Raw genomic sequence first — 144,179 nt, 5'->3', positions numbered from 1 at the left:
GTTCCCTCAAGGGAAGTGCGGTCTCATGTTTGCATATTGGATTTACATCTCCATAAAAAACATCACTCGGCGCATTTTAATGGAACAGTACAAGAAAATAAAACAACCATTTGCATTACAATGGTTCTCGCGTTTGGTCGAGTGAGAGCTATTAGCACTGTAAATTCCTAAGATGACTTTTCTTGCCACACAAACTGAAAATAAAACATAAAACAGTGCAGTAGACATAAGCGAGCCGAATCAAAGCGTCTACCACAGCCGTGTGCACCAGCGCGAAGGAGATACACAAAAGGAAAAAGAAGTTCGGTCGGGGGGACAAACGTAAAGCGTTTACCAAGAAAAGAAAGGAGTTTTGAAAGGCAAGCCCATGAACGAGTGATAGGCGTGCTGTGGGCGTGTTAAAACCCCAGATACCTACCAATATGTCGGAAAAGCAGCCATCAGGGTTAACATTAACACTGCATACTGAATAGCTTCTAGGCGCTTTATTAACTGGGTGCTGTGGAGATGTGCTAGCTTAGCACTGCAGCCTCTATGGACTGTAGGCCCTTGTATAAGAACTGTGATGTTGAGAAGTACCAATTTATTTGCACTGCATACTGACCAGTCTCTTGACGCCTATGTGAAATGCGTGCTAGGTGACGCACAAAATTAATTAGCACTGCAAACTGAATGGCCTCCATGGCCTTGGATGAACTCTGTGGTGGTGAGAGGTGTAGAATTACTAGCTACGGCATCTAAATGATATATACGGGGCAGTATTAACTGGGAGTCGGAGAAAAGTATTGAATTGTTAGCACAGAAAACGAAACTGCGATAGTTGTATTAATTGTGGGCTGGTGAGAAGTTGTGAATTATTCACGCTGCATATAAAATGACTTCTAGGCCCTTACATGAATTGGGTGGTGGTGACAGGCACCAAATTATTAGTGCTCCAAACCGAATGACTTCCAAACCCTTCTATGATTTGCGGGCCGATGAGAGGTGCTGAATTTTTTGCACTAAAATTTGGAGTCTGTAAAAATTGGTTCCAAAAAGTAACTCACAGGTATAGAACAAAACCGTGAATTATGTTCATAGTAATAATGTTAATTACAATTATTATGTAAAATCAGAATTCGGTAATTGCTTTCCTCAGCCTTGTGACTCTCTCACTGTATGTTCTTATGGAACGTTTCTACGAATGTTTTTTTTTTTCTATACTACTGGTACATGTAAGAAATTTAGCTATTCAAGAAAAGAGTGCTACCTACTTACCTGGAGTCTACAGTAGTACTATTGACAAATTGTGATTGGTTGTTTTTTAGGTCTGGCATGACAATACAGTAATTTGCTGACATATTGTTATCAATACTTTAAAAATTACATAGAGTGAGCTTTACTCGCCAGTGTAGTATTTTGCTCACCCCATTCTGTCTTCAAGGAAGCGCTCTAGTTGGAATGCATGACAGACTATTTTAAATCGAAAGTACACACAATCATCCCTGTGTTTGTCATATCAAATCTTTATCCCCTATATGCATTATATACAAAAAGTAATACATTTTTAGGTCACGCCTGAGACTGCATCGCTGTCGCTTGTGAGACCTTTTGTTAGCTTACAGTAGGGTTAACCCCAGCCCATTGTTTACCATTGGTGGGCTTCTTTGTCAGTTTAGTTTGCTTGCTTCTCTTTGGCCAGCGTGTGCTGGCTTCACGTCCTATTTGTCTGTTTGAACCTCTCCCTCCCACTGTCAGTGTTCTTGCTTGTCCCCTCCCCTACCACCCTCCTACCTCTGTGTTTTGCTTGCCCACTCCTGCTCTCATTTTTGTTGCTTGCCCCTCTGTTTTTTTCCTTTCTGTCTCTGGTCCTCCTCCTGCTGTCAGTGTTTGTGCTCTCCTCCCTCTGTCCTTGTTATTGGTTGCCCCCACCAGCCATACCAAAAAAGCGCTATGATATGGTCAGCGTTGGCTGCATCATAGCAGATTTTTAAAAACTTGCAGCCATGTACCAGTCCCTCCATTCCCTTGTTGCTTTATCCCATGCCCCCTCCATGGTTGTTGCTTGCCCACACCCAGCCGCTATAACTAAAAACTGTGCTATAAAGCAGATAATGCTGCTCACGTCATAGTGCTTATTTTTAGCACACCCTCTGTATTGTACACCTTCCCTCTCTGATGCCTCCCAATAATAGAAAAGATTAGCAATAAGGTAACTTGTTTTCACTAGCATACTGTAATTATGGTTGTCAGCCCATCGACCTAGGTTTATCTCACTTTGAAGGCACCAACCATGCCCAGCGCTTCAGGTTAGAGGAAACAATTTGGGAGGAAGATGACTGCTTCAAAAGGACAGTGGTTCATTTTTGCCTCGTTACTCAGGCATCCAGGTAATGCTAGGACCCTCTGGCTGCCTCCGCTACCAAAATGGTTATGTCTTAGGTAAATGAAAGCTGGCAAAGGCTGTCAAGTTAAGAACGGAGCTGCCCTTGGCCTTCAAGTCGGTCAAAAATGTGCTATATTCACAGAGATTCCTTTGAAAGTGCCTCATTGTTCTCTGAAGGTTGTTTTGTTCTAGGTGCACCAAGAATGTTGTTTCTCCCCCTAAATTCCCTTAGCATGTGAAAATGTATTTAATTTTACACAGTGCTTAATTTGTAAATAAAGAGGTGCCGGTGCTCAAAGCCCTTCTCTTAAACATGAGACTGCTGTAATTAAATCTGTCAGCACTGAATGCTGAGGCAGCGTAACCCTGAAGCCATCTCGGGCCTCTTCAATCCATTTACGGCCACCCCTGCCCCTTCAGCACATCCTGCAACTTTCTACTTTCTCCCTTTATGACGCTTTTTAGTTTTACCTTCTTCCGTCTTTCTTATATGTGTCTTTTGCTTGCAGCAAATGTTTGAGGCATAAGAATAAGCACCAACCCTCACAAATAAGTGCCAGTGCTCAGCACCGGAAACAACAAGCACAAATTAAGCACTGATTTTACAGGGCTTAGCAGTAACCGTTTCCTCTGCATTTATCCATAGGAGGTAGAACACACATTGGCAGAGCCAGTAAGCCTTATCTACGAGGAAGCAATTGGCTTTGTCAATGTTTTTGACTAATGTTGTACAACAGTGTAGCTGCAGTGCAGCATGGCTAAAAAAATACGCTATGACACAGCTATGGCATAGCGCTTTATTTTTATTTTTTTACCTTCTGCAATGCTACACAGAAGCTGCTCTGCTGTACAACCTGACTAAAACACATTGGGGAAGTCAATACCTCACTTGTAGGCGAGAACTTTTGGCTTTGCCAAAGCTTGTTTTATTCTGACTCACATTATGTAGGAAATACAATGGGTGTATATCTCAAATTAAAAATGGCATCTCTCCACTAAGCACTTTATGCAAAAAGGACGCTGTTTAATACGGAATTAAATGTGCTGAACCAAGACAGCACATTCTGTAACTAATATAAAAGCAAGCTGGTCATTGGTTGAATATTGGAAATATAACAAACCAGAGACAATAAACCATGGGTGCGCCCCAAAAATTTCCCTAGAGCCAAAAAGATTGGTCTATGGTAAGACCGAGGGCTGCATTGATGTCAGAAGGTTGGTGTTTCTGACAGGAGGGTGGAGGCTGAGGCAAGAGGTAAGTTGGGTGTATAGGAGGCAAAGCATGTACATCTAATGGCTGAATTACACAATGTGAAACCAGAAAACCTGGGATGAATCCCGGCTTCCACACCTGGCCAAATTGTGTCATCTTGGGCAATTGTTTTATTTCATTTTTCCTCCTTTTTCTTCATTATCACATATAAAGGGATAGGGATTGCTAAAAACAAGGCTTCATGATTTGTGCTCTACAAAACCTTCTCTTGATTTAATTAACTATAATGTTGTTCATGTATAATAGCAAATCAGGCCACCTAAAGAGTGCAAATAATAATTTACTTGCCTCTTAACTAACTATTGGCATTGTTGTCAGTGTGGGGTTGAAGAATAAATGTTTCTTAATTAATGTTTGAAGACGATCACTTTAAAAAATACTTCAATGCACCAATGTTAAAGTGTAACGCTTTTGCATGTTAATGAAATGCACTTTACACATTTTCAAAAGACTCATATTTGTATAACTTTGCTCCAACATGTTTTTAAACACCAGGGTGTTCTTAAAGTTAAGCAGTGTAGGGCGCCCTTGTTACTTCCTTCCTCAAATGTCAATTAACCTTTAAAAAACATGCTAGCTCATTTGTGTAACATCTTTTAGGTCGAGCGCAAGTGTACGGCATCTTGTATACTTTTAGTATACTTACTGTGGGCTTAAAGCCATTTCATTTGCTCCTTTCAGTGTAATTTAAAAATACTTACATCCTTGCAGTGGTCAGTCATGCCTCTTTGACCCTCCTTTTAGGGGCGAGCGCAAAGTGCTCTGTCCCGTGTTGTAATCTCTCTTTGGGCTTCAAACCACACCCATGTCACGCCAGTCTCTTTCATTGGTTTGTGAGCTTGCCTTTTAAAATCTGCTTGCTTTCATTGGTGAAAGGCATGCATAAGTCATGCCTTTTCCAATGTTTAGCCCCACTCGAGTGCAGCGACCAAGTACTGAAAACATACCAGGCTCCACGTTTTCCATCCGGTTTCTGGACTACTTTTTCTCTTTTTTCGCAGCGCGATCTCGCTGGGCAGAAGTTGAGCTCTTTGCATGACATCGACCCTGTTACATAGATAATTGCACTTTTGCCGGTTACGTAGATAATTGCACTTTTGCCGGTTACATGGATAATTGCACTTTTGCCCATAGGTTTTACTACGAGTGAACTTTTAGTTCCCTTTGTGAGTCTGCTTTGCACTGATGGTGGCCATCAGCTCGCTTATATGAAACTTTTACTTTTCAGTTTATATGGCCAGAAAAGTCCAGTTAGTTATGTGAAACTGTTTTATTTTCGTTTTCAATTTATGTGGCAAGAAAAGTCTGGTTAGGAGTTTGCAATGCTAATTGCTCTAGCTCAAGCAAACGTAAGACCCGTTGCATTGCAAATGCTTGTTTCTCTTTGGGAGCAGGGACCAACTACTGTACAATTACTCTTTGTCATGTTTATCTCTTCTTTAGGGGACTTTTTGTTTCTTCATTTCTTGCTGGTAATCATTTGCAGAGCAATCTTGCTGTCAGCTTAGCTTTGCTTCCCTGTAAATAAGGCTGTAAATCAGGATGTTATCTTGGTCACATTTGCTCTTCGTATGCTCTCTATGCCAAGTATGCCTGCATGCGGTCCCTTGTGGTGGGAGCGAGGAGGCCTGCTTGTTTATTTAATTACTTGTTAAATATTTGTATTCACATTTAATTAAAAGAAAAAAGGTCTGAGTAAATATGTCTGCTCTTTTTTTTCCTACTAATCCTTGGTGCATGAAGTTAAGGCCCTGATTTAAGAAAAGTGGTGCTGCACTGAGTGCAGCACCACTTTTCTTGCGTCCTTAGCATCCCCCTAATGCCATCATGTGTGCGCAGTATCTAAGATTTGGCGTACTTTGGCTGTAGTTAGGGGAACTAGCATAAACATTTTTGACACTAGTTTGGAGCTTTGCAGGATTAGCGTCAAAGATTTTGACACTAATCCTGCAGAGCCCATTGAGACCCATTGAAAACAACGGTATGCCTCCTTTTAACACCTGCTCTGAGCAGGAGTTAAAGGTGCAGAAATAAATGACACAAAGAAATCTTTTAGATTTCCTTGCAACATTTTTTAGACCCCTCTAATGGTGGAACACCCCCTTTGCATGCATTATGCCTGGCACAGGCATAATGTAGAGCAAAGGGTTACAAGGTGGTGCAATGCATGTATTGCACCACTTTGTAAATTTGGCACAGCGATTTTGGCCTCGTTGGGCGACATTAGTGTAAAAACTTACACTAATGTGGCACAAGGAAGCGCTAGGGGCTCTTAAATCAGCCCTTACTTTTTAAGTGATGTTCTTTACATATGCTGTTTTTGACTCTCGGACTCCAGGGAGCCTTTAAACTCAAAGGCTGTTAGAACCTCGGATTCACAAAACACCACCTGTGAACGGCCCACGGGCACCCGTCAGTCTTTGGAGGATCCCACCCACATGCCAAGGACTGATTCAAATCAAAGGGTGGATGGGGAGGCGGGGATTATTGAGATATTATCTGTTGTTGAAAGTTTTGCGTAGGGAGGGGATTCCGTCCCACAATGGTGTACAGCGTGTTGTGTTCACTTTTTTGTTGGAGGGGGGAGGCCGAAGAGTAAAGCACAAGGTCGTATATTGAGGATATCTCCCTCCCCACTTGAGTCTTTCTATTTTCCTGGTTAGGAGATTCCTGGCATTCCTGGTGGTGTGGAGAGGCGTATAGAGACCGAAAGTGAACAACTTATTGTGACAGTACACCTTTCCCTCTGTTTATAGTGGTGCAAATGCCTAAACCACCCTGTCCATCCCAGCACTGTTGTTCTCCCACAACTTCTGTTCCCTGTGCACGGTGTGCAGCCTTGCTATATCCCTCCCAAACTGTGCAGATCGCAGGCAGCTGGCTGTTAACCTTTTCTCTCCTGTTCACAATCTGAGCTCGCTAAAACACAGCACCCCTGTTCGCTCCCTGGACAGCATAACTCTCACCCTGTCACATCTGCACAATAAATTAAGCATTCCTCTGCACCCCCACCCTGCCTCTTGACCCAGGAGTCTTTTTTCCAACACACATTACACCCACCCGTCTGCTGCACACTGTACCCTTCTGTTACACTGCTCCTCCTCGATCTCCATACACTGTACAACCTACTTACCTTTTAAAATGTCACCCGTATGTTTTTCTGCATGCTGCTCCCAAACAATTCCTCGATCCTTCTTCCTTGCACGTCGTAGCCCACCCTTCACCCTGTATAATAAATACACATGTCCTCTTTATCCACTGCACCCAGCTGTTTCCTCTCTCGTGCACTGCCTCCAACTTTCTCCCTGTCCCCGCCCTTCCCATCTGTAGGAGGCTGGCCTGGCTTATAGTGGGTACCTGATGGTACTTACACCTTGTGCCAGGTCTAGTTATCCCTTATTCATAGATTAGTAGTGTTCTAGCGGCTTAGACTGATAGAGGTAGTAATTTGGCAGAGCAGCTTAGGCTGAACTAGGAGACATGCAAAGCTCCTACTATACCACTTATATCATATAGCACTGTATCATAAGAATCACAATACTCAGAGTTACTAAAAATAAAGGTACTTTATTTTAGTGACAATGTGCCAAAAATATCTCAGAGGATATACTCCCTTAGGAGGTAAGTAAAATACACAAAATATACACACAAACCAAAATCAGGTAAGTAAACAGTTAGAAAAGTAGTGCAAACACTATAGAATACAATAGGATGCAATAGGCCTAGGGGCAACACAAACCATGTACTAAAAAAGTGGAAGGCGAACCACTTAGGGACACCAGGCCTAGTGTAGTGTGTAGAGGGTTTGCTGGGAGTGTAAGAAAACACTAAGGGTGTCCAAGATACCCCACCCCAAGACCCTGAAAAGTAGGAGTAAAGTTAACCTATCTCACCAGAAACACACTAAAGTCGTGATAGGAGATTCTGCAAGGACAACAACTGACTGCAAAGCACTGAAGATGGATTCCTGGACCTGAGGACCTGAAAAGGAAGGGGACCAAGTCCAAGAGTCACGAAGGTGTCCAGGGTGGCAGGAGCCCACTAAACCACGGATGAAGGTGCAAAATGGCTGCCTCCGGGTGGAAGAAGCTGAAGATTCTGCAGCAACAGAAGAAGCCAGGAACTTTTCCTTTGCACAGAAGATGTCCCACGGCGTGCTGGAGGATACAGAGTTGTTTCCACGCAGAAAGACTGCAAACAAGCCTTGCTAGTGACAAAGGTCACAGTTGAAGAAAATGGGTGCTGCCCGGGCCCAGGAAGGACCAGGAGGTGGCCCATTAAAGGAGGAGACCGAGGGGGCACTCAGCCGCACAGAGAGCCCACGCAGAAGCAGGCAGCACCCGAAGAAGTACTTGAACAGGTGTTCAAGAGAACTAAGAACGGCGGTCATCTCAACACTAAAAAGGAGGGACCCACGAAGCCGGTGGTCAACTCAGCGAGTTGAGCAATGCAGGATGGAGTGCTGGGGACCTGGGCTTTGCTGTGCACAGAGGATTCCTTGCAAAAGTGCAGAGAAGCCCTAGCAGCTAGCGGTTCACGCAGTACACAGGATTACTGCCTGGCGTGGGGAGGCAAGGACTTACTTCCACCAAATTTGGACAGATGGACCACTGGACTGTCAGGGTCACTTGGATCCAGCTCCTGTGTTCCAGGGACCCCGCTCGTCAAGATGAGAGGGGACCCAGAGGACCGGTGAAGTAGAAGTTTGGTGCCTGCATTAGCAGGGGGAAGATTCCGTCGACCCACAGGAGATTTCTTCTTGGCTTCCAGTGCAGGGTGAAGGCAGACAGCCCTTAGAGCATGCACCATCAGGAAACAGTCGAGAAAGCCGTCAGGATTAGGCACTACAATGTTGCTGGTAGTCTTCTTGCTACTTTGTTGTGGTTTTGCAGGCATCCTGGAGCAGTCAGCGGTCGATCCTTGGCAGAAGTTGAAGATGGAGATGCAGAGGAACTCTGGTGAGCTCTTGCATTCGTTATCTGACGAGAAACCCACAGGAGAGACCCTAAATAGCCCTCAGAGGAGGATTTGCCACCTAGCCAGGTAAGCAACTATCAAGAGGGGTCTCTAACGTCACCTGCTGGCACTGGCCACTCAGAGGCCTCCATTGTGCCTTCACACCTCTGCATTCAAGATGGCAGAGGTCTTAGACACACTGGAGGAGCTGATGATGGACAGGGGAGTAGTCACTCCCCTTTCCTTTGTCCAGTTTTGTGCCAGAGCAGGAGCTGGACGATCCATGAACCAGTGTAGACTGGCTTATGCAAGGAGGGCACCACCTGTGCCCTTCAAAGCATTACTAGAGGCTGGGTGAGGCTACTCCTTCCCAGCCCTTAACAGCTATTTCCAAAGGGAGAGGATGTAACACCCTCTCTCAGAGGAAATTCTTTGTTCTGCCTTCCTGGGACAGGGCTGCCCAGACCCCAGGAGGGCAGAAGCCTGTCTGTGGGTTGGCAGCAGCAGTGGCTGCAGGGAAAACCCCAGAGAGCTAGTTTGGAAGTACCCGGGGTCCATGCTGGAGCCCCGGGGATGCATGGGATTGGCACCCCAATACCAGAGTTGGCATGGGGGGACAATTCCGTGATCTTAGACATGTTACATGGCCATATTCAGAGTTACCATTGTGAAGCTACATATAGGTATTGACCTATATGTAGTGCACACGTGTAATGGTGTCCCCGCACTCACAAAGTCCAGGGAAATTACCATGAACTATGTGGGGGCACCTTGGCTAGTGCCAGGGTGCCCTCACACTTAGTAACTCTGCACCTAACCTTCACTAAGTGAGGGTTAGACATATAGGTGACTTATAAGTTACTTAAGTGCAGTGTAAAATGGCTGTGAAATAACGTGGGCATTATTTCCCTCAGGCTGCAGTGGCAGTCCTGTGTAAGGATTGTCTGAGCACCCTATGGTGGCAAAAGAAATGCTGCAGCCCATAGGGATCCCTGGAAACCCAATACCCTGGGTACCTAGGTACCATATACTAGGGAATTATAAGGGTGTTCCAGTGTGCCAATCATAATTGGTAAAAATGGTCACTAGCCTGCAGTGACAATTTTAAAAGCAGAGAGAGCATAAGCACTGAGGTTCTGGTTAGCAGAGCCTCAGTGACACAGTTAGGCACCACACGGGGAACACATTCAGGCCACAAACTATGAGCACTGGGGTCCTGGTTAGCAGGATCCCAGTGAGCCAGGCAAAAACAAACTGACACACAAGTAAAAATGAGGTTAACATGCCAGGCAAAATGCTACTTTCCTACACCATCTCGCTAGACATATCTAGATAGTGCTCGGCTCCCTGCCTCCTATCTGTGCCACCGCCTGCACCTTACTAAGCCCCTCCGTTTTTAGGGGTGAGCGCAAAGTGCTCCGTCCCCTATTGTAATCTTTCTTTGGGCTTCAAACCACACCCATGTCACGTCAGTTTCTTTCACTGGTTGGTGAGCTTGCCTTTTAAAATCTGCTTGCTTTCATTAGTGAAAGGCATGCATAAGTCATGCCTTTTCTGGTGTTTAGCCCTCCTTGAGCACAGCGACCAAGTACTGAAAACATACTAGGCACTACGTTTTCTGTCCGGTTTCTGGACTACTTTTTCTCTTTTTTCGCAGCACAATCTCGCTGGGCAGAAGTCGAACTCTTTGCATGACATCAACCTTGTTACATAGTTAATGACCTGCTTTTAAGGTCAGAGCTCACTCCACATGCCGCGCAGCTCCACCAGACTGTGCCCGTGCCCTCTACTCCACCCTCGCTGCTGCCGCGAGTTCGAGGCCCTCCACCACCCCGCAGGCACCCGCCTGCGCCTCATCCCTAGTGTCTAGCGAGTTTCTATAAGTATTGTGTGTTGTTTTGTATCTTTCTTTTTTGTGCCATTTTCTGTGATTGTTTAGCTTTTTTTCCTTTGTTTCCCTTGTTTTGTGTCATTTTCTGTGCTTGTTTAGCCTTTTTTCCTTTGTTTCTCTTGTTTTGTACCATTTTCTGTGCTTGTTTAGCCTTTTTTCCTTTTTTGTGCCTTTGCGCCCCTTATGCCCGTTTTCGGCTCTTCTCAGCCGTTCTTTTCTCGCTGCTGCGTCCCTGCAGCCCCGCCCACCCACATTCACCCACCGCTCCCGCCTCCCAGCCGCTCCTCCCTCTCACCTCCCCTTCTTAATGGCAGCCGCTGCTCGGAGCTCAGAGTGACCCCTGACCTGCTTTTAAGGTCAGAGCTCGCTCCACACGCCGCCCAGCTCTACCAGACTCTGCCCGTGTTCTCTACCCTGCCCTCGCTGCTGCCGCGAGTTCGAGGCCCTCCACCACCCGCAGGCACTCGCCTGCGCCTCATCCCTGGTGTCTAGTGGGTTTCCGTAAGTATTGTGTGTTGTTTTGTATCCGTCTTTGTTTTGTGCCATTTTCTGTGCTTGTTTAGCTCTTTTTCCTTTGTTTCCCTTGTTTTGTGCCATTTTCTGTGCTTGTTTAGCCTTTTTTCCTTTGTTTCCCTTGTTTTGTGACATTTTCTGTGCTTGTTTAGCCTTTTTCCTTTGTTTCCCTTGTTTTGTGCCATTTCCTGTGCGTGTTTAGCCTATTTTCCTTTTTTGTGCCTTTGCGCCCCTTCTGCCCATTTTCGCCTCTTCTAAGCCGTTCTTTTCACACCGTTGCGTCCCTACGGCCCCACCCCCTCGCATCCCCATTCACCCACCACTCCCGCCTCCCAGCTGCTCCCGCCTCCCCTTCTTAATGGCGGCGTGCGTGGTGCTCAGAGTGACCCTTGACCTGCTTTTAAGGTCAGAGCTCACTCCATACGCCGTGCAACTCCACCAGACTGTGCCCGTGCCCTCTGCCCCTCCCTCGCTGCTGCCGCGAGTTCGAGGCCCTCCAGCACCCGCCTGCGCCTCATCCCTGGTGTCTGGTGGGTTTCCGTAAGTATTGTGTGTTGTTTTGTATCTATCTTTGTTTTGTGCCATTTTCTGTGCTTGTTTAGCTTTTTTCCCTTTGTTTCCCTTGTTTTGTGCCATTTTCTGTGCTTGTTTAGCTTTTTTTCTTTGTTTCTCTGGTTTTGTGCCATTTTCTGTGCTTGTTTAGCTTTTTTTCTTTGTTTCTCTGGTTTTGTGCCATTTTCTGTGCTTGTTTAGCCTTTTTTCTTTGTTTCCCTTGTTTTGTGCCACTTTCTGTGCTTATTTAGCCTTTTTTACTTTTTTGTGCCCTTGCGCCTCTTCCGCCAATTTTCTGCTCTTCTAAGCCGTTCTTTTCCTGACGCTGCATCCCTGCAGCCCCGCCCCTTTAAGTCCCCATTCTCCCTCCACTCCCGCCTCCCAGCTGTTCCTCCCTCCCATCTCACCTTCTTAATGGCGGACGCTGGGGCACCGGAGGTGCGCCAGAGGGAAGCCCATCTGCGCCTGAACCACGCCCAGCGGCAGACCCCCGGCCTGTGCGCTCCCCACACCTCCAGACGCTACTACAGTGCCAATGAACTCCAAACCCTCAACCCAGGCCGCTCCATCTTGCGTTCAATCAACCCCGAGGCACACCCACGGACCCTTCTCCTGTCGGATCTGCAGTTTCACCTGCCCACAAGCTGCCAAGCACCACGCCAGAACCACACACAACCTCCTCAGCTGCATCCTCCTCAACACCCGCTCCGTCCGTCCACAAGCAGGCGCAGAACTCTGGGACCTACTCACCTCATCTTCCCCAGATGTCGCCTTCCTCACCGAAACCTAGATGACTCCCTTCTTGGAACCTAACATCGCCATAGCCGTCCCCGAAGGCTATAAGATCACCCGCAGAGACAGCACCAACAGACCGGGAGGAGGAATCGCCATAGTCCACAAGAACACCATCAGAATCTCAACTAACACCAATGACACCCTCAATGCCGCCGAACACTTACTCTTCCAGATGCACATCAACACAAACACCACCCTCAGAGGAGCCCTTGTCTACAGGCCCCCAAGCCCCGACCTCAGTTCGGAGACTCCATCGCCAACATAATCAGCACCCAGGCCCTTGCCTCTACAGACTACATTCTCCTCGGCGACTTGAATTTTTACCTCAAGAACGACAGCAACTCCACTGCTTTGATCGACAACCTTGCCAACCTCGGTCTCAAACAACTGGTCACGACGCCCACCCACTCCACCAGCCACACTCTCGACCCCGTCTTCTCCGCCAGCAGCCACATCACCTTCAGCCATACCACTGAACTCCACTGGACCGACCACTGATGCGTCCACTACACCTTCCGGAAACCCGCCACCCACCACCACCCACAACAGATCCCCCGCCACAGATGGAACAAGATCTCGGAAGACCAGCTGATCTCCACCCTCGCCCAGGCCCTACCACCCAGCACCACCGACCCCAACACAGCGGCCCTCAACCTCAGACATTGGATAGACGACTGCGCCAACACCCTCGCTCCGCTCAGGAAAGCCTCCAACAACCACACCAGCACCAAGGCCATCTGGTTCACCGCCGACCTTTAGGCCTCCAAGCGGGAGTGCCAAACAGAGAGCAACCACACCGCCCTCAAGGCAGCCATCTGCAAGCACCACCAGCTCATCCGGACCACCAAAAGAACCTTCTACAAAGATCGCATCGACAACAACGCACACAACAGCAAAGAGCTCTTCAGCATGGTCAAAGAACTCACCAACCCCAGGTCATTCTCCATCTAACTCCCTCCTTCGCAAGGCCTCTGAGACTCCCTCGCCACCTTTTTCCATTGCAAGATCATGGAAATCGAAGACAGCTTCAACTCCTCACCTCTCAGTACCACCGCGGCCACCACTAACCCCAGCGCACCCAGCCACACCAACCTCTTGCTCTCTTGGACCCACATCAACAACGAGGACACCATCAAAATCATGAGCACCATCCATTCCGGATCACCTTCCAACCCCTGCCCCCACCATGTCTTCAACAAAGCGAGCCCCATCATCGCCCCCCAACTCCATATGATCATCAATAGCTCCTTCGAGACCACCACCTTCCCGGAGAGTTGGAAGCACGCCAAAGTCAACGCCCTGGTAAAGAAACCCAAAGCGGACCCTTGAGATGTCAAGAATTACCGGCCCATCTCCCTCCTTCCCTTCCCGGCGCAGGTCATTGAGAAGATCGTCAACGGCCAACTGACCCACTTCCTGGAGGACAACAACACACTGGACATCTCCCAGTCCAGATTCCGTAGGAACCACAGCACCGAGACAGCCCTCATCGCTGCAACCGACGACATCAGGACCATGATCGACAAAGGCGAAATCGGGCCCTCATCCTCCTGGACCTCTCAGCTGCCTTTGACACCATCTGTCACCACACCCTCTGCACTCGCCTCTACTACGCTGGGATCTGCCACAAGGCCCTGGACTGGATCACATCCTTCCTCTTCGGCAGAACTCAGAGAGTCTGCCTCCCTCCCTTCTTGTCGGAAGCTACCAAGACCATCTGCGGCTCTCCCCAAGGATCTTCTCTCAGCCCAACCCTTTTTAACATCTACATGTCACCGCTCGCCAACATTGTCCAATCCCACAACCTCAACATCGTCTCCTACGCCGACGACACCCAGATGATCTTCTCACTCACCAAAGACCCGCCAACCTCCACGACGGACTGCATGCCATCGACAACTGGATGGAGAAGAGCCGCCTCAAACTTAACTCAGACAAGACAGAGATCCTCATCCTCAGCTCCAACCGCTTCGCACGGGACGACTCCTGGTGGGCAGCCACTCTAGGAACCGCACCAACACCCACCACCCTTGCGCGCAATCTAGGTTTCATCCTAGACTCATCACTCACCATGACCCAGCAAGTCAACACCATCTCATCTTCCTGCTTCAACACCCTCTGCATGCTTCGCAAGACCTTCAGATGAATCCCCACTGAAACCAGAATGGTCACCCACACCCTCGTCAGCAACAGACTGGACTATGGCAACGTGCTCTACGTGGGAACCACGGGCAAGCTCCAGAAGAAACTACAACGTATACAGAACGCCTCCACACGCCTCATCCTCAACATCCCACGCCGCAACCACATCTCAGCCCACCTCAGAGACCTACACTGGCTTCCCGTCACCAAGAGGATCACCTTCAAACTCCTCATCCACGCCCACAAAGATCTCCACAACGCGGGCCCTGCCTACCTCAACGAGTGACTCACCTTCCACACTCCCACCTGCCAAATCCGCTCTGCCAACCTCGCCCTCTCCACCGTCCTCGCATCCATCGAACTACAGCCGGCGGCAGATCCTTTTCCCACCTCGCCGCCAAGACCTGGAACACCCTCCCCGCCCACCTATGAGAGACCCCGGACCTCCTGACCTTCAGGAAACGCCTCAAGACCTGGTTATTCGAACAGTAGCAATCCTTCCCCCCCCATCAGCACCTTGAGACCCTAGCGCGTGAGTAGCATGCTTTACAAATGATTGATTAATTTCACTTTTGCCGGTTACATGGATAATTGCACTTTTGCCGATAGGTTTCACTACGAGTGAACTTGTATTTCCCTTTGTGTGTCTGCTTTGCACTGATGGCGGCTGTCAGCTCACTTATGTGAAACTTTTACTTTTCAGTTTATATGGCAAGAAAAGTCCAGTTAGTTCTGTGAAACTGTTTGATTTTCATTTTCAATTTATATGGCAAGAAAAGTCCGGTTAGGAGATTACAATGCTAATTGCTCTAGATCAAGCAAACGTGAGACCCGTTGCATTGCTAATGATTGTTCCACATGCTGCTCCCCAACATTTCCTCGATCCTTCTTTCTTGCACACCGTAAGCCACCCTTCACCCTGTATAATCAATACACATATCCTCTTTATCAACTGCACCTGCTGTTTTCTCTCCTGTGCTCTGCCTCCAACTTTCTCCATGTCCTCCTTGAACACTGCTCCCCTTCCTTACCTTCAAACTACCTGTTTTTTTTTTATGATTGTAATGCCCACGCAGCCGTATTTCATTACTTGTAGGTGCTAATTTTGCCTAGCTGTAAGTGATTTGTGCCAGACTGGTTACTTTTGATTGCCAAAGGAAAGAGGTTACAGGGTTACAGGGAGATGACAGGGTTACAGTGGTCAGGACTTTGTCTATCTGGTGCTGTGGCTGGGTAGTTGTTGTTTACTTGACAGTACAGTATCCAGTAGGGGTTTATGAAGCATATCATGCATCAATCAGGTGAGACATGTTCACATCTGTGTAATATATGCAAAATTCATGTTGGAGGGGTGGAGAAAGAGTGGGTGCAGCTTGATTCTGGGACATCTTAAGGATTTTGGGGGCCTACAGCCAAACGTATTTTGGGGGCCCCTGTTGAGATTGGGAACAACTTTGACTTTATGACCCAGTTTCAGCTCTTTCATGCCCGCTTTTTTCATGTCACTGACTGTGCACAGACACACTCATCAAAGTTCTAAATGTATTTACATCTAATATTCAGGGATAGTGACGTGTTTTCATTATTCTAACACAGTAGTAGTTCACTAACATTACTGCAAATAACCTCTGTGACACCCTCCCATTTCTCATGTGTGAGGTCCTGTTTTGATCTAAAAGAAACTTTGTTCATAGATGTTGCATGAACCAAACACAGCATTTCTCTGGAAAAAGACTGTACTAGACTCTCACATATAACCCACATTAAAAATACGTTATAAGAAAACAGTATTTAAAACAATCTGTTTAAGAGTTATTTCAGGTCATCAGGGCAAGACTCTGCAGAATAGAACTGGCTTTACCAGGGAGGCTCATTGAAAGGATGAGTCACTGGCCAGAGCCCACTTTGCCCATGCCTTAAAACGTCTCTGGCTTGATTCATGGACCAGGTGGGTCACTGATCTCCAACTGAAATGCACAGTGATTGGTAGTGGACAGATCGTTCAACAGGCTGGGACCACCGCTAATAATCTGTGGTCACCCCCCCCTTGTTTTTGGGTGTGCAGGCAACGCACTTTTGCTGAGTCTTAGTTGCATGCTCTGATGGATTGTATCTGCCAGGCAAAGCCGTCACAGAATATGCAAACTTCTGAGGGTGGCAAATCTGATTGTGGATACTGTGGAATGGTATTGTATGTCTCTCAGTGGCTCTCTGGTCTGCCCTAGTATCTTATAAACAATGTATTATGATTTCTAGCCCCCAGTCAATTCACATCACCCTCTAATACCGTCTTCCCTCGGCTGTTCTCCATACCCCAACCCCTCTCCCTGCTGACTAGAAACCTCAGGCTCTCTAGCCACAATGCACTACTGCTGTGCAAAGGGAGATATTAGCATCTTGGGGACAACTGCTCCATCCACAGACCTACCTCGCCCCCTCCATTCTGTACCTTTTTTAAGTTCCCTTTGGGCATTTTCTCCTGCAGCTCCTGCCGCTTTCCCCATCACTTCGAGGTTACAGTAAGCAAATATAAAGTGCCATTCAAATGTTTACGCCATTTTCTTTTCATGTGATTTTGCCCTGGATGGGCTAACTATATGGTTACATGACCATGTTTCTTACAAACGCTATTTTCATTGTGGCATCCTCTAGGGGCTGATGTAAGCATTACAGTCTAATGCCAAAAGTTTATTTCTGATAAAGATTTTGTTGATAATTGTATGTTTTATTAATCTCTCCTTATTGTGGTTATGACCATGATCCAGGCCAGCTTAACAGCCTTATTACACTATGAATGTTTGAACACTCTTGATATGTTTGGGTGACCCTTCTAGTTTATTTCTCTCGTTACTCCTCCATAGCTCTCTTGTGTCTCTTTTTTGGTAATTGAGTTAGCCAGCCAGCAACTCTGATGGATGGGGTGGTGAAAGTGGTATTCTTTTGGAATTAGCATAGCAGATTTAAATTAGGATGCTAAATTGCAGCATTCTCATTTTTGGCTGCATTCAAGAGGAAAAGAGTAAATGAAAAAGTGCTTTAGTTATACGCAGGGCCACTGGAATTATGTGGCAGGAAAAGACCAAATTATGAGGCAGGGTTGGTAAATTTATTTGGCAAGAAAAGTCCAGTTATGAATTTACAACACCAGTTGCTCTAACTCACGCAAATGCGAGACCCATTGCATTGCAAATGCTTGTTTAACTTTAGTTCTGAGTGCAGTAAACAGCAGCACAGTGCTGCTGTGACGACGGGGCCAGATAGGCTGTGTGTGGTCCCTACACAGTACTTTCAGTATCACTGAAGTAAAGTAAGGTAATTCTTCCATACACTGTTTTTAGTGGGATTCAAAATAAGGAAGTAGTGTTAAAGTGTCACAAAACAATGTAACTATGTGTGCATGACCAAAAAGAGGTCGAATATTTCGCAGTTCAAAAACGGGAATTACTGATGTCATTGTTGGCTGTAAACGGCTTTGAAAGCTGGTGCGCTTTAGCTGAGCCAGTCTCCATTATTACATCACTAGCAAACTTAAATATTGGACAGTAGACCAGTATTTTTTGCTGACACCTTTACAGAGAGCATTGTATCATCCACTACACTCACAGTATTGCCAATATATATTACTCCTGCCAGTACTAGGTTCCATGTACACAGCCGACCATGAGTCAAAGTCCTTACAGCAAGCGTAACAGTCCTTAAGTCGCTTTGTCCTCCTACTTCCACTTCTACATAGGATGTATGCCATTTGGCATGACATGGCATACACCCACCAGGGCACTGCCAGAGTGCTCTTATGTCATTCTCTAACAATACCCCATCGAACAGTTCATGCAGACCAGTGAACTACCCTACATAGAGTTGTCATCGATGATGTCATTTCAGATGTTGCAGTAAAGTTATCAATCATTTTATAGAACATATCTTGAGGAATGTAATATGGGAGGTAATTAGCAGCGCATGGCGAGGACGCAGTTAATTTAGGGCACAAGTTATAGTTACTTTAGATAACTAAGGTGAATTTCTGTGTTTTTTTAGTTTGAGGTGGTATGTTTTAACTGACATTTATACCTACCCATGATGTTACTTTAACCTTTTGTTTTTTTAGTAATTTACTTTATAGCTTTTTATTTGAATACCTAACTATAACAGTCACTTTGTTTTTTTTTATGTATGTTACTATCTTTATATTAAAGACAAGTCCATTGGTTTTGTCGATAAACAGTTCAATAAAGCATTTACAGTCTATATAACATTGAACATGTGTCAGTCATTTTTTTACACTTCTCAGACCACATAATGCAGCCACAAAACCAATCACAGCTTTGGGAATGGTTAAAAAATAATTGGCTTTTCTTAGCATCATGTTTTATTGACCCCATAGGAAACACAGAGGTATTTTTAAAATAATTTCTTGGGGGGCTGCTGTACTCCCTGCAGCCACCATATTACTTTTAAATATGCTGGTGATGCGCCATGAATAGATAATATTTTTAAATTAGCTCAGAAGGGCATTATGTGGCTGTCCTCGCAAAGAAATGAATAATAAATGAGCTGTGAATAATAAATGAACATTTATTAATTTTTATCGTCTTTCTCTATGTTTGTTTTAATTATATTTATGGGGTGTCCTGCAGAGGAGCCCCAGGTTCCCACGGCCCCATGCCTTATCCCCTGGTAGGTGACGCCGCTTTTTGTATTTTGGGTGGGTGTTCCAGTGCCTACAAAGGGCAACCATGTCTCTTTAATATGTTCCAGGCCACTGGGTGGGGGGAGATACCAGGGCACTCGTGGTCACAGTTGGCTCCCCTGGCAGAAGCAGGCCACTTATTTTTAGTGGGTCTCCCTGGCCAGGACTTATTGAGGGTGCTGGAGGAAGCTGGCAATATGTATGCTCCCACTCTGCGGGAGCATATTTTGTCTCTGGTCCAGCAGCAGGAGCAAACATTCTTCCCTATCTGTGCTTTTGGGCAGGGAATAAATCCAAAGGTTTGCTTGTATCTAGCGGAAGATTATTGCTCCTGCCAGAGGCAGGAGCCATACTTACTCTCTGTGGGGTATGGGGGTCCCTGGGCCGTAGTACGACTCCAGGAGGGGGCATGGGCCACCCTTCCTAAACAAATTACATACAGCCCTGGGTGTTCCTGGGACATTTCTAAGGCTTGGGGAGGGAGGCACTTCTGCTCCTTCTTTAAATAACTATAAAACATCAACTCCCCTGGCACCTGGCCCTAGCCCACCCACGGGGAATTATTAATGAAAAGGGTGGTAATCTGCCCATTTTTTTCTGACTGACCCATGGATACGCAGATCCCCCTTGGATCTGCAGTGCCATAAAAAATAGATACTGGTTTTGGCCCCGGGGCTCTAGAACCCCCCCCCCCCAACAGGCCTCTGGGGGGTAGGGTATCCCTATCCTGCCTCATATGTTTTTTTAACTTATCTTCAAGACAGGGGACCTGTCCCCGAGTCCTAAAATGGCTACCATCATCTTTTGTTGATGTGGTGGCAGTCAATCACACATTTTGAACCTTAGTTTCTCAAACTACTATACAGATTTGGATTTACACCAAATCACAAAAAAAGCACACTTTCTGAACCAAGATCTAGCTCTCTGTAGCATTTGTTGTAATTCTGTTGAACCATATTGGCTGTAGCTGTGTCTAATTTTCCTACATAAAAATTAATGGGGAAAGAATATTTGCCCACCCCCTTTTTCTGGGGCCTTACTTGATAGCTCACCCCAGAACTTTCCAGGAAGGAGTTGAGGTAGATGAAACATTTCTTTTGGAAAGTTTCAAGAAGAATCGTCAAATGGTCCCAAAGTTATTGGCCAAAAAAATGCTTCTCCTGTGGAAACATGGTCCTAACTATACCTACCCAGTGGCCAGTGGTGACCGCCAATTGGTAATGGGTGTGTGTGTTTGCGGTCGCCAGTAGGTATAGTTAGGACCAAGTTTCCATAGACAAAGCATTTTTTGTTTTGCTAATAACTTTAGTGCCATTTGACGAATCTTCATTACATTTTCTAAACTAATTTGCCGCTCTCTTCAGCTGCTGCCTTGAAAATTTCAAGGTGATTCATCAAGCGGAGGCAGTGAAAAAAGGGGGCCCAAAAATGACTTTTCCCCATGCAGCTTCCTATAAGCATTTTGAACACATCTACAGCCCAAACTGCTGAACAGAATTACATCAAATTTGGTTGAAAGTTAGTCCTTGGTCCAGAAAGATGTCTTCTTGTAATTTGGTGTAAATCCATTAAGTAGGTTTGGAATTATTAAAGAAAAAATATATATATAGATATCTTGGGATGCAGGGGGTCTATGAATCCAACAGATGTCATGGTGAGATCTGATTTGCTGCCAGTACTTCAACCAGGAATTGCTGGCAGCCATCTTTGGACTCAGACTCAACTGAATCCCAAGAAAAAACATTAAAAAAGACCAGGGGGCAGGGTACAGATACCCTGACCCGTAGGCTTGGTGGCATGGTCCCAGAGGGATCCCGCTCAGGGACAAACAAGTTTTCAAAAAATACTTTACTGTAAATTCGCAGAAGGTCTGCAAATCCACAGTAAAATTAAAAGAAAAAAACAAGCATGGGCTGCTGTGCTTCTTTACTATATTCCCCCCTGGTGGCCGAGGTTCTGAGGGTATTCTTATTAACATTGTTGGGGGGAGGGGTGGGTGTGGTTCCCCCCACCCATGCTGATTTCGACCCCGGCGACTCTATCCCCTGAGGCCTGGACAGTTTTCAAAAGTGGGAGTGGGACAGCGCACCCCCTCTGCCTAGCCAATTTCAGCCCCAGCTACCCCCATCTCCTGGCCAAAATACAATTCAGGGAAGGGCACCATGTGGCCATCCTCAGGGGCCGATATCAGCCACGTGGACCCAGTCCCTTGGGGCCTGGCAGTGCAATCCAAAGGGAGGGGGTCTGCATCCCCCCTCCCAGATCCAATAATGGTTCTGGGGACCCCATACCCCAGGAGCAGGGATGCCCACCCTGGGACATAGCAGTTTCCCTGCTCGCACTGGTGTGGGCAGGGAAACCTCTGTTTGCTCTCGCAATCAGAGCCATTTAAAGCTCCCGCCAAGCAAGAGCAAACAGTCCGCTTTCAGTGGGCAGGAGCATCAAAAATGCTCCTGCCTGCTGCAAGCTGACCTTTCATCTGTTTCACTGCCAGCTGTGAGTGGGCAGGCAAACAGATGTAAAAATGGCTCCTGCACGCAAGGAGCAGCATTTTTTGCTGGGAACGTGAAGGCATTGGGGCTCCCCCTGCAGCTCCCATTAAACAGACACCTGGTGCCCCGGGTGGGGCCAGAGCACCCACTAATGACTGGTTCAGGCCCATGAGATGGTGTCACTGGGGCCGATATTGTCCAGGGAGGAGAGTGCATGCCCCCCTGCCCATTTCAAAAGATAAAGAGTTCAGGGAGTGGGGCCCCATGGCCAAATTGGCCTAGTGGGGCACGTGTCCCCCTCATTTTTGATGGTTGGGCCCCAGAAGATGGGGTCCCCAGGACCAATTCCTTTGCCGCCTAGCCTGCCAGAAAAAGACTATTGTTTGGCAGGCTAAGGTTCCTGAAGCAAAGGAAAAGAAGATCTTTGTATATCAAAATCCAGTAGGCAAATAAAGCAAAAGGGGAGGAGATATTACTGCTTAGTAATGAGAGGAAAGAAAAAAGTAAATTGTTTGTAAAGTTTGTGGTTTTGTTTACTGCTGTTGTTGTTGTAGTTTACTAATGTTTTTATTGTTTGTAATGTTATTAAATAGTTTTTTTTCAATAAAATGTTACTACTGAGTTCTTCCCTTAACAGATTTTAATGATTTGAAAATTATAACAGTCTTTTAATGTTGGCCTCAAGTGCCAGTTCATTGTTCAAGAACTGTAACTGTGCTGCTGGATGTGTATGTATGTTTAAGGAACTATGGAGAGATTAGTGCTTCTTCCCACTGTAGAATAAAGATTTTTATACAAGAGGCAGTATTCGCACAGTGGTGAATGCATTATCATAGTATACTATGCACTGCTGTCTGCTGATTGAGAGGGTAGTTCCTTTGCACATCTTAGTATATACAGTGGTCATTATGGAGAGAAGTTTCAGAGTAGCGTTCTTTGTGAACACTGTACTACACATGCCTGTCCCGTTAAGCAGCTGTCTGAGAGAGAGGTGAGTGTGCCCTTACATTCAGATGTGCACACTGGTTGTCCAAGACACAGTTATCAACAGAGAGGATTCTTTATTTTACACTCTACTAATGACATTCATTATCATGAAGAGAGGTATAGGCAGAGAGATCAGTGTCTACCCACAGTGTTTTTTGCACATGTTTCATTCTGGTGAGATGTTTCAGCTGAGAGGACAGTGTGTTTTCTTATCATAGTCTCTATAGTTGTGCAAAATATACTTATGAGCATAAAGGTAATTTCATCTCTATAATTTACTTGTCCCTCTTTCATAATGGGGAGAGGTGTGACCACAAAGGAGCCAACTTTCACAGCGCAATTTGCAAAAGCTTATCCAAAAGAGAAATCACAGGAGAGAGGCCAGTCTCTCTACACACTGTACTATGAAGAGTTATCATGCAAGAGACTTACTTGTTTCAGGAAACAGGGAAGTTTCTCCCAATAACCTATTATGCATACCCGTCAGCATGAGAAGAGGTATAAGTAGAGAGATCCATTTCTACTACTAGAGACACCTCTTACCCTGGTAAGGTATGTTAGCAGAGTGATGAACCTCTTCCCAGACAGCACTACACATCACTGTTGTTCTAAGGAGAGGTCTGAGGACAGATGACACTGGTTCACTACACCGTATTGTATATCCAAGTTGTCCTGGATATAGGTGTTAGTATAGAAGACAATGTTTACCTACACACTGCTTTTTATATATGTTATGCTGGGGAGATCTGTGAGTGGATAGGGAAATCCATTCCCACCCACTAATGTATATGGTTATTTCCCTGGGGAGAGGTGTTAGTGGGGAGACTAGTACTTCTTATACTTAGTACGGAATAGTGAGGTGTTACATGTGAGGTGAGTACCTTGTCTACTCTACTGTGCATACTATTGAGCCAGGGAAGGGTGTGAATGGAAAGATAGTGACTCTTTACACCCTACTTTACACACTAGGGCCCAGATTTAAGAGGGCCAAGCGCCATTCCAACGTCACATTAGCGTCATTTTTTTACGCCAATGTGGCGTTGGAAGGCCAAAAACATCATGCCATATTTAAAAAGCTGTGCAATGCTTGCATTGCGCCACTTTGTAACTCCTTGTGCCACATTATGCCTGCACCAGGCATAATGTATTCAAGAGGGGTGTTCCAGCGCTAGGGGGGCCGAAAAAATCGCACAAAAAAATCTAAAAGGTTTCTTTGCGTCATTTTTATCGACATTTTTAACGCCTGCTAAGAGCAGGCGTTAAAGGGAGGCTCCCATTGTTTTCAGTGGGCCTCTAGGTGCTTTGCAGGATTAGCGTCAAATTTTTTGCCGCTAATCCTGCAAAACACCAGACTAGCATCAAAAATAACGATGCTAGTACCCCTGACTACCACCATGGTGCGCCATATTTTAAATATGGTGCACACATGGTGGTGTTAGGGGTGCTAAGGGGTGCAAGAAAAGTGGCTCTGCACTAGGTGCAGTAGGTGCAGCACCTCTTTTCATAAATCTGCCCCAAATTATCTTATTTCAAGGTCTTAGTGGAGAGGCCAGTCTATCCCCACAGTCTAGTAGTGGGGATTGTAAGAGCTAAGTATTGTAATGAAGGAAAATGTCAATTTTTCCTGTAAAGTATTAATATGATCTCGTAAGAGTATCACCGGTTCGCATTAAAAAAAGAAGTAGTGAAAATCTGGTGCATGTAAATTATACCTATTACAACAGGATTTGTTCGGTGAAAATGCAAACTCCAGGATAAAAGTATGCTCTCTTGAGACGCTCGTGAGCACAAACCAGCAAAGTCAAGTTATTAATTAAAAAGCAAGAAATAGTCTTAAATCCTTTAGTAAACAGGAAAGACACTGTTAGCATTGAAAAGTACCTGGGTAGCATCAAAATAACACGCAGGGGCAAGTGTGCGTTGAAAAAGGTAAGCGGTGTGCCGATTTCTCACCTGCAAACGAGACCGTGCGTTGTTTCTCCTTTTCCGGTCGGGTCGGTGTGTGTCGTTTTTCCTCCCCGCAGGGGAGCAATGCGTCGATCTGGGCAGCACTCGGGTCCTGGCAGGTGTTGCGTTGTTTTTCCGTGCCCAGCAAGGTTTGCATTGAAAATCCTGCTGCACGGTATCAGCAAAACCGCGCAATGTGGGTTGTGACGTTATCAGCCTCCGTCAGAGGGTGTTGTGAGTCGTTCCAGCTACGTGTATCGATTTTTCAGCCGCGATGCCAGTGGAGTGTCAATTTCTGCTGCGAAGCCGGCGGTGGGTCATTTTTCAGCTTCGTCTCGGAAGGTGTGTTGATAATTTCCCCGCACAGCGGTCTGTGCGTGGATTTTCAGTCTTGGGCTGCCAGCTTCACCTTCCAAGGCCCCAGGAACTGGATAGGGCACCACTTGGCAGGGCAGGAGTCTCAACAGAGAGTCCAGGTACTGGCAGGAGAAGTCTTTGATGTCCCTGAGGCAAGCTCAGGACAAGCCCTCGGAGATTTCTTCACAAGCAGGAAGGCACACAAAGCCCAGTCTTTGTCACTTTGCACAGGCAGAAGCAGCAACTACAGGATAGCTCCACAAAGCACAGTCTCAGGCAGGGCAGCACTTCTTCTCAGCTCTTCAGCTTTTCTCCAGGCAGAGGTTCCTCTTGATGTCTAGAAGTGATCTAAAGTCTGTGGTTTTGGGTGCCCTTCTTATACCCATTTTGGTCTTTGAAGTAGGCTTACTTCAAAGGAAAGTCTCTCTTGTTTGTGAAATCCTGCCTTGCCCAGGCCAGGCCCCAGACACACACCAGGGGGTTGGAGACTGTATTGTGTAAGGGCAGGCACAGCCCTTTCAGGTGTAAGTGACCACTTCTCCCCTCCCTCCTAGCACAGATGGCTCATCAGGATATGCAGGCTACACCCCAGCTCTCTTTGTGTCACTGTCTAGAGAGTGGTGCAAACAGCCCAACTGTCAAACTGACCCAGACAGGGATTCCACAAACAGGCAGTCACAGAATGGTTTAAGCAAGGAAATGTCCACTTTCTAAAAGTGTCATTTTCAAACACTCAATCGTAAAACCAACTTTACTAAAAGATGTATTTTTAAATTGTGAACGCCACATGTCTATCTGCTCCCAAAGGGAATCTACGCTTTATTCATTTTTAAAGGTAGCCCCCATGTTAACCTATGAGAGGGATAGGCCTCGCAACAGTGTAAACCGAATTTGGCAGTTATTCACTGTCAGGGCATCTAAAACACATTAGTATACATGCTACCTTAAACATACACTGCATCCTGCCCATGGGGCTACCCAGGGCCTACCTTAGGAGTGTCTTACAGGTAAGAAAAGGGAAAGTTTAGGCCTGGCAAGTGGGTACACTTGCCAAGTCAAATTGGCAGTTTAAAAACTGCACACACAGACACTACAGTGGCAGGTCTGAGACATGTTTACAGGGCTACTAATGTGGGTGGCACAACCAGTGCTGCAGGCCCACTAGTAGCATTTAATTTAGAGGCCCTGGGCACCTTCTTAAATCTGGGCCTAAGTTTTATAAGGAGCCTTGAGTTATTAGAGAGAATTGTGACAGCATAATAATTTATACTACACATGAATGTGTGCATTTGGTGCTAATCTATGCATGCATGCCTGCCTTGTGAAATCTCCTACATGTAAAGCCAAAGCAACAACAATACAGCAATATGTGGAAAATAAAGCTTGGATGATATAATCAGTGATGTAATCAATGATGTCAGTTGAGAGGTCATCAGTGATGTTATCAATGATATCACAGAACATGTAATGATTGATGTCATATGTGAGGTCATTAGTGGTGCATGCCAGGTGTGCAAAGTATGGTTAGCACTGCTAACTATAACTGATGACTTTCTGTGTGTTCTTAGTGCAAAATATTAATGTTGTCACTGAGAAAATCACCTGACTATAACATTACTTTAACCTATGTTTTTTCAGTGAATATATATATTCACTGAAAAAAAAGGTTAAAGTAATGTTAAAGTTAGGTGATTTTCTCAGCGATGCATAAATTATGGAAAAAATAAGAGAGAACTCTGGTTAGTTGCCAAGTGTAGGTGAAGAGCAGCTCCAATAAGGAGCACCCTGCAACACTCTAGATTTGCTCACCTCAAATATCTGTTTATCTAGCAACGTTTTTAAGCATAGGATCAGCGCAGTGCTCCCAATTTACAATGCTTCAACAATTATTTCGGCTCATTAGAATCATCCTAATATCTGTGTACATGAGAACCAAGTCTAGAGGTGAACAAGTCTGGGGGAACAAATAATAGACAGAAAGGTCCATCAAAAAGAACCAAGGACCCCAGATTATCGTTACAATCCAAATCCATATCAGAAACACCCATGAAATGGCTATTACAAACTATTCTTTGAGGTGAAGGCAATTGTCCTAGCACAAACACAGCAAGTGGTCATCTGTAGAGGCTTTAAGTGTGGTTAGTGGTGGCACAGCGAAGCGGATTATAGTTTTGGGACTTGCAAGAAAATAGGTGCAAAGCCTTAGATTGCTACAATAGATTACTTCTTCATATCTATGTCGTTGACTGTTAGAGGCATCGCCAAAATTACAGCCGTATTTACAGATCATGCATCAGTGAGATTACCACTCAATGTTGAGAGAGCCTCCACTAAACATGATTTGAGAAACTGAGGATGTAATAGCCTTTGACTAAATTAAATAATTAATTTTCAGCCATAGGAACACTGACAGAGGGCCACCATGAGGTTACGCACACCTTCGCAAGATTTTATAAGAAACCTTAGGAGAAAATATCACCGTCTGATGCAGACTTTTCTTGCAGAAGACATCAATGACTAGGCTGACCGAGGAAATGGGCATGAATTTAGGGGGTCATTACGACCCTGATGTAGCGTCCGTACCGCCAACAGGCTGGCGGTACGGAGACCCTTATTACGACCACGGCGCTACGGGCCGGCGGTTTCCCCCCGCAGTGGCTGCCCTGGGGATTATGACACCCCTACCGCCAGCCTGTTTCTGGCGGTTTGCACTGCCAGGAAGAGGCTGGCTGTAAGGGGTGTCCAGGGGCCCCCTAACAGGGACCCGGCCAGCTTTTCACTGTCTGCATAGCAGACAGTGAAAAGCGTGACGGGTGCTACTTCACCCGTCGCACGGCTGCAACACCGCCGGCTCCATTAGGAGCCGGCTCCTATGATGCGGCCTCATCCATGCTGGGCCGGGGGATGTCGAAATGGGGTCCGTAGGAGTGCGGTCGCATTGGCGGCCGCACGGCGGTCACCGCCCGCCAAGGTCGTAATGACCCCCTTAGTTCCTACTGTAGACCAGTGGTTCTTAACCTGTGGTCTGATTACCCCTGGGGCCTACTCTGGGGGACCACAACTGATTACCAAAATTAAATAATATTATAATTAGTACAAGATTAATAAAGTATATTCAAATAAAGAAGCTACATTGAAAATTTGAAAAGTTTTTCTATATGCGATTGTGAATTAAACAAACTATTTCAATTTTTAAGCATTTGTTTAGTGCTTACTTCTTTCTGTACTGTTTGAGATTCAAATCCTAAAAATTGTTTAAACCGATGGTGAACCTTCTTAGAGGAGATGTCCACACCCCTGTTGAAAATGCTTGACTGGTTGATTGCTCTTTCTTCAAATTGGCCGTTCTTCATATAAAGAAAGATCTGTACCCTAACTGATACAATACACCCTTGCTACATCTGGGGTCGCATCTGGGGCTGATGATTGTGCAGAGAGACAGTACACTGTATTGAAGAAGTAGTGATCTTCCCCAGGTGACTGGGTGGCTCAGGGGTATGAATAGACGCCTCTTCTTTGAAAGGACAAGAGCATACCCCCAAAACAAATAAAGCTCCGGGGACTATTGCGGAAATAGTTGCAACCAGGTTAACAAGGCAGGGAGGTAGCTAAGTAGTCCCTGCCAGATGGAGTTCTTGCTTTTGGAGGTTGTTTCAACAGTTTTTTTATTTTGTATTTTTCTTCTTGTCTATCCAGTATGTGGACAAGCTTACTGGTGAGACCTATGATAATGATTGATAATGTAAGGTTGCGTGCTATGTTGTTTTCCCTTAATTTAAAATATTCCATTCAAAAATAAAGTATACTTGTATGTGGAAATTTGCATAATACTTGAGAGTTTTAGCACTGATACCAAGGAATGAAAGAATATGAAATAAGAATAAAATCAAGTAATAGCTCACCTCGATCAACGCACAAAATTTAGAATAGTTCTTGATAACTTGAACTAGTAATGCATGTCTTACAATATTTGTGTTAACACGAAATGTGGGGTATAAGGGTGCTCAATTCTAAACTTCCATAATAATCAATAAACTCACACATAAATGTGGTTGAAAATAATTACAGCAAACTCGTTGAATTGTGCCTGCTTATCCGTTTTTTTGTTCTAACTTGCAATTTGATAGCACATCTACAAGTAACAGAATGAGAAGATTTGTGTAGTAGTATTAATGGAAGAAATAACGTCTTACAGAAATATTGCACGTTACCCAGTTTATTAATATGTGATCACAAATATCATAAAATCAGTGATGCACAGCACATGTTTAGACCAGTTCAACCAACACATGACTTCGGATTATAAAAATATAACCGTATACAAATATGAACAATTTAAATTTCTCAGCACCAAGGCTCAATATTATTTCAACAACTCCAAAATCCTACTCATATTAAAACATTTTAAAAAGCAAAAAAAATGACGATTAACCAGCAAGACACAACTAGCTTTGCACAAGTAAAACATTTTAAAGTGCAATGTGCATAACAAACTTCTCAAAATCACAAGGGACTCTCTTATTTAACCTTACTGACATGTTCGAATTTCCCATCACCTAACCCAACCTTGTAATGACAAGTTAACCAACAACATTCAACTCGTCTTGCCCAAGTAAAGCATTTTAAAGTGCCGTGTGCCTAGAGTTTATCCTTGTCTCGGGAAATTCTCTTGGTCAATTGTGCCTGCTTATCCGTTTTTTTCGTTCTACTTTGGAATTTGATAGCAAATCTACAAGAAACAGAATGAGAAGATATTGTGTCTCCCAGAATTAGTCAGTGTGAGATCTTTCAAAGTAACTAGAAGGTCTTTGAATTGTTCACGCCGTGTTTCAGTGAATACGAAATGCCCGTGCAAATAAATATTTTCTATTTTTTATTTTACAGGTGTCATACCATGGAAAAGAATTATTAAGCTATATCAGTAGTGGAGAGTGTCCTTCTAAGGAATCTGTGTCACCATCTCAACCAAATGAATCACCAGGTGTGTGGATACATAGGACATATTTTTTCTTACAGGAACATTGATTGTATCCAGTTCGAAATGTGTCATGATTTTATGAGCTGTGCGGATTTGTTTCTCTGAATGAGGGCTCGAACGTGGCGGATTACGCCCGTTGACACTTAACCCTCCAAAGCATTCCTAATGACGTAATAGCATTCCATATGTCAAGTAAGATAGAGAATAACCCATAACATTAATTTTCTTCTAATTCTTTTATGAAGCTCAGTGGATGTGACTGAAATAAAAGTTAACGCTGAGGCTGAGTGCATTTCCCTCTGATTACTGGTCTATCAATGTAAATAAAGCATGTGCACCATTATTATATGCAGCAGATCCAATTTTAGTCACATCTTTAAATGGACCCTTCCCGCACTGCACACATTTCCCGCACTGCTTTTAACGCTCTGCTCCCGGACTCCCCTATTTAACCAGTGCTCGGGACCATCAGGATGCAAACTGACATGCTGACCTGGCTGCCAGCCGAGGCACCTGCCAGGAGGCTGCTCTTGGTGTCCTTGGACGGAGTTCATGTCTGGCTGTTGTCAAGAAAACATATCTCCAGCCTGCTGCCAAGACTGTGAACACCACGACCACCACCACCTGCAGGGCAGTGCCATGCACACCACATGGTTGCTCAGCACCTTGTCTGGGCGCGGTGTGCACAACGGAGTAGGAAAAGACACAGACAGCCTGCCTAGGTCAATCATTAGGCGTCAGAACCTGGTGGAGAACAAAAAGGTGCCTTGTTAAACATTGTACAACGACACACTGAGATGTCGGATCCTTGTATTCACTCAATAAGAACAAATGTTGCCGAAGCTGACAATTAGCAGCCTAGCAACACTCACTCAGGCCAGTTCACAATGACGTTTTGGAGCAATCCGAAGCAAACTGTTTACAGGATTACTGCAGCGCCTCAGTGCCCACATGTTGGCACCAAGAGCTCTAATAAGCATGACTAATGCATTTTAGTACAGTGATGCGGACATCAGCACTAAAGTGTGTTAGTCTCACCCCCGATGCTGGTACTTGGCAGGGCTGTCTCCTCTGTATTAGGCCCCTTGAATCCCATGACTCCAGATTCGCCACCACTATGACACACACCAGATACACTTCCAACAGGCTCCGACCCAGTGGACGGATGCGGACACACACACGCACGCTCACACACTCTCTCTCTCATATATAAGGCAGCCAGCCCAACGAACAATCACCCAGTAGACACACAAATGGATGTTAACAAGGGTGAAACAGAGGTAGCAACAGTCACTGCATAGCAATTAGCAATTAAGGCGCTTTTGGAGAAATTAACAGTCAACCTTATGATGTTTGTGTGTGAAGAGGGTCAAAGTGGGGTGTGATGCAATATCTTCTTTTTCTGTCATTTTGAACCATCCATTGATGCCCAACAGCAGTCTCCTGCATACAAAGACACACATGATGCTCCACCAGCCATCTGCAAGGAAGTAACACCACTGGTTTCCTGCCAAAACCATCTATCAAGAAGAAGTCAGACAATAGGATTTAATTTCCAGTCATTCATCACTACAGGATGGGACATCACTGCACAGGAAGTGGCATATCATTATATATAGGTATATGTAGGAAAGTAGCATCTTTCTAGCGTAGTTATGCCCACTTTTTGCCTGGTGTCAGTATGTTTAGACTGTAGTACACTGGGATTCTGCTAATCAGGGCCCAAGTGCCAGTGCTCTCTCCTCTAAATTTGGTTGTATGTTAACTTTTACACCCCACAATTGGCATACTGGTCACTCATGTAAGTCCCTAGTATATGGTACTTAGGTACCCAGGGCATTGGTACACCAGGGGTCTCCCATGGGCTGCAGCATATATTATGCCACCCATGGAAGCCCATTAAATTGTGTCTGCAGGCCTGCCATTGCAGTCTGCATGAAATGGTGCATGTACCTTTCACTTTAGATATAATGCTTGCCTTATATCGCTGCCACTGCACTTTGAAATTGTAAGTCACCCCTATGGTAGGCCCTTCAGCCCAAGGGCAGGGTGCATGGTTGTGAGTGTGAGGGTACCCCTGCATGAGCAGAGGTGACCCTACAAACCCCAGACTCCATTCCCTGGCCTTCGTAAGTGCTGGGAAGCCATTTAAGGTATGTAGTGGACACTGGTCAACACAAGTAGTCCATCTACATAATGGCTTCACCGAACCTAGGCATGTTTGGTATCAAACATGTTGGAATCATGCAACTACACAGATTCCAGTGTTAGTTGCATGATACCATGTAATCTTTGGGGTTCCTTGGCGGACCCCCCCAGATCTTCCTGTTCAGCCTTGCAGAGTCTGCATGCCAGCTTGTGCTGCTGCCGACCCCAGACACTGTTCTGTCCTCCTGCTGCTGAGCCTAACTCGAGCAGTGGAAGGCAGAAAGGGTTTTCTGTAGGAGAGAGGTGTGACCTCTTCTCCTTTAGAACTACGTGTCCCTGGGCTGGGGTGGGGTGACCTATCAGCACCACCAGACTGCTTTGAAGGGCACATTTGGTGCGATCCTTGCATAAACTGATTTGCACCAGTGCAGGAACCCCTCAGTTCCAGCTGTAGTGTGAAACCACACAAAGTACAGGGTAGTGACCACGCCCCTGTCCAGCTCCTCCCCTAGGGAGGTGCAGAGATCTCTGCTAGGTGCCCCCTTGATTCTGCCATCTTGGAAAGAAGATGTGCAGAGGCCCCTGGGAGCATCTGACTGCTTAGGCCAGGTTGGTGACGTCCCTGACCCCCTCTGATAGGTGGGCCACTGCAGATAGTGTCCAACCCCTTCTAGGGTTACTTAAGGGCTCCCCTGATGGTGGGTCATTAGATTTATCGAGCAAGATTCTACAAAGGAAGTCTCTGCAAGACTCTTCTGCAGCCCTGGCCTCTGGAATCACTGCTGATCTGCCTTAAGGAATTGACACAAGACTGTATCCAGTTAAAAAAGGGCTCCCACTGCAATATTGTTTCTTTAGTTCCTGCAAGATTTCTGCAATGTCCATGGCTGTGCATCCTCCAGGGTCACAAGGACTCTGTTTGCACCAGGAAGTAAGAAGGAATCTACCTTTGAGTGAAGGAGTCAGTCCCCTGCATCTGCAGGCACCTCAACGACAACAGCTGGCTAGTGGAACGTGCTATCCCACGGACAACGTGAAAGGCTGTACAATACAGGTGGCGGCTCTGTGGTTCCCTCCAGGTTTGACTTGTCTTCTATCCAACTTGGGAGAGGGTGGGCCTTTGCTGTGGCCACTGGGACAGAACCCCTGTACACTGCGTCTATTGCTGTTACCAAGGCTTGTTGACTCTTCCTCCACGAAATCTTCAATCTCTAAGAAGCCCCAGCATCCAGAGTTCTGCAACTCCAAGAACAGTATCCTCTCTGCAACTCCTGTGGCATGGGACTCCTTCGCTGTTGTGCTGCTAAGGCCTCCCTGTGACTCCCTGTGCCTGCTGGCAGTGGGTCTTCGTGGGGGCTCTAATGATTCCTGCTGGCTCTCCTGTGTGCTGAGAGCCAGCCCTGGCTCCCCTCCAAGGATCGAGTCTCTTGGACCTTTCTCGTCCCAAAAATCCTGCAAACGTCCCCTGCAACTTTTTCTTTCATTTGCATTGTGGTCCTGCTGACCATTGACCTTCCTGCAATCTGACGGCCAACGTGAGACAACTGGTGAGCAACTCCAAGGATCTTCCTGCAGAAGCTGGACTCCGCAGCTGGACTTCCGAAGATTTCCAACGTCACTTCACCCCTATGGACCTCGGCTCCCTGGTGTAAGTACTCCACTTTCCTGGGTATCCACGGGTGGGGGCACTATCAAACCTTCCTTGTGCCAACTGGCTTCCTCGGGGTCCTCTGAGAAGGGCCCTGAATCCTGAAAATTCCAACCGCAATGGTCCTGTGTTAGCCCATGGGACACTTGGCTAGATAACACCTCTGCACATGGGTCTGGGGTATTTCTCTTACTTACTTTGAGTGATTTCGTACTCCGCCAGCCCTTGGGATCCTAATACACTTTCCTTGGTTGGGCACCTCCATTCTTATACCACTTTCTTAGTATATGGTTTGGACCCCTCCCCACCCAATACAGCTCAATGTACTCCTATTATTTTTCTGTTTGTATCTAGGTATGTTTACTGTGTGTAGATATTTCCAAGTGGAGATACACTAACGTTAGGATAGTATTAATGTTAAAATAAAGAATATTTTAACACCTGGTGTGGTTCTTTCTTGTGTGAACATCACTGACTGACTACTGTGATATTGTAAGTGCTTTCGTCTCCTGAGCTGCACTCCACAGCTACCCCTAGAGAGCTTTGGTTATCTAGGCACCAAAACACTATCACTAAGAATTGCCTGGATGCAGTATAGGGTGCCACACCATAGGTGTACACCATAAACTGAGCAAGCCTTCTACAGTATATATATATATATATATATATATATATATATATATATATATATAAATATATATATATATATATATGGTCAATATCCATTTGGATTTAAAATACAGTGCTCATACCGTAGAATTTCTTGATGTTCAGATAACCGTCCATAATGATACTTTACAGACAACCATATTCCAGAAACCAACTGCATGCAATTCTATTTTGCATGGAAATAGCGGTCATCCTAAAGCTCTAAAATGGAGCATTTCATACAGTCCATTTTTACGGTCTCGTAGAATTTGTTCTGATGATGAATGCTTTAATATTGAAATTGGCACCATGATACAGAGATTTTTAGACAGAGGTTATCCCGTAAGATCTTAAATGATGCCCATTTGAGAGTATTGAATATGTCTAGAGAAAAATTGCTTTTCAAATCTGAAAGCATAGAGAATAACTGTCAAGATGATAGATCTTCGCCTAGACTCTTTTTAAAATTTAATTCTCAACATTCCCAATTGAATAACATCATACAAAAAAATTGGCATGTTTTGAGACATGATTCCTCGATTAAAGACAATATAGGTTTACACCCTCAGATCACTTACCGTAAACTCAATCATTAGGTGATCATCTCACTAGAAGTCTATTCTGTTCCAAAGCAAATCGATCCTGGTTATCCAAGAAAAGTTTGGGTTTTTGGAAATGTGGTCATTGTAAATCCTGTATATATGCACAAAATACTCACTCATATACTACATTTGAGGGCAGAGTCTGTGAAATAACTGATCACATTACTTGTGATACTGAGTATGTTGTATATGTGATTGAATGTGGCTGCCACAAAAAATATGTTGGCAGCACTATTCACAAACTGAAAGTAAGGTTTTTATAACACCTCAGAGCAATCAAAAATCATGATCCATCTTATCCCTTAGCTAAACACTTTTGGGACGTTCATGGAGGCAATTGTAGCTCTCTGATATTTTATGGAATAAAAACCATTGCTATCCACCCCCGGGGTGATAACAGAACTACTCAGTTAAGACAAATTGAATCTAGAATGATTCTATTATTAGGTTCTGAAAACCCGTGGGGTCACAATTTGGATGCAGAACTCTATGTACATTTGTGAGAATTTAAATTTTTGCAGTCTCTACTTAGCAGTAATGAAATTCTTGTATATATTTAGCAGTAATCAATATCACAATTGGATTTTTTATTTGATTTTGTGATTGTAAATATTGGTTCCGGACACAGAAATGGGTTATTTTTAGTTAGTATATATTCAGATATATACATTCTTTTTTACACCTCGATTATCACTTTTGCACTATATTGAAATTAATTTTAACCAGCATTTGTAGGTGATTGCTAGGCGGCCTATACATATGTCCATGTTTCTATATTGAATAGGTCTTTCCCCTTTTCTCTTCCTTATTTATAGAGATTCTGTGTTTGAGTCATATGACCTACACCAGAATAAGACTCTTTTCATTGATATATGACTAACATTTAATAAGATTTTAGTATTTTCTGTGGATTATTTAAATTTTGGTTTATACATGTATTCAGTATCATTGCTATGATTAATTGAGATATTTAATTGTTGGCATTAGCTATGATAATATTTGTATTTTGCACATTAATTAAGTATTTATCTCTCCTTTTAACATATTTTTTAAACATCTCTTTTATTATCTTTAATATATACATGTTGGAATTATTTATTCTATTTATAGACTATATATACTGATTGTATTGATCAATCAATTGATGTTTATATTTATTGCATATATTTATTTATATATAAATTATCTGTAATAGCAATGCTGAAAACCATGTATTACCCACAAAAGAAAGCATGTATATATAGTTTGTTCCCCCTTTTTTGTACAAAAAAATGTATCTTCTTTTATAAATTGTTGTTAAGAATTGGAAGAACATATATCCATAAGTGACTATATTCACAATAGGAAGATATAAGGGATCATATGAGACATATTAAGTGTGATATTTAGAAATTTGAGTACTTGGACAAGAACTGATAGTTTGAATTGAAGACTATTACGTTAAAAAATGGCCGCCTCTTTGTACATTTCTCTAGCTATGCTGCTGAAATCAAAGAAGGACTAAAAGATTTAAATAGTTAGGGGTAAAAATGTCTGCCAATGTCCAATTGAAGGCTGTTGCAGAAACGCGTCGACATTTTGGCCGGGACAGCATGTGTCTGTTGTTCATCTTGGGCACTTAATGGATTTTTATTTCATATTTCGTGGAAGTGCCACCTATATAATTCTGTTTATTGTATGAACTTTTCTAATAAATGAAGCCGACGATTTTTCACATGAATGATTTTTGGTGACTATTTTTATTCTCTACTTTCCACGAGCTTCTGGATATTGTGCAGCCTTTTGGTGCTTAAATCGAGTTGCACCGTTCTTTGAAAATTATATTTATATATATATATATATATATATGTAATAAAAAAGTAAATATAAATATGAGAAAAAAGTCACTACTGTATGTGCTAGTTGGACCATGTGGTAAAACATAAGGACAAAGTATGGTTAGACCACTATCCTAGAAGGCCGTACTCATGCAAGGTGTCAAGTCCTTTGTTTAGACTCAGAACAGCTCTGTGTATAATCATTTATTTGTGTGTATTCACGGCACCATTAACATGTCTGCTGAAATAAAGCTAAACATAGAAATAGGAAAAAACCTATTTAAACTAAGGGCCTGATTACAAGTGGATTGGTTAATTCCAACCCATGCATAAACCCCCTTTTTATGCACAGGTTGAACTTATGAGTTTGAAGGTATTGAATGCATACAATAATTATCTATTGTGGTAAATACCTTAATCTTTGTTAAATTTCGGTAGGTCAAACCGCAAATCCATATGTTATTCTCTAATAACTCCTAGTAGGTATTATTTATTGCACCCAATAAATTATGTACCCCATGGTACCAAATGCATTGTTATTTATCATGTGCAATAAATAGCACCTAGACTCATAATCAGGCCTCCTGGTGGGATAGTAGCATCTCTCTTGGAGTATTGTCTTCTGTTCACAGATTATAATATGTGGATGGATGGAGAGACATGTGTGCCCATTGTTTGACATGCGCCAAAGAAATGATGAATTGTGGTCAACAGGTAGTATCCAAACATTGGCCTGGTATACTACAGTGCTACCTAAGTGTAATAATGTCCAATCTGTAGGTCCATTGTGCCAGTTCAGAGCAGAGTTTGGAATATAATTTTAGTAAGAAACACAATTTCAATGGTGTGTTGCTCAGATAAGTTCCCTTGTTAAGTCTACCATACAGTCAGACAGTTAAAAGCATGTGATCCAACAGGAGAATCAAAATCAATACAGTAAAAATATAAAAATCGACAGAATTAACTAAAATAAGGGCAGAGAAGCTGCAGGAAGATTAACATTGTAATAGGACATTGCTGGCCTAGGTGGCAGTCAGAGTGATATTGGTAAAACCACAGGAGGGAACGAGGTATACAAAGTTTAGGTTACAGAAGAATCAATTGTGGTTTTTCCTCAAGGATCGCTGTGGGGGAGTAAAATACTGCAATAGTGGCCTAAAGTGAACAAGTAATATAACCAAAACAGTACTCCAAATGCATATATGCTAAATTCTATACATAATAAAGTATATCTTATGTGTGTGTATATCCCTTTGGGAGAAAATGCTGTGCCACCCCTTTTTTATGTCTGCTGCAGAAAAGAAAATTATGGTGATTCAGAGAAAGGAGACGAAGAGTGATATATATATATATATATATATATATATATATATATATATATATATATATATATATAGATAGATATCTAGATATAGATATATAGTTAGGTGCAGAATTTACACACTCAAAACCATAGAAATTCATCAGTTGTAGCTCTGTCAAGTAACTAAGTAACTATAACTCGTGCCCTAAGGTAACCATAACTCACGCTCCCACCATGCACAATTTTCTCATCACTAATTTCACTGCAAATGTTACAGTGATATTATCAATGATGTCATAGAAGATGTCATGAGTGATGCAGTATGTGGGCAATTAGCAGAACATAGCAAGGGGGCAAATGATAGTTACCTTGGGGCTTAATTTCTATGGTTTTGTGTGTGCAACATTTGAACGTAACTATAACGCATCTATAACCTTTGCTTTTTTAAGTGAATTTCACCGTTTTTTAAATATAAAGTTTACCATGATTCAACCCATAAGTTCAATTTACTAATATACATTTTCACAGGTTTATGAATATTTTATTTGTACATTCATTCTTTTTTATATATTTTAAAACTAAAAATGTGAAAAATGATGGTAAGGTAAGTTATGTAGTCTTTCTATAAATGCAAACAAAAATCATTTTATGGATCCAAGGATCTGTCGCAAATCCTCAGACAAATGAGGGGGGCTGCCAGTTATATTGCACACATTCAATACTAAAACAATAACACATTTAATACAAACATATGCTATTGCAATTTCTATAAGTTTGTCACTGCCTGTGTGTGGGTGTGAGTGAGTATGTAAGTGTGACTGTGAGTGGCTGCGTGGGTGTGTGAGTGGTTATGTGGGTGTGTGAGTGTACGAGTGGGTGTATGCGTGGTTGTGTAGGTCTGTGAATGGGTATTTGAGCAACTGTATGGGTGGGCGAGTGGGTGTGTGAGTGGTTTTTGTGGGTCTGTTAGTAGGTGTGTGAGTGGTTGCATGGGTGTGTAAGAGCGTATCTGAGTGGCTGTGTGAGTGGCTATGTGGTTCAGTGAGTGGGTGTGAGTGGTTTGGTGGGTCTGTGAGTGGGTGTGTGAGTGGCTGTATGTTTGTGTGAGTGTGTGTATGAGTGGTTGTGTGGGTGTGTAAGTGGTTGTGTGAGTGGGTCTGTGAGTGGGTATGTGAGTGACTGTGTGGAACTGTGAATGGGTGTGTGTGGTTCTGTGGGTCTGTGAGTAGATGGGTGAGTGGCTGTATGTGTGTGTGAGTGTGTAAGTGGGTGTGTGAGTGAGTGGTTTGTGGGTCTGTGAATGGATATTTGAGGAGTTTTGTGGGTCTGTGAATGGGTGTGTGTAACTGGCTGTATGGATGTATGAATGGCTGTGTGTGTCTGTGAATGGGTGTGAGAATTTTGGTGGGTCTGTGAGTTAGGTGAGTGAGTGGCTGTAAGGGTGTGTGAGTGGTTGTGTGGGTTGTAAATGGTTGCGTGAGTAGGTCTGTGAGTGGCTATGTGGGTCTGTAAATGGGTATGTGTGGTTTTGTGGTTCTGTGCGTGGGTGAATGGATGTATGGGTGTGTGAGTGTGTGTATGAGTAGGTGTGTGGAACTGTGAATGGGTGCGTGTGTTTTTTAAATTGAGGTCTAGATCTGTGCATCTGCCCAGAATGGATTCATGTGGATCCTCAAAGAAAATAATTTCTTGCCCACGAAAGGTCTCTAACAGACCTCTCCATCAGCATCATGGGGTTAGGGTACCTGTAACCTGACCCCTTCTATCACTTTTACATGTTATTTTCCCACCTTGGGAACTGTGTCCCATTGCACAAAATGGCAGGTGCAACTTTCCTCTAAGGTTGCGGCCAGCCAATCACAGAATAACTGTTGGTGGGTGGATCTGCGGATCTGCCTGGATCCACCTGGATCTGCAGAGGATTGCAGCGGATCCCTGTCTCTAGATATACATAAATATTTTTACTTTAATATCTCTAAAACTACTTAACAGATTTACTCCAAATTAACAAAAGCACTCTTCTGGACAAAGAACTAGCTTTCTGCCAAATTTGGTGTAATTTTGTTCAAACGTTTGGGCTGTAGTCGTGTCTAAAATCCCTCTGGGAAATTGCATGGGGAAAAAGTGTTTTGGGACCCTCCTTTTTCTTGGCTCCTGCTTGACAGATCACCTCAAAGATTTTCAGACAGCAGCTGAAATGACTGGCAAATTATTTTTTAAAACTTCGTGAAAATTCATCAAATGGAGTCAAAGTTATTAGCAAAAAAAAAATTATTTTGCTATGGAAACTAGGTCCTAATTATAACTACTGGATGGTTATAGATTGGTCAGCGTTTTGATAGGAAATTGTTTTTTGTGTTTCTAATAACTTTGGTTACCATTTGATGAATACCCACAAAACCTTTAAAAAAAGTGCTTCTTTGCCTAGTTTGTGCCTGGAATGTTTCGGGGTGATCTGTCAAGTGGAGCCTGACCAAAAAAAGGGGACCTAAAAGACAAAATACCCAAACATTTTCCAAAGAATTCTTTAAGAAGTGCTACCTCAAAAACACCAAGGGGCAGATATGAAAAATGATGCACAACTGCTCTAGCACAGTTGTGCGTCATAAATGTTAATGCAGGCTACCGTAATTTCCTAGCGCCATCAGTGCACCATATAAAAATAATTACGCACAATGACGCTATGGAATGGTTAGCGTAAAAAAAAAATGACGTTGACCATTGCGACATGCTGTAAGAAAAATGACACTAATGCTGCAAAAGTGGTACCAAACTATTTTTTTGCAGCACGTATTTTTGATGCAAAACAGGTTAGCGCCATATTTAAACGTAAAAAAATGCACAAGCAAGAAATAAACATTCGGGAAGGCAAGGTGGAAAATACAGGCCAGGAGAGACCCCAGGGAGACCCCAATCACCTAAGTACCAGCCAGGAGGGTCAAGCAAAGTCCTAGGAGAAGGGGAAGAGGAAGCAGAAGTGTCACTTTAGTGAGGAGGAGCATAACATCTTGGTCAGAGAGGTGATGGAACACCAACTCCAGCTCTTCATCACCTCCAAATTGCCAGTCGGTAAGAGAGATGCCATATGGAAGGCAATAGTAGACAAAGTCAACAGCGTGGCAGAGGTGAAGAGGACTGTCACTGATTGCAAGAAGCACTGGCACGATTGGAAGCGCAGGACTCAGGAGAAACTGGCCAGGAACCAAAAGGCAGCACTCCAGACTGGAGATGGCAGTCCCACACCACAAGAGGACCTGGAGGAGATGGAGGAGATGGTGCCAGCTGTCATCCCAGAGGAGCTAGTCAAGAGAATCGCAGGACAGCGCAGACTACCAAGAACTACTACAAATGCAGGGTAAGTTGCAGGCAGGAGTATCTGTAATCTCACAAATGGCAGAATGGGGAGGCACATAAGACACACTCAATGCATGCTAAAGGGTTGCTTCGGGACACATAGGCCCTGAATCAAAATGCCTTATCAGCAGCCAACCACACTTATAGTGACGCTCTGGTTGTGCAATGCACTCCAAAATAAACACACATGGACATAAGCCAATCACCATGTGAATATATGCAGCACTTTGCCTGGAAGGGACGTGCAATTAGTGTGGCTGTGGCTTTGCTACGAGAACACCCATTGCATATTGTTATTGCCCTGATCCAACTGCGACAGAAGTCAATACCACCCCAGGGGTGGTGTCAGGATGGCATAACAGGGCAAAATGCTTTGCTTTTCTTCCTCATTGCCCTTCTCATGTGTGCTGCATCCTGCAGCGCACATTGAAATGCCACCTTGCCAAAATAGCTTGTACATGTGCAGGAAGGGACAATTCCCTGCACATAAACAATCTATCCCTTCAACGCAGGCGTCCCTTCATCATGCTGCAGCAATGCCTGCGTTGGTGCAGGGAGAACACATTTACGCAGGCACAGGGGGAGTTGCAGGGGTGTGCTGCATTCCAGCAAACATGGCACATCCCTGCATTTCAAAACTGGTGCTGCGCCGTGCAACACATGCTGCTGCTGCACTGAGCTGTGCCACTTGAGAAAAAAATCAGGCCATAAGTATGCAACCTGTGGAATGCAAACCGCACAGGGTGAACCATCAACAACTCTCACACAACTCCATGTGCCATTTGGGAATGGCCACAAAAGTCAACTCATACACACATGGGACATCTGTGAACATCATTTGTGCAGCTGCACAAGTAGCTGTAATCTCACCATCTGACAAGATCGAGTGTGTTGTGTGAATGGTTGGTGTACTGCTGTATGGCACAATCGGCATGCGTCAGAACTGGCACAAGTGGCATCAAAGTTGCACCACCAGCACAAAGACACTAATCCGTAATGCATCATCATTCAAATAGTTGTCCATGTGGATCCAAGCTGCACATTCCCCTTGCCACATCAACAAAGTCTCAAAATGCATGCATTGATCCACATTCTACATCCTTACACCAACATATGTTGCAGATATATTGTGTGCAATGAAATGTCCCAAATTCAGGGAGGGACAAACTAATGGGGGGGACAATCCATAATGGTTGCACTGTCCCTTACAATTAGCACGTGTGGGGCCTGCTACAGGCAGATGAGAATGTAACACAACCATTACACGCAATGGGCCTACCTGTGCTACGCTGCACTAGTGCCATCACTCATGGTGCCAATGCATCATAGCACCAAAAGAGTGAAAGCACACATTACACTTCTGTGGCAATGTCCACCATGGTGAAAAGAAAGGCAAATTACATGCCACCATGGTGTCAGTGGCGGGGACAAGGAGCCTGCAAGGAAGTAGGTGGTGTGGGATCAAAGCACAAAGGGCCAGATGTAACAGAAAATGATGGTGCATGGTGCTTGCCCAAATTTGGCACAGTTGGGCACCGTCATTTTTAAAACACAGGGATGCGCTGTATTTACTAGAATTCGGTGCACCCCTGTGTTTTCCCCTGCGCCGGTGCTAAATTAGCTGCTGTGCGCCAATGCAGCAACCCTTGCACCATAGTGGAAGGATGGCTGCTTTGAGGGTGAGATTGTTTTTGTGCAGGAAGGAACACCTTCCTGCACAAAAACAATCTTAAATGGCGATTTGCTCTTTCTGTGCATGCTGCAAAATGCAGCACACATAAAAAAAGCGAAAAACAAGGATAAAAGAAAGCATTTCTCCTCGTTGCGCCATGCTAACGCCACCCATGAGGTGATGTTAGATTTTGGCGCTGCCTCAGGTTTATGAAAACTCATAAATCTGAGGCAGCGTCAAAATGCAATGGTGTTTGTAGGAAAGTAGCCTCTTTCTAGCATGGTTTTCCCCACATTCTGGCCTGTTTGTCAGTGTGTTTGACTGTGTTGACTTGGATCCTGCTAACTAGGACTCCAGTGATTATGCGCTCTCCTTTAAACTTGGTTGCTGGAACATTTTTCACCCCTCATTTGGCATACTGGTACCACCATGTAAGTCCTTAGTATATGGTACATAGGTGCCCAGGGCATTAGGGTACCAGGGGATCCCTATGGGCTCAAACATGTATTATGCCACCCATAGGGAGCCCATGCAAAGTGTTCTGCAGGCCTGCCATTGCAGCCTGTGTGAAAAGGTGCATGCACCCTTTCACTACCAGTGCACTGCACCAGGTCACTGTAAATCATCCCTATGGCAGGCCCTCCTAGCCCAGAGGGCAGGGTGCAAGTACTGCTGTGTGAGGACACACCTGCACTAGCAGAGGTGCCCCATAAACTCCAGATCCATTTTCCTGGACTTTGTGAGTGCGGACATAGGTCACTACCTATGTCTAGGTACATAATGGTAACCTTGAACCTGGGCATGTTTGGTATCAAACATGTCAGAATCATTCCCCAATACTGTTGCAAGTGTTGGAAGTATGATTCCATGTAGTGTGGGGGCTCCTTAGAGGACCCCCAGCAGTGTTACCACCAGTCTTACAGGGTTTTCTGGGCAGCCCAAGCTGCTGCCACCCCTTAGACAGGTTTCTGCCCTCCTGCTGCTTGATCTGATCAAGCCCAGGAAGGCAAAACAAAGGATTTCCTTTGGGAGAGGGAGGTTAAACACTCTTCAGGTGGAAATAGATGTGAAAGGATTGGGAGGGGTAGCCTCCCCAAGCCACTGGTATGCTTTGAAGGGCACATTTTGTGCCCTCCATGCATAAACCAGTCCACACCGGTTCAAGGACCCCCAGTCCCTGCTCTGGCCTGAAACTGGACAATGGAAAGGGAAGTGACCACTCCCCTGTCCATCACCACCCCAGGGGTGGTGCTCAGAGCTCCTATAGAGGGTCCCTGGGTTCTACCAGCTTATTCTCAAGGTTGGCAGGGAACTCTGGGAGCATCTGAGTGGCCAGTCCAGGCAAGTGATGTCAGAGCCCCCTCCTGGTAGGTGCTTACCTATCCCCCTTTCAGGGCTATTTCTTGTCTCACTCTTGGGTAGGTCCTCAGATTCGGCTTGCAAGATTCCAGCAGGACTCCTCTGGAAACTTTGCTTTGAATTGTGGCCATCGGAACTGCGACTGGAAACTCCAAAACCCGACAAGCTGCCTCCAAGAAGAAAGGGCTCTGCAACATTGTTTCCAGGGCTCCGGCCTGCCTTGCAACAGTTCCCTCGCCGTGCATCCTAAGAAGACTGAAACTATTCAGCCTGCACAAGAAGAAGAAGGAATCTCCCTTGGAGTGAAGAAGTCACTCCCCTGCAACCACAGGCACCTTCAGCAGGCGACGACTGTCTAAGTGAATCCCCTCTCCTGCTGAGCTGCTTGGGTCCTGCATCACGGGTGGTGGTCTGGAATAGTCCCCTCGGTCCTTTCTTCCAGCTACTCAACTGGAGGTAAGCCTTTGCCTTCTCACGCAGGACAGTACCCCCATGCACCATGTCTCTTGCAGCTGCCACAGCTTGTTTGCATCTCCTCCAAGGGATCTTCAGGTGACGTGTAGCTCCAGCCCCAAGCACTCCTTCCTGCAAATCCCAGCCCTCTGTGTGGTTCTCCGGTGGCGTGGGATCCTCTTTTGTAGTGCTGTGTGGGCTCTTTCCTGCCCCTTATGTGTCCTTGTCCTGTGGGCCTCCTGTGGATGCTACCTGGGTGTCCGTGGGCCCCCTGTGACTCCCCCACTTGGGTTGAGTCCTCCTGCACCTTGCTGGTCCCCGGCAGCTCCACTTTCCTCCAAATGCGAAGATTGCCTTTGCCAAGGCTTGTTGGTGGAATCTGGACATGCAATCCAGTCTCCAGTCTTCTACCCAGCATGGGACATCACCTGCATCCTCCAAGAACTCAACTCCATCCACAGAGGTGCAGTGCTGACCTTACTGTGTTCACCAGTGACTAACTCCTGCATCTTCAGTGTGGTGGGTAGGGGCTCCTGCCCCCACTAGACTCTTGTTCTTTCTGGACTTGGTCATCTCTCCCCACGGGTTTTCCTTCATTGGAATCCTCTGCTGGGGTCCTGCAGTCTCTCTGGGTCTTGCATTTCTTCTCTTTTCTTTCTCGTGGGTGGTTTGGGGAAAATCCAGTGATTTACTCCTGCCTTCCTGGTCACTGGGGGGTACTGTGTTACCTGTGTGGTTTTCTAGTACTTCCAGCTCCCTTCTACACATTTCACTTACCTAGGTGGGGGTACCTTATTCGCATTTCATTTTTTTAGTATATGGTTTGTGTTCCCCCTAGGGTCACTATTGGTTATTGCTATTTGCACTGTCTTCGAAACAGTTCTATGCCTATTTCTGATTGCTAGTCTATATATATTTGGTGTATTACTTACCTCCTATTGGAGAGCTGCCCTTCTAGTATGTTTTGGTATTGTGTTCCAAAAATAAAGTAACTTTATGTTTGTGCAATTGAGTGTTTTCTTTCATGTGTGTAAGTGCTGTGTGACTACAGTGGTATTGCATGAGCTTTGCATATCTCCTAGATAAGCTTTTGCCGCTCATCCACAGCTACCTCTACAGAGCCTGGCTTCTAGGTACTGTCTACACTACACTGATAGGAGATACCTGGACCTGGTAAAAGGTGTAAGTACCATAGGTACCCACCACACACGGAAATACGGCACAGGGCATTGCGCCACTGGAGTAACACAAAAAGTGACACTCCGGTGGCCCTAGGGGCTCTTAAATATGCCAGAAAATACCTTGTGAGCTTGCCCCATGTGTAATGCACAATGCTACACATAAAATACAACTATAACCTGGGGTATGTAACAAGTCACTGAGCCTCCAGTAGAAACTAAATTATGTGCCATGTCAACAGCCACCACAATCAAAGATTGACATATCAGTATCTCATTGCAGAGGATGATGCCTTACCTCCTGCCGACCTGCCTGTCCTGGATTTTAGAGATGACATGGATGACAAGGTGCGACCATCAATGAAGAGCCTTTCCAGGATGTCCTAAGTTCCCTCCAGACAACACCTCTAGCCACAGAGAGGATACATAGCATTGTGGGGTTTCCACATGAACCACCCAGCTATCAACACACAGCACCATCCAGTCCTGACTTAGCCCTGGACTCTGAGGACCCAAACATCCCCTTCCAGGGGACAGTGGTAGGAGTCCAGCGGGAGCTGGCAGAGCAGGTGTGGGTGAAGATGGAGGCCATGGCATGCAGCCTATAGGAAGTGCAGAGGTGCCTCTGTCCAATTAAGGACAAGTCATCTACCATCAGAGGCACCCACTCCCCGCTACATGGACTCCAGCAGTCTCTGGCCAACATAGCTTCTGTCATGAGGTAGAGGCTTCAACAATTGCCCTCCCAAAGTGGCAGAAACATGATAGACAACAGGCTGGGGGCTATACAGAATACCCTGGAATCCATACAGCGAGAAGTGACCTCCCTCAGGGGATTGTATGATGGAACAACTAATGCGAGAAATACACATTCCTGAACAATGCGGTTGGAACAACGACGGTTGTATCCATGAATGTCTTTACCACACATGGATTTACAACAATTTTTCGTTGTAAAAGCATGCCTTGTAAAGGAATGTGTGTGAACGTCAATCCTTGGTTCTAGCATGCCACCGCCCCTACCCGCCCTAAAAACGTAACTACCCCAACCCCCCACCCGCCTTAAAAACAGTACTACCCTGACCCCTCAACCATGCACCTAAAAGCAAAAGTACCCCAACACCCCCCACCCACCCTGAGCCCTAAAACCGCCCCTGACCCCCGCACACACCACAACCGCCCTAAAATCAAAACTACCATGACTCCATCCCACCCCTAAAAATAAAAAACTACCCGACCCCCACTCGGCCCCTAAAAACAAAACTACCCTGACCCCCCACACTGCCCCTAAAAACAAAACACCCCTAATCCCCTGACCCCTGCCCCTAAAAAGAAAACTACCCGATACCCCCACCCACCCTGAGCCCTAAAACCTACCCAACCCCCCACCCCTGCCCCTAAAAACAAAACTACCTTGACCCCCGCCCCTAAAAAGAAAACTACCCCGATACCCCCACCCACCCTGAGCCCTAAAACCTTCCCTGACCTCCCCACCCTGCCCCTAAAAACAAAGCAACCCGTCTCCCAGCCCGCCCTTATAACCAACCTACCCGACCCCCAGCCCTCAAAACAAAACTACTGCAACCCCCCTGCCCCGAAAAACAACTACCCCAATACCCCCACCCACCCTGACCCCTAAAACCTTCCCCGACCCCCCACCTGCCCTAAATACAACCTACCTCCACCCCAAAAATAAAACTACTCCACCCCTAAAAACAAAATTACCCCACCCCTAAAAGCCAATCTACCCTGCCCCCACCCCGTCCTAAAAATAAAATTACCCCAACCCCCACCCCTGAAAACAAAACTACCCGACCCCCCACACCACGCTTAAAAACCAAACTACCCTGCCCCCACCCCACCCTACAGAGGATGAAGATGTGGAAGGAACAATATTCACAAGGAAAACCACCCTGTAGCACCAGTCTGTGCCACATGGACACTATCTCCTTAGTTCTGTGGTTAAGATCATGCCAGTGTTGTGACAGCAGGAAATGTGCCCTCTTCGCTCAACCACTGTTGACCTGTTTATTATGTACTGTTATTGTTTCAAATCTTACCTATTGGCAATTTGGACATCTCCTCACTAATGCATACTTCTCCTAACCATGTCTCATGACATGTCCCTCACCCCTGGACTCTGATTATACAACAAATGGCTCAGGATCTCTCATGGGGGTCTTGAGTGGAGCTCAGGCCTCCTGTACGCCTTTCCGCTAATACCACTTCTGCCCAGAGTTCTCTAGAAAATCAAGAACGACCGGGCCCAAGTATTTCTTGTGGCTCTGGACTGGGCACGAAGAGGTTGGTACCCAGAGCTACTGAGCATGGCCATGGATTCTCCAATCAGACTGCCTCTTTGGGAGGATTTTCTGTCACAGCCGCTGGGGATGGTTCTTCACCCGAACCTGTCCAGTCTCTGCCTTCTTGCGCGGAGATTGAGCGGTGGCAGTTGACAGCTATTGACCTTCCCCCCGGAGTTTGCGATGTTATCTTGGCATCCCTCCACAAAAACGGTATGCGCCTGTTGTTGGAACAAATTTGTGGCATGGTCCACGGACAAGTCAGTTGATCCTCTCTCTGCCCCTCTTTCTGAGGTTCTCTTATTCATTCTTTCACTAGCCCAACAAGGTTCTGCTTTGGGCACTCTTAAAGGTTACTTATCTGCTATCTCAGCTTTTCTTAGATTGCCAGATCAACCTTCTCTTTTCAAATCCCCTCTTGTAGGCAGATTTCTTAAAGGTCAAACCCACTTGTAGTCTTCCACTCCATTTATCAGGCCTCAGTGGGATCACTTATTTGATATGTGCTCCCTTTGAGCAATTACACAATTGTCCCTTGCTGCTCCTTACCCTCAAGACTGTCTTCCTGGTGGTTATCACTTCTGCTAGCAGCCTCCATTCTTGTCTGAACATCCTGATAAGGTAGTGCTACGCACAAGGGCCTCCTTTCTTGCCAAGGTTGCAACACCTTTTCATGTAGGCCAATCCACACTTTGTCTACTTTTTACGCACTCTTACCCACATCTTTATCATAAGGAAGAGAGACTCCACCGTCTGGATCCAAAAAGAGCATTGGCGTTCTAACTTAATCGCACTAAAGATTTCCGGGTGGACGATCAACTCTTTGTTGGGTATGTGGGTGCGAAGGAAGAGTAGGTAGTGCAGAAGTGTACCATCTCACAATGGGTGCTTCTCTGCATCGAAATGTGCTACGCTTTGGTGAGGAAGCAACCTCCAGAGGGTTTGTGTGCTCATTCAACTAGAGCAATTGCTGCTACCACAGCGTTAGCACGTGGAGTTCCTGTCCTGGACATCTGCCAGGCAGGAACGTGGGCATCATTGCACACATTTAATAAACATTACTGCCTGGACAGTCAGGTCCGCATGGACAAACAACTTTGGTCGTTTGGTCCTACAAGACTTTTTAGTATGATTTTGGTTCGCAGCCCACCTCTGAGGATGGCATTGCTTGGGTATCTATCCCAAGGTAAGGAATCTGCAACTAAAAGTCTCTATCAGATGAACAAGTTACTTACCTTCGGGTAACGATTTATCTGATAGAAACATATTCTAGTTGCAGATTCCTTACCGATCCACCCATCCTCCCTGCTTGCGAACTAATTTCTAGGGACAGGTATTCCCCTTTATGGGCCTTAGCTCCAGTGCAGCATTTCAGTGTTATTCAAGCTCTGCACTTTGGAGTGGAAAGTCATGAAAATAAACTGACATCACCGCGACAAGGCGATACCTATATTCAACCCTGACGTCATCACGATGACCATGACGCCAATAACAGACGTGGAGTCGACCAACACCACCTGACAGCTAACAAAGGTACTGCTTGAAGAAAAAATCTCCGGATCCAGTTTGACACCTGGGGAAATTCTCAGGAAAGGAATCAGTAGAATATGTCTCTACCAGATAAATCATTACCGAAGGTAAGTAACTTGTTCACCCCGTCTGCCCCACTTAACCAAATAAACTATACTACCCCTAGACAAACACCCCACAATACAGTGACAAATACAGTATAAAAACACTACAAAAGACTGAGGAAATGACAAATAGACATAACAGCAACAGGACACAGCTCAAAAATGTCCTACAGCTCCAATCCTCCAACAACCCCAGCTCCACACACCCTCGCACAATCACAGACAATAAGACTGTGAAGTGAAAGTGAAAGTTAACTCACTGTATCATGTGTGCAGGAAGGACGTCATGTTTCATCACTTCCTGGGAATGTGTGTCACGTTTTCAGATATGAGTCGTTTTTGTTTTTACACATGCGGTCATATGTCAATTTGTCCCATTGAGGCTGACCAGGCCTCAAGACTTGCGGTTGACGAGTAGGGGCCAGGCGTAATTTTTCTGAATAGGGAAGTATGAAGTTTTGATGTTTGCGTCTAAAATTTTGACATATGGCAGTCATGCATGGTATTCCTTCTCATGAAGACTGACAAGGCCTGTGGGCTTTCGATTAACATGCAGGGGCTAGGCATCATTTTTTGGGCTTTGCGGAATATGGAATATTGCCGTTTGCGCCAAAATATTTTGACTCATGATGGAAATGTGTGGACTTTTTGGAAAGCACCCAGATTCACATACCATTTCACAGGGGCTTTGCATGTATGTAGTCAGTATGGTATGGCTACCTGTGTGTGCATGTCCGTTAATATGTTTATGGTAACATTGGTATGTGTTACCAATATGTTAGTATATGTATGTGATGCATGTGATGACTGATACTGTGTGCATATGTGCATGTATTGCTAGGCTGTGTCCACATACATGTTACCACAAGTGTACTAGGAGTGTACATATGTGATCTAACACATATTTGTGGGTCGACCACATTGTAGTAATGTCTGATATACAAATGTACTTACACCAACAACACAGTAGATATGATGGGCTATGTCCAATACATGTGATACCTGTTAGAAATAGGGTCTCTGGTTGGCAGTCGGTTTACACCCTGTCCAAGCAGGGATCCTCACTCTAGTCAGGATAAAGGAGATACCCAGCTCAGATGACCCCTGCTCACCCCCTTCATAGCATGACACGAGCAGTCAGGCTTATCTCAGAAGCAATGGGTAAAGCATTTGCACCTAACACACATACAGTGAAAAACACTACAAAAGGACACCACACCAGTTTTATAAAAATCGCCAATATGTATCTATATAAAACAAGACAAAATACGATAAAAATACAACATAGAGTAAATAAGTGTAGGAAGCTATACTATATCAAAATGAGATATGGGGCCAGATGTAGGAAGCCTTTTGCATGTCCCAAACTGTGAAAAACGCAGTTTGCGGCATGCAAAAGGCCGAACGCAATGCTCATCCCCAAATTGCGAGTTGGTTCGCAAATAGGAAGGGGTGTTCCCTTCCTATTTGCGACCGCATTGCCATGCTGAGTTGCTTTGTGACCGCGAATGCGCAAATGGTTTCAGAAGTGTTTTCATTTTGCAACTCGTTTTCCTTTAAGGAAAACGAGCTGCAAAATGAAAAAAAAAAACTGCTTTATTGAAAAAGCAGTCACAGACATGGAGGTCTGCTTACTACAGCAGGCCACCATCCCTGTGAGTGCAGGGGCTTGCTATGGGGTCGCAAACTGCGACCCACCTTATGAATGTTGATGAGGTGGGTCTTTGCGACCCCATAGCGAGTCGCAGAAGGTGTCTGAGACACCTTTCTGCACACAATTTTGCGAGTTGCAAATTGCGAGTCGGTCAGACTCGCAATTTGCAACCCGCAAAATTTGAGTTTACTACATCTGGCCCATAGTGTGCACAGAGTCCATGGGTTCCCCAAGAGGCTTGACAGTGGCACTAATAGATAATACTAATGCTCTATTTGTGGTAGTGTGGTCGAACAGTTAGGCTTATCAGAGGGTAGGGTTAAGCATTTGTTGTACACACACAAGCAATAAGTGAAAACATACACTCAATGTTTTAACTCCAGACCAATAGGTTTTTATATGGAAAAATATTCTTTCTTAATTTATTTCTGGATCCACAAGATTTATTTAGCAGGTAAGTACATTAAATGAAAGTACTTTGCATAGTAATACTTAGAACTTTGAATGGAATCAACAATGCACTCAGTTTTCTCAAAAATGGCAAAAAGCTAGTAGACACTGCAATTTTCAACAGTTCCTAGGGGAGGTAAGTAAAGTACAGTTTTTGAGGTAAGCAACAAACTTACAGGTTCAGTTTCCGGGGCATAGGCATCCCACCGTTGGGGGTTCAAGATAACCCCAAACACCCAGCACTGGCAACACAGGGCCGGCTAGGTGCAGAGGTCAAACAGGAGCCAAAATAACATGGGCCCCTATGGAGACAAGGGGTACTCCGGTTCCGGTCTGCTTACAGGTAAGTACCTGCGTTGTCGGAGGGTAGACCAGGGGGGTTTAGAGGAGCACTGTGGGGCCCCAAGTAGGCACCAAACACGCACCCTCAACGGCACTAGTGCGGCCGGGTGCAGGGTGCAAACAGGGTGTCAGGTTCCCAATGGAACTCAATGGGCGGACCCGGGGGTCACTTAGGCGCTGCAGGCAAGGCACAGGAGGGCTCCTCGGGCAAGCCACTGACTTGGCAGGGAAGAGGGTCACCTGCTGGTCACTGCTGTACCAGTGGTCAATTTCTGTTGAGTCTGGGGTGAAGTGCTTCTCCATGAGTCGGAGCAGTCGTGGTCAGGGGGATCCTTGGGATTACCTCTGCAGGAATCGTCGTGGAGGGGTGGAGAGGTCAGCCCACGGTGGACATTTGTTCGGAGTCGCCTGGGGCTCCTCTCTGGCTTTTTGGTTCCTCTGGACAAGGGCCAGGGGCATCGGGTGCAGAGTAGTTTGGACTCACGCTTCTGGAGTGCGGTGAGAGTCCCTTTAGAGATGGTTTATTTGTCTTCTTGTTGGACAGGTCTGCTGTCTACAGGAGTTTTTGGTCCTCTGTGAGGCATGCAGTTCCCTGGAGGCTTTTCAGGGGTTTCCGGTCCTGCAGAACGCGTTGCTTCTTCTTTTGCAGCTTTTTGAAGCAGGAGATGGGATGGTAGGGCTGGGTCCAAGTCAGTTTTTGTCTTCTTCTCTTCTCTGAGGGGTTTTCAGCTCAGCGGTCCTTCTTCTTTCTAGAGGTCATCGGGAATCTGAAGAGCTGGGTTCAGGGTTGCCCCTAAATACTAAATTTAGGGGTATGTTAGGGTCAGGGGGGCAGTAGCCGATGGCTACTCTCCCTGAGGGTAGTTACACTCTCCTTGTGCCCACTCCCTTTGGGGATGGGGGCACATCCCTATCCCTAGTAGTCCTAATCTTCCAAAGCAAGATGGAGGATTTCTCAAGGAGGGGGGTCACTTCAGCTCTGGACACTTTAGGGGTGGTCTTGGCTGAGGGGGTGACTCCTCCTTGTTTTTCCCTGTATCCCCCTGGACTTGCCGCCCTACAGTGGAGAACCTTTGAGGCTCACCACCAGGTGCTGCAGTTCCTGCAGGGAGAGGTGTGAAGCACCTCTACCTGGGACAGGCTGTGTTTCTGGCCACAGAGTTCACAAAGGCACTCACCCCATGTAGTCAGAAAGTCATCTGGAAGTGGCAGGCTGGCATAGACCTGTCAGCCTTACACTAGCAGTTGGGTTAACATACAGGGGGCATCTCTAAGATGCCCTCTGTGTGCATTTTTCAATAAATCCCACACTGCAATCAGTGTGGGTTTATTGTGCTGAGATATTTGATACCAAACTTCCCAGTATTCAGTGTAGCCATTATGGTGCTGTGGAGTTCGTAATGACAAACTCCCAGACCATATACTCGGTATGGCTATTCTGCACTTACAATGCCTAAGAACTGACTTAGACACTGTAGGGGCATAGTGCTCATGCAGCTATGCCCTCACTTGTGGTATAGTGCACCCTGCCTCAGGGCTGTAAGGCCTGCTAGAAGGGTGACTTACCTATGCCACAGGCAGTGGTTGGTGGGCATGGCACTCTGAGGGGAGTGCCATATCGACTTTGTCTTTTCTCCCCACTAGCACACACAAGGTGCAAGGCAGTGTGCATGTACTGAGTGAGGGGTCCCCGAAGGTGGCATAATACATGCTGCATCCCTTTAGGGACCTTCCCTGGCCACAGGGCGCTTGGTACCCGGGGTACCTTTTACAAGGGACTCAACTGTGTGCCAGGGCTTTGCCAATTGTGGAAAAGAAGGTACAGTTTTAGGGAAAGAACACTGGTGCTGGGGCCTGGTTAGCAGGGTCCCAGCACACTTTCCATTAAAGTTGGCATCAACACTAGGCAAAAAGTGGGGGGGTAGCCATGCCAACAGTGGCATTTTCCTACAATAAGATAATGAATTTTGTAAGAATTACTTAAAAAGACAGTTCATTGAGGTCAATAGCTTCATCTGGGGCTATCACAGCATCGTGAACAACAAATCCAACAGTTTAGACCGGCTGCGGCGTCGCAGGACAGCTACGGTGTCGGGAAGACCCGCAAACAGTACCTTGGCAATGCAGGGCGTTGTGATCCTTGCAATGATATCCGGAGAGCGGTGTCTCTGGAGTTGCTATGTCGATTTCAGAGGTCGGTGCAGGGGTCGTCGTGCCCTTAAAGTCACGCACATTGCAGATCAAACCCGAGCTGATGAAGTCAGGAGGGCTGGCATGGGTGGCATCGGGGCTGTGGTGCAAAGTGGAACGATGAAACGTGTGGTGCCCACAGGTCACGGTGCAGGCAGCAGCTCGGTGATGATATCCAGCGGCATTGGTGAGACCGGGGCTGCGGTGTGAAGCGGGGTCACCAGGTCACGGTACAGGAAGTGGGGTAGTCGTTGCTAAAGTGCTGTCGTCGGTAGGCTCAAGTCGGCGGTGCAGCTCGGGACAGGCTCCAGGCGGCATCCACAGGTTGCAGTGCAGGCACAGATGCCTGGTGATAACACTGGAGTCAATGGTGCTGGTGTCTGAGGACCGGGGCTGTGATGCGGGACGGGACGGTGCTTTGTATACCTCACGAGCGGTGTCCACAGGCCACGGTGTAGGCAGCGCGCTGGTGTCATCGGGAGAGGCAGCGTCGGGGATACCCAAGCTGCGGTGTGAGGAAAGCGATGCCAGAGTGTGGGACCCACAGGTCACGGTGCAAGCAGAGGCTCAGTGGCAGCGTCAGTGAGACCAGGGTTGCGGTGTGAAGCGGGGCAGTGCGGCTCCGTGTGGCGTCAGCAGGTCACGGGGCAGGCCTGCAGCATCATTGGCAGCATCACAGTGGTTTTTCTTCCTGAACAGCACAAAACACACAGTTCCCAGTGCTGTAGGTAGATGAAACTGAAGTATTTGGTGTCCTTGAGACTTCCAACAGGAGGCAAGCTCTACTCTAAACCCTTGGAGCACTCTCTCAAGCAGGATACACAGCAACATGCACCCTTTGCTCTCTTTTATGACAAAAGCAGCAACTGCAGGCTAACCCAGCAAAGCACACACAGTAAAGGGGCAGTACTCCTCCTCCAGCTCTTCAGCTCTTCTCCTTGGCAGAGGTTCCTCTTGATCTAGAAAGATTATAAAAGTCTGGGGTTTTGGGTCCACTATTTATACCCCTTTCTGCCTTTGAAGTAGGCATACTTCAAAGGAAGGTTTCTGTTGTTCACAAGATCCTGCCATGCCCAGGCCTGGCCCCAGACACACTCCAGGGGGTCAGAGACTGCATTGTGTGAGGGCAGGCACAGCCCTTTCAGGTATAAGTGACCACTCCTCCGTCCACCCTAACCCAGATGGCCCATCAGGAAATGCAGGCTACATCCCAGCTCCCTTTGTGTCACTGTCTAGAGAGAACTCACAACAGCCCAACTGTCAGTCTGACCCAGACATGGAATACACAAGCAGGCAGAGGCACAGAATGGCTTAAGCAAAAAAATACTCACTTTCTAAAAGTGGCCTTTTGAAACAATTTAAAAACAAATTTTACCAAAAGATGTATTTTTAAATTGTAAGTTCAGGAACTCCAAACTCCTTTCCTCTATACGTTCTCAAAGGGAAACTGTACTTTAAGGATAATTAAAGGCTGCCCCCATGTTAACCTATGAGAGGGGTAGGCCTTGCAATAGTGAAAAACAAATTTGGCAGTATTTAACTGTTAGGGCATGTATAACACTTTAGTAGATGTCCCACCTTTAACATACACTGCATCCTGCCCTTGGGGCTACATAAGATCTACCTTAGGGGTATCTTGCATGTAGTAAAAGGGAAAGTTTGGGCCTGGCAAGTGGGTACTCTTGCCAGATCGAATTGGCAGTTTAAAACTGCACACACTGACACTGCAGTGGCAGGTCTAAGACATGTTCACAGGGCTACCCATGTAGGTGACACAACCAGTGCTGCAGGCCCATTAGTAGCATTTGATTTAAAGGCCCTTGACACCTCTAGTGCACTTTACTAGGGACTTACTAGTAAATAAACTATGCCAATCATGGATAAACCAATCACCAATAAAATTTACATAGGGAGCACTTGCACTTTAGCACTGATCCAGCAGTGGTAAAGTGCACAGAGAAAATTAACCAGCAAAAACAGATCAGAAAAATTGGAGGAAGAAGGCAACAAGTTTGGGGATAACCCTGCAAAAAGGGCCACTTCCAACAATACCATTGAGAAATTGTAGTCAGAGAATGCAGTGAACTATTGCTGGTTTGAATTCATGTTAGCCCTGGCAATGTGATACATCACTACTATGGGAATTTTTATGCTCACACAGACAGTGATATTGATGCATCTCCTGCCTGCTGGTGCAGTGATCTGGTGTAGAGTGGTGAGGGGGTAATGTGAGCTTTTGCAGGCAAAGGTTAGTGGCAGCAGAGACCCTGCAGGGAGTGCTGTTAGGATTTTTCATCGATTCTACACTAAAAAATATGCAAATCCAATGCAATTTTTTTGTATATCTAGGCCATGATGTTTTATGGATCAAATCTGCTTATTATTTTGAACATGTAACATACAAAAAACAGCATATCACAGGGCCGTGAGAAAAAAAATCATGCAGTAAGAACTCAAATCTACAGATAAAGTCCCTCCAATTAGTCCCGCACCATGCCCAAAAGGACATCACCGCCCGCCCCTTCCTTACAGTCCAGCGAGCAACCAGGCAACGCCCAATAGTCTTCAGACTGCAAGTCCCCCTCATGAGGCCCTGTGTAAACACAAAAATAAACACATACCAACAATGCTTCCCCTCCAGCACCTGTCTCACCTTAGTTTTTCTCCACTCCACTACTCCTCCCTCCCGCCCACCCAATCGCAAACCTCCCAGACATCCCTCCCCACAACATTCTAGCCAAAGTTCAAGTTAGCCTCAAGACCATCAAATAGGCCTGTCACCTCAGTAAATTCTGCAGATTGGATCTGAAGGAATGGCTTCCATAATTCACTCATTTCCCCCCCATCCGCTGCTGGGAGGCTAGGGTGAGTTTCTCCATGGCGACGATAAACCACAGCTTCTGAAGCCATGAGACATGCGTCGGAAGCCTATCCGTACCCCACAACGCCAGGATCAGCTGTAACGCTGCGTTAAGTGCCAGAGCCATCTGCCTCCCTTTTAAAAATCTCAAGGGAAAGGTAAGGGGATTGGGCAACCCCAACAAAATGTACGATGGGAATCTGGGGATCTTGGTTTGGAATGCTGCATCTATATCATCTATAATGCTTGCCCAATAACGATGGTGCTTGGGGCAGTGCCAAAGTAGATGCACAAGTGTACCTGTGGCTCCACACCCCCTCCAACAGAGATCAGACTTAACATGGTCCCATGCGTGTATCCGTGCTGGAGTGTAATACCAGTACGAAGCCACTTTATATGATGTCTCAGTCCCTGCTGCTTTATAGGCTGTGTGGTGAATCCAATAGAATATTCTGTCCCACTCCTCATCTGAAAATTCCTTCTCCAGCTCTCTCTCCCATCTTGACTGTCCCTTTGACTTAGGCGGACGCTTCTCCCCCTGCAGAAGCCGATAAAGTTCTGAGATAACTCTTTTATTGTCCTTCTTTAGCAACAGCCATTTCTCGAACGTCTTAAGTGGCCTATCTATTAATGCTCTGTTAGCCGGCTGGAGAGCCCAGTGCTGTATCTGATAATACATCAGCCTATCTGCCTCCAACAAGCCGTACGTCTCCCGTATCTGTTCGAAGGACAATACCCCTTGTTCGTCAAAAAGGCTTCCCACCCTCTTGCAACCCCCTTCATACCAGTGCCTCAGGCCTTCCAGACGAAGTCCAGGCTCAAAATCAGGGTTCGCACCTATGGGGGTCATCGGGGACGGAAAGGACGTCAACCCCGATCGGCAAGCCACCGCATCCCATACGTGTAGCGTTGCTCCTGTAATCGGGGAAGAATAAAGTCCTCCCGCCCTGTGCCGGAGCCAGAGCCAAGGCTCCTTCCATATGTGAGAGCCCGCCACCTCCTGGTCCATAAAACACCAATGTTTCTCAGTGAGTGGACGACTACACTCTAGAAGAAAGCGCAATTGTGTCACCTGAAAATATTGCAAAAGACAGGGAACCGCTAGCCCTCCCCCGCTCTTAGGACAATATAAAACCTGCTGCGGGAGACGCGCCGGCCTACCCTCTCACACGAATCTCAGAACTGCTGATTGAAGAGTGGATATCGTCCGAGGAGGTGGCGTCAACGGAAGCGCCTGAAACACATATAGTATACGTGGCAGGGTTGTCATCTTCACCACCGCCACCCTACCCAACCAAGACAGTTTGGGGGTGATTCTGATTCTGGCGATCGGCGGCAGAGGCCGCCCGCCAGAATTCCGCCCCCATAATACCGCTCCGCGGTCAGAAGACCGCGGAGGGTATTATGAGTTTTTCCCTGGGCTGGCGGGCGGTCTCCAAAAGACAGCCCGCCAGCCCAGGGAAAAACTCCCTTCCCACGCGGATGCCGGCTCGTAATCGAGCCGGCGGAGTGGGAAGGTGCGATGGGTGCAGTGGCACCCGTCGCGTATTTCAGTGTCTGCAAGGCAGACACTGAAATACTTTGCGGGCCCTCTTACGGGGGCCCCTGCCGTGCCCATGCCATTGGCATGGGCACGGCAGGGGCCCCCAGGGGCCCCGCGACTCCCCCTACCGCCATCCTGTTCATGGCGGCTTTCCCGCCATGAACAGGATGGCGGTAGGGGGGGTCAGAATCCTCATGGCTGCGGAGCGCGCTCCGCAGCCATGGAGGATTCAAACGAGCAGCGGTAAGTCGGCGGGAGCCCGCCGACTTGCCGCTTCTGACCGCGGCTGAACCGCCGCGGTCAGAATGCTCGTGGGAGCACCGCCAGCCTGTTGGCGGTGCTCCCGTGGTCGGTGGCCCTGGCGGCCACCGGCCGCCAGGGTCAGAATGACCCCCTTTGTGTCTCCCCCATGACTCCAGGTCCCGCTGCACCTCACGAACCAACTTCGTGTAATTCAGGCTCACCGTCTTGGCAGCTGAAGTCGCTAATTCAACCCCTAAGTAGGAAAGACGCGAAGACGACCAAAGAAAGGGGTACCTAGCTCTCAAGGTTTCCTCATGATCCAAGCTGACTGACAAACTAAGGACCTGGGACTTCTGCATGCTCACCCGGAATCCCGAAACCTGGCTAAACTCGGTTATTATCTCCATAAGCGCCGGTAGCAAAATCGCAGGCTCCTCAAGGGTAAGGATGACATTGTCTGCATACAGGGTAATGAGATGGCGATGCCCGCCGAATTTCACACCAGAAACCAAGGAGCTGTCCCGCAATCGTTGTGCGAGGTGCTCCATATATAGCGCAAACAAAAGGGGAGAGAGCGGGCACCCCTGTCTAGTCCCCCCGCCCAACCGGGAATGGCAGAGAAAGCACTCCATCAACATGAACCGCCGCTCTGGGAGACCGATAGGCGCTCCGGATCCAAGACCTAAACCCAGGGCGCAAACTGAAACGCTCCAGCACCCGAAAGAGGTATGGCCAATGGACCTTATCAAATGCCTTTTCGGCATCAACAGAGAGGAAAAGCGCTTCCCTTCGCGATCGATCTAGTTTATCTAACAAATGCAGAAGACGCTTTGTGTTGTCGCTACATTGTCGGTTTGGAATAAAACCTGACTGGTCCGGGTCAATAAGGCCTGGCATATAAAAATTAAGGCGGTGAGCAAGACTCCCAGTGAATAGCTTGGCATCTATATTCAGGAGTGAAATCGGCCTATATGAAGCACACTCCTCTGGGTCTTTGCCCGGCTTATGTATAACAACAATGGTGGCGTCCAACATGCTAGGCGTCAGTGCTCCCGACATCCGGAAGGAATTGAAAAGCCTCACCAAGAGCGGGGCAAGTTCTGCACGGAAGGTCGTATAAAATAATGCCGTAAACCCGTCAGGGCCAGGGGATTTCCCAGTCTTTAGGTGGGAAATCGGCGATATAACCTCTTCCAACCTTATCTGTTGGTCCAGCTGAGACGCCTCCTTCTCACCAAGAGGAGTGATTGCTATACCTTCTAAAAAGGAATCCAGGGCCGCATTGTCTCGCACCTCCGCTGCGTATAACCCCCCGGTAGAACTCTGCAAAAGCCTCTGCAATCTGGTCACTCCTGCGGGCCTCCCTCCCGGACGGAGATCGGATCAGTTTTATCACTGACGCCGCTCGTTGCTCTTGCAACCGGTGTGCCGAGAGCTTTTCGCACCTATTGCTCCCAATGTAGTATGTGTGCTTAAGCTGCGCTACCACATACTCCGCCCTATCCCAGTCCAACCTCTTCAACTGCTGCCGCACTTTCTCTAATTCCCGCTAGATTCTAGGCGCACCAGTGGATTTATGGGAACGCTCCAGCACAGTCACCTTCCGCTCCAACTCCTCCCTTATCTCTCTCCTTGCCTTATTATCTCTCGCGGACAGCGCCATCACCTCGCCCCGCACTACTGCCTTCAGGGCCTCCCACACAGTCTCCAAAGCCGTACTGCCATTGTCATTAAAGCTAAGGTAGTCCGTAATTGCGCGCTGAAGCAACTCCACCACTGTCTCACTCTGGAGCAGAGAATCCCTAAAGCACCAGCTTAGAGCACCCACGCGACCCACCTCCATGGTAACCTCCACAGTAATCAGAGCATAATCAGTCAAAGCCCTAGGTTCAATCATGGCCTCCCTAACCCGGGACAAGAACTCCTGTGAGGCCAGAAACAGATTGAGCTGCGCATAAGTCTTGGTCGCAGCTGAATAAAAGGAGTAGTCCCGGAGCGTGGGATGCAACTTCGTCCACACATCCTCCAACCCACATTCAGCCAACCACTGACGTCCCAACTCCGATAATGCCCCACCTGCCCAAAGCGTTGACCCGAGCGGTCGAGCTCGTTATCCATCACCAAGTTAAAATCCCCTCCTACCAAGATGGCCCTATCTGGCTAGCTAAGTGTTGGGGAAACCGCCTGCCTCAGGAATGCTTCCTGTTGGGCGTTCGGAGCATAAAGCGAAGCAACAGTGAAAGAGAAAGCCCCAAGTCTTATTCTCATAGCCAAAAGCCTGCCTTGCACTTTGTGCACCTTCCCCACTATCTCCCCGGCAAAAGCCTTTGAAAGCAATATGGCTACCCCCGCGTGCTTCGTAGTTGCGGATGACCAAAACTGTCTAGGGAACCACCGTGAGCGCATGCGAAATGTGTCTTTGTGCAATAAGTGTGTTTCTTGTAATAAACAAATATGACTCCCGGATTTCTCTAGACTTGACAGTATCACTAACCGCTTAGTCGGGCTGTTAAGCCTGCGAACATTCAAACTTAGACATTTAACTGTCATACATCACAAAGGAGAGATTGCCCGGGGGGGAGGAGTTTTGCGGAGGGGCCACAACCCAGAGCAGGACCTCAGCCACCCAAAATCACCCAGCCCGCCCATTATGACCTTTAATGACCAGACACGCAGGGAAGCATACCAACATATAACCATAATGCACAACAGATGCTCATAATAAAACAGTCCTCTCACACACATCCCAAAGAGGAAAAAGTCTCAGCAGGGCTGTAGAACCACACAAATTCGCCCACCAGGTCCGTCGACTCCGCCGCCCAGGCCCCACTCATCGGTCGCAGGCCCACAATGAACAGCCCACTTCTATCCGGGGACTCCCGCCGCTCCTCGCCTAGGCACTTGTCCCAGCCACTACGCTGTTCACAGCCGATTGGCGTTCCGAGATCTGCTCCAACGCAGTAGGGCGCTGCTGTTTCCTCCTTTTCTGCTTCATCCGCCAGCGCGGACGTCTCCCGCCGCCCGGACCCAGCTTCGAGTCCGAATCCAGGACGTCTCCCTCCAAGCCCAGGATCCGTCCCGCCTCCAACACAGACTTTACCTGATGTAGCAGAAAGCAAGACGGAACGGATGACCCCACGAGTAAGACACAGCATGTGCACGCAAATACTCTGTAATGGGCTTCAACTCATGCCGCCGTTGTAAAGTCCGAACCGAAAGGTCCTGGTATAGTTGGAGCTGATGACCTCTAAAGTGAACCTGCAAGAAGTTGCGCGCCCGTTGCAAAATACTTTCTTTCAGCCCAAAATTGTGGAAACATGCCAGGATATCCGGCGGGTGGTCCCCAGCTCCGCCAGATCGGCCCACGCGATGGACTCTATCCAGGACAATTTCCTGCGACTCCTCCAGGTCAAGGACCGAGCGGAACAACGCCACCACAAAGTCTCTAATGTCGTCCTTCTCTGCCCCGATCGGCGCCCCTCTAATGCGGTTGTTATGTCTGCGCGACCGATTCTCCAGGTCCTCCACCGTCATCTGGAGGAGATCCTGCTTCTCCCACAAGCGCAGAACCTCCTGCTGCAGGTCTGCCAGCTCCTCACCACGGGCCGTTTCACCATCCTCCACGTGTGCTACTCGCTCGCCCAAAGATGTGAGCTCAACCCGCAGTTCCTTCACCTCCTGAGATATGTCTTTGCGGAGTTCCTGCAGGTCGCTGCGAAGCGATTCGAACAAGGAGGTAAGAAAGCCCTTCGTGACTGGGGCTGCCTCGTCCTCTAGCATCTCTCGCCTTACCTCGGGAGACCTCGCAGGTGGCGGTTTCTCAGGGGCCCCTGCCGGGCCTGTGTGCCCTCCAGTCAGCATATCTCTTACCGTCCGGTCCCGCTTGGACTTGGAGGCCACCATCACCTCTGCTCTCTTACTGCAAAGGCATAAGGGACTCAACTGGACCTCTGTGCGTCGTCGCCCGGGGCTTTATTCTCCTGGCCTCACTCCCCTACTAGCAGCAGTTGGTCTTTCGCTACAGGGCTCTCTGCAAGGCTCCTCCACCCCACGGCTCACTTCCGCTCTAAGCAAGGCCTCCTCGGGCCACCCGATCCACTGACCAGTGACCCAGGCCCACTGCGCCATCGCCAACTCCTCCACGTCAGTGCCCGGCGGCACAAGAGCACTTACAACCGCTTAGCGTCTTCTTTGGGGCTCCCTGCTGCTGGGGCAAACAAGGAGGGTGCAGCTGCCTCCTGGGCTCCTGGGCCCCAGTGCCCAGCTTAGCACCAGGCTCGCCTCATGGGCTCCTCTTCTCTGCCCATTCGCGTCCTCCACCACGGGCACCGCCTCGCCCCACGCCGAGCCAGCAGGCCGCCGGCTCCGGGCCCACCTCGCGGCACGGACCGCAGCACACCGGTCCCGCCTGCAGCGAGCGCCAGTCCAAGGCGTGGAACTCCTCGCACCCGGCAGTGCTGGCCGCGGGCGCCCCCGGTTTTATTGGGACACTCGCTGCCCCACTACCTCATGCGCTATAGCAGGGCCCCCTCAGGCCACAAAATCAGGGGCCGCAAAGCAATTTCAGAGGCCTGGGCAGCGGAGCCCGGACCAACGCGTCCGCTCACACCGCCATCTTGGCCACGCCCGGCCATGATGTTTTAGCACCAAGTAACTCAAGGTTTTAATCCCTTGTTGTTTACGTTTCAGGATACCTAGCAGGTTATGAGTTTGAATCCTGACAAGATCAGTTCAGGCTTTCATCCTTCTGAAGTTGGTAAACAAAATTGCAATAACAGACTGTTGGAGGATGGACTATTAGTAGGGATAAGATGCACTTATCATTAGTAATCAGGCCACCACCTCATAAGGTCCAGTCAAGGTCTCAGTACTTTAGCCCCTGGCTCAACCCCTGGCTCAACCCTTGGCAGCTGGCTGCGAGCAGGCAGATGTAACTCAGGAGACAGGTATGTAAAGCATTTAAATACACCAATACAGTAAATAAATAAGACACAACACAACATACAAATACCACACCAATTCACACAAATAGGAATATAATATAGGAAAAATAAAAACCAATAAAGGAAACCAAAAAATTAGCTTTTTAGTGCTTAAAAGCCAATAGTGCCATCCGGGGACATCTGGCCATGCTAGCCTGGGACCAAGTCACAATTTAAGGCCAACTGCGATGGAGCCCTGCTCAAATACACTGAACAGGAGGCCTTGGTCAAAACTTTACCTTTGGACTTGGTTGTTTTTCTGGAGGATGTTCTTCCGACATCATGCGGTCCTTTTCAACAAGCCGATTTTGATGCAACATCATTGGATTGCTGTTCTGCAAGGCCCCAATCAATCCTGGAAGTCTGTAACTCCAAAGCTTTCAGTGGGACGAACCTGAAATGTAGGCCGGGTCGCAGTTGAATGTTGTAGGCTTGGCCGCTGATGTTGGGTCAGTACACTTATGGAGCTTTTTCTGTAACTTCTTCCTGAAGTTCCCCTTGAGGGCTTAAAGTGTTCAACATGCAAATCCAAGGGTCTAGAAGCTCTGAGATGGTCTTTGGAAAGTTGGACTACAATTCCCAAAATGCACTTGGCCAAATCCTTAAAAGACACTGGACACAGTCCAGGCTGGCAACTTCTTATGGAGATGGTGCAGAGAAGCTTTGTTAACCTGTTGCTTTCAGGGAGTCCACTTCTTAATCCTTTTGGAAGCAAGGCAAAGTCCTCAGGGCTGTAGTTCCCAATGTGCAGCAGGAGTAGTCCTTCCGAGAGCAGTCCTTTGGGTGCAGACCAGGGTTCCCGCAGGGCAGTCCATCTTTTGCTTGTAGTTTCAGGCAGGAGATCTGAGTTGCTGTGCAGCTCTCATATATTTATTCAGTGATCTTGGGGGAGGGGCACAAGCAGGGGGGCACCCCTTCCCAGTGAAATTCAGGGCTCCACACCAAAGTATCACTGCTTTCTCCAAAGGGTGGCATTTTGTTGTCCCACAAAGCACTGCACTTTAAAAATCCAAGATGGAGGATTCCTCTCCAGAAGAGCAAGACCTGGCTAAATCAACCTACTGGGGTGGCTCATATCCATTAACCCTCCCACTCCAGACCATCTGCAAATTCCATACCTAGGCCTGCCATCTGCCTGGTGGGTAGAGGGTGTGGGGGTAGGTCTGGTTGGCATTCCTTTCTGCCCCGCTCTTTGAAGCCCAATTTGATTTACCCAGCCCCCATTCTGGCTTGTGCTCAGGACAAGTCATTGAGAAGGCAACTCACCGCCTTCCTGGAAGCAAACAACATCCTGGACCCCTCTCAGTCAGGATTCAGAAGCAACTATAGCACCAAGACCGTCCTCCTCACTGCCACCGATGACATCCGCACCCTCCTCGACTGAGGCGAGACCGTCGTCCTCATCCTCCTGGACCTTTCTGCCGCCTTCGACACAGTCTCACACGACACGCTAAGCACCCGTCTCCACGATGCCGGCATCAGGGACTCAGCACTGCAATGGGTCTCCTCGTTCCTCACCGGCAGAACATAGAAGGTCCGACTCCTCCCCTTTCTCTCGGAAGCCCCAAAGATCAGCTGCGACGTCCCCCAAGGATCATCGTTGAGTCCCACCCTCTTCAACCTCTACATGACCCCACTGGCCGCCATCGTCAGAAGCCACACACTCAACATCGTCTCCTACGCCGATGACACCCAACTGATAGTCTCCCTCACCAATAACCCGACAACTGCTAAGAACAATTTCCACGAAGGAAGAAAAGCAGTCACGGCCTGGATGAAAGATAGTTGCCTCAAACTGAACTCAGACAAAAAAGAAGTCCTCATCCTTGGCTCCATACCCTCCGCCTGGAATGATTCCTGGTGGCCCACCGCCCTCGGAAACGCCCCCACCCCCACAAACCACACCCTCAACCTCAGCGTCAACTTAGACTCATCGCTCTCAATGGACCGACAGATGAGCGCTGTCTCATCAGGTTGCTTCCACACCCTGCTCATGCTTCGAAAAATATACAAGTGGATACCCTCCGAATCCAGAAGGATAGTCACCCAGGCCCTCGTCAGCAGCCGCCTCAACTACGGCAGTGCACTTTATGCCGGAATAACCGCCAAGACCTGGAAAAGACTACAACTCATCAGGAACGCCTCCACCCGTCTCATCAAGAATGCCCCACGACACAGCCACACCTCCGCCCTTCTGAAATACCTACACTGGCTGCCTATCAACAAGAGAATCACCTTCAAGCTCCTGACCATGCCTAAAAGGCCCTACACAATGCCGGACCAGCCTACTTCAATCACAGCAGACTCTCCTTGTACACTCCCTCCAGACAACTCCGCTCCACCGACCAGGCCCTCGCCAACATCCCCTGCATCCGTAAAACCACAGCCGGAGGAAGATCCTTCTCCCACATCGCCACCAAGACCTGGAACACCTTCCCCATCCACCTCAGGCAATCCCCCACCCTGTCACAGTTCAGGAAGGACCTCAAGACCTGGCTCTTCGACTGAACCAGCACCCCCTCTACATCCCCCAGCGTTGTAAGTCCCTCATGGGTGAGTAGCTGCGCTTTAGAAATCCCTGATAGATTGATTGAACTCCCCCCATCCGATAACCTCTGCTTCACGCAGGCCACTTATCACCTCATCGAAGCAGCCTGGCTAATCCTGTTAAGGCTGGCCAATCAGGAGAGGCTGCTGAAAGGCTGAATTTTGGCTAACAGAAAAGAAAATCATATAACTTCTTTCTGTAATAGTTATGAAATTCAACAGTGGTAAATTGTTAGATTTTTCATTTCCTGTGTGTTGAGTCCTTGAATGACATTTGTAGCTCACTCCTAATAATATTTATACTTATATAAAAATATTCCAATGTTAGCTTATGGAGGTAGGTATATACAATGGGCAAAATTAAATGGGCAGTTTTTCCCTCACTATGGCATATAAAACATCTTTTTAATGGCCCTGCTCATAGTTACATGGCATCCCACCCCTGGGAAAGCTAGGGCAGACCTTCGGGTGACTTGTATGTAAAATAAAGTAGATTGTCACTTTGGAAATACCCTTAATTCCAAAGTCGAATTTACACATATTTTATTTTTGAAGACAGTCTGCAAAGTAGGGCTGCCTTTAAAAGTAACAGCAGGCAACATAGCAGTGTACACTGCAGTGCAGAAAATCTACTGGGCCTCTAAACCTCCCAGCCCTATTATATACTAGGGACCTGTAGGTAGTTTGAGTTGCCTTATTATATAGTAGGGAGTTACAGGGGTCTGTCATTGCCAATTGTAATTATACCTAATTAACATAGAACTTTTCAGACAGAGCACTGGCCCTGGGCCTGGTTAAAAGAGCCCAGGGCACAGTCATAGTTAGTTCCCACCATTATCAGTCAGAAAAAAATGGGGTGAACAGGGCTAAAAGGATGTCTTTCTCACACGGCCCCCTCCCAAACGAAAGGTGATGGGTAACCAACGTACACCCTGGTAGTCCTCATCATCTGAGTGGAAAAACCTGGAAAGTTTATCTGCATTGGCATGAGCCACCCCAGGTCTGTGTTTCACTGTGAAGCCTATCCCCTATAGAAAAACGGACCACCTGAAAAGCTTTGGATTCTCCCCCCTCATCTGCATGGGCCATATGATAGGTCTGTGGTCAGTTTGCACACTTAAGCTAGTACCAAACAGGTATGGTCTCAGCTTTTTCAGGGGCCAAACTACAGAAAAGGCTTCCCTCTCAATAGCACGCCATCCTTGCTCTCTGTGGAGTAGATGCCTGCTAATGAAGGCAACTGTCTGATCAATGCCCTCCTCATTTATGTGTGCCAAACCTGCCCAGTCCCATGTTCTGAAGCATCTGTCTGAGCCACCAATTCCTTTGTGAATTCAGGGGCCAGTAACACTGGTGCTGACCACATAGCCTCTTTCACAGTGTCAAAGGTCGTCTGACCCTCTGGGGTCCACATGACTTTTTTTGGCTTGTTTTTAGAAGTGGGTTCTGTCAGGGAAGCCACAATGGTCCCATAGTTCTAAATAAATATTCAATAATACCCAGTCAGACCAACGAAGGACCTGACCTGTGTCTGGGTGGTAGAAGCGGTCTAACCCAATATGGCTTGGATTTTGGCCTGGAGAGGGTGTACATGGCCTCCTCCTAAAAGGTGACCCAGGTACACAACTGAACTCTGCCATATATGGCACTTACCCACTTTAACGGTCAAGCCTGCCTGCTGCAGGGCCTGAAGCACTTTCTTCAGGTGGTTTAAGTGATCCACCCAGGTGGAACTGTACACAGATATATCATCTAGATGAGTGGCACTGAAATGCTCAAGCCCAGACAGGACCCTATTCACCAACCTTTGGAAGGTGGCAGGGACTTTCCTTAAGCCAAAGTGCATTACATTAAATTGGTAACGTCCCTCTGATGTGGAGAATGCAGACCTCTCCTTGTCTCCTTCACTGAGGGCCATCTGCCAGTAGACTGAAGTAAAATCAAATGTACTCAGGTACTTAGCAGCCCCTAACCTGTCAGTGAGCTCACCAGCTCCAGGTATGGAATGAGCATAAGTCTTTGTGACTGCATTCCATCCTCTGTAGTGCACCCAGAAGCTTAACTTCTTCTTTTCTTCCTAGTGATTAGGTTTGGGTACCAGCACTATTGGACAGGCCCATGAACCGGCAGAGGGTCAATTACCCCAAATTCCAGCATCTTAGCTACCTCAGGTTTGATGCTGGCTCTGACTTGGTCAGGCAACCTGGACAACTTGCTCATGACAGGTAGGCTGTCACCAGTGTCAATGTCATGAACACACTAAGTAGTGGGTCCAGGGGTCAGGGGGAACAGCCCAGCAAACTACTCTAACACTTGTTTGCATTATTATTGCTTCTGGTCTGTTAACTTGGGGGAGAGTACAACTCCCTCCACTGACCCATCTTGCACATTGTGGGAGAGGAGGTCTGACAGGTGCTCAGTTTCCTCTTTTCCTCCTTCATCTGTGACCATCAGCATGGTCATATCTGCCCTGTTTTTGTGGGGTTTCAGCCTATTGAATGCAGGACTCTGTGAGGGTTCCTGGGGGGTGGTAAAGTCTACCAGATAGGAAACTTAACCCTTCTTTTCTAGGATTGGATAGAGCCCAGTTCACTTGTGCTGGAGGGCGTTAGGAGCCACAGGCTCCAACACCCACACCAGTTTTCCTGGTTTGTACTCAGGCATAATAGCCTTCTGGTCATACCAGAGCTTCATGAGCTCTTGGCTGGCCTCCAGGTTCCTGCTTGCTCTGTATATGTACTCTGCCATGCAAGATCTCGGGCCTAGTATATAATCCAACACATTGTCCTTGGCTTCCTTGAGCAGCTTTTTCCAAGACTCTCAATTCAAAGGGGCTAAAGCTAACCCCTTTTTGTGGGACCTCCCTGTAGGCAAACAGTAGGCATGGTAGAAGAACAGCCCATCTCCTCCTGACTTTGTCAGACAAACCATTGATCATTGCCTTCAGGGTCTTTTTGAAATTTTCTACCAGACCTTTAATCTGGGGATGACATGGGGTGGAGAACTTGTAGGTGACACCACATTCTTCACACATCACTTTCAGATAGCTGGACCTTAAATTTGTGCCCCTATTTGAAACAGCCTCCTTTGGGAAACCCACTCTGGTAAACACACCCAGTAGAGGCCACCTCAGGAGCATTGACTGTTCTGAGGGGAATAGCCTCAGGGTAGCTTGTGGCATAGTCCACTACCACCAGCTATGATGCTCCATGATGCAGTTGGCGGGTCTAGGGGCCAACAATGTCTACCCCCACAGTCTCAAAGGGAGTCCCACCACTGGTATCAAGGGAGCCTTTGGTTTACTCCTTGTCTTGCCACTGGCCTGACAGGCTGCACAAGAGCTACAGAACTCCTTCACTTTGGCCGCCATGTTGGGTCAATAGAAATGGTTAACCAACTGATTCCAAGTTTTATTCTGACCCAAATGACCTGCCAAGGGGATGTCATGACTTAGGGTGAGGAGGAATTCTCTGTATCTTTGGGGGACAAAACTCCTCTCTGATGGGTCCACCAGCTCCTGTCAATTCTGCCAAGTCAGCCAGATCTTGCCAGGGTGAAATTTTACCCTCAAAAGTGAGATCCTCACCCTCAGGGTTAGATTCATTCTGCACATCTGGAGTTCTCTGGGTTGGCTCACCAGTCCCAGTGCCCTTTCTCTTGTCATTGGATGCTTGGCCCATTATTCCAGAGTCCAAGTGTCTAGCCTTTCCCTGCTCATCAGCCTGTGCCCTGGTCACAGCACATACCCACTCAGGGAGATTCAGCATCCTTGCATGGACTGTTCTCTCCACCCCGACCAGTCAGGTACTTCAAGATCATTTCCCAGTAGGAGGTCCACTGGGAGTACAGGCGACACAGTCACCTGTTTAGGTCCTGTCACACCTCCCCATTCCAAACTCACCATTGCCATGGAATGGAGTTTTGCCGTGCTGTCTGCACAGGTTACCTGGTGATACACACCAGGTATGATCTGCTCTAGAGAAACTATCCTCTCTATGACCATAGTCACACTGGCTCCTGTGTCTCTCAGAGCCACAACCTCAGTTCCATTGATTTTAGGCCTCTACCTGTACCTCTCCATGCAGCGAGGCCAGGTGGCCAGGGTTGCAAATTCTACCCCACCTAGGGACACTAAGGTTGCCTCTGTTAACCCGTTCCCCATCTGTGGGACAATCTCCACCCCCAAACCTACACTAGCAAACCCTGTGGACTGCCTACCACTGGGGGGCTTCTTTGTGTAGACACCATCTCCTCTCTTGTGTCTCTCTAAGACCATACTTTCTGACCAGACGTTGCCTCATGACTGGGTAGAATTCTGCTGCCTCCCCCTTTAGGGTCAGGAGCCTAATATTCCCAGGTATTGGTGTCAGTTCCCAGGGGAGTGAACCCCAATATTTAGAGTGGACCCTTCTCATCTTAAGGGCCTTTCAAATGCAGTCAGCTATTTATCAATTTCGTCCCCCTCTACATACATGGGAACAATTCACTTGAGAAGCCTGGAATTAAACCCACCACCTCTGGGCATCCCAGCATCTATCTTCTTGTTCATTGCTGCCACTATTTCTTCCCTTTCCTTCCTTTGCCCACTTCTTATTTTCTATTTCTAGCTTCTCTTTCTCTACAGATAGGGCTTCCAAGTTGTGAGGGAGCCTTTCCTGCCTCCCTGGCTGGAAGTACAAATTTAGTACTTGAAGTGATGGGCAGGGTGTCATTCTTCTGGTGGATGTTGTTGGGGGTTATCCTCCCTCTTCCCTTCCTTCTGTGGGGCTGTATGTTTCTGGCCTTAAGGGATCTAATCAACACTGCCTTTCGAATCTTACTAGCTGCAAGTCGCTCCCTGGCCCTACACTGAACCCTAAGCTCAGCCACTTTGAGTTTATTCAGTATAACCAGATCCAGCTCCATGGTATCCCTTGTTTTGGGTCAGTTTTAGTCAAAATTTCAAAGATTGAAAATCAAAAGTTTTGTTCTAAGTCAATTTAGTGGATTTTTACAGATCCTAACTTACTTTATCAAATGGTGTAATTCAAACGCAAGTATGTATCCACGCAGCTGAACACCAAACATGGTGGATGTAGGAGGCTGGCCTGGTGTGTAGTGGGTATCTATGGTACTTACACCTTAATGACTCCTCGGTCCAGCATCTTTTGCACCTCTGCTTTGATACAGCCCCTTACATGGTCAGGCTGCCTGTAGATTTTACTCTTAACAGGTAGGCTGTCCCCTGTATCAGTGGTGTGTTCACACCATGTTGATTGTCCAGGTGTAAGAGAAAACTGTTCTGGGAACTGCCCTAAGAGATTTCTACAGTCTTCTTTTTGAGACCCAGAAAGGCAATCTGCTAATACTACCCCCTCAACTGAGACATCAGCTGCAGGATTGGAGAAGAGATCAGGGAGAGGGTCACTCTCTTCTCCCTGCCCCTCATCAGTGGCCATGAGCAGGGTTAAGTCAGCCCTGTCATAGTAGGGCTTTAGGCGGTTCACATGAAGTTCCCTGGGGGGACTTCTTGGAGTGCCAAGGTCTACTAAATAAGTGACTTCACCCTTTTTTCCACAATTGTGTGTGGTCCACTCCACCTGTCTTGGAGTGCTCTTGAGCCACAGGCTCTAGGACCCATACACTTTCTGTCCTGGTTGGTACACAGTCAGGACAGCCTTCTGGGCTTTTGCAATTCTTGGCTGGCATGAAGGTTTTTACTGGCCTTCTTCCTGTAGTCAGCCATCCTTGATCTGAGGCCAAGTACATAATCCACTATGTCTTGTTTAGGGGGCTTCAGGGGTTGTTCCCATCCCTCCTTCACAAGACCAAGTCGACCCCTAACAGGGTGACCAAAGAGGAGGCCAAAGGGGCTCTAGCCCACTGCTTTCTGGGGTAACTCCCTGTAGGCAAAGAGGAGGCTTGGTAGTAGGACATCCCATCTCCTCCTGAGTTTTTCAGAGAGCCCCATAATCATGCCTTTGAGTGTTTTGTTAAAACGCTCAACCAACCCATTTGTTTGGAGCCACGGCAGGAGCTGTAGTGGTCCTAAGAGGCATGGCTTCTGGATACCTGGTAGCATGGTCAACCACCACCAGAATAAATCTGTTTCCAGAAGTTGTGGGAGGATCTAGGGGGCCAACAATGTCAACTCCTACCCTTTCAAAGGGTACCCCAACCATTGGAAGTGGAATTAAGAAGGCCTTTGGAGTGCCATCTGTCTTGCCACTGGCTTGACAGGTGACACAGGCGCGACAAAACTCCTTTGTGTCTTCTGACATTTGGGGCCAGTGAAAGTGAGGGACCAGCCTGTCCCAGGTTGTGTTTTGCCCCAGGTGACCAGCTAGGGGAATGTCATGGGCTAAGGTCAACAAGAACTCTCTGTATTGCACAGGTACTACCAATCTCCTAGTGGCACCAGGCTTGGGTTCCTTAGGTTCTGAATACAGGAGGTTGTCCTCCCAGTACACCTTGTAGGTGCCACTGACATTCCCCGCTTCCTGTTTGACAGCTTGCTGTCTCAAACCCTCAAGTGTGGGACAAGTCTGTTGAGCCACACTTAACTCCTCCCTGGCAGGCCCCCCTGTACCTAAGAGCTCAGATGTGTCAGCTTAAAGTTCTTCATGTGTAGGTTCTGTCCAAGGAGTAGATTCCTCTACCTCAAAGTGGGAATCATCAGTGGAGGGAGGGAGGGGATAATTTCTTACCCTTTCTACCCCTGCTTTTGGGAAGCTCTTCATCCGTAGTTTAAGGATCCAAGCTCCCCTGTTGTCTTTGCTTCTTGGCCTGAGCCCTGGTTAAAGCAAAGATTTGTCCAGGAATGCCCAGCATGGCGGCATGGTCCTCCAACTCTACTTCAGCCCAAGCGGAAGTCTCCAAGTCACTCCCTAGTAGACACTCTACAGGTAGGTCTGTGGACACTACAACCTTTTTAGGACCAGTAACCTCTCCCCACCCCCCAGCTGAGATCAACAACTGCCCATAGGGTGGCCACAGTATTATTGTGAGAGTCAGTCACTTGGTACTGATGACCAAGTAGGTGTTGCTCAGCGGACACCAGTTTTTCAATCACCATGGTCACACTGACCCCTGTGTCCCTGTAGGCCTCAACCTGAACACTGTTTATTAGAGGTTGTTGCTCTTACTTATCCATATTAAGGGGAAAAGGAACAAGGGTGGCAAGATCAATGCCACCATCAGAAATTAAAACAGCCTCAGTGGTTTTCCTAACTAAACCAGCCCCCACTACACTTCCCAGAGTTAGCCCTGCTACACCCTTGGATTGACTATTAGTAGCATTAGTCTTCCCACCACTACTGCTATTGCTAGGGGCACTAGTTGTAGGAGTGGGGGTAGTAGTGGTAGGAGGTTTGGTGCTTTTTTTTAGGAAAGGAGCTGTCTCCTGCCCTATGGCCTTTATTTCTACAAATATGGCACCTAGGCTTTTTGTTCTGATTGTTGTTGGAAGAGGGTTTAGACCTACCCCAGAAAAGTTTTGTGGGCCTGATGAAGACTCTTTTTTATCTTTGTCCCCACCTTTGTCATGGGACTTACCACCTATCGTCTTCTTGTCTTTGTCACCCACTGTATGAGCTTTTCTGCTCACCCTTGTTCTGACCCATTTGTCTGCCTTCTTTCCCAATTCTTGGGGACGTTCAGATCTGAGTCTATCAAGTATTGGTGCAACAGATCAGTCACACAACTATTCAAAATATGCTCTCTCAATAGCAAATTGTACAAGCCCTCATAGTCAGACACTTTGCTGCCATGTACCCAGCCTTCTAAAGCTTTCACAGAACAGTCCACTTAGTCAACCCAATATTGTGAGGCCTGTTTTCGGGTCTCTCTGAACTTAAACCTGTATTGCTCAGTAGTGAGACCAAAATCATCTAAGGGTGCAGTTTTGAGAATTGTATAATTGTCTGAATCCTCTTCTCTGACAGTGAGAAGCTTATCCCTCCCCTTGTCAGAGGATAACACCCCACTGCCTTTGAGGGACCCTCTGAATTGTACAGGCCCTCTCAAGTGCAGCAAACCACTTGTAGATATCACCCCCCACCTTGTATGGGGGAACAATTTTGTGCAGGTTTCTGGAATCTAGTGAGTCCTCCCTGACTCTCTAATCCCTGAAGTCTGAGCTGCTGCCACCATGGGGTGTTAACCCCAACGCCTGTCTCTCTCTCTCCACTGCCAAGGTCTCCCTATCTAGGGTTAGCTGTTGCTGCTGCAGCCTCAGCCTGTCCTCATCCAGTCTCAGTTGCCTGAGCTCTCTATCTATACAGTCATCCCCTGGAGTTATGCAGTGTGATCCCTCAGACACTGAAGTGATGTGAGAATGAGCAAAGGGGAATCTATTCCTAGTTTTAGTGACCCTTTCTACTTACCCTCTGGGTGTAAACAAAGCCCTACCAGTGAGTGTGACTTCCCTTCCCACTACCAGTTATGCTAGCAGGTCTTCTAGGAATATAATGATCCCTTGAGGTACCCTCATCCAGATCTAGAATGTCATTTTCTACTTCAGTGGGGTTAGAGTCAACTTCTTCCTCCTCTTCTTCCTGGCCACCAGCTTAGTCCTGGTCATCCTGGAGGAGGAGGCCTAAGAACTGACTCTTATTAGGGTTCTTCCCCATGTCTAACTTTCTCTCTGCACACAGCCCCTTCAATTCCTTGAAGGCCAGGTTCTCATAGGGAGAGTCCATGACCTCAGAGGTGTTTCCAGCAGTAGACATGGTGTGTGTTAGGATTGTGTAGGTTGAGCTCAACCTACCTAACTCCTAGTCTCTCTGTAAGAAGTTTAGAGCAAAGACTATGCCTATACCCTAGCTTACATAAACTTAAGAGACCAGCTTTCTGTACTAGGTACTATCTATACCTCTAGGTATGGAGTGGTCTTCCCTGTGGAAAGCACCAGGTGACAGAGTGATAAGGCAACTGCAAGTGCTCTTCCCACCGCTGCACCACCAATGTAGGAGGATGGCCTGGTGTGTGGTGGGTACCTATGGTGCATACACCTTATACCAGGTATCCTTTATTAGTGTTGTGTAGACAGTGACTAGAACCCAGGTTCTCTAGAGGTAGCTGTGGATGAGCAGCCAAGGCTTATCTAGGAGACATGCAAAGCACATGCAATACCACCATAGTCATACGTAGTACTTACACACATGAAAGAAAACACACAATGTTACAAAAATAAAGGTACTTTATTTTGGTGACATAAATACCAAAAATTCCATGGAGGCTATACTCCCTTAGGAGGTAAGTAATACACAAATTATATACACTAGTATTCAGAAAAAACAGTTAGAAAACCGTGCAATTAGTGAAAATCACAAGAGAGAAATAGCCCTAGGGGGAGTACAAACCATATACTAAAACAATGGAATGCAAGAGTCTGTCCCCCACCTAGGTAAGTGGAGTGTGTAGAGGGGAGCTAGGAGTACTAGGAAAGCCCAAAGGTAAGTACCACAACCCACCCCAGCGACCAGGAAAGCAGGAGTAAATCACTGTAAATTCCCCAGAACACCCACTTGGAAGAAAAGAAGAATAATGCAAAGCCCAAAAGAGACTGCAAGACACCAACAGTGGATTTCTGGACAAGAGGACCTGTGGAAGAAGGGGACCAAGTCCAAGAAGCACAGTAGAGTCCAGGAAGGGCAGGAGCCCCTACCCACCAGACTGAAGGTACAAGAGGTGAGTCGACAACGAAGGAGAGTCAGCACTGCATCAAAGACGATGAAGTTGAGTTCCTGGAGGTTGCAGGTGATGTCCCATGCCGGAAGGAGGATTGCAGTCGGGTTTGCATCTTCAGATTCCACCAACAAGCCTTGGCACTTGCAAAACTTGTGGTTACCAGAAAGTGGAGCTGTCGGGGACCAGGAAGGACCAGGACTCTACCTACGAGGGGCAGTCAGAGGGGGCCCTCAGCAACACAGAGAACCCACAGAAGCAAGGGCAGCACCCACAGGAGTCCCACAGGACTGGAACATGAAAGTCGCAGGAGAGGCCCACGTAGCATTACAAAAAGGGCCCCCACGTTGCCACTCAGGGAGCTTTGCATTGGAGGATGGAGTGCTGGAGGTTGGAGCTTCAAGATGGAAAAGATGCCAACAAGCCTTGGCGGCTGCAAAGGACACGGTGCACGGGGGTACTGTCCTGCGTGGGTAGGCAAGGGCTTACTTCCACCCAAGTTGGACAACTGGAAGAGAGGACCATTAGGACCACATCAGACCACCACCCGTGATGCAGGATCCACGCAGCTCAGCTGGAGAGGGGATCCATGCAACCGGTCATTGTTGCAGTTGGTGCCTGCAGAAGCAGGGGAGTCACTCCTTCACTCCAAGGGAGATTCCTTCTTCCTTCAGATGCAGGCTGAAGACAGGCTGTCCTCAGAGGATGCACAACCGGGGAAATGTTGCAGTTCCTGGAAGGAGCCGTGGATATAATGTTGCAGGAGGCATAGTGCTTCTTTGTTGCAGCTTGTCGGGTCCTGGAGTGTCCCGATGCAGTTTCTTCGGTCAGAAGTCAAAGTGGAGGTTGCAGAAGAATCCTGCTGGAATTTTGCAATCCAAATTTGAGGAACCACCCAAGAGAGAGACCCTAAATAGCCCTGAAAGGGGTATTGGTCACCTAGCTGGGTGACCACCCATAGGAAGTTGACTCTGTATATACTATTTCAAAGTAAGAAATAGTGTGCACAGAGTCCAAGGGTTCCCCTTAGAGGTAAGATAGTGGCAAAATTAGATATTTCTAATGCTCTATTTTGTGGTAGTGTGATCGAGCAGTAGGCTTATCAGAGGGTAGTGTTAAGCATTAGTTGTACACACACAGGAAATAAATGAGTAACACACACTCAAAGACTTACTCCAGGCCAATAGGTTTTTATATAGAAAAATACCTTTTCTTAGTTTATTTTAAGAACCACAGGTTCAAGATTTGCAATAAACACTTTAAATGCAAGGTACTTCACTTAGATATTTTAGGAACTTTGAATAAAAACAATATCATATACAGTCTTTGTAAAAAGAGCAATAAGCTATTTTCAAAGTGGACACTGCAAAAATCAACAGTTCCTGGGGGAGGTAAGTAAAGGTTAGTTTGTGAGGTAAGTAAAACACTTACAAGTCTCAGTTCTGGGGCATAGGCAGCCCACCGTTGGGGGTTCAAGGCAACTCCAAAGTTACCACACCAGCAGCTCAGGGCCGGTCAGGTGCAGAGGTCAAAGAGGTGCCCAAAACACAAAAGCATCTATGTAGAACAGGGGTGCTCCGGTTCCAGTCTGCCAGCAGGTAAGTACCCGCGTCCTCGGGGGGCAGACCAGGGGGGGTTTGTAGAGCACTGGAGGGACACAAGTAGGCACACAAAACACACCCTCAGCGGCACAGGGGCAGCCAGGTGCAGTGTGCAAAGCAGGTGTTGGGTTTCAGATAGGAATCAATAGAGGGACCCGGGAGTTACTCTAGCAGTGCAGGCAGGCACAGGGGCTTCTTGGGACAGCCACCACCTAGGCTAGGCAGAGGGTCGCCTTGGGGTCACTCCTGCGCTGAGGTTCGGTTCTTTCAGGTCCTGGGAGCTGCGGGTGCAGTGCTGGTTCCAGGCGTCGGGTCCCTTGTTACAGACAGTCGCGGTCAGGGGGAGCCTCTGGATTCTCTCTGCAGGCGTCGCTGTGGGGGCTAAGGGGGCTGTCTCTGGCTACTCATGGACTCGCAGTCACCGGAGAGTGCTCCCTGTGGTGTTTGTTCTCTGGATCTCGAGACGGGGGCGTTGGGTGCAGAGTGTGAAGTCTCATGCTTCCGGCGGGAAACGTGCAGTCTTTGAAGGTTGCTTCTTTGTTACAAAGAAGTAGCTGGTTTTGAGCAGGGCTGCTGCTCACTGGAGTTTCTTGGTCCTTTAGTCCAGGGCACTCCTCTGAGGCTTCAGAGGTCACTGGTCCCTGTCAGACACGTCGCTGGTTGCAGGTTTTCAAAGTTGGAGACAGGCCCGTAGGGCTAGGGCCAAAGCAGTTGTCGTCTTCCTCCTTCTCTGCAGGCTTGTAGGTCAGCAGTCCTTCGTGTTTCTTCAGGTTACAGGAATCTGATTTCCTGAGATCTGGGTGCCCCTAAATATTGAATTTAGGGGTGTGTTTATGTCTGGGAGGGCAATAACCAATGGCCACTGTCCTTGAAGGTGGCTACACCCTCTTTGTGCCTCCTCCCTGTGGGGAGGGGGGCACATCCCTAATCCTATTGGGGGAATCCTCCAAACTCAAGATGGAGGATTTCTAAAGGCAGGGATCACCTCAGCTCAGGACACCTTAAGGGCTGTCCTGACTGGTGGGTGACTCCTCCTTGTTTTTCTCATTATCTCCTCCAGCCTTGCCGCCAAAAGTAGCGGCAGCGGCCAGAGGGGCGGACATCTCCACTAGCTGGCATGCCCTGGGGCGCTGTAACAGAGGGGGTGAACCTTTGAGGCTCACCGCCAGGTGTTACAGTTCCTGCAGGGGGAGGTGAGAAGCACCTCCACCCAGTACAGGCTTTGTTCCTGGCCATAGAGTGACAAAGGCACTCTCCCCATGTGGCCAGCAGCATGTCTGGTGTGTGGCAGGCTGGCAGAAACTGGTCAGCCTACACTAGAAGTCGAATTGGTATTCAGGGGGCATCTCTAAGATGCCCTCTGGGTGTATGTTACAATAAATTGCACACTGGCATCAGTGTGCATTTATTGTGCTGAGAAGTTTGATACCAAATTTCCCAGTTTTCAGTGTAGCCATTATGGAACTGTGGAGTTCGTGTTTGATAAACTCTCAGACCATGTACACTTATGGCTACCCTGCACTTACAATGTCTAAGGTTTTGCTTAGGCACTGTAGGGGCATAGTGCTCATGCACATATGCCCTAACCTGTGGTATAGTGCACCTTGCCTTAGTGCTGAAAGGCCTGCTAGAGGGCTGACTTACCTATGCCCCAGGCAGTGTGAGGTTGGCATGGCACTCTGAGGGGAGTGCCATGTCGACTTGGTCTTTTTTTCCCCACCAGCAGACACAAGCTGTGAGGCAGTGTGCATGTGCTGAGTGAGGCGTCCCCAGGGTGGCATAAGATATGATGCAGCCCTTAACGACCTCCCCTGGCATCAAGGCCCTTGGTACCAGGGGTACCAGTTACAAGGGACTTATCTGAGTGCCAGAGCTGAGCCAATTGTGGAAGCAAAGGTACAGTTTAGGGAAAGAACACTGGTGCTGTGGCCTGGTTGGCAGAGCCCCAGCACACTTTCAATCAAAACTTAGCATCAGCAAAGGCAAAAAGTTAGGGGGTAACCATGCCAAGGAGGCATTTCCTTACACCACCTATCAGGAGGGGGTTCTGACGTCACGTGCTGGCACTGGTCACTCAGATGCTCCCAGAGTTCCCTGCCAACTTTGAATTCAAGATGGCAAAACCAAGGGACCCTCTGGATAAGCTCTGAGCACTACCCCTGGGGTGCTGATAGACAGGGGAATGGTCACTCTCCTTTCCTTTGTTCAGTTTTGCGCCAGAGTAGGGACGGGGTCCCTGAACCATAGTAGACTGGCTCATGTAAGGAGGGCACCAAAATTGCCCTTCAAAGCATTACCAATAGCTTGGGGAGGCTACCCCTCCCAAGTCTGTAACACCAATTTCCAAAGGTAGAGGGTGTAACACCCCTCTCCCAAAGGAAATCCTTTATTCTTCCTTCCTGGGCTTTAGCTTCTCAACCAACATGAAGGCAGAAACATGTCTGGGAGGTGGCAGCAGCTTGGGCTTCCCAGAAACCCTCAGAAGGCTATAATGGTAATACTGGGGGTCCTCTAAGGAGCTCCCACAGTGCATGGGAGCATACAACCAACGCTTGCAAAAGCATTGGTGTTTGATTTCAAAATGTTTGATACCAAACATGCCTATTTTCGCAGTGACCATTAGCTTGACCTATTAGCTTGACCTATGTCCAGAACACGCGTAAAATGGCATCCACGCACTCACGAAGTCTGGGAAAATGGGCCTGGAGCTCGTGGGGGCACCTCTGCTAGTGCAGAGGTGCCCTCACACACAGGTACTTTGCACCCTGCCCTCTGGGCTAAAAGACCTGCCATAGGGGTGACTTATAAGTGACCTTGTGCAGTGAAAAGTGGCAGTGAAAGGGTGCTTGCACATTTTCATGCAGGCTGCTATAGCAGTCCTGCAGAACTCTTTGCTTGGGCTCCCTATGGGTGGCAACATATATGCTGCAGTTCATATGGGTCCCCTGGAGCCCCAGTGCCCTTGGGACCTAGATACTACATACTAGGGACTTATAATGGGGGCACCAGTGTGCCAATTGTGGGATGAAATACAGAGTTTTGGGAGAGAGAGCATAATCACTGGGGTCTGGGTTAACAGGACCCCAGTGAACACAGTCAAACACACTGACATCAGGCAGAAAAAGGGGGTAACCATACCAAGAAAGTGGGTACTTTTTACAGTGGAGGATGGATTATTAGTAGGGATAAGCATGCACTCCAGTCAAGGTCTCAATACATTAGCCCCTGGCTAACCCTTGGTAGCTGGCAGTGTGCAGGCTGGCTTAGCTCAGGAGACAGGTATGTAATGCATTTAAATACACCAGTACAGTAAATAAGTAATACACAACACACAATAAAAATACCACATCAATTTATAAAACTATGAAATATTTTTATCTTCAAAATGACACCAAAACAACAGAAATCCAATATAGGGAACCAGAGACATGAATTTTTAAAGATTAAATCAAACAATGTGCTTCTAATGCTTAAAAGCTAATAGCGCCAACCAGGGACATCTGGTTGCGCTAGACCAGGACCAAGTCACAATTTGTGGTGGACCATGATGGAGCCCTTCTCGGATTCACTGAGCGTGAGGCCTTGGTCAAAAGTTTAACTTTGGGGTTTTTCTGGAGTCGTGTGGTCCCCTCCAGCAAGCCAATTTCAATGAGACATCATCAGATTGCTTCTTCCCAAGGCCCAAGTCAAATCCTGGAAGTCTGGAGCTTTCAGTGGGATTAACCTGAAATTTAAATTGGGTTGTGGTTGAAGGTAGTTGTGGCTGATGATGTCAAATCGCTCCACTTTTGAAGCTTTTGCTAAAAGTTGCTCCACACTTCTGGAATTTCTTCCTGAAGTTTCCCTTGAGGGTTCAAAGTATCCAGAACACAAATCCAAGGGTCTAGAAGCTCCAATGTGGTCCTTGGATGGTTGGACCACAAATTCCACAATGCTCCTGGCCAAATCCTTAAAAGTCCATTGGACACACTCCAGGCTGGGGACTTCTCGTGGTGCAAAGGCTGAAAAGGAATGATTGCAAGTAAAGTAAAGTGCTGCAGTAATGCCACAAAAAGTGAAATTGTATGCCACAAAATTTGCTAATCTATGGTGCAAAATCCTGGACAATGCACATTTGCTAAATGTGCTAGTAAAGCATATCCTCATTCTGACATTGGCAAAGTGAAGCAATTTTTTTACAAAGTAGTAGTCAGGTCTTGTTAGTGTTACTTGCATCTCCTTATCAAATATGTCTCACATTACTTCCACATTACTTCTGGCTCCTGCTCATTAGTTGTTATCACTAACTTTCTGTTTTTTTACATGGTCCAGCTCCTACTCACTTGCGGTGAGAGACAATGTATAAAAATTGTATAGATCTTAGCATAACAGGCTCCAACTGAAGCAAAGCTCTGGCCCATTGAAACAGCAGTTGCCTTGTATTATTTTTGATTGTTCACTTGCTATTTTGCATTAAGCGCATGTTAGACTTCATAGGCTATCGGAGTGTTTTGATTTATTTTACAGAAGGGTGTGACCAATTATTATAAGCAATAAAAACCCTCTGTTGTGCACTAATAGGTTATTGCAAGTCACCTCAGAGATATATGAACTTACAAAGGAACTAAACCTCATTCCTCAACTTGGCCATGGAACACATCAGTGACTTGCAATACCAATAACACATAGCAGACTATACTATATCCCATGAATAAAAAGGCTCCTTAAACCACATTTGCAAAAGTTACAATACAGCTCCCAAACTATGAGCCAACTGAGAGTTGCAGACACCCTCCAAAGTACAGAAATTAGTAAACCTGTAGAGTTCCTCAAATTTGGTGCTTCTCATACTGATAATTACATGTTTTTCACAAGTTGGCAAAACAATGCTGAACATAAAGTAAACAACAAGGAGTGCCACAGCCAATAGGACTGGGTAACCAAAAGTGCCTCTTTAGTCACCAGTGACTTTCAGCACTCAATAATTCATCATACATTTTTGTCACTCATCCTTGCTCTCGTACATTCATTAATCTACCCAATCTCTCATTCACAATTCACACACTCACCCACCCACAATAAAACACACAAACTCAACAATGCGTATAGACGATAAAATAGAAGAATAAACATCGAAACATAGAAAAAAATGGCATGATAAAAACATGGTGGGCATTCACATAAAGAAAATGAGGAGAAAATAACAATAGCAGTCGGCAGCCATCTTGGAATGAGTGGTGTTGCACATACTGTGTCATTGTTTTAAAGTTAAAACATGCCCACCAAGTTTAGAAGTAACACTGTGCCATCTTAGAAAGAGTTAAAATGGCACTGTATGCATAATAACACATTATAACTAGGCCTGGGAGTAGAACTCTGCTCCGGTGGCTGAGTTTGCAGAATTCGGGCACTTAGCGTTACGCGAAGTAGAGCAGAGCTCCCGAATTCTGCACTCCGGTGTGGAGCGGAGTTCATTCTTGCTTGTAAGATTTGTTTTCATACTCTCTTGCGAGCGCCACGATACTCCCAGGCCGCTAGCGAGCGCACGTGAGACTTTCCATTTACTCGCAGTGCTTACGGCCACGCTGGTGGCCAAAACAGTGCCCCTCGTAAGCGCAAACTCATTTCTGGAATAGATTCTCTACTCCAGATGCATCTAAATCTAGTCAAAAATATATTTTTGACTATAAATCTAGTCAAAAAGAGATTTTTGACAAGATTTTCTTCTCCAATGGACTTTGCAATTTGTTTTTCAGATTGAGAAGCCTTTTTTTCAAACAGGAAGGAAGTGCGTCAGAGACTCCAATTTCGTGTTCTTGTACAGCAGGCTCCTCCCAGTGCCTTTTGCATCTCCTGGTCACTTGGATTTTGAGGTGGAAGGATCACTCTTTGTCTCCAGGATATACCTTTGGATTTAAGGACTTTGTTTTTGTAAAATCACACATGTACGTTCCAGAACTATTGAATAAGGGTGTTGTTTGTTTGCTTGGGCATGCACCAATATTTCTTTGTACTTTAATTTGATTTAAAAAATGTATAGTGGTGGGTGGCCTGGAGTTTAAGTATGGGCCTAGCTATTTATTTTTCATTTAATTGATTTTCACCTTGCAGGAAAATTGTTGCACAGCTCAGTAGTACCTGTCCTTTTCTACATGTTTGTAACATTTGCAATAATATTTTACTATGTGGCCTAGATTTCCAAAAGCGCCATCTAGCCAGTAGGCCCAGTACTAGTAGTCATCATGATTATTCCATTTCCCTTGGACCACCTTGCCGCCGTAGGATATTTAAACGATTATTCCATTTACCCATGCACCTCTCTCTGACTACACCAGATGCCTCCTTCAAAACAGATGGAGATAAAGCAAAGAGCTAGATCTGCCTGTTGTGCTGTCTGATTTGAAATGTAACTTTTTTATGGTGTGGGGGTGTGGTTTGCCTTTACAATGTTTGATTAAATTGGTATTTATTACAAAAGTAACCAACCCATTTGCATTTGTCTGTACTATTTCAACCTGCAACAATGCCACGTTTCACTAATTACATGTTTTCTTGCTTGGCTGTCTACAGGTGCACAAGAGAAAGGACCTCACATCACCCACAGTATTGCCAAAGAGAAGGCTTCACAGTTACTTCGGTACTCCAAACTCTTTCGCTTGTGCATCTTAGTGCCACTGCAAACCTAGAGCTTAAGATTGCCCTAAAGAAAGTTGCTCCCAAGAAAGTGGCCAGTGAGAAAGCAAAGCAGCTTTCCCCCAGTGGCCTGCCAACTGCAACCTTTTTCGGGAGATGTGTGCTTGCCACACCAGCCTCCGGGGAGGAACCTGGGAGCAGTACTCCCTCATCAACAGCACCACCCCAACAGAAGCCCAAGATGATGTCTGTCAATGAGACAGCCATTGTAGTCATGGCGACGCCGAAGAGCAGTGATGTGGAATCGGATTTGTCCCTTTCACAAAGTAGTACCCAATCATCTCAGGAAACAGAGCAAAGTGGACAGCAGCCACAGCCAGCAATAGCAGATCTTCCCGAAGTTGGAGGAGAACAGGAGGTCGATCTTTCTGTCGAGCAAGAACCTCCTCTTTTAGAATCAATGGCTCCAAGATCTCCAGCAAGAAAAAGGAAGGGTACTACTTCACCATCTTCTCCAAGCACTACTTCTGATGACGATTATAGGAACATAGAGTGGACCCCAGCAGATTCCGGGAGACGTTTAGAGAGACAAGGGAAAAGAAAGGTTCCAGAAAGGCTTAGAATCATGGTAGGGGATGATGATGAGGAGAATGATGATGAAGAGTCAGTCATTGTGGCCAGCCGGCACAGCCCCAGAGAACTCTGACATTATCCAACCTGCTCTGAGGGATGTAGCACAGTCAGGCCCCAGCAGAGACCTGCACCAACCCGTACCTCAGTAGAAGTATGCACTGCAGAGAGACAATCAACACACCACATACCTCCAGTTCTTCTTCATGCATTGGCAGTGGCCCAATACGAAAGTACACCTCCCCAGTTTGGGATGTTTTTATGATTAGCCAAAAGGAGGAGAACATTGTGATATGCCACACGAGTGTTCGTCAATATAAGCCTGGTTCATATTACGGTACTGGAGGACAGCCAGCCCATATGAAAAACCTCACACAATCCGGTGGGAGGAGCACCTTAAAAAAATGGCTGAATATGGTTGCAGTGGTGAAGGTGAGGAGATCCAGGAAACATCAGCTATAAATGGTCAAAACACAGTGGAAGTGAGGAAGAAGAGGGTGACATCATCCTCACGGCAAGCAGCCCAGTCCCCAGCAGTGCGCCAGAATCACCCACCTAAGTTACCTCACAATGGCACAAAAAGACTCAGAGTCAGAAGGAGAGTGAGAAACCGTGGCATATAGCTCCCCCACAATGCACATTGAGTATACCATCACCTACTACTTCTCGAAAGTCACCTGGGTCAGTGTCCCCAGACAAGAAGAAAATCCAGGCTACTATTGTGGGCATGTTTATGCAGGAGGGGCCCGACGACCGCAACCACCCAGTGGCACAGTTATACAATGGGAAGCTGACAAAAATGTTAGCGCTGGACCTCCTCCCTTTTTTGTGGAAGGAGTGGGATTCTTGGAGTTTGTGGTAGTCATCTGCCCGAAATGGAAGGTTCCAAGTCAAATCTATTTTGCCAGAGTTGCTGTTCCAGCGCTGCATCACGATGTGCTGCAGTTGGTTGGATAAGCTTTGAAGCAAAGTGTTGTCCACACTATCCACCTGATGACTGACATGTGGACCAATTATCAGGTGACTGATTACATGTGCATTACTGCACACTGGATCTCATTTGTGGGGGTAAAACAAAAGCTATCTACAGGCCTTGGCCCTGAAGAAAGTTTTAAGAGCATTCAGTGGCATGCAACAGAAGCCATGTTCACTATGGAGAAATCACACACAGCTGCAAATATCGTGGACAAATTTAATAGCAAGGTGTCTGAATGGCTGCCGCCCAGAGGCTATTCGAATTGGATTTGTTGCCAAGGACAATGGCAATAATATAGTCAAGACCATGGCAGATCGTGGCTATTTCAGGGTCCTGTGTTTGGCACACTGCATCAACCTGGTTGTGTAAGGCTTTCTGAAAAAAGAAGGCATAGTCAGCAACATACTGACCACCTGCAGATGCATTTGCACTGGTTTCAGCCATTCTTTTAAAACCCAGAAACAGTTGCGGATTATTGGGCATGATAACAGAGTACCAGTTAAAGCTCTGATACAGAAGGTGCCAACACTTTGGAACTCAACCTATTATGGGGCATATTTATACTCCGTTTGCGCTGAATTTGCGTTGTTTTTTTCGACGCAAATTCGACGCAAAACTAACTCCATATTTATACTTTGGCGTTAGACGCGTCTAGCGCCAAAGTTCATGGAGTTAGCTTAATTTTTTGGCGTGAACACCTTCCTTGCGTTAATGATATGCAAGGTAGGCGTTCCCGTCTTAAAAAATGACTCCGATGCATATGCGTGGGATTTATACTCCCGGGCAAAAATCACGCCCGGGAGTGGGCGAGTCTAAAAAACCCGCATTAGCGCCGGATTTTAACGCCTGGGTCAGGGCAGGCGTTAAGGGACCTGTGGGCTCAGAATGAGCCCAGAGGTGCCCCCCCATGCCCCCAGGGACACCCCCTGTCACCCATGCCACCCCAGGAGGACACCCAAGGCAGGAGGGACCCATCCCAGGGACATTAAGGTAAGTTCAGGTAAGTATTTTTTTTGTAGCATAGGGGGGCCTGATTTGTGCCCCCCTACATGCCACTATGCCCAATGACCATGCCCAGGGGACAGAAGTCCCCTGGGCATGGCCATTGGGCAAGGGGGCATGACTCCTGTCTTTGCTAAGACAGGAGTCATTTCAATGGGGGTTGGGAGTGAAAAAAAAATGGCGCAAATCGGGTTGAGGCGATTTTTTTCCCTCAGCCTGACTTGCACCATTTGTGGACGCCCATACGCCATTTTTCCCCTACACCGGCGCTGCCTGGTGTACGTGTTTTTTTTTAACGCACACCAGACAGCGCTGGTGGCTAACGCCAGCTAACGTCATTCAATAAATACGGCGCCCGCATGGTGCTTCAGAATGGCGTTAGCCGGCGCAAATTTTTTTTACGCAAAACTGCGTTGGCGCAGTTTTGCGTCAAAAAGTATAAATATGGGCCTATATGTTCCAACCTCTGTTTGAGTAGTACAAACAGATCAATGACTATGGGGAAGCTAAGACCATGGATGCGGACAAATGGGGCCTAGTGAAATGCCTCACACAGATGCTGCTCCCTTTTGAGGTTTGCATGAGGGAAGCTAGCAAGGAGGACAGTACAATGGGCCAAGCTATCCCCTTATTGCATCTACTACAGTAGCAGCTAAAGAAGGTGTCTGAAAGGTTCACATTTGGCGGTGGGAACAAAAAACCCAGAAGCGCATGCCTTGGATGAGAAAGGCAAGGCTGCAAAATGGGGGCTGAGGAGTGATAATTTTTTTCCTGAAAGTGATTGGCCTTTCAAATATAGTGAAATTTACTTGCAGGGTCGACTCCTTTTTTCTGGTTCCTCAGAACAGACCAGCCACTTTACTTACCAAACACAAATGTACACAAAATACTCCAGTTCTGTTTCTCTATTTGTTCTTCAACAGCAGTGCACTTCACAGGTCTACCTTGCTTGGTTTGGGACTGGGACAAAGTTACTCAGAATCTGGAGGAGGAGGATGGAAGGACTCAGGGCGGGACTACCTCAACAGCTAGCTTGAGAATGGTATCGACTTCAAAGAGAAACCAGGATGAAGGCGAAGACTCTGAGGTGTAGTACTCACTCAGCTATGTGAACTGGAGAGAGGTACATTGATTTGGAAATGCTGCTAAGTATGTGTTTGCTGCATTGCTGGCTCAAACGTAAAACTCCTCTTATGTTCCTTATGTTCTTGCTCTGCCTCTGAGTCTTCTTGGTACACTCCTTACTCCCCATGAAGCTTACCTTGCTACCTTTTGTCCTTCTCCTTTACTCTATAATACAGTTACTGTTTTTTTTAATTCACAGGCCTTCTCCTAGTCCTCTCCTGCACGAATAAAACTTGAGAAAAGCTCAAGACACCAGCTTACCTACCAGACAGGTTCAGACAGGTACCCAAGAGTGACGGACTATCCAAGAAGAATGGAAATGCATCATCCAATTGGACAATACAGTTCATTTTCCTTTTAACAATCATAATTTTTAGAATTGGGTATGTTAAATTCAATCTTCCATAATTAGTATATTTCAAAACTAGAAGACATAACACTTAGGAAATACTATCTGGGGTCTCTCTGGAGCAGAAGGACTGTATGCAATCATTTAACCGAACTGTGGCATACTTAACCCTTTGTTTCCTTCCACAACAGATTGATGATGGTGTGCTGCCCAGTGCCCCAATTAATAGTGCTGTGGTTTCTTTTGTGAGTCTTCTTCTTGCAGGGTTTTTCTCAAGATGGCATTAGGGCAGCTGGTAGGTAGGTAGGTGGTAGTAGTAGCAGGCTAGCATGCTAACTGGGAAGACAGAACTTCACAGATGGTGCCACTCCCACCTTTACGAACTCCAAGTACAGGATAAATCAAAGGGTTATCCATCACTTTCAGCTTTCAAAACAGAGAGTTAGTGGGTCATCATATTATCATAACTTTAGAAAGACTAAAGCCAAACTACTACAATGACAGTATTTGACACACAGCAAAGAAGACCTGATATAATAATAAAATCTAGCAATATCAATCAAAGAGCTAGGGTCAGCAGCCATGACTGCTGCTCAGCCTCATCCTCCTCCTCCTGAAGGGCTATCAGCCACCAATATTCGTTGCAAATGCCCTCCAGCCTCTGCTCCTGGAGCTGGGCTGCTATCTCCTGGCAAGTGGGATGATGATGTCCACCTGGAGTAGCTATAGCAGGAAAGAAAAATGAAACTGACAGTTTATAAACCGTGCTCTACGCAAAAAAACTTTTTTCATTGGGTGGCACAGTAGCAGTAAATTGCTGGTTCCTTAGGGCCATTGGAATTTGATGTTGTTGAATAGCCCTAGGACAATTCACAGGGCTATTACCTACACATGCCTCCTAGTAGTTGATGAATGTCAAAAGGGTAAAATTTTAACTGGCACATATCCATTATGGAAGCCATGAAATATTAAACTATATATAACGTGTAGAACAGCTAATGTGGGCATGCAATAATCTTGTCCTAAAATCTGCCCTCTTAGTATTAACTACTAGTCCACAAGATAAATAAGGGAAGAAGGGGAAGCTAAGCTTAGTAACAAAGCAGAAGAAAGCTAGTACAGACAGGAGGAAGTCAGGTACAGAAGAAATATATAAATTAGGTAAATGTAGGGATACCAAGTATTTAAGAATGCTTACAGAGAAGGAAAATAAGTACAAATAAAGGTAATCAGGCACACTAAAACTAACAGAAAAATTATTTGAAATGAGGAGAGCTGAAAAATAAAATTAGGGAAATAATAATATAACAGGAAGACTTACTGGGACCAGCAGATCCAGCATCCACAATGGTGGCGGCATTCCTGGCACTCTTGTCTTCTACACACGCCGATGACGTTGCCCTCTTCTTCCCCTTGGATGCTGAGGTAAGAAGATGAAAAAAAGATTCATGGTACACTTAGGGGGTGATTCTAACCCTGGCGGTCGGTGTTAAAGCGGCGGCCAACCCGCCAACAGGCTGGCGGTAAAAAATATGGAATTCTGACCCTGGCGGGAACCGCCAACACAGACAGCCACTGTAACACTCCGCCCGCCACGGCGGTACAAACAAACAGCGCGGCGGTCACCGCCAACAGCCAGGCGGCAGACAATGTACCGCCCACACTATCACAACTCACCAATCCGCCACCTTTTCCGGGGCGGGAGCACCGCCGATAAAAACACGGCGGAAACAGACTACGAACGGGAAAACGCACACCACTACGCACTCCAGGAGGAAGGAGGACAGCATGGAACCCGAATTAAACATCCTACCTGCTCTCGTCTACCTTCTCATCTACCACGAGTACGAAGTTCGGCGCAGACGACAACGGTGAGTACTGCACCTACGACACACGGGTGGGGGGAGGACGAAAGGTTACGGGCACACACATATGCGACCCCCCCCCCAACTATGTACACATCAATGCAGAGCAACAAGTCACAGTGACACCACCCAAACACCCCTGAAAAATGCTAGGACATAATCAAATTTGGAATAAATATTTATGTACCAAAAAGCTCCTGAAAATTATCGTACAACCATGAAAGATATTCACAAGAAAACAAATGACATACACATCAGTATATAACTGAAGTAACAAGTCCTGCACATCCTACGAATTCATCATGTCCGTGGGCCAAAGTTTTGAGAAACAAGGGCAAAGCCCACACAGGAGACCTGAGTCCTTTGGAGAGAACACTGCAGGGGCATCAGATGTAAAAACTACAGGCACCTCAGGGGGAAGGGAAGGGGGGGGCACCACAGCCACATGAGTCCACGACGCCAGATCCACGAGGAGCCACCATGCCCACTGTACCATCCTGGGGAGTGCAAAGCCACAGTCTCTCAATGTCTCTACAGTGGGTGGGCTGCCCACTGTACCATCCTGGGGAGTGCAAAGCCACAGTCTCTCAATGTCTCTACAGTGGGTGGGCTACCCACTGTACCATCCTGGGGAGTGCAAAGCCACAGTCCATCAGGTGGATGACAGTCTCCACTGGTCAAGGAGGAGGCATGGTGGGCACAGTGAACCATAAACAGTGATTGACACGGCGGTGCCCAGCGGAGCGGTGTTTGAGAAGAAGGGCCCAGCGGAGCGGTGCTTGAGATGAAGGGCCCAGCGGAGCGGTGCTTGAGACGGCGGGGCCCAGCGGAGCGGTGCTTGAGATGAAGGGCCCAGCGGAGCGGTGCTTGAGACGGCGGGGCCCAGCGGAGCGGTGCTTGAGATGAAGGGCCCAGCGGAGCGGTGCTTGAGATGAAGGGCCCAGCGGAGCGGTGCTTGAGAAGAAGGGCCCAGCGGAGCGGTGCTTGAGAAGAAGGGCCCAGCGGAGCGGTGCTTGAGATGAAGGGCCCAGCGGAGCGGTGCTTGAGAAGAAGGGCCCATCGGAGCGGTGCTTGAGAAGAAGGGCCCAGCGGAGCGGTGCTTGAGATTAAGGGCCCAGCGGAGCGGTGCTTGAGACGGCGGGGCCCAGCGGAGCGGTGCTTGAGATGAAGGGCCCAGTGGAGCGGTGCTTGAGATGAAGGGCCCAGCGGAGCGGTGCTTGAGACGGCGGGGCCCAGCGGAGCGGTGCTTGAGATGAAGGGCCCAGCGGAGCGGTGCTTGAGATGAAGGGCCCAGCGGAGCGGTGCTTGAGACGGCGGGGCCCAGCAGAGCGGTGCTTGAGATGAAGGGCCCAGCGGAGCGGTGCTTGACAGGAAGGGCCCAGCGGAGCGGTGCTTGAGACGGCGGGGCCCAGCGGAGCAGTGCTTGAGATGAAGGGCCCAGCGGACCGGTGCTTGAGATGAAGGGCCCAGCGGAGCGGTGCTTGAGACGGCGGGGCCCAGCGGAGCGGTGCTTGAGGTGAAGGGCCCAGCGGAGCGGTGCTTGAGATGAAGGGCCCAGCGGAGCGGTGCTTGAGACGGCGGGGCCCAGCGGAGCGGTGCTTGAGATGAAGGGCCCAGCGGAGCGGTGCTTGAGACGGCGGGGCCCTGTTCAGTGGTGCCTATCCTCACGGCGGGGCCCTCTTCAGCAGTGCTCTTCTCCACGGCGGGCCCTGTTCAGCGGTGCTCTTCTCCACGGCAGGCCCTGTTCAGCGGTGCTTTTCTCCACGGCGGGCCCTGTTCAGCGGTGCTCTTCTGCACCGCGGGCCCTGTTCAGCGGTGCTCTTCTGCACCGCGGGCCCTGTTCAGCGGTGCTCTTCTCCACGGCGGGCCCTGTTCAGCGGTGCTCTTCTCCACGGCGGGCCCTGTTCAGCGGTGCTCTTCTGCACCGCGGGCCCTGTTTAGCGGTGCTCTTCTCCACGGCGGGCCCTGTTCAGCGGTGCTCTTCTGCACCGCGGGCCCTGTTCAGCGGTGCTCTTCTCCACGGCGGGCCCTGTTCAGCGGTGCTCTTCTGCACCGCGGGCCCTGTTCAGCGGTGCTCTTCTCCACGGCGGGCCCTGTTCAGCGGTGCTCTTCTCCACGGCGGGCCCTGTTCAGCGGTGCTCTTCTGCACGGCGGGCCCTGTTCAGCGGTGCTCTTCTCCACGGCGGGCCCTGTTCAGCGGTGCTCTTCTGCACCGCGGGCCCTGTTCAGCGGTGCTCTTCTGCACCGCGGGCCCTGTTCAGCGGTGCTCTTCTCCACGGCGGGCCCTGTTCAGCGGTGCTCTTCTGCACGGCGGGCCCTGTTCAGCGGTGCTCTTCTCCACGGCGGGCCCTGTTCAGCGGTGCTCTTCTGCACCGCGGGCCCTGTTCAGCGGTGCTCTTCTGCACCGCGGGCCCTGTTCAGCGGTGCTCTTCTCCACGGCGGGCCCTGTTCAGCGGTGCTCTTCTCCACGGCGGGCCCTGTTCAGCGGTGCTCTTCTCCACGGCGGGCCCTGTTCAGCGGTGCTCATCCAGCAGGTCAAGGGAGCCAGACCTGGCCTGGACTCCCTGCTCAGTCGCCCTCGGACCGTGACGTTTCTGGACCCTTCGGGGACGGACTCCTGGCCTCCTTAGTGTCCTCCTTCCCAGCTGGGATGTGACATGTGGGGTCCACCTTCTCCGCGCTCCTGCTGCCCTTCCGCTCCTTTGATGGGGCTCTCGGGCCCTTGCCTCCCCTAGATGGTGTGGCTGGTGAAGTGGCCGCACATTGCTCCTTGGGGGCAGCCCTGTCGGTCCTTGCACGGCGGCCCTTGTTTTTGCGGGTCCTCTTGCCGGGGGGGGCTGGACGTGTCCTTGCTGCTGATCGATGTGTCACTGCTGGCAAAGGGTGGACTCCAGATCCCATGCACAACAGTGACACGCGAAGCTGGGCTGGTGGTGGCTGTGGTGCTCTTGGGACTCTTTGCAGATGGAGGGGGGAGCTCATCGGAGGGAAAGAGGTCAAGATTAGCCATGAAAAGTTTTTTAGGGCCAAGGTAAAGGGTAGGAGAAGTGGTGATGGGAGTGGAGGAAGAGGAGGTGGTTGTAGGAGAGTCAGGTGTGCTGTCATTGGGTGAAGGTGCTGGTGCTGTAGGCTGTCGTGAGGTGGATGTCTGTTGGGTGGGTGGCTGCCTGCGTTTGTGTGTCTTGGAAGAGGGGGTGACAGACACAGTGGGAGAGGACACAGGGGACGTGTACATGGCAGTGGGGGTGATGACTGCACGAGTGTGGACTGTACTGGAGGGTGAGGTGGTGATGGAAGCACTGGCTGATGTTGGGGTGCATGCAGGTGTGAGTGTAGACGTCACAGGGAGGGAGGAGGGAGACGAGGAGGAGGGGGACACAGAGGTGGTTGTGACTGTTGGAATGTCTGCATCTGGGTGTTGCTTGGGTGAGTGTTTGTGGGATCTGTGGTGCTTGTGTCTGGATGAGCTGCTCTTGGGTGTTGAGGTGTGTGCAGGCTGGTCTGATGGTGTGGATGGGATAGGCTGAGGAACAGGAGACAGAGAAAGGCTGGAGGCAGTAAGAAGAGGGAGGCTGGAAACAGGGACAATGGCTGCCGTCAGTGCTGAGGCCAGAGCAGTGAACGCTCGTTGATGGGCAGCCTGACCCGAATGAATGCCCTCCAGGTACGCATTGCTCTGTTGCACCTCCCTTTGCACACCCTGGATGGCATTCAAAAGGGTCGTCTGCCCAACAATGAGCGTCCTTACCAGGTCAATGAGCTCTGCACTGAGGGCAGCAGGGGCAACAGGGGCAGGGGCTGAGGTGCCTGGGGCGAAGGAGACGCGCGCCTTCCTGGGCGAACGGGCACGGAGTGAAGACTGAGGGGCTGCTGGGAGGGCGGGGCTGGTGCGCTGGGTGGCGGCTGTACCTGTAGAGGCGGGGGGCACGGATGTTGCCGCCACCGCTAGGGAGCTCCCATCCGAGGACGTGTCGCTGTCGCTGCTCTCACCAGCAGTCCCCGTCGTGGTGCTCCCCTCGCCCTCCGGATCACTGGTGCCCTCAGTGTCTGTTCCTGGGCCCACCGGGGCCTTGTGTCCTGCAGCTCCCTCGTGCTCCGATGCCAAATCTCCTCCGCCTGATGATGCTAATGCACACATGCACAAGAAGATGAAGAGAAAGGGTGGGGGGAGAAAAAAGAAGACCAGGTTGAGTGCATGCAATGTCAACACCGTTGGCGGAGAGGACAGACACAGGAGCCTAATGCACTAAGCCGCGCATTCGGAGTACACTACTCAGTACTACTGACTAGGACAACAGGCCAAGAGACGTCAAACGCGCACATGGGAGATGCTGGACCTTCAATGGCTGTACTTGTCACCCTACAGAGGTGGGGGCCGGGGGCACAGGGCCATGCCTAAGGGAGAGGACTACACTACAGAAAGCGCCCTGGCCTAATGTCACCCACAGCCCTCCTCCCCCACCCAGACGCCTCCACTGCGCAGAAAGATAGGAGAATGTGCTGATACTCACCCCCTTGTGTCTGCTGTGATGTCTTAAAGGGCCCATCCAATTCAGGGTAGGCCACCGCCAGGATCCGGGACATTAGGGGGGTCATGGTGCGACTGGCACCCCTCCTAGGTTGGGAGGCCATCCCCAGCAGTGTTTCTGCGGTCTTCCTTGTTCCGCGGCGGATGTCCTCCCACCTCTTGCGGCAGTGGGTGCCCCGTCTGTTGTGGACCCCCAAGTTCCGGACTTCCTTGGCGATGGCACGCCAAATCTCGATCTTCTGATGGGCGCTGACCTATTTGACATGTACAGGGTGGAAAGGAGGAAATCATCAATGACCTGCATGTTAGATGTGATTGGCCCCCCCCCACCAACTTTGCCATATGGCACATGCTCTCATCTGTCGGGCGTTGCACTCCTCATTCGCCCCCCACCCCACCAACTTACATCCACCCCAATCCACACAGGCATAGCCCATTCCATGTGCACCCGGTGTACTCACTTGTTGGTCTGGAGGACCGTAGAGTAGCGCATACTGGGGGAGGACCCCATCCACGAGCTTCTCCAACTCTTCAGACGTGAAGGCAGGGGCCCTTTCCCCAGTCGCAGCAGCCATTGTATCTTCCAGACGGAATGTGGATGATCAGGTCTCGAGTGATTAATCAGATAGAAAATGGCGGTCACGCCCGCGGCGGTGCGTACCGCGGCGGTGCGTACCGCGACTGCCGGCGCACATCGTCATTGGCTCCTGAAACCCATAGGGTTCAATGTTAACCAATGCGGCTTTGCGCCGCGGTCTTTGACCGCCTACCGCCACGGTGTGCCCCGCCAGCGCATTGACCTCACATCCCATTGTCCCACTTCACAGGTCAGGCAGCCGCCATTTCAAGGGCCTACATGGCTTAATTTTGACTGCGACACACAGGCCTAGGCCTTGCATTGCCACACATACACGCCTTTCAACCCATTGCCATTCTTTAACTGTGCAAGCTGTCTGTACGTACCTGTGGTTTGCCTGACTCTGTGCTCCATGTTGTCCTTCCTAGGCACCGTCCGCTGGGACTTGCGAGGAGAAGGACGAATCCTCACGTGTACCGACCGCTGGTGGACCTGTCGACAATGGAAGAACGCCATATAATACTTCGATACAGACTTGACCGTGCCACTATCCATGAACTGTGTGCCCAGCTGGAGCCAGCCCTGATGTCCCCCATCCGCCAACCCACAGGGATTCCCCTTCTGGTGCAGGTTTTGTCAGTCCTCCATTTTTTGGCAACTGGGTCATTCCAGACCACAGTGGCCATGTCATCTGGAATGTCTCAGCCTATGTTTTCAAATATTTTGAGCAGAGTGTTGTCTGCCCTGATGAAACTCATGCGGAGCTACATCATTTTCCCAGAGGAGGGTGACTTGCCTACAGTGAAGGGTGATTTCTATGCCCTTGGACATATCCCCAACATCATTGGTGCCATTGATGGGACCCATGTGGCTTTGGTACCCCCAAAAGACGATGAGCAGGTGTACAGAAACAGAAAAAGTTATCATTCGATGAATGTCCAGGTGGTCTGTTTGGCTGACCAGTACATCTCCCATGTAAATGCCAAGTTCCCAGGGTCAGTGCATGACGCGTATGTGATGCGAAATAGCAGCATCCCCTATGTGATGGAGCAGCTACAGAGACAACGTGTGTGGCTAATAGGTGACTCTGGTTACCCCAACCTGCCTTGGCTACTGACCCCAGTGAGGAATCCCCGGACCAGGGCAGAGGAACGGTACAATGAGGCCCATGGGTGAACTAGGAGGATCATCGAAAGGACCTTTGGCCTCCTGAAGGCCAGGTTTAGGTGCCTGCATATGACTGGGGGATCCCTGATGTACTCACCAAAGAAGGTGTGCCACATCATCGTGGCCTGCTGTATGCTTCACAATCTGGCATTGCGACGTCAGGTTCCTTTCCTGCAGGAGGATGGTGCAGATGGTGGTGTTGAAGCAGCTGTGGAGCCTGCGGAGAGTGAAGAGGAGGAAGACTCAGAGGACGACACAGACAACAGGGACAGAGTAATAGAACAGTATTTCCAGTAGCACACAGGTAATAATCACCCATGCCATTTTACATTTCCTGAAAGCCTCCTGCATCTCAACTTTGTCGATTTCCCCCCAGAACTATAAACATGATGTTTGATTTTCCCTTCCCTTTTCTGTGCTGTATGAGCCACTGCGTGACCTCGGCTTGGTTGGCCCATGGACTAATGCTAAGTTACCTCGGTATGTGTAATTCACAATGTTAATAATACGTAATTGATATGTAATGTGTCATACATTTGTAAATAAGACAGGCTGAGTCCTGATTGATTTCAGTGCAATGTGTGATTTATTATTAGTGCATAGATATTGGTACATGATAGTGAAACAGTGATGGGTGGGGGTGGAGTAATGTCCATGGCGGAGTCCAGTTCTCAGTCTCACAGGTGCATTGTCCATATGCCTGTGGCAGGATGGAGCAGGGGCAGTTCAAGGTTTGACAGGGTGGCAATGTGGAACAGTGGGAGGACTTCAGGGGGTATGTGATGCTGGCGGGGGACTTGACATCCTACTCTGTCGTTTTTTTTGATCTCAGGCTCCTTTTGCGGGGCGGTTGTTGTTCAGCAGGAGGTGGGGTTCTGGTGGACTGTCGTTGTGGTGGGGCCTCCTGTCCACTAGCGCCGGCGGAGGTGGTAGGCTGTTCCTGTTCCTGGCTAGTGACAGGGGCCCTGTGTGATGCCACATGGTCCCGAAACGTGTCCTCTATACGGTTCAGGGCCTGGACTATGCTCCCCATAGCGGTTGAGATGTTGCTGAGTTGGTCGCTGAACCCCATGTAGCGTTGCTCCTGCTGTGCCTGGATCTCCTGGAACCTGGCCAGTACCGTCGCCATCGTCTCTTGAGAGTGGTGGTAGGCTGCCATGATGGTGGTGAGGGCCTCTTGGAGAGTGCGTTCCCTGGGCCTCTCCTCCCCCCCCTGTCGCACAGCAGCCCTCCGAGTTGCCCTGTTTCCCTGGGCCTCTGTCCCCTGGACGGTGTGCCCACTCCCACTGCCCCCAGGTCCCTGTTGTTGTTGGGTTGGTGTGTTACCCTGGGGGCCCTGTAGTGGTAGACACACCGCTGCTTGACCTGTCCTAGAGACAGAGGCATGGGCCCGCTGGGTGGGAGCTGTGCTGTTGTTCCCAGAGGGGGTTGGGTCTGCAGTGGCCTGTGTCTGGGTGAGGGGAACCGACTGCCCAGAGGTCCCCGATGGTCCGGGCTGGTCGTCAGGTTCCAGGTCGACAGAGCTGCTGTCATCACTAGGGGCCTGTTCCGGGGGTGGGATGGACATTTCTGGTCCCTCCTGACCAGTGTGTTGTCGTTCGGGTCCTGCATGGGGTAAGAGGGTATGTTTATTGTTTCTGTGTGTGCATTAGCTTGCGTTTTATGGGTGCCCTTGTCCCCCAGTGCTGGCATTCCCTTGGGGGAGGTGTTGTGAGGGTGTTTTGTGGGGGGGGATGGGTATGTGCAGTGGTCATGCTTAGGTGATGGGTGTCCATAGTTTGGGGGTGGCATGCAGGGGTTGGTGTTGGGTGGGTTGTGCTGGGGAGACATTCTCAGGGAGGATATGTGCTGGGGGGTTGGGGGTGAGGGTGGGGGTTAGCATGCTGGGGGGGGTGAAGTGGTTGGCCTTGTACTTACCAGAGTCCATTCCTCCGTGTACTCCAGCGAGGCCATCAGGATGCAGGATGTTTAGTACCTCTTGCTCCCATGTTGTGAATTCGGGTGGAGTGGGTGGGGGTCCCCCGCCAGTCTTCTGCACTGCGATGTTGTGTCGCGAGACCATCGAGCGCACCTTCCCCCGTAGGTCGTTCCATCGTTTGCGGATGTCCTCTCGATTTCTGGGATGCTGTCCCACCGCATTGACCCTGTCCACGATCCGCTGCCAGAGCTCCGCCTTCCTTGCTATGGTGGTGTGCTGGACCTGTGAGCCGAAGAGCTGGGGTTCCACTCTTATGATCTCCTCCACCATGACCCGGAGTTCTTGGTCCAAAAAGCGTGGGTGCCTTTGTGGTGCCATGGGGTGGTGTGTATGAGGTGTGGGGTGGTGTATGTGATGATGTGTGTGTTGGTGTGTGGTGCTTTGTGCTTCTATGTGGTGTGTGTGATGTTGTGGTGTGCCTCTGTGTGTCTGGCTCTCTATTCTCTGATGTGTCTCTCTCTCCTTCGTCTCTGGTTTTTGTTGGTAGGGGTTTGTGGGTGATGTGGGTGTGTGTTTTATATGGTATTGGATGTGTGGGAGTGGTGTGTGTATGTGTTTCAGGTGTGTGCCTTTCAAATTGTCCAATGTGGTAGGGGTTTGTAAAGGTGTGTGTATTTTGACCGCGGCGGTGTGTACCGCCAATGGAATACCGCGGTTGAATGACCGCCGCGTCGATTTGCGGGTCATAATGGGATGGGCGTATTTCTGTTGGCGTGGCGGTGGAGGTTTGGTCTTCTCCAGTTTACCGCTGGCCGCTGATGTGGCGTACTGCAGTGGAGGGCGGATTTTCGGAGGTTTTGCAGTTGTGGGTCAGAATGTCCGTGGCGGCTGACCGCGGCCGCGGCGGTATTGTGGCGGCCTTCTGACCGGCGGTAAGCGGCTTTTACCGCCGAGGTCAGAATGACCCCCTTAATCTCCCCCAAAAAAATATTGACAGGCAAAGGCATACACAGTAACATTGTACTTTTCTAGATCGGATTGCCTTGTATGATGGATTCAACTCAAGTTACCTTATTACGCTTACTTTCCTAATTCCTACACCTAAACCCTACTTCAAAATTTCCTAAACTACAAGCCATATTTACAAACTTTTGATGCAGGGCAGTGCTGCAAGCCTCCTTGCAGTGCTTCTCTGGGTCAAAAAGAAATGGCAGGAATGTGCCATATCTATAACAGATATGGCGCATTCCTGTCCTTTTTCCCTGCACAATGGGCTGCCATGAGCCAATGCAGGCACCCCTGCACCATGCTGCAAGGGTGCCTGCGTTGAGGGGGTGATTGTTTTATTGCAGGATGGGACACGTTTCTGCAAAAAAACAATCAAGAGAGGGGTTTTCCTTTTTCTATGTGTGCTACAGATTGCAGCACACATTGAAAAAGGAAAAAACGAGGAGAAATAAAGGTACTTCCCCTTGTTGCGTCTCCCTTACGCCTCCTATGGGGAGACGTAGGCATTTGACACATCACCAGGTTTACAAAACCTTGCAAATCTGGGACTGTGTCAAAAACCAAGGGTGTTAAATTGGAACACCCACCATATCACAAATTGCATGCCTCCCTGTCACAGGGTGAGTCAACGCAGCAACATGTGCTGTGTTAACTCATTCCACATTTACAAGGCCATGAAGAGCCACACAGGGTGGTTTTAGATGGCCTTCTAAATATGGCCCTGCAGTGTGTACCACCAGACCGTCACTAGACGTGACTTCCAGCAGTGCAAAGGGCCTTGTAAATAAATATGGTCCTACATTTACAACTATGTACCACTAACAATGCATTCATATTGCAACAAATGATCTTTAATTCTCAACCACCTTTGATGGGGGTGACTCAGTCTTTGTTTTTTTTTCAATGCATAGATACATACATACTACGATGATATCATACTACACATCGCCACGAGATTGCGACTGGGAGGGATTGCATAAGCTACATAAAGAAAGGCACAGAGAAAGGAATGCTACCTCACTGATATTACTTATTACTACTACCACTATCTTATTCTTGGTGACAGGAGGAGTCTCTGTCTGCATGGCTTCTTAAATAATCAGCCCAAATGCGCACCCATGGGTACAATTCATAAGCCCCATCACTGACTCACTATGCTAGCTCAAACTGGATCACATAATAAATAAATGTAACCTTAACTTACTTCTGAGAATCAGCACTGCTATTAGAAAACAAAATTAGCATTGTGGAACAACACACATGGAAATAAATAACTATTACTCACCAAGCCCAACACCTCTACTCCAAGTAGGATGAGCAGGTCCTGTTTGCAGTCAGTTATGCTCACCCAGGGGTGCATCAACTGCTGCTGGGTGCGCTGGCTCCCTGTCTGCCAACTAACCAACTGGTGCACCCTCCCCCACAGCAGTTGATGCTCCTGAAGGGTGTAACTACTCCCAGTCCTGACGCATGGTGCTAGCCTGGAGGGAAGTTGGCGCTGCACATAAAGAAAATAGTGCTGCCACCTCCTTCTCGCTAAAGATGGCACGAGGCTGCACCCCTTGATGGCGCCACCGGGCACAAGGTAGGCGGCTGCTGCTGCTCCAGCTTCCCTGCTCTTCCATGGTGTTGGATGGGGTGGGGTGAAGAGGATAAGAAAAACAAGAGAAAAAGGAAGGAAGAGAATAAGGTAAAAATAAACAAAAAGTCACAAAAACACGAAAAATAAATAAAGTTATAAAATTACAGATTCGGAAAAAGAGACTGTAATGAAATAAATAAAACACGCGGTGTAGATTAATTTGGAGAGTGGAGGATTACAAAGATAAATAGGAATGAAAAAACAGGCCAAGCACCATAAACAGAGTGAAAAACAAGATGGCCTTGCCATTGCAAACCACGTGGTGCCATTCGCTCGCAATGTTCAACCCAAGCACATACTTTGGTTTGCATTTGACGTCAAACACAATGCAAAATGGGTGCCACAGAGAACACTTCCTGCTTGCAGAACTCCATGTAGCGTGGCAGAGTTTTTGTTACCACTTCGCAGAGTTCTGCATAGTACGACTCCACATATACGCTTCCAGGATTGTAGTTAGAATTGTATATAACCCCTGGACTATTTTAGAGAAAATTATACGTTCCTAAAATATTCTAGAACTGTTACTAGACTAGTAAATACCATCCACAAAATTCTCTGCTGTCCTGAGGATGCACCTGATCACAAGAAATCCAAACCCATATATATATAGCATCTGATATAACTTTTCTGAGTGAAAGATTACACCATGTAGCCTTCATGATTAGCTTGTTACCATAGCCAACTCAGGCCTACTGTACCGGTTATATGATTAACACAGGGCAACTGTCAGGCATACCTCATAAAAAAACACTACATTCAAACATAACAGTTGAAAGAACATTATTTAACCCCTCCTAAAAGAGTCTAAGAACGATTCACTCACTGCAATCTGATATGCACATGGTTTGTCATGGAATACCCAACCACAAAACTCTTGCTAATAGAGTGATCTATGAGCTTCCAATATACATAGATCTGATTTATGGCATCTGATATAACTTTCTCCAATAAACCAATCAAGCCAAGAGCCTTTATCACTGGCTTGTTACTATAAACAACTGTGGCTTACTGTATTGAGCACAAGCTTTCCTGCTAGGTAATTGATTATCATGCATAAGGTCATACAATTACAAATGTGTACAAAAATAAAGGTGGCGAAATAGTAAACAATTTCTCCCAGAAGGGTATTAGTATTTTTCCCCAGAGTTTGTGAGAGGGTGTAAGCATCACTCAAACCCTTGCCTCCCTCGGCAATCTGTGAGTTTCCATGTGACAAAATACAGACTTTAAGAAGTGTGGTAACAATCCACCCTTAAAGGCTTTAACATATCATTTTAAAATAAATATAAGAGGCCTACTATTATTGATGTAACTTTTAATAATGAAAAGATCAGACCAATGTCATATAGCACATGGCATCATTGGGGTGTCAGCATAACCAATTCCTACATACTGTTTTGAGCATAAGGTTTCCATCAAGGCAAAATGTGCAATGTACGCACTTATCTAATTCAGAACACACACCTTCTGCACAGTCTGATGCTGCCCAAAAGAAGGTCAACAAGTGGGTGGAGCTAAAGCCTCGTTCTTAGTAGTGCTTCTTAAAGCTCTTTTTCACATAAGGTCTGTGACAGGATACACTATTCCTGTACTTTTATTACAGGAGGAGTGATGCAGTCTTCCGTTTGTCTTTGTCGCAACCATAGACAACATACACTAGTATAAGGTGCTAAGTGGTAGAAGTGGGAAAAGGGCAGTTAAATAAGGGAGAAAACAGAGGCACTGTACTCCACTGATCTGACTCATCACTGCTGTGATCAAGGACATTGGCGTTATGTAGTGGACTAAAAGGCAAAAAGATAGCTTAAGTAGCCTGCCTATAGAAGGTTTTATGTGTAACTGTAATAGTTAATGGATATAGCTTAGCAATTGCTGCGTGTAACTAGCAGCTCTCTGTAATTCCTGAAAACTAAACATACAAAAATGAGAAGTACCATAAATATATGTTCACTAACACTTCTCCCAATTCCTTGTGTAACTTCCTCAAGTTTCAACATAGTGCAGTCTCTGTGGAAGAAGACGTAAAGGGCCTGATTTAGATTTGGGTAGACAGATGAATGTCTGCTAGGACAATGGAGCAATTTATTCCGTCACCCTGACAGATATCCCATCCTAAAATCTAGAGTTGTCCTCCGGAAGCTCTTAACATTGCCATCACAGCAGTTCCTGTCAATTGTGTAAAAGTATGACAGACAGCTCAGTCAAACAGCCATCTGTCAAAATGTAACAATATTTTTAATTTTTCAAAAACAAACTCCTAAAGCAGGAATTTATTTTCGAAAAATGAAAAATAATGACCCACACTGATTTTTCGCCCATGGTGAGGGAGTCATTATGTTGTTTTACTGTTCCTCACCACATAACACTGTCCACTCCAGATAAAGCATATGGTGCTATGTGTTATGTGCACTATCTTCGTTACGGAGCCCTGGTAGGCTCCACCATTGAGATACCAAAGCTCAGCCGGCCTGTAAATTAGGCAGACGCACAAAAGTTTGGTGGAGAGGGTACTCCTTTGCAGTTGCCCTTAGTTTCTACCGGACTCTTGTAAAACCGACAAAGGTTATATTGTGTTGTTTCCTAGTCTTAGCAATTCATACATTACATTTTGTCTTTTGTATAAAGCATGAGCAAAATAGTCCAGAGTAAGAATTCTTACTCTTTCATCACAGGTTAGGTCTTAGTAAATATAAAATCCCCATTCTTCGAAGAATTATATAAATGTCCAAAAAGTAGTTAAATTACACAAATTTCTGAAATACTTATCTGTATTCCTAGTGTCTTCAGTATACGTCTGTAGGAGAACAAATGGGTCTCAGCAAAGAAATCAGTGATCCAAATGCAAAGTTCTGGTTGTAGGAACATGATTTCCAGGCAAAAAAGCCATGGGGCAGAGGTGACAACACAACCAGATATCCAAGATAGCCACTGTCTCTCGGTTTGTATAGCCAGGTCCTAGCTGTAGCAACATTGTATCACAGCTGCCTAGGAAAGATATCATGAGCCACAATGGAAGTTCTAACCAGACATCGAGGATGGCCGTTGTCTCTCCAGACTATGCAAGGTGGGCTTCAAGGAATTCTAGTTCATTATAAGAACACTGCTACATTGTACATTTTCAGGGAGCCTTAAGTCAGACATCACTGACCCTCTGCAATGACAGGCCCTGCTTTCAGGGATTGAACAGCTTACAGATTCACAAAAGTAAACATACACTTTTTTTGTAAGTTTGCGATTTTTAGGTATTCTCAAATACATTTATGGGTAGTATCTTTACAAATACTGAGGGGGTCATTACGACCCTGGCGGAAGGCGGAGAAGCGGAGGTAAGACCGCCAACAGGCTGGCAGTCTTTTTTGGGGAATTATGACCATGGCGGTTACCGCCATGGTCATCTGCCGCTTCTCCGTTCAGCCCGCCAGGGCGGAGACGACCGCTGGGCTGGAGACCGGGGTCTCCAGCCCAGCAGTCGTCACTATACCGCCGGCGGTATTTTGACCCGGCTGACTGCCATGGATTTCATGCGGTTTGGAATCCGTGAAATCCATGGCGGTAAACCACCCCCCACCCCCACCCGACCCCCTCCCCTACACCCCCCACCACCCCTGCAACCCCCCAAAGGTGGCAGGACCCCCCTCCCCACCCCGACCCCCAACATCACATCACTCATACACACACGACACGCACGCAGGCACCACCAACACACATACACGCACACACACTGACATACATGCCAACATCCACACACACAGTCAGACACGCACACCCACATTCAAACATACACGCACACAACCATATAGACATACCTACAGTCAGACACGCACTCATTCCCAACCTCACAACACCACCGCAAGCATACACACACTCACACACCCCCACTACATACACACACGCACACCCCCATGCACCCACACAACACACAACACCCCACCACCCCCCTCCCCTAATGGACGATCGACTTACCTGGTCCGTCGATCCTCCGGGAGGGGATGGGATCCATGGGGTCTGCTCCGCCGACACCACACCGTCAACAGAATACCGCCACGCCGAACCACAGGATGTGATTCAGTGGGCGGTGTTCTGTTGACGTGGCGGTGGAGATGGAGCAACCTCCACTTCCCCGCCGCCCGCCAGTATGGCTGTTGGCGGCTCTCCGTCCGAAAAAGGACAGAGAGCTGCCAACGGTCATAATACGCCGAGCTGCAAACCGCCACCACTGGCGGTCTTCCGCACGGCGGTCCCTCAGCGGTCTTGGCAAAAGACCGCCGAGTTCAAAATGACCCCCTGAGTCTCCGCCCTCAGGGGAGAGTCTCCAGACTCAGGGTGGGGACTACATACTCGGGGCAGAGCAATATGCACAGAAAAAGATAGGACAGGAGGAGGTATAAGATTCTGCACATAGGTCCCGACCGAAATCCAACACTACATTTTGCAGAATTACAAAAAGTAGTGCAAATTACTAATAACAACTATTTTGCAGAGTCTTAAGCCTTAACCTGTCCTATATTTATATGTGTGCAGTTCCTTTAGGAAACTGCACAAGGGTGGCCACATGTAAGTATACATTAGCGTACTCGATGAGTGAGAGACACATGGGGGAAGACAACAACTTTTGTTTAGAAATTAGCAGAATAGGGAGGAGCAAGGAGTTATTTTAATGGTGGTTTGGTGGGGTTTTTGAGATGGTCTTCACCCACCCACTAAACAGTATTGAAAGATACAAAAAAACATTTCAAGTAAAATAATTTTGTTATACTACATGTGTGAATAATAATATTATTTGTTATGTTGTAACAACATTCTAACTTTCTGTTTAAAATTAATAATGAGTTACCTTTCATGTATTTTGTGTAACAATCTGTTCAAATGTGAATGTTAGTCGTAAGGTAAAACTTCAATTCAAATCTCACAAATCTAACAGTTTTCAAACTCTTCCCACACACCTGGTGTATAAATTAGATATTTTTTACTGTCCTGCGACCCATCTGCACCAGAATGTTATTAGCTCATCAGCCAGTCACAGTAAGGCTGAATATGTAAAAAAAGGAGCTTGCACCATGTTATTGACTGTGTCTGTGGGCTTGCCCATTATTTTGCGAAGGAGTGATCTGAGGAGAAGGAGAGCAAAGAAGATTGTTAGGCAAAAGATATTAATCTTTGGGTTGTCCGGCCAAGAAGTGAATTACAGATCCCACTTCCTACCTGATGCCATGTTGGACATGGTTTCTGAGTGAGAGCAGGATCTTGATTCTGATACATGCCGTTCCCAAGCTATTCCAGCCTATGTGAAAATATTAGCTGCTCTGCATTTCCTTACCACTAAGGGCCTTATTACAACTTTGTAGGACGCTGTTAATCCGTCCCAAATGTGACGGATATACCACCTACCGTATTACGAGTCCATTATATCCTATGGAACTCGTAATACGGTGGGTGGTATACCCGTCACATTTGGGACGGATTAACACCGTCCTCCACAGTTGTAATAAGGCCCTAGATCTTTTCAGGGGGTGTCCAGTGACATTGTAGGGATTTAACAGCCAAACCAGTCCCAATGCTTGCATCAGGTACTGAGATGCATCAATGGAAGAGTGCACCTCTACATAGGCATTCCACATTCACTGGTGGGAAGTCAAAGGGTTGCTAGGAAATTTTATGTCACTTCCACTTCCCATGTGTGTTATTTGCTATTGATTGCACCCACCTTGCACTTCAGCCACCTCATCCCACAGCACACATTTTCTGCAACAGACACTGCTGGTGCTCAGTCAACATCTAGGTTGTGATGCTACTGGCTGCTTCACTAATTTTGTGCTGTGTTCCTAGGCAGTACACACAACAGCTTAATTTTCCACAGATAACCTGTTGCACGTCGCTTGGTAGCTAGAGAATTTGGTAACATGTGGCTTCTTGGTACCACACAGTACAGCAGGGCTTATACCTACCTCTGAACCCTCACCACTGTCCTAATCCAAGGAACCAGGGTGCAGTTCAGACCAGAGGTCAGGGCAGATGTGTGATTGAATGGTCCACTCTTTTTTCTCTTGAGCTTCTACTTGGGTTACAGTCTTTATGTGCTATGACAGTCTGTTGTCAATGATGACTGGTGGACATTCAAAACTCTGTACATAAATTCCATCCTGAGACAACTCTGTAAACCTTTCATAATGAATGTAATTAAATGCTGTTTTCAAGAGTTAAAAGGTAGCCCATGAAAAACACTTTATGGGGTGTGCTTTTAGTCTGTCAGGGCTACAGTTAACTACTCTATTGCCTTAAGGGAGTAAGCACTCCTCTAATTATTAGATGCCCCCTGATTAGTGGACAACTCTAGCATTAGCAGCAAAAGCAATCACAGCGGTTCATGTTGTCTATGAATTGAGAGAGTTAGTGTTGGCTTTGTGCAGATGATGGAGGTTATAGGTTGATAACAAAGTTTTAATTGTTTACTTATTTTAAAGTATGTACTGTGTTTGTTTTATTTTGTTTTAACAAAGGCATACAAGGCTGTGCAAATTACTGCTGGTGTGGCATTGTACATGGCAGTTAAGGCTTTGTTTTGCCAACACAAGGTCAACACAAACAACTGGTAAATATGGCTAAAAATTGTGTTTCAGAACAATTTCTGTACACCTAACACATAGGGCCAGATTTTAAATTTGGTGGGCGGGGTACTCCATCACAAATGTGATGGATATCCAGGCCGCAGTATTGCAAGTACATTATGGCCCTCATTACAACCCTGGTGGTCAAAGACCACCAGGGCTGTTTCGACAAAAGCACCCCCAACAGGCTGGCGGTGCTTCCCATGGGTTAACTACCGCTGCGGAAGCGATGCGGTTGCACCGCCGGGACCGGCGGTTGTAATCCCCCAGGGCAGCGCTGCTTGCAGCACTGCCCCGGGGTATTACGAGTCCCCCTCCCGCCAGCCTTTTCATAGCGGTATGAACTGCCATGAAAAGGCTGGCGGAAAGGGGAGTCACGGGCCCCCTGGCATGGGCAGTGCAGGGGCCCCCTGCCACGGCCCCATGGAACTTTTCACTGTCTGCATAGCAGACAGTGAAAAGTGCGACGGGTGCAACTGCCGGCTCCCGTGTTGCGGCCGAGATCCCCGCTGGGACAGCAGGCGGAAACTAGTCTTCCGCCTGCCGGCCCAGCGGGGATCTCCAAATGCCCACCGCGGGAGCGCTTGCCGCCCGCCAAAGTTGAAATGAGGACCGATATCTATTGGCACTCGTAGCGCGGTGGATGGAATATCTGTCACATTTGTGACGGAGAATCTCATCTGTCAAACTCAAAATAAGGCCCATAATTTTAGAATGAGCAAGATTTAACTGGTGCAGTTTATCTTGTGTTACAAAACATCCTACCTGAGGTCAAAACACATGTAATTGTTTTGTTGCTTTTAAAGAATTTGTTATTGACTATTTCCATGTACCACATTTCCCTCCCACATGCAGCGTTCTGGCCAAAGAACGGAGGCTTTGCCCTGAGCCTGGAGACCCCGTTCCGTATGCAGAGACACCAGTCTATACACAGAGCAGAGACTCTGCAGTTGGGGTGGAGAACTCCGCCTTCTGTGAATATACAGGAAATGACATACATCACATGACATACAGTAAATGCCATACAGGAAAAGAAGGTTAGCCATTTTTAATTCATTCTGTGCCATCCTCTTCTCAGAGAAGCATCCCACTCCGTCTTGCTGCTACTTGCATCAATTTTGTCCCCAGGATGGCTGAAGAACTTGAAGAGAAAGTACCCTCCCCTTCACCAAGCGTGAATTGGCAATCATTAGCAAGGGGGTGATTGCAAAATACCCGTAGTGTTATGGGGGACCAGATAACCAGCTAAGCAATGTAGCGCCTGCTGAAATCTGGCAGGACATCACCACACATGTACTGCAGTGCAGTGGGAGTGTATATCCGGCGGGGCAAAATGTGCAGAAAACTTTGGGAGAACCTCCAATCCTGGGCCAAACTCAAGGCCCAGACACCATAGGTGTGTCCTCCCAGCTGCAAACACAGGAGCCCACATGATCCCAATGTACTGGAGGGTCCTAAAATCTGCCTGGCTGACCCTTCAAGCTGGGCTGGAAGAGTTTAAGCAGCAGAAAAATGGTAAGTACATGTAGTTTATTTGACATGAAGTTTGACGTGAGTCACAAGAGAGATGTTCTGTCTTGCTGTGTGTGACCTTTAACACAACCTGAGTAATAGCAGGTCTGAGCATCAGTATATCACTCTGCTAATCTTTTTTTTATCAAGGAATTCTGGGACTTGTAGTTTTCAGTTCACAAATAGGTAGAATTACACTACAAGGGAATTTCTAGAATTAAAAATCTGGGAGTGGCATAACTAGTGACACAATGACCTTTTAAACGTTGACTGGAATGCTGAGTTTTGTCTTGAAACTGTTTATTGGTAGTATTACAGTTTTTGGTGTTACTATGTTGTAGCAAGCACACTTTTTGCGTGTGTTATTTCTCTTAACTACTATTTGTTATTTGAAATATAGTAAAGGCTGAAACTGTATAACTTTATCTTACGTCACATAAAACATAGACAGCGAAAGTATAGTAAAGGCACAGATTTTATGAAGAATGTCATGAAAGTTATAGGGGGTCATTACAACCCTGGAGGACGGTGTTAAAGCGACGGTAATACCACAAACAGGCCGGCAAAAAAAAAGGGAATTATGACCGTGGCAGAAACCGCCAACATAGACAGCCACTTTAACACTCTGACCGCCACAGCGATACAGACAAGCAGCGCGGCGGTCACCGCCAACAGACAGGCAGAAGACAAAGTACCGCCCACAGTATTACAACAGGCCAATCCGCCACCTTTTCCGGGGCGGATTCACCGTGGATAAAAACACGGCGGAAACAGCCATTTCAATGGGAAAACGCTCACCTTAACACAATCCACGAGGAAGGAGGGCACCATGGAGCCGGAACTCCAAATACTCCCTGCAATAGTGTTCCTGCTCCTCTACGAACATCAGCAACGCCGGTGCCGAAGACAACGGTGAGTACTGCACCTACGACATAGGGGAGGGGGGAGGCAAAAGTCAGGGACACACACACGCAACACCCCCACCCCCACCCCAACTCTCGCACACTACAACACACACACCAGTGCATTTCCAAACATCACAGTAACAACCCCCAACCCCCCACCGGAAGAATGCAAAGACAAAAGGAAATGAGTACAACCATTGTAATGTATCAAAATACAGTAAGCTAATATATATAGAAATATATACACATTCCAAAAATACACTGCAGGGGCATCAGATAGAAATACGACAGGCACCTCAGGGGGAACGGAAGGGGGGGCACCTCAGGCGGATGACAGCACCACGCCAGATCCACGACGGGGCTCCATGCCCATTGATGTATCCTGGGGAGTGCAAAGCCACAGTCTCACAAGTCTTTGCAGTGGGTGGTTTGCCCACTGTACCATCCTGGGGAGTGCAAAGCCACAGACTCTCAAGTGGATAACAGTCTCCACTGGTTCTGGAGGGGGACTGGTGCCCAGAGTGCTTCATCCTGTTAAGGACTCAGGTAGTGGATGCTGTTCTCCACTGGTTCTGGAGGGAGACTGGTGCCCAGAGTGCTTCATCCTGTTAAGGACTCAGGTAGTGGATGCTGTTCTCCACTGGTTCTGGAGGGGGACTGGTGCCCAGAGTGCATCACTCTCCCCATGACGGTCCCAGTTCCGTCACTGCCCCTGCCGCACATGGGCTAGCGATGCTTGAGTTGGCGGTGCTTGCCCTGTTCAGCGGTGCTTGCCCTGTTCAGCAGTGCTTTCCATGGCGGTCTTTGCCCTGTTCAGCGGTGCTTGCCCTGTTTAGCGGTGCTTGCCCTGTTCAGCGGTGCTTGCCATGGCGGTCTTTGCCCTGTTCAGCGGTGCTTGACTTTGCAGTTTCTGACCTGTTCAGCGGTGCTTGCCATGGCGGTCTTTGCCCTGTTCAGTGGTGCTTGCCCTGTTCAGTGGTGCTTGCCATGGCGGTCTTTGCCCTGTTCAGCGGTGCTTTACTTTGCAGTTTCTGACCTGTTCAGCGATGCTTGCCATGGCGGTCTTTGCTCTGTTCAGCGGTGCTTGACTTTGCTGTCTCTGACATGTGCAGCGGTGTGTGCCATGGCGGTCCCTCATTGCCCAGCGGGGCTGTGGCTGCCAGGGCCCTCCTGGACACTGACTCTGGCGGTGGTCTCCTGACCGGTGACGATTGTGCTGCCCTCCTGGGCACTGACTCTGGCGGTGGTCCCCTGACCGGTGACGATTGTGCTGCCCTCCTGGGCACTTACTCTGGCGGTGGTCTCCTGACCAGTGATGATGGGGCTGGCGGCGGCAGCCTCGGCAGCGGGGATGATGGCGGCCTTCTCCGCCGTGCTGCTCTTCCCAGACTTTGACGACTTCTTCTGCCCCTTCCCCACCTTGGGAGGAGTCACAGCTGACTCAACACTCCCCCGGGACCCTTGTGAGTGGCTTTGCCGGAAGGAGTCTTCACCCTCTCCCGTCGGGCACTGTCCAACTTCTGGTGCTTCACGGGGGGGACTGGCTGTGCTTTGGCTCCGTGTCACACTGGCTGCCCTGGTGCCCGGTGCACTCCACATACCTCTAACAGGCACCACTGGTACCAGACATTTTTTCGCTGAGGTGCTACTACGGGACCTATGAATTGGAGGGGGAGTTGGGTGTGAAAGAAGTCAATGTTGCTCAGGAAAGGTTTCTGACGAACACTGGGACGGGTAGCTGGAGGGGGTCTGGGAGTGGAGGAAGAGGAGGTGGTTGTAGGAGGTGTAACTTTTGATGATTTGGGTGCAGGTGCATGTTCTGGAGGCTGTCGTGAGGTGGATGGATGTTGGGTGTGTGTGTGCCCGCGTTTGTGTACTTTGGGAGGGGGCGTCACAGACACACTGGGAGAGGACACAGGGGACGTGTAAATGGTAGTGGGTGTGGTGAGTGCAGGTGAGCGGGGTGTGGTGCTGGGTGTTCTGGTGCGAGTCCTAGTGGCTGTAGTGGTAGTGCATGCAGGTGAGAGTGTAGATGACACTGGGAGGGAGGAGGGAGACGACGAGGAGGGGGACACAGTGGAGGCAGTGGATGTTGCTATGTCTGTATGTGGGTGATGCTTGTGTGAGTGCCTTTGGGATGTGTGGTGCCTATGTTTGCCTGAGCTGCCCTTGTGTGTTGAGGTGTGTGCAGGCTGGTCTGATGGTGTGCTTGGGATAGGCTGAGGTACAGGGGATTGGGTCTGGGTGGAGGAAGTTGGAGGGGGGAGGCTAGACACAGGGACAATGGCTGCCATCAGTGCTGAGGCCAGAGATTGCAGGGTTTGATGATGGGCAGCCTGATCAGAATGAATGCCCTCCAGGAATACATTAGTGTGTTGCAACTCCCTTTCTACACCCTGGATGGCATTCACAATGGTAGACTGCCCAACAGTGAGTGACCTGAGGAGGTCAATGGCCTCCTCACTGAGGGCAGCAGGGGTGACAGGGGCAGGGGCTGAGGTGCCTGGGGCAAAGGTGATGCCCACCCTCCTGGGTGAGCGGGCATGGGGCGAAGGCTAAGGGGCTGCTGGGAGGGCGGTGCTGGTAGGGGGGGAGGAGGCTGTACCTGTAGAAGTGGGGGGCACAGATGGTGCCGCCACCACAAGGGAGCTCCCATCGGAGGACGAGTCCATGTCGCTGGTTGCTGATCCGGTGACCGCCGTGAAGCTCCCCTCACCCTCCGTCCCACTGGTGTATTCTGAGTCCGTGGTGTGGCCCTCCATGGCCATGTGGGATGCAGCCCCCTCGTGCTCCGGTGCCACTGTACCTCCGCCTGATGATGCTGATGCACAAAAGAACAGGGAGAGCACAAAAAGGGGTGGGAAAACAGAAGAAAGACAGGCTGAGTGCATGGCTTACCGCTACTGTTGGCGGACAATACAGACACAGCAGCCCCCTGCACTATGCCACGCTCTTGGGCTCTACAGATGCAGTTCCTGGGATATGGCCTACATGGCTATGGTGGACATCTGCACACATAGATGACACAGGGGCATGTATACCTGTACTTGGTACTCTACAGAGGTGCGGTGGAGTGGCACATGGCCTGCATTACAGAGGGGCCTAGCCTACGAAATTTGCCCTGGCCTAGGGAAACCCACAGCCCTCCTCCCCCACCCAGACCCCTCCACTGCGCGCAAAGTCAGCAGAATGAGAGTGTACTCACCCCCTTGTGTCTGCTGTGATGCCCTCATGCGCCCATCCAACTTAGGGTAGGCCCCCACCAGGATCCGTAACATCAGGGGGGTCATGGAGCGACGGGCACCCCTCCCACGTTGGGAGGCCATCCCCAGCTGAGCCTCCGCCGTCTTCTTCCTCCAGCGGCGAATGTCCTCCCATCTCTTACGGCAGTGGGTGCTCCGTCTCTGGTGGACCCCCAGGGTCCGGACGTCCTTGGCGATGGCACGCCAAATATCCTTCTTCTGGTGGGCGCTGACCTACATGACATGTACAGGGGAAGAAGAGAAGTCATTACCAACTGCACCTTCGAAGTGAGTGGACAACATCCCTGCCCTTGCCATGTGGCACATGCATTCACACTCCTTCATGCTCGCAGAACTCTGCCCCCTTCCTTCTTACATCCAGCCCTCTCCACCCAGGCATAGCCCATACAACTTGCACCCTATGTACTCACCTGTTGGTCTGGAGGACCGTAGAGTAGCGTGTACTGGGGGAGGACCCCGTCCACAAGCTTCTCCAACTCCTGTGCAGTGAAGGCAGGGGCCCTTTCCCCAGACGCACGTGCCATTGTCTCTTCCAGACCGAGGTCACAGCAGCACTTGCAGTGTAGGTCCTCTCCTGTCGAAGATCAGGTATCGAGTGATTGAACAGCTAGAAAATGGCGGTCATGTCCGTGGCGGTGACGTCCGCGGCGGTGCGTATCATCACCGCCGGCGCACTTCGTCATTGGCTCCTGGGACCCATAGGGTCCAATGTTAACCAATGCAGCATTGCGCCGCTGTCTACAACCGCCTACTGCAACGGTGTACAACGCCAGCGCAGTTACCTCACATCCCATTGTCCCACTTTACAGGTCAGGCATCCGCCATTTCAGGGGCCCACATGGCTTCATTTTCAACTGCGTCACACATACCTAGGCCTGGACTCAACACACATACAGACAATTTTGGGGATTTGGTTTTGTGTTCTGTGTAGCTGTTGGTACATACCTCTGAATTGCTTGACTCTGTGGTCGCTGTTGTCCTTCCTAGGTACCGTCAGCTGGGACATGTGAGGAGATGGCGGAATCCTCCGGTGTACCGACCGCTGGTGGACCTGTTGACAATGGAGGAGCGACATTTAATCATCACCTACAGGTTTGACCGTGCCACAATCCAGGAACTGTGTACCCAGTTGGAGCCAGACCTTATGTCACCAATCCGCCATCCCACAGGAATCCCCCCTCAAGTGCAGGTGCTATCAGTGCTCCATTTCCTAGCAAGTGGGTCATTTCAAACAACAGTGGCCATGGCATCAGGGATGTCCCAGCCTATGTTTTCCAACGTGTTGTCCAGAGTGTTGTCTGCCCTGCTGAAACACATGAGGAGCTACATCGTTTTCCCTCAGGTGGAGGATTTGGCTACAGTTAAAGGTGACTTCTATGCCCTGGGACATTTCCGTAACATCATAGGTGCCATTGATGGGACCCATGTAGCTCTGGTCCCCCCCCCCCACAGGAGTGAACAGGTGTATAGGAACCGGAAGAGTTATCATTCGATGAATGTACAGATGGTATGTTTGGCAGACCAGTACATCTCGCAGGTAAATGCCATTTACCTGGCTCAGTGCATGACGCCTACATCCTGCGGAATAGCAGCATCCCTTATGTGATGGGTCAACTCCAGAGGCACCGGGTGTGGCTATTAGGGGACTCTGGTTACCCCAACCTATCATGGCTATTGACCCCAGTGAGGAATCCCAGGACCAGGGCAGAGGAACGCTACAATGAGGCCCATGGGCGGACTAGGAGGGTGATCGAATGCACCTTCAGCCTCCTGAAAGCCAGGTCCAGGTGCCTCCATATGACAGGTGGTTCCCTATTCTACTCACCAAGGAAGGTGTGCCAGATCATCATCGCCTGCTCTATGCTTCACAATCTTGCTTTGCGACGCCAGGTGCCTTTTCTGCAGGAGGATGGTCCAGATGACGGTGTTGTGGCAGCTGTGGAGCCTGTGGACAGTGATGTGGAGGAAGCAGAGGAAGAAGACATTGACAACAGGGACTCAGTCATACAGCAATATTTCCAGTGACACACAGGTGAGAACACTTTCTTTACTAGTACATTTATTTTCACACTTCTACCTCTATCCTGTCTGTCAATTTGAAGCAGTATTTGGTAATTGAGTTGTACATTTCCATTACGGTTTCACAGGTGTGGTTACCAACGTGTGTCATCTGCTTGCATCCTTCATGGACTTGTGATTTGTGACATAGGTATGTTGACATTACATTTTCGAACGGATTTTGTCATTGTCACAGCTAATACACATTTTCAAAATCACAGACTGACTCCAGATTGTTTTGTGGTTCAAGGGTGTTTATTGAAGTGGTAATTATTGGAGGGGGTGGCAAAATGGTGATGGGTGACGGTGGAGGAATGTCCATGGCAGAGTCCAGTCTATTAGTCTCACAGGTGCACTGCCCATATAGGCATAGGAAGTGGAGCTGGGGCAGTTCCAATATGGACAGGGTTACAAAGTGGGACAGTGGGATGACAATCAGGGTGGTCTCATTTCTTGGCGGGGGTCTTGCCATCGTGCTCTGTCCTGTTCCTGGATCTCAGGGACTGCTTGCGGGGTGGTTCTCCATCTGCAGGGGCTGGGGTGCTGGTGTGGTGGTCCTGTGGTGGGGCGTCCTGTCCACTAGCGCCGGCAGAGGTGGTGGGCAGTTCATCGTCCAGGCTAGTGTCAGGGGCCCCTTGGGGTGCCACGGTGTCCCTCATGGTGTTCTGTATGTCCTTCAGTACCCCTACGATGGTGCCCAGGGCGGAGCTGATGGTTCTGAGTTCCTCCCTGAACCCCAAATACTGTTCCTCCTGCAGACGCTGGATCTCCTGAAACTTGGCCAGGACCATAGCCATCGTCTCCTGGGAGTGGTGGTATGCTCCCATGATGGAGGAGAGGGCCTTGTGGAGAGTGGGTTCCCTTGGCCTGTCCGCCCCCTGTTGCACAGCAGCCCTCCCAGTTCCCCTGTGTTCCTGGGCCTCCGTCCCCTGGACCGTGTGCCCACTACCACTGCCCTCAGGTCCCTGTTGTTGTTGGGGTGGTGGGTTATCCTGGGTTCCCTGTAGTGGTGGACACACAGCTGATTGACGTGTCCTGGGGACGGAGGTATGGGCCCGCTGGGTGGGTGCTGTGCTGGTGTTACCAGAGGGTGGAAGGTCAGTGTTGGTCTGTGCCTGTGCGACGGGAACCGACTGTCCTGAGGCCCACGATGGTCCGGGCTGGTCATCTGGATCCAGTTGGCCAGAGCTGCTGTCATCACTGTGGGCCTCTTCTGTGGGTGGGGTAGAGATGTCTGGACCCTCCTGTCTGGTGACGTTAGGTAGTGGTCCTGCAGCGGTATAAAAGCATGATTATTGCATCAGTGTGTGTCATGGTGTGCAATGGGTGGGTGAGCGTGTACCCCAGTGCTAGCATTCCTGTGTGGGGGTTTGTGTGGTGATGGTTAGGGGTTGTTATGGGTATGTGCAGTGGGCATGCTTTAGTGATGGGTGTCCATGCTTTGTTGTGTCATGCAGGGCTTGGTGTTGGGATGGGTGGTTTGTGTTATTAGTACATTAGTGAGTTGGAGTGATAGGGGAGGAGGTGAGGGTGGGGGTGTGTGATAGCATGCAGGTAGGGTGGGGGATATGATAGTTAAGATTTGACTTACCAGTGTCCATTCCTCCACCGACTTCTCCGAGGCCCTCAGGATGCATAATGGTCAAGACCTGCTCCTCCCATGTTGTTAGTTGTGGGGGAGGAGGTGGGGGTCCGCCGCCAGTCCGTTGAACCGCGATGTTGTGCCTGGAGACCACGGAACGCACCTTCCCCCGTAGGTCGTTCCACTTCTTCCTGATGTCCTCCCGATTTCTTGGGTGCTGTCCCACTGCGTTGACCCTGTCCACGATTCTTCGCCATAGCTCCATCTTCCTAGCTATAGAAGTGTGCTGCACCTGTGATCCAAATAGCTGTGGCTCTACCCGTATGATTTCCTCCACCATGAACCTGAGCTCCTCCTCCGAAAACCTGGGGTGTCTTTGGCGTGCCATGGGGTGGTGTAGGTGATGTTTGGGGTGGTGTATGTGGTGATGAGTAGGGTGATGTGTAGTGTTGTGGGGTGTTTTGTGCGTGGATGTTGTGTGGGTGATGGTGTCGTGTGCCTCTGTGTGGTGGAGTTGTCTATTGCTGTGCTCTCTCTCTCACCTTCATCTCGAATTTTTGGTCGTAGGGGTTTGTGGGTGATGTGGGTGTGTGTTTTATATTGTGTTGGGTGTGTGGGAGTGGTGTTTGTATGTGTCTCAGGTGTGTGTATTTTGAATTGTCCAATGTGGCGGTGTTTTGGAGATGTGTGTGTATTTTTAGCACAGCGGTGTGTACCTCCAATGGAATACCGCGGTTGAAAGACCGCCGTGAGGATTCGTGGGTTGTAATAGCATGGGCGTGTTTCTGTTGGCGTGACGGTGGAGGATTTGTTTTCGCCAGTTTATCACTGACCTTTGGTGTGGCGGACTTGTGTGGGTGTCTGAATTTCGGGGGATTCCGAGATGTGGGTCATAATAGTTGTGGCGGATTTCCGCGGCGGTGTATTGGCGGTCTTCTGCATGGCAGTAAGCGGCTTTTACCGCCAATGTTGTAATGACCCCCATAGTTTAAATTATTTATAACAGTACTAAGTAAGTGCATATGATTTGCTGTGTTCTACATAAACAATGCTTTATTGTAAGAGAAACAGTATCTTTACCCATTTAAAAATAGAAAGTTCACTGGGTTCATATTTTTTTAAGAAAAACATTTATAGGATTTATAGGACTACCTTCAAAATACTTGAAATTTGTGAAAATTGATATTGTTTGTGAATTATTTAATTACATTTAATCTCATTCACATTTATTATATTTTACTGCACAGGGTATTCATTAGTTCGGTCAGGTAACCACAATGTCAGCTATTTGTATTTTGTTGTTTTTTTGTGTGGGTAATTTGTTGTTAACCGCACATATATTTGTTTATTTACACTTTCCAGTGAACCAGGCAGGCCCAGGGACAGGAAAGAAGATCTTCGACTCACAGGTGGGCACGTCATCTTGACACCACAAGTGAAGAGGACTCAGGACCAACCACCACCAGGGCTAGTGCTCCTATGCTTCTCTGCCAAATGTCTCTGTGTAGGATGAAGAGGCTTCAGGGGGAACGGGAAAGGTACACCACCAGCCAGGGGATGAAGAAGTTGGGTCTTCTCCGGGCCTACAAGAACTCACAGAAATGGTGTCCGCAGAACAGATCCCAACACCATCTGGACCTGCTTGCTGCCCCTTCATAACTCCTGAGGCCCCCATTGCATCAGGGCCTCCAACTGCACCCTTTGCCACTACTTCTTGTCCCAGTGCCCACTTAAAAGATCACAAGTCAATCGGGGGAGAGACCCCACACCTCTCTTGTGAGCCCCAATCACCTCCATCTGTGTCTGTTCCTGTGGCTGCACTATAGATGGTGATGACAATCATAAAGTAGGTTAAGAGAGTGATCTTTTGGGGCATCCAGGACTGAAAGAGAGATGTCTGGATGCTTTGAGAGACACTGTCTGGGCAGCTTGAAGCTGTGACTGCTGTCATCACCAACTTGACTGCAGTTATCTAGTCTCCATTGGCTCCCACCCCTCGCAACCTACTGTTGTCCAGTCTCCCACTTTGTCTGTTCTCACTGTTTCCTCTGCTAGCCCTCATGGTGCCTCTTCTCCTGGGGTGTCCGGTAATTTACAAGACAGCCAACATTTCTCCATGTTGGAGGAGGAATTGAACATTATAGTAAAAACAGAGCGTGAGGCTGGCTAGTGACGTTGTCCTACAAGTCCCACTTACCCAAACTACATGTGGCTTGAGAGGCTGACAGATGACTGCAGACTCTTATGTTTGTACTACATTTTGACTTTGGACTATTTAGTTTGGCCCTTTGTATATAGACTGGTTCCCCTGACTTGGTATTTGTATGTTTCTCAAACACCTCCAAGTTCCCTTTCCCATTGTGGCTGAATACTTTATTTCTGCTAGTTGCAACCATTCTGTATGACTTTGTTGTAATTTATTTTGATATATTCATTGTTTTTTTTAAATCAAAACATTTATAGAATGTACAGGTTTTAATAAAAGGACTCTGTTCTTTATGATTGATTTGAGCCCAGTGGGAGTTTACGTATGTGTGGTGAATTGGATGTACCGTACAAAAAGGATTTAGCAATACAGTTCTAGGACGTTGATGTTGAAGGAAAAAAAATTGTATATGTTGAGAACAACTTCAGAGACGTGTGGGCAGACTACTTCCTGAATTCTCCTGTCAAGCCCTGGATGTCATGAATTTCCAACACAGGGTAGCACATAATCAGCATGCAGTGCCCTGCTCACTGTTTGACGGATGTAGCCAGATGAATGGAGAAAATATCCATTAAGGATCTCTGCAAACCAATTCCCAAGTTGTCGCTTTAGTCAACCGATCATCAAGATTTGTAGCCTTCTGAATTGTATGGACACCAAAGTGGGGACGCTAAACGCTTCCCAGACAGCCGGCAAATACTCTGCAGTTTGAAACAAAGGTCACAAGCCCAGAAGGACTACACCTCCCAGGCACACAGGTTGGAGGGTGCCACCAATGACACTTTCCTGTGCCCGAAGGCACATAAATCAAGACTCGTGCTTCCGCTGTGCGGAATACTCTGCAGTTTGAAACGAGGGTCACGAGCCCAGAAGGACTACACCATGTAGGCACACAGGTGGAAGGAGGCCGCCAACAACACTTTGCCACGCCCGAAGGTGCATAAATCAAGACTTGCACTTCTGCTGTGTGAAACGCATGCGAGAAGCGCCAGGGTGAAGACCGGGCCTAGAGCTGGCCAGTCTGCACCCGTCCGGGGCCCGCCGATGCTGGGCTGGGCCTGCTCCCTTGGAGTTTGGTTACTATTATTGGCTGCACATTATTAATGATGTGTGAATACAGTAAACAGGCTGGTAAATAAGTAGAGATGAGTAAGTAACTGGGACATCAATTTGCGCTATTACTGCTAACCTACCCTTTCTGCATAGCGGACTAAGGCCAAGTGCCCTGGCTGCCTATTATAGTTGCTAGGTTGATTTATGGAACTGGGTGCTAATATCTAGTATAAAATATTGGCAAACGTAAAGTTGGAAGTCGTAAGGCTATCAGTGAAACAAGTTGCTCCACCATTGACTCCTTTTTAGTACAGTGGGTGGGGGTTATCAGGAAAGAAGTACACCTGGCTGAAAGGCACCTATCTGTAGGGGCAGCCAGACTGAATGAAGCAATAGAGGGGATCTCTAGCCCAGTGGTTATAGTAATCAATACCTATCACGGTCTAGAGATGGTGTAGGAGGCTGGCCTGGCTTATAGTGGATATCTTGTGATTCTTACACCTTGTGCCAGGTCCAGTTATCCCTTATTAGTAGAATAGAGGTGTTCTAGTGCAGTGTAGCCATTTTTAATGTAGCTTTTTGCACGTTTGCTTAAAGTATTAGGCCTCTGTGCACTTTGCCCTAGATGCATTTTATTTAGCCTCGCACTGTTATTTTACAATAACAAGTTTCACGGTCTTGTTTTATTTTCTTCTATCACACTGTTTAGCTTACTTCAGCACTGAAGTTCTCAAACAATACATTCTTGCTCGCTCTGTGCTTCAGTCAAGGATACAGTCTGGTACATTGCCGATAGACGTGGTAGAAGTTTAGACTTTAGGGTTCGTAGAAAGTACACATCATTACGTAGGGACGTTTCTTAGAACACCGGCGTGTTAGTTATAAAAACACTTTCTAGTCCTGGTACACGTAAGAGGGAGATTCCAACCAGGAACCCACAACTAGATGCTGACTGCCCTGTTGCAGATGCTGATCCAGATCACAGGCTTTTGCTCAGGTATGAGGGTTGATGTCCTCCCGGGGGAACCTGAAAGGCAGGCTTAGAGCTTCACATGCTGTGCTCAAAATATAACTTAGAGAAAGAACGTAATCTAGTTGCACTATAATAGCATTATTCTTATGTTTCACTCTCCTCGTTACTATTTAAATCCTACTGTGTTGTATGGTTCTGGTTATTGCGGCTCACGCCTTGTTATCTAAAATGCAGTCGTTTTATTAAACCAATCTTTAAAACTCAAACTGCCTTTGTCATTTATTTATGAGACCGCACTTTGTATGTGAGAACTGGTTGTGACCTGAGTGACCACGACTTCCCTGGGAAGTACTAAGATGTCATGCGCTCGGCTGCCCAATTGTCTCTTCCCTTTGGGAGAGATGAGGCACTGCTAGTTAGCCGGAGCTCAACCTGGATTTGGGGTGACAAGGGCCCTTCGCCGTGGGTCAGACTTAGTCCCCCACACTGTGAACGATCTTAGGTTGATAGAGTTAGCTATAGCAGAGCAGCTTAGGCTGAACTAGGAGACATACAAAGCTCCTACTATACCACTTATATCACTTAGCACTATATCATAAGAAAACACAATACTCAGAGTTACTAAAAATAAAGGTACTTTATTTTAGTGACAATATGCCAAAAGTATCTCAGAGGATATACTCCCTTAGGAGGTAAGTAATATACACAAAATATACACACACAAGCCAAATCAGGTAAGTAAACAGTTAGAAAAGTGGTGCAAACACTGTATAACACAATAGGATGCAATAGGGAGAAATAGACCTAGGGGCTACACAAACCATATACTCCAAAAGTGGAATGTGAACCACGAATGGACCACAGGCCTAGTGTAGTGTGCAGAGGGTCACTGGGAGTGTAAGAAAACACTAAGGGTGTCCAAGATACCCCACACCAAGACCCTGAAAAGTAGGAGTAAAGTTACCCTACTACCCCAGAAAGACAGTAAAGTCGAGATAGGGGATTCTGCAAGAACAACAACTGACTGCAAAGTACTGAAGACGGATTCCTGGACCTGAGGACCTGTAAAGGAAGGGACCAAGTCCAAGAGTCACGCAAGTGTTCAGGGGGGCAGGAGCCCACTAAACCCCAGATGAAGGTGCAAAAGAGTTGCCTCTGGGTGGAAGAAGCCAAAGATTCTGCAACAACGGAAGGTACCAGGAACTTCTCCTTTGGTCAGAAGATGCCCCACGGCGTGCTGGAGGATGCAGAGTTCTTTCCACGCAGAAAGACTGCAAACAAGCCTTGCTAGCTGCAAGGGTTGCAGTTGAAGGTTTTGGGTGCTGCCAGGGCCCAGGAAGGGCCAGGGGGTCGTCCCTTGGAGGAGGAGACAGAGGGGGTGCTCAGCAACACGGAAAGCCCACGCAGAAGCAGGCAACACCCGCAGAAGCACCTGAACAGGCTCTTAGAAGATCTGAGGATGGCATTCGACTCAGCACAACAAAAGGGAGTCCCACGAAGGCGAAGTCCAACTCAGCGAGTTGGGCAATGCAGGACAGAGTGCTGGGGACCTGGGCTAGGCTGTGCTCCAAGGAAGTCTTTCAAGAGTGCACAGAAGCCCTAGCAGCTGCAGTTCACGCAGTACACAGGATTACTGTCTGGCGTGGGGAAGCAAGGACGTACCTCCACCAAATTTGGACAGAAGGGCCACTGGACTGTCGAAGACACTTGGACCCAGCTCCTGTGTTCCAGGGACCACGCTCGTCAGGATGAGAGGGGACCCAGAGGACCGGTGATGCAGAAGTTTGGTGCCTGCATTGGCAGGGGGAAGATTCCGTCGACCCATGGGAGATTTCTTCTTGGCTTCCAGTGGAGGGTGAGGGCAGACAGCCCTCAGAGCATGCGCCACCAGTAAACAGTCGAGAAAGCCGGCAGGATGAGGCACTACAATGTTGCTGGTAGTCTTCTTGCTACATTGTTGCGGTTTTGCAGGTGTCCTGGAGCAGTCAGCGGTCGATCCTTGGCAAAAGTCGAAGAGGGACGTTCAGAGGAACTCTGGTGAGCTCTTGCATTCGTTATCTGGTGAGATACCCACAGGAGAGACCCTAAATAGCCCTCAGAGGAGGATTGGCTACAGAGAAAGGTAAGCACCTATTAGGAGGGGTCTCTGACGTCACCTGCTGGCACTGGCCACTCAGAGCTGTCCATTGTGCCCTCACACCTCTGCATCCAAGATGGCAGAGGTCTGGGACACACTGGAGGAGCTCTGGGCACCTCCCCTGGGAGGTGCTGGTCAGGGGACTGGCCACTCCCCTTTCATTTGTCCAGTTTCGCACCAGAGCAGGGCTGGGGGGATCTCTAAACCGGTGTAGACTGGCTTATGCAAGGAGGGCACAATCTGTGCCCTTCAACCAATGTCCAGAAGCCAGGAGAGGCTACTCCTCCCAGGCCCTTCACACCTATTTCCAAAGGGAGAGGGTGTAACACCCTGTCTCAGAGGAAATCCTTTGATCTGCCTTCCTGGGACTGGGCTACCCAGGCCCCAGGGGGGCAGAAACCTGTCTGAGGGTTGGCAGCAGCAGTAGCTGCAGAGAAAACCCCGGAAAGTTAGTTTGGCAGTACCCGGGCTCTATGCTTGAGACCCGGATATGCATGGAATTGTCCTCCCAATACCAGAATGGTATTGGGGTGACAATTCCATGATCCTAGACATGTTACATGGCCATGTTTGGAGTTACCATTGTGAAGCTACACATAGGTGTTGACCTATATATAGTGCACACGTAATGGTGTCCCCACACTCACAAAGTGAATTTGCCAATTTGCCAATTTGAACAATGTGGGGGCACCTTGGCTAGTGCCAGGGTGCCCACACACTAAGTAACTTTGCACCTAACCTTCACCAAGTGAGGGTTAGACATATAGATGACTTATAAGTCACTTAAGTGCAGTGAAAAATGGCTGTGAAATAACATGGATGTTATTTCACTCAGGTTGCAGTAGCAGTCCAGTTTAAGAATTGTCTGAGCTCGCTATCGGTGGCAAAATAAATGCCGCAGCCCATAGGGATCTCCTGGAACCCCAATACCCTGGGTACCTAGGTATCATATCCTAGGGAATTATAAGGATGTTCCAGTGTGCCAATGAGAATTGGTAAACGTAGTCACTAGCCTGCAGTGACAATTTTAAAAGCAGAGAGAGCATAAACACTGATGTTCTGATTAGCAGAGCCTTAGTGATACAGTTAGGCACCACACAGGGAAAACATACAGGGCATACTTTATGAGCACTGGGGTCCTGGCTAGCAGGATCCCAGTGACACGGGCAAAAACAAACATACATACAGTAAAAATGGGGGTAACATGCCAGGCAAGATGGTACTTTCCTACACAACCCCCCCCCCCCAAACGAGGGACAATAAGGCTAACCTTGCCCAAGATGAGTCTTCATTGTCTAAGTGGAAATATCTGGAGAGTCCACCTGCATTGGAGTGGGTACTCCCAGGTCTATGTTCCACTGTATAGTCCATCCCCTTTAGGGATATGGACCACCTCAACAATTTAGGGTTTTCACCTTTCATTTGTTTTAACCAAAGTAGAGGTTTGTGGTCTGTCTGAACAATAAAGTGAGTACCAAACAGGTATGGCCTCAACATTTTCAGTGCCCAGACCACAGCAAAGGTCTCCCTCTCTATGGCAGACCAATGCTTTTCTCTAGAGGTCAACCTCCTGCTGATAAAAGCAACAGGTTGATCCTGGCCCTCAGTATTAAGCTGTGATAGCACTGCCCCAACCCCTAATTCAGAAGCATCAGTCTGGACTATGAACGTTTTGGAGTAGCAAGGGCTTTTTAGGACAGGTGCAGAGCACATGGCCCGTTTAAGCTCATCAAAAGCTTTTTGACAGCTAGCTGTCCACAATACCTTTTTAGGCATCTTTTTACTAGTGAGGTCATTAAGAGGAGCTGCAATGGAGCCATACTTTTTTAATAAACCTCCTGTAGTACCCTTTGAGGCCTAAAAAGGCTCTCACCTTGGTTTGAGTTGTAGGGGGAGCCCATTCCATAATAGTCTGGATCTTCCCCTGCAGTGGTGCAATCTGCTACCCACCTACCAGGTGGCCCAGATAAACCACTTTCCCCTGCCCTATCAGGCACTTTGAGGCCTTGATAGTGAGGCCTGCTTTTTGCAGGGCCTCCAAAACTTTCCACAGGTGGACCAGGTGCTCATCCCAGGTGGAGCTAAATACAGCGATATCATCCAGTTATGCTGCAGTAAAAGCTTCTAACCCTTGTAGGACTGTGTTAACCAACCTTTGAAAAGTGGCAGGTGCATTCTTCAGACCAAAGGGCATGACAGTGAACTGATAGTGCCCTCCAATGGTTGAGAATGCAGTTTTAGGTTTTGCATCTTCAAATAACTTAATCTGCCAATACCCTGCAGTTAAGTCAAACGTGCTCAGATACTTGGTAGAAGCCAGTGTATCAATCAGCTCATCTGCCCTGGGTATAGGGTGAGCATCTGTCTTGGTTACTTGGTTGAGCCCTCCATAGTCAACACAAAACCTCATCTCTCTTTTTCCATCCTTAGTGTGAGGTTTAGGATAAGTACCACTGGGATAGCCCAGGGGCTTTCTGAAGGCTTAATCACTCCTAAGTCTAACATTTTCTGAACCTCTTGTTTAATGCAGTCCCTGGCATGGTCATGCTGCCTATACATCTTACTTTTGGCAGGTAAACTGTCTCCAGTGTTGATTGTATGCTCACACCAAGTAGTGGTACCTGGTATTAGTGAGATGAGTTCAGAAAACTGACTTAAGAGATTTATACAGTTATCTTTCTGCTCTGCAGTAAGACAATCTGCAAGTTCTACTCTCTCCACTAAGCCATCAGCTTCAGTGGTGGAGAAGAGATCAGGGAGAGGGCCACTTTCTTCTTCCTGTCCCTCATCAGTTGCCATGAGCAAGGTGAGATCAGCCCTGTCATAGTAGGGTTTCAGGCGGTTGACATGAAACACCCTAAGGGGACTCCTAGCAGTGCCAAGGTCTACCAAATAGGTAACCTCACCTTTTTTTCTCAACAATTATGTGGGGTCCACTCCATTTGTCCTGGAGTGCCCTTGGGACCACGGGCTCCAATACCCACGCCTTCTGTCCTGGGTGGTACTGAGTCAGGACAGGCTTCTGGTCATGCCATTGCTTTTGCAGCTCCTGGCTGGCCTGAAGGTTTTTACTGGCATTTTTCATGTACTCAGCCATTCTTGATCTTAGTCCAAGTACATAATCCACAATGTCGTGTTTAGGAGCTTTTAAAGGTTGTTCCCAACCCTCCTTAACAAGAGCAATGAGACCTCTCACAGGGTGCCCAAAGAGGAGTTCAAAGGGGCTAAAGCCCACTCCTTTTTGGGATACCTCCCTGTAAGCAAAAAGGAGGCAAGGTAACAGGACATCCCATCTCCTTCTGAGTTTTTCACGGAGTCCCATTATCATACCTTTGAGAATTGTATTAAACCTCTCAACCAGACCATATGTTTGTGGATGATAAGGGGTAGTGAACTTGTAAGTTACACCACATTCCTTCCACATTGCCTTGAGGTATGCAGACATGAAGTTACTACCTCTGTCTGACACCACTTCCTTAGGAAAGCCCACTCTGGAAAAGATTCCCAGGAGGGCCTTTGCCACTGCAGGAGCTGTAGTTGTCCTTAAGGGGATGGCTTCGGGGTACCTAGTGGTATGGTCCACTACCACCAGGATAAACCTATTGCCTGAAGCAGTTGGAGGGTCAAGGGGGCCAACTATGTCAACCCCTACCCTTTCAAAGGGCACCCCAGCCACAGGAAGTGGAATTAGGGGGGCCTTTGGAGTACCACCAGTTTTGCCACTGGATTGGCAGGTCACACAAGAGCGACAAAACTCTTGTGTCGTCTGACATATGAGGCCAGTGAAACAGGGGAACACACCAAGTTTTACTTTGGCCCAAATGCCCAGCCAAGGGAATGTCATGTGCCAAGGTAGGAGGAAACCTTTCTGTTTTGCAAGTGAATGACCGATCTCCTAGCTGCTCCAGGTTTAGGGTCCCTTGACTCAGTAAACAAGAGGTTATCTTCCCAATACACCTTATGGCTATCACTGACATCCCCATTCTGCTGCTTGACAGCTTGCTGTCTCAACCCTCTAGTGTGGGACAGGTTTGCTGTGCCACACTCATCTCTTCCCTAGCAGGCCCCCCTGCACCCAAAAGCTCAGCAGTGTCTGCTGTCAGCTTATATGGTGTAGGTTCTGCACAGGGAGAGGATTCTGCTTCCTCAAAAGAGGAATCTTCTGGAGAGGGAGAGATAGTGGGCAGGGATCTACCCTTCCTACCCCTAGCTTTTGGGAGCACTTGGTCCATTGTTCCAGGATCTAAGTTCCCTTGTCCTTTTTGCTTTTTGGCCTGAGCCCTTGTTAAAGCAAAAATATGCCCAGGAATGCCCAGCATTGCTGCATGAGCCTCCAACTCTACTTCAGCCCAAGCTGATGTCTCTAAACCATTGCCTAGTAAGCAATCTACAGGTAATTCAGTGGCTACCACAACTTTCTTTGGACCAGTAACCCCACCAGTTGAGATTCACAACAGGCATGGGGTGGCTAAGTGTGTTATTGTGAGCATCAGTCACTCGGTACTGCTGACCGAGTAGGTCTTGATCAGGGCGAACCAGTTTCTCTATAATCATAGTTACACCGGCTCCTGTGTCCCTGTAGGCTTCAACCTCAACACCGTTAATTAGGGGTAGTTGCTTGTACTTACCCATATTAAGGGGACAAGCAACCAAGGTGGCAAAGTCAATGCCACCATCAGAGACTAAAACAGCCTTTGTGATCTCCCTAACAAGACCAACCCCAACTACACTGCCAATAGTGAGCCCAGCTACACCCTTGGATTGGCTGTTTGTAGTAGACTTCCCACCACCACTGCTATTACTAGGGACACTAGAGGTTGCAGTTGAGGTTGTGGTGGTGGGAGGTTTAGTGTTTTTCTTTGGACAAGTAGAGTCACTTGCCCAATGGCCTTTTACTTTACATAAATAACACCAAGGCTTTTTCTGATTGTTAGAAGAGGATTTGGACCCACCACCCCCAGAGGATATTTGTAGGCCTGATGAAGACTCAGAATGTTTTTTATCTTTGTCCCCACCCTTGTCAGAAGACTTGCCATCCTTGTCACCCCTGTATGAACTTTTCTGTTCACTCTTGTTCTGACCCATTTGTCTGCCTTCTTTCCCAATTCTTGGGGAGAGGTCAGATCTGAGTCTACCAAGTACTGGTGAAACAAATCAGACACACAATTGTTAAAAATATGCTCTCTCAGGATTAGATTATACAGGCTTTCATAGTCAGTCACCTTACTGCCATGTAACCAACCCTCCAAGGCCTTCACTGAACAGTCTACAAAGTCTGTCCAGTCTCGAGAGGACTCTTTTCTGGTGTCTCTGAACTTAATCCTGTATTGTTCAGTGGTTAAGCCAAATCCATCCAAGAGTACATCCTTCAAAGCTTTGTAGTTATTAGCATCACTTTCTCTGACAGTAAGGAGCCTATCCCTACCCTTACCAGTGAAAGATAGCCACAAGATAGCAGCCCACTGCCTTTTTAGGGACCAACTGTACCATACAGGCCCTCTCAAGGGCAGCAAACCACTTGTTAATGTCATCCCCCTCTTGTAAGGGGGCACTATCTTATGCAGGTTTCTGGAATCTTGCTCTCTAACAGGATTACTATCAAAAACACTGCTGCTGCCACCATGGGGAACTAACCCCAATCTCTGCCTTTCCCTCTCCACATCCAGAGATTCCCTGTCTAAGGCCAGCTGCTGCTGTTTAAGCTTCAGTCTGGCCTCTTTCAACCTCAGCTTTCTGAGTTGCCTTTCCATTAAGTTATCCTCAGGGTGGGAGGCTTGGGAATTGTGAGACACAGAGGAAATATGGGAATTGGCAGAGAGAGACCTGTCCCTAACTGGCTGGACCCTAGTAACCCGGCCCTTGGAGTGAAAGGTACTCTACTAATGTGTGACCCCCTCCCACTACCAGTGTCACTAGGTGGCCTGCTAGCCGACAGGTTTTTGGAAGAACCCTCCCCAGCAACCTCAGGGGCCTCCTCTGAGTCTGACTGGGTACCCCCTGTCTTCTACCTCCTGTTCCTGGGATGGGCCAGACTGGTTCTGGTCATTTTCTAGGAGAAGGCTGAAGAGAAAGTCTTTGGTAGGATTCTTGCCAATGCTTAAACCTCTTTCTATGCAGAGACCCTTCAAACTTTTAAAGTTTAAACTCTCATATGTTGCCTGAACAACTGTGGGAGTAAGCTCTACTGTAGACATGATAGAAAAGGTTTAGGACAGAGAGAAAACGTTTTTGAAACTTTAAAAGAACAGAAAAAAAAAACGTTTTCAAACTTTTTGAAAACTTTAAAAAGTTTTCAGAACTTTTCAGAAACTTTATTACAAGTTTTAGAGAAGGAAAGTTAAACTGTTTAGTTCAATGTATATATCTTGAAGTATTTGGCATACGTTTTACTCATGAAAAACACCAATGACAAAGTGGTAAAGTAGTTACAAGTACTTATCCCACCGCTGCACCACCAAAGTAGGAGGCTGGCCTGGCTTATAATGGGTATCTTGTGGTACTTACAGTTTGTGCCAGGTCCAGTTATCCCTTATTAGTAGAATAGAGGTGTTCTACCAGCTTAGGCTGATAGAGGTAGCTATAGCAGAGCAGCTTAGGCTGAACTAGGAGACATGCAAAGCTCCTACTATACCACTTATATCACTTAGCACTATATCAAAAGAAAACACAATTCTCAGAGTTACTAAAAATAAAGGTACTTTATTTTAGTGACAGTGGCCCTCATAACAACCCTGGCGGTCGGTGTTAAAGCGGCGGTAAGTCCGCAAACAGGCCGGCAGTAAAAAAATGGAATTATGACCATGGCTGAAACCGGCAACATAGACAGCCACTTTAACACTCCGACTGCCACGGCGGTACAAACAAAAAGCATTGCGCTCACTGCCAACAGACAGGCGGAAGTCAATGTACCCTCCACACCATTATGACACACTAATCCACCACCTTTTCCGGGGCGGATTCAACGCGAACAAAAACATGCCAAAAACAGGACTTGGAAGGGAAAACGCTCACCTCCACACACCCCACGAGGAACCAGGACGCCATGGAGCCGGAACTCCAAATTCCACCTGCCGTTCTCTTCCTGCTCCTCTACCAGGAGCACGACTGACGGCGGCGACCACCACAGTGAGAACTGCACCTATGACACAGGGGAGGGGGAGGAAAAAGAGAGTGACACACACACGCAACACCCCCACCCTCACCCACAACAACATACACACAAATACATGTTGAAACATTACATTTACCCCCCCTCCCCCACCACCCCTGGAAGAACGCAAGGTCAAAAGGAAATGATTTGAACGATTGTAATGAGTAAAAATCCATTAGTCAAAAATATATATATACACTATTAACAAATATGTACACCAAGTTTCCAAGTACATGTACTGCACCTACATAGTCCGTGGACCACTGGGCCCAAAATGCATGGGCGAGGCCCACACAAGATACCCGAACCAAACGGAGAGAACACTGCTGGGGCATCAGATCGAAATAAAACAGGCACCTCAGGGGGAAGGGAAGGGGGGCACCGCAGCCGGATGAGTGCACAATACCAGCTCCACGAGGGGGCTCTATGCCCATTGAGGTATCCTGGGGAGGGCAAAGCCACAGTCTCTCAAGTCTCACCAGTGGGTGGTTTGCCCACTGCTGTATCCTGGGGAGTGCAAAGCCACAGTCTCTCAAGTCTCTCCAGTGGGTGGTTTGCCCACTGCTTTATCCTGGGGAGTGCAAAGCCACAGTCTCTCAAGTCTCTCCAGTGGTTGGGTTGCCCATTGCTTTATCCTGGGGAGTGCAAAGCCACAGTCTCTTAAGTGGATAACAGCCTCCTCTGGTTCTGGAAGGGGCTTTGTGCCCAGAGTGCTTCATCCTGCCAATGACAGAGGTTGTGGATGCCTTTCTCCGCTGGTTCTGGAGGGGGCTTTGTGCCCAGAGTGTTTCATCCTGCCAAGGACAGAGGTAGTGGATGTATCTCTCCACTGGTTCTGGAGGGGGCTTTGTGCCCAGAGTGCTTCATCCTGCCAAGGACAGAGGTAGTGGATGCCTTTGTCCACTGGTTCTGGAGGGGGCTTTGTGCCCAGAGTGTTTTATCCTGCCAAGGACAGAGGTAGTGGATGCTTTTCTCCACTGGTTCTGGAGGGGGCTTTGTGCCCAGAGTGTTTCATCCTGCCAAAGACAGAGGTAGTGGATGTATCTCTCCACTGGTTCTGGAGGGGGCTTTGTGCCCAGAGTGCTTCATCCTGCCAAGGACAGAGGTAGTGGATGCCTTTGTCCACTGGTTCTGGAGGGGTCTTTGTGCCCAGAGTGTTTTATCCTGCCAAGGACAGAGGTAATGGATGGTTTTCTCCACTGGTTCTGGAGGGGGCTTTGTGCCCAGAGTGCTTCATCCTGCCAAAGACAGAGGTAGTGGATGTATCTCTCCACTGGTCCTGGAGGGGGCTTTGTGCCCAGAGTGCTTTATCCTGCCAAGGACAGAGGTAGGGGATGCCTTTCTCCACTGACGGTGGGCCAACATGGAAGCTGTCCAGGGCCCTGGAACTGACCACCAGCCACATACGACTGACCACTGGGGATGGCAGCCATGTCTGCGGTGGTGCCAATGGCACAGGATGTGGTGTGGCCGCTGGCGGTGCTGGCGGCGGCCTCAGTGGCGGCGGTGCTTGCGGCACTCATTGGGCAGCGGTGCTGGTGGGTGGCTCAGTGAGCGTGCTGCTGGCAGCGGTGTCCTGGGCAGCGGTGCCCGTGGCGTCTGTGCATGTGGCAGTGCCGGTGGCGGTCTTGTCCGATGTGCAGGTTGGCGGCGACTTCCCTTTCTTCCTCTGGCCCTTCCCCACCTTGGATGGTGGCGCAGCTGTCTTGCCACTCACAACTGTAGTCCTGGAAGAGCCCTTGGTGGCAGGTGTTTTGGCCTTCTCCCTCCAGCCTGTGGCCAACTTCTTTAGTTTTTGAGGTGGAGGAATGTCCTTGTGCTGGCTCCTTGGCACACTGGCTGCCCTGCTGCTTGGGGCACTCCAGAAGCCGGTTACTGCTGGCACCACTGTTCCCGGTGATGTGGTGGCTGAGGTGCTGGGTTGGGACCTGGACAGGTGGGCCCTAGGGGACGGAAGGGGTGGGGGAGGTGCAGGGAAGAGGTCAAAGTTTGACAGGAAAAGTTTTTTAGATACACTTGGACGGGTAGATGGAGGGGGTTTGGGAGTGGAGGAAGAGGTAGTGGTTGTAGGAGGTGTACGTTTGCTGACTTTGGGTGAAGGTGCATGGGCTGGAAGCTGTCGTGAGGTAGATGGCTGTTGGGTGGGAGTGTGACTGCGTTTGTGTAATCTGGGAGGAGGGCTTACAGACACACTGGGAGAGGACACAGGGGATGTGTGAATGGTAGTGGGGGTGGTGAGTGCACGTGAGCGGTGTGTGGTGATGGGCGTGCTGGTGATGGACGTAGTGGCTGAAGATGTAATGCATGCAGGTGTGAGTGGAGACGTGACAGGGAGGGAGGAGGGAGACATGGAGGAGGGGGACACAGTGGAGGCAGTGGATGTTGGCATGTGTGCATGGGTATGATGCTTGTGTGAGTGCCTGTGGGATGTGTGGTGCTTATGTTTGCCAGAGCCACCCTTGTGTGTTGAGGTGTGTGCATGCTGGTCTGATGGTGTGCTTGGGATAGGCTGAGGTACTGGGGATTAGGTCTGTGTAGAGGAAGTTGGAGGGGGGAGGCTGGACACAGGGACAATGGCTGCCATCATTGCTGAGGCCAGAGTCTGAAAAGCTTGCTGTTGAGCTGCCTGCCCAGAATGAATGCCCTCCAGGTATACATTTGTCTGTTGCAACTGCCTCTCTACACCCTGGATGGCATTCAGAATGGTAGGCTTCCCAACAGTGAGGGATCTGAGGAGGTCAATGGCCTCCTCACTGAGGGCAGCAGGGCTGACTGGGGCAGGGGCTGAGGTGCCTGGGGCGAAGGAGATGCCCACCCTCCTGGGTGAGCGGCCACGGGACACACGCTGAGGGGCTGCTGGGAGGGCGGTGCTGGTAAGAGGGGTGGCGGCTGTACCTGTAGATGCGGTGGGCACAGAGGGGCCGCCACCGCAAGGGAGCTTCCATCAGAGGAGGAGTCGGTGTCGCTGGTCTCAACTCCTGTCCCCGCCGAGGAGCTCCCCTCGCCCTCCGTCCCACTGGTGAATTCGGAGTCCGTAGTCTCACCCTCCAGGACCATGTGGGATGCAGCTCCCTCCTGCTCCGGTGCCACTGCTCCTCTGCCTGATGATGATAATGCACACAAGAACAGGGAGACCACAAAAAGGGGGGGAAGAAAGTAGAAAGACATGTTCAGTGCATGCAATACCGCTACCGTTGGCGGACACTACAAACACAGCAGCCCTCTGCACTACACCAATCACTTAGAGTTCCCTAATTAATCACAGAGACATGGGGTACTATGCCCGATTGCTGCACACATGGAAGTCACAGGAGCCTGACTAAGTGTAGATGGCTCTTACCACTGATGGGGATGGGGTGCCACTGAGCCTGCTTCAAAAAGGGTCCTTGCCTGCAAAACTCGCCCTGGCCTAGGGTATCCCACTGCCCACCTCCGCCCACCCAGACACCTCCCATGCACGCTGAATCAGCTAAATGAGAGTGTACTTACCCCCTTGTGGCTGCTGTGATGCCCTCAAGCGCCCATCCAACTCCGGATATGCCACCGCCAGGATCCAGAACATCAGGTGCGACGGGCACCCCTCCCACATTGGGAGGCCATCCCCAGCTGGGCCTCCGCCGCCTTCTTGCTCCAGCGGCGAATGTCCTCCCATCTTTTACGGCATTGGGTGCTCTGTCTGTGGTAGACCCCCAGGGTCTGGACTTCCTTGGCGATGGCTCGCCAAATATCGTTCTTCTGGTGGGCGCTGACCTAGAGGAATAGTACAGGGGAAAAGGAGAAAATATAACCATCTGGACCGTCACTGTCATTGGCCCACGTTCCCACCTTTGCCCTGATGCACATACACTCACCGTCGTTTCATGAGCGCCTCATTCCCCCCCCCCCGCATCTCCCATCCACACCACTCCAAACAGGTATTGCCCATATAGCATGCTCACAGTGTACTCACCTGTTTGTCTGGAGGACTGTAGAGTAGCGTGTACCGGGGGAGGACCCCATCCACAAGTTTTTCCAACTCCTCCGAAGTGAAGGCAGGGGCCCTTTCCCCAGACACTGTAGCCATTGTCGCTTCCAGACTGAGGTCACAGCAGCACTTGCAGTGTAGGTCCTCTCCTGTCGAAGATCAGGTATCAAGTGAGTGAACAGAGAAAATGGTGTTCACGTCCGTGGCGGTGCGTGCCGTCACCACCGGCGTACATCATCATTGCCTCCTGAGACCCATAGGGTCCAATGTTAACCAATGCAGGATTGCGCCGCGGTCTTCGACCGCCTACCACGACGGTGTACAACGCCAACGCAGTTACCTCATATCCCATTGTCCCACCAGGGTCAGGGGGCCACATGGCATTAATTTAAAATGCGTCACACATATCTAGGCCTTGCATACACACAGAGACAGGCACATAGCGGATTGACAAATGTGTGGAATAAAGTTGTGTTTTCGTTCCTCAGTGTTGGCTGACCCTCTGCTCGCTGTTCATAACCACAGAGCACGTCCGCTGGGGCAGGTGAGGAGATGGCGGCATCCTCCGGTGTACAGAGCGCTGGTGGACCTGTCGACAATGGAAGAGCGACATGTAATTGTCACCTATAGACTTGACCGTGCCACAATCCATGAACTGTGTGCCCAATTGGAGCCAGACCTGATGTCAGCTATCCACCATCCCACAGGCATTCCCCCTCTAGTGCAGATCCTGTCAGTATTCCATTTCCTGGCAAGTGGGTCTTTTCAAACAACAGTGGCCATAGCATCAGGGATGTCCCACTCTATGTTCTCCAACGTGTTGTCCAGAGTGTTGTCTGCCCTGCTAAAACACATGCGCAGCTACAGCGTTTTCACTCAGGTGGAGGATTTGCCTACAATGAAAGGTGACTTCTATGCTTTGGGACATATCCCCAACATCATAGGTGCCATTGATGGGACACATGTGGCCTTGGTACCTCCCCCACAGGAGTGAACAGGTGCACAGAAACCGGAAGAGTTACCATTCTATGAATGTGCAGAGGGTGTGTTTGGCCGACCAGTACATCTCCTATGTGAATGCCAAGTTTCCTGGCTCAGTGCATGACGCTTACCTTCTGAGGAATAGCAGCATCCCTTATGTGATGGGGCAACTCCAGAGGCACCGTGTGTGGCTATTAGGTGAGGACATGGACCCTATACAGTGTGAATATTTGTCTGGGCCTGGGGTTGTCCCTAAGGGTTAGTGTGTGTCTAACAGTTGTCTCTTGACATTTACAGATGACTCTGGCTACCCCAACCTGTCATGGCTACTTACCCCAGTGAGGAATCCCAGGACAAGGGCAGAGGAACGCTACAATGAGGCACATGGGCAAACTAGGAGGGTTATGGAGAGGACCTTCGGCCTCCTGAAGGCCAGGTTCAGGTGCCTCCATATGATAGGTGGTTCCCTATTCTACTCACCAAAGAAGGTGTGCCAGATCATCGTGGCCTGCTGTATGCTGCACAACTTGGCTTTGCGATGACAGGTGCCTTTTCTGCAGGAGTATGGTCCTGAAGGAGGTGTTGTGACAGCTGTGGAGCCTGTGGACAGTAAAGAAGAGGACTAGTAAACCGCAGAGGGTAACCCAAAAACCCGATCGGGCTGGGTGGAATATAATCATTACATATAACAATGCCCTAACGGGGGAAAACAAATTGTTTATGTATCATAAAACAACATAGGTGAAAACAAACATACTATTTATTCATACAAATATAATATTCATTTATTTACTTATACATAAATATCAATTTAATATATTCATCCTATATGGACAGCCCATCTGATAAAACAACACTCCAAAGGACAGGCAGTGTGAGAAAAAGTGCTCGTGATAGATAGAAAGAATAATAATACATATTCCAATGGATCAAAAACCTATACAAGAAACATTAAAAACAGTCGGTTGGTTCTTTTCTGTTTGCTGCATTAAATCCATTCCATATCCTCAGAGAGTCTAAATCAATTGCTTCAATCCTCCAAATATACTATGCAGAAACCAATCCAGATTATGATATATCTGTTGACGTTTCGACCCCTCTATATCTTGGGCCAAATCCCAGCTCCACAATGGGTCTTCTTCAGGACTAGTACGATGGGAGTCCCTACAACACCACAACAACTCAGTCAGAAACCATCACTTATATCCTAACCACCTATGTTGTCTAACAAACTTAATCAAAACTTACCTTAAATATATCCTCAGACTTCTTCACTTCTTTTACTTGTCTATTTATGAGGAGATCAAATCCAAAAGAAGAAGAAGAGGAGGCAGAAGAAGAGGACAGAGACAACAGAAACACCGTGATTCATCAATACTTCCAGTGAGACACAGGTAAGAAGACATCACTGCCTCCTACATCTGATACACTTGTTCTACCTCTCTTCTGTCTGTCACTTTCACCCAGTGTATGGACCCTGATTTGTCACTTTCCCTTTCACAGTCGTGGGTCCCACTGTGTGACCTCTGCTATGTTTCCTCATGGACTAGAGCTGTGTGACATAGGTATGTTGACAATACAACGGACATTGCTATTTCCCTCCGTTATTGCAAATACACATTTGTGAAAGCACAGACTGACTCCAGATAGTTTTGTGATTTAAGGGTGTTTATTTAAGTGCTAAATAGTGGAGGGGTTATAAAATGGGCAGGGGTGATGGTGGAGGAATGTCCATGGCAGAGTCCAGTCCATTAGTCTCACAGGTGCATTGTCCAAAGGGGCATAGGAAGTGGAGCTGGGGCAGTTTAAGTATGGACAGGGTGACAAAGTGGGACAGAAGGATGACAATCAGGGTGGTCTCATTTCTTGATGGCGGTCTTGGCACTGTTCTCTGTCTTTGTCCTGGATCTCAGGGACCGCTTGCGTGGTGGTTCTCCATCTGCAGGGGTTGGGGTGCTGGTGTCGTGGTCCTGTGGCGGTGCCTCATGTCCACTAGCGCCGGCGGAGGTGGTGTGCAGTTCATCATCCAGGCTAGTGTCAGGGCCCCCTTGTTGTGCCATAGTGTCCCTCCTGGTGTTCACGAGTTCTTTCAGCACCCCTACAATAGTGCCCAGGGTGGTATTGGTGGATTTGAGTTCCTCCCTGAACCCCAAATACTGTTCCTCCTGCAGCCGCTGGGTCTCCTGAAACATGGCCAGTACCGTTGCCATTGTCTCCTGGGAATGAAGGTAGGCTCCCATGATGTTGGAGAGGGCCTCATGGAGAGTGGGTTCCCTGGGCCTGTCCTCCCCCTGTCCACAGCAGCCCTCCCAGTTCCCCTGTGTTCCTGGGCCTCTGTCCCCTGAACCGTATGCCCACTACCACTTCCCCCAGGTCCCTGCTGTTCTTGGGTTTGTGGATTAGCCTGGGTTCCCTGTAGTGGTGGACACACTGCTGCTTGACGTGTCCTTGGGACAGAGGTATGGGCCCGCTGGGTGGGTGCTGTGCTGGTGTTTCCTAAGGGGGGAGGCTTTGTGGTGGCTTGTGCCAGTGTGAGGGGAACCGACTGTGCCGAGGTCCCAGATGGGCTGGGCTGGTCATCTAGATCCAGTTGGACAGAGCTGCTGTCATCAGTGTGGGCCTCTTCTGTGGGTGGAGTGGACATGTCTGGAACCTCCTGTCCGGTGACGTTGGGTAGGGGTCCTGCAGGGGTGTAAAGGCATTGCACACCATGGCACACACAGATGCAATAATTATGCATCTGTGTGTGCCATGGTGTGCAATGGGTGGGTGACCCTGTATCCCAGTACCTGCATTCCTGTGTAGGACCTTGTGTGATAATAGTTTTGGGGTCTGTGTGGGTATGTGTAGTGGCCATGCATTGGTGATGGGTGTCCATGCTTTGTTGTTGCATGCAGGGCTTGGTGTTGGGATGGGTGGTTTGTGATAGTGGGACATATGTGAGGTGTTGGAGTGATGGGGGTGAGGGTGAGGGTGGGGGTATGTGATAGCATGCAGGTATGGTGGTGGATGAAGTAGTGAAAGATTTGACTTACCAGAGTCCATTCCTCCAGCTACTCCTGCGAGGCCCTCAGGATGAAGTATAGCCAAGACCTGCTCCTCCCATGTTGTTAGTTGTTGGGGAGGAGGTGGGGGTCCACCGCCAGTGTTCTGACCGCGATGTGGTGTCTTGACACCACGGAACGCACCTTCCCCCGTAGGTCGGTCCACCTCTTCCTGATGTCATCCCGTTTTTCTTGGGTGCTGTCCCACTGCATTGACCCTGTCCACGATTCTGCGCCATAGCTCCATCTTCCTCGCTATGGTGGTGTGCTGCACCTGTGATCCGAATAGCTGTGGCTCTACCAGGATGATATCCTCCACCATGACCCTGAGCTCCTCCTCAGAAAACCTGGGGTGTCTTTGCGGTGCCCTGGGGTGGTGTGGGTGATGTGTGAGGTGGTGTGTGTTGTGATGTGTGGGTTGATGTTTAGGGGTGTGTGGTGTTTTGTGCGTGGGTGTGTATGTGTGATGGTATTGTGTGCCTCTGTATGCTGGTGTTGTCTTTGCTGTGCTGTCTCTCTGGCCTTCGTCAAAAGTTTTGGTAGTAAGGGTTTGTGGGTGATATGGGCGGGTGTTTTATATTGTATTGGGTGTGTGGGAGTGGTGTGTGTATGTATATCAGGTGGGTGTATTTGGAATTGTCCAATGTGGTTGTGTTTTGTAAATGTTTGTGTATTTTGAGCACGGCGGTGTGTACCGCCAATGGTTTACTGCGGTTCAAAGACCGCTGCGTCGATTCGTGGGTCGTGATAGTGTGGGCGTATTCCTGTTGGCGTGACGGCGGAGGTTTTGTTATTGCCAGTTTATCACTGACCTTTGGTGTGGCGGACTTGTGTGGGTGTCTAGATTTTGGCGGTTTCTGAGCTGTGGGTCGCAATAGCTGTAGCGGAATACCACGGCCGCGGCGGTGTGTTGGCGGTCTTCTGCATGGCGGTAAGCGGCATTTACCGCCAATGTTGTAATGAGGGCCAGTATGCCAAAAGTATCTCAGAGGATATACTCCCTTAGGAGGTAAGTAATATACACAAAATATACACATGCAAGCCAAATTAGGTAAGTAAACAGTTAGAAAAGTAGTGCAAACACTGTAGAACACAATAGAATGCAATAGGGAGAAATAGACCTAGGAGCAACACAAACCATATACTCCAAAAGTGGAATGCAAACCACGAACGGACCCCAGGCCCGGTGTAGTGTGTAGAGGATCGCTGGGAGTGTAAGAAAACACTAAGAGTGTCCAAGATGCCCTTGCCCAAGACCCTGAAAAGTAGGAGTAAAGTTACCCTACTACCCCAGAAAGACAGTAAAGTCGAGATAGGGGATTCTGCAAGAACTGACTGCAAAGTACTGAAGACGGATTCCTGGACCTGAGGACCTGTAAAGGAAGGGAACCAAGTCCAAGAGTCACGCACCTGTCCAGGGGGAGCAGGATCCCACTAAACCCCGGATGAAGGTGCAAAAGGGCTGCCTCTGGGTGTAAGAAGCCGAAGATTCTGCAACAACGGAAGGTGCCAGGAACTTCTCCTTCAGTCAGAAGATGTCCCACGGCATGCTGGGGGATGTAGAGTTCTTTCCACGCAGAAAGACTGCAAACAAGCCTTGCTAGCTCCAAGGGTCGCAGTTGAAGGTTTTGGGTGCTGCCAGGGCCCAGGAAGGACCAGGAGGTCGCTCTTTGGAGGAGGAGACAGAGGGGTCGCTCAGCAACAAGGAGAGTCCACGCAGAACCAGGCAGCACTCGCAGAAGCACCTGAACAGGTGCTTAGAAGATCTGAGGCCGGCAGTCAACTCAGCACAACAAAAGGGAGACCCACAAAGTCGGAGACCAATTCAGTGAGTTGGGCAATGCAGAACAGAGTGCTGGGGACCTGGGCTAGGCTGTGCACGAAGGAAGTCTTGCAAGAGTGCACAGAAGCCCTCGCAGCTGCAGTTCACGCAGTACACAGGATTACTGTCTGGCGTGGGGAGGCAAGGACTTACCTCCACCAAATTTGGACAGAAGGGCCACTGGACTGTCAAAGACACTTGGACCCAGCTCCTGTGTTCCAGGGACCACGCTCGTCAGGATGAGAGGGGACCCAGAGGACCGGTGATGCAGATGTTTGGTGCCTGCGTTGGCAGGGGGAAGATTCCGTCGACCCACAGGAGATTTCTTCTTGGCTTCCAGTGCAGGGTGAAGGCAGACAGCCCCAGAGCATGCACCACCAGGAAATAGTCGAGAAAGCCGACAGGATGAGGCGCTACAATGTTGCTGGTAGTCTTCTTGCTACTTTGTTGCGGTTTTGCCGGTATCCTGGAGCAGTCAGCTGCCGATCCTTGGCAGAAGTCGAAGAGGGAAGCTCAAAGGCACTCTGGTGAGCTCTTGCATTCGTTATCTGGTGAGATACCCACAGGAGAGACCCTAAATAGCCCTCAGAGGAGGATTGGCTACAGAGAAAGGTAAGCACCTATCAGGAGGGGTCTCTGACGTCACCTGCTGGCACTAGCCACTCAGAGCTGTCCATTGTGCCCTCACACCTCTGCATCCAAGATGGCAGAGGTCTGGGACACACTGGAGGAGCTCTGGGCACCTCCCCTGGGAGGTGCTGGTCAGGGGAGTGGTCACTCCCCTTTCCTTTGTCCAGTTTCGCGCCAGAGCAGGGCTGGGGGGATCCCTGAACCGGTTAGACTGCCTTATGCAAGGAGGGCACCATCTGTGCCGTCAAAGCATTCCAGAGGCCAGGAGAGGCTACTCCTCCCAGGCCTTCCTGGGACTGGGCTGCCCAGGCCCCAGGGGGGCAGAAACCTGTCTGAGGGTTGGCAGCAGTGTTAGCTGCAGAGAAAACCCCGGAAAGTTAGTTTGGCAGTACCCGGGCTCTATGCTGGAGACCCTGGGATGCATGGAATTGTCCTCTCAATACAAGAATGGTGTTGGGGTGACAATTCCATGATCCTATACATGTTACATGGCCATGTTCGGAGTTACCATTGTGACGCTACATATAGGTGCTGACCTATATGTAGTGCACGTGTGTAATGGTGTTCCCGCACTCACATATTCCGGGGAATTTGCCCTGAACAATGTGGGGGCACCCTGACTAGTGGCAGGGTGCCCACACACTAAGTAACTTTGCACCTAACCTTAACCAAGTGAGGGTTAGACATAGAGGTAACTTATAAGTCACTTAAGTGCAGTGAAAAATGGCTGTTGACGTTATTTCACTCAGGCTGCAGTGGCAGTCCTGTGTAAGAATTGTCTGTGCTCCCTATGGGTGGCAAAAGATATGCTGCAGCCCATAGGGATGTCCTGGAACCCCAATACCCTGGGTACTTAGGTACCATATACTAGGGAATTATAAGGGTGTTCCAGTGTGCCAATGAGAATTGGTAAAATTAGTCACTAGCTTGCAGTGACAATTTTAGAAGCAGAGAGAGCATAAACACTGATGTTCTGATTAGTAGAGCCTCAGTGATACAGTTAGGCACCACACAGGGAACACATACAGGGCATACTTTATGAGCACTGGGGTCATGGCTAGCAGGATCCCAGTGACACAGGCAAAAACAAACATACATACAGTAAAAATGGGGGTAACATGCCAGGCAAGTTGGTACTTTCCTACAGATGGATGTAACAAGGAATGGTGAAAAATATCCATGACCTATGGACTCAGACATCCTTACCCCCATATCAATCACACATTCACCTGCCACAAAGAGGAAGAAACAGTACAGAAAGGGGGTTGATAGTGACTTGGGCCCTCCTGGATTAGCCAACCCTGATCTTATATCGTGGAACAATTTTATATCTGCTATTAACAACTTGCTTAAGCCACTTAAAGATAAGTTGAACAAACTAGAAGGGGAGGTAGAGAAAATGGCTGCAATGTGCCACAAGCTTTCTTTGCCTACCGTGGACCCTAACCTTCCGACAGCTGCTCCACAAAATGGGCTAGGCCCTGCAGTTACCCCACATGGCATAGATCCTGTAGCTGAAAATGATGAGGGGCTTAGACAGAGGGATCCCATTATAGGGCAGTCAAGGGAGGACCGTGGATTAGGTCAAACTAGTGGGCGGCGCTCAATCATCAATAATAGGTTTCATGGTTTGACATTGGGTAGCTCAAGATCTATAATAACTCCTACAGAGATCATCCCACTCCAGCCATGTAATAGCCAGAATATTGTGCCTGCCACCTTGCTCTCCTCGGGGGAACTCCCTACTATTGATCCACCATCAGAGTGCTGCCCCTATGTAATTATCATGGCTAATGTTTTTCCTTTACAGCCTAGACAGAGCGAACCCCATAAGATCCTAAAGAATAAAGTTATGCATTGGTTGGCCCAAAATAATTTATTTTCACTCGATAATGCTCACCAAATTCTTCTAACTAGAAGAGTGGGTTGGGTTGGCCATTTGTGAAAAACTCCAGGGGTGACTGTATAATCATTAACTTCCGGAACCTTAGAGTTGTGAGGGATATTTTATTTAGGGCTGCCTTTATGTCCATCATGTGGTATCACTCCGATTATTGCTCCCACTGGGTGTATTTTACTGACACCTGCAATTTGCACAAACAGGGCTTCCCCCACTGCATCCTTGACCTGAACCACCCAACACTTTACCAGTGCCTGTAAGTAATAGATACCAGGTCCTGTGCTCACTATCAGATAATGATCGACAAACTTATTGGGTCCATGTGAATAGACAGAGGGGGCCCTCTATGGTGGTGATTACCGGGGAGGCAATGTTTACTGGCTGTAGTAGTGCCTCCCCAATGATTGAGGGACAAGATGGGGTTGTCAGTGTGGCTTGTAATAATAATCCTGATGGGGAAACATCTGAAATGAAGTCATGTACTATTAGCCCGCCTGAGGTGGTACCTGAGGGAAATTAATGTACTAATGTACTAAGAGTAACAGTGAGTGTCATAATTTTGCCACATGGAATGTGCAAGGTTTACGTAATAAGATCAAGGCAGAGGAGTGGTGTATTTTTATCAATGACCTTAATATAATCTGCATCCAAGCAGCAAGGTGTGTTTTCCCCATTTACATACAAGGATTTACCTCGCATTTTCTGCATCGCACTGCTTCCCAATCAGGGAGGCCAAGGGTGGGCTCCAGGTGCTTATCTCAAACAAACTCCCTGTAGTGGTAAAAAAAACTCCTGGGAGACTCCCAATTTTCAATTGATGTGGTTAAAATATAGAAGTACGAGTGATGTGGTACTAATCAACT

This window comes from Pleurodeles waltl, chromosome 1_1 (genome assembly GCF_031143425.1).
Source record: "Pleurodeles waltl isolate 20211129_DDA chromosome 1_1, aPleWal1.hap1.20221129, whole genome shotgun sequence".
NCBI classification, from domain to species: domain Eukaryota; kingdom Metazoa; phylum Chordata; class Amphibia; order Caudata; family Salamandridae; genus Pleurodeles; species Pleurodeles waltl.
Note: the sequence above shows the minus strand (reverse complement) of the source record.